At 36.5% G+C, this 144,179-nt stretch overlaps 2 protein-coding genes across 4 annotated transcripts; one reads left to right on the plus strand and one right to left on the minus strand.

Annotated features, from left to right (window-relative positions):
• Positions 1-7,920: 7,920 nt before the first annotated feature.
• Positions 7,921-40,400, plus strand: SERINC1 (serine incorporator 1). The gene is made up of 10 exons (XM_060167499.1): positions 7,921-8,060; positions 24,534-24,695; positions 27,576-27,745; positions 32,734-32,813; positions 33,049-33,186; positions 34,847-35,016; positions 35,122-35,212; positions 36,768-36,912; positions 37,025-37,255; positions 38,589-40,400. Exons 1-10 carry the CDS (start codon positions 8,022-8,024, stop codon positions 38,722-38,724), a joined length of 1,362 nt encoding a protein of 453 aa, XP_060023482.1. The 5' UTR covers positions 7,921-8,021; the 3' UTR covers positions 38,725-40,400.
• A 4,398-nt stretch (positions 40,401-44,798) lies between these two features.
• On the minus strand, positions 44,799-81,962 carry HSF2 (heat shock transcription factor 2). 3 transcript variants are annotated; one of them, XM_060167900.1, is made up of 14 exons: positions 81,767-81,881; positions 81,149-81,262; positions 66,163-66,271; positions 65,861-65,988; positions 64,887-65,011; positions 62,627-62,702; positions 59,280-59,341; positions 58,289-58,376; positions 56,378-56,526; positions 55,719-55,958; positions 54,955-55,060; positions 49,287-49,340; positions 46,255-46,336; positions 44,799-45,819 (listed from the first exon to the last, which is right to left on the minus strand). In XM_060167900.1, exons 2-14 carry the CDS (start codon positions 81,149-81,151, stop codon positions 45,527-45,529), a joined length of 1,515 nt encoding a protein of 504 aa, XP_060023883.1. In that variant the 5' UTR covers positions 81,152-81,262; positions 81,767-81,881; the 3' UTR covers positions 44,799-45,526. The 3 variants fall into 3 exon arrangements, with proteins under 3 accessions (XP_060023883.1, XP_060023881.1, XP_060023882.1); XM_060167898.1 differs by lacking the exon at positions 81,149-81,262 and having other exon boundaries at positions 81,767-81,962; XM_060167899.1 differs by lacking the exons at positions 49,287-49,340; positions 81,149-81,262 and having other exon boundaries at positions 81,767-81,962.
• Positions 81,963-144,179: the final 62,217 nt, after the last annotated feature.

Below are 144,179 nucleotides of genomic sequence, written 5' to 3' on the forward strand. Positions count from 1 at the left end.
TGTATTATTATGTTAACCAATTCTGTTCATGTTTTTTCTCTCTTACTAAAGACTACTGTTTGAAATTGCTGTCCAACCATGCCTGGATGAAAGCATACCATAGAAAAAGGAGTACACTTTTATATGTAGCTGGATGAGTATTTCTGGGAAGGAGAAATGTGCATTTATATTAATCGTACTGGAAATGTTCTTTCCACGGCAGAGAAACTAGATGGAGAGAGCTCTGCTCTCAGCCCAATAGCCCCTGACAGGATTTCAAAAACTGGATGATCCCCAAAAAACTGAACTCTACTATACAATATAAATAAGACGGGCCAATTGAGGCAGGAAATTCCCTTTGAGAGATGTCAATGGAAAATGGTTTCTGGTTGGCTCACGCATGAGCTTCGTCTAACACCAGATCTTTAAAGAAGATAGGACTGTTTCTGGAGGAAGACAGATCTATGAGCAATATGGCAGAATTCATGGAAGCGAGGCCAAGCTATACCAGAAACAAGTTTGGGGAAAACAATAGAAGAAATGACACAACTGGATGCTACCAACAGCTACACATAGGATTTTTGCAGGTGATGCAGAATGGGTTCCATATATGAAGACTGGGGTACTAGGAAATACTGCGATGCTTTATGAAGAAATTAGGACCTTACCAGTTAATTATTGGGTTGAGTAAAACTGGGTAGGGAAAGTGTGGAAGGGTGTCCACACTTTTGTTCTAACTGTTTTTGGAGTTAAAGCAAATCTTCAAGAAAGGAAAGACTGTGAAAAAAAAGAGTACCCAAAGTTCTTGATCATTCAGCAAAAAGAGAACAAGAAGAGATCACCTTTATGTAAGAATTTGCAGAAGTGTTATATGGGGTAACAGAGAATACAGGTAGTGGAATGAGGTGTGGAGAGCTGAGCGAGAATCAACAAGCACTGTCTGGAATTATTTGAAATCAGGCTGCCTAAAGTGTCAAGGACTTCCTGGGAGCACCCTACTGTTACAATTAACTCTGGAGGGGAGAAAGCTAAGGCCATAGAAACTTATCAGATGATAAGTTGGTTAAAACAGAATTATGGATTATTTGGAATGCTTGAAACTCAAATCTGGTGCATTTCATACATATAAAAATAGCAGTATGATAGCCTAAATAATTATAAGAACTTAACATTTACCCTTCATTGAAGTCTATTGGATTTGATTTTTATACAAAATATTAATTAGATGAAACAGATTCAATACCTGAAGTAAATGTACAGGCTTAAAACCACTTTATCCTGAAATAGCTTAATAATTTATCCAAAGAAAAGTATGTTTTGCTTGTTTGTTTAGCTTGAGCTGGATCACCTGGATAACTGCCTCAATTTTTTCTCTCAGCATTTAGATACGTGTTGTCCAATATGTGAGCTATTGAACTCTTGTAATATGGCTGATCTGAATTGAGATGCGCTATAAGTTATAATACAAACCAGACTTAGAAGACTTATGAAAAATAATGTAAAACATGTTATTAATAATTTTTATATTAATGTCATGTTGAAATGATAATATTTTGGATGTATTGGGTTAAATGTATTGTTAAAATTAATTTCATCTTTCTTTTTCTTTTTAATGTGGCTACAAGAAAATTTTAAATTACGGATGCACTGTATATTTCTATTGCACAGTACTGATTTAGACATTACCTTCATAACATATTTAATAAGAATTCAAAAATCTGATGAATGTCCCAACAGAAGTAGTTGGCTCTTTTCTGTAGCATAATAAATAACATTTTTGGGTAAATGAATGCTTGATTTTAATATTTTAATATATCTTCAATATAGTAACATTATACTTGATCAGTTTCTATGTGCGATCAGTAAATACTAAACATATTTCAGCTAACTGCCCTTGAGAGGCAAAATGTTTTAGAATGCCGCTAATGTTTCTTCAAGTAGTCACTATCAATGATTATAAAACATTAAACATTAGAAACATTTGAATTCTCTATCCACTTCATTATTTACATTGTGAATATTTGCTTTTTGTCCCTAAATTTACATATGTTCTGCCTGAAATAAATATTCTATTTTTGTAGTCATCTACTTCACTGGCATAAACATCTGATTGTCCATGAGAATTACTGGCTTAGATTTGAGCAAAAAAAAGAAAATCTGTGTGGAAAGAAAAAGATTCATTTATATTTTTATGTTTTTTTTGTGTTTTGCAGTACATGGGCCTCTCACTGCTGTGGCTTCTCCCGCTGCGGAGCACAGGCTCAGCGGCCATGGCTCACAGGCCCAGCCGCTCCGCGGCATGTGGGACCCTCCCGGACCGGGGCACGAACCTGTGTCCCCTGCACCGGCAGGTGGACTCCCAACCACTGCGCCACCAGGGAAGCCCCATTTATATTTTTAATATTAAGTTAATAGTTTAGGAGAGTGTGCCTTTAACATTATTACTATCATGATTTTAAATATCAAGATCACTGAAAAAAGCCTATCTTAAATCAGGATATGGTCTCTTCCAATTCTAAGTTTATACTGACCTCTATAGGCTATTATGTCCTAATCTATTTCTGGCTTATTCTTAAAGAACATATGGTGAAATATTTAAACATGTTTACATTTAGGATTAGTCATAAAATACTTTTTATAGGCCTTTTTTCTCCTTATAAATGCAAAATTTTACTCATCCTTTAAGACAATTTATTTCGAGGGCCCAAGGTGTTTTATCCCTCAATAGTTTCAGTGTTGGTCTACTGAGGACAGGGGAACTAAATAACAAAATCCCTAATTTACAGCGAAATATGACCTGATTATTTTCCATTAAAAATCTGTTCTATTTTCACAATGTTTCATAGCTATAGCCCATTAAGAAATTAGCTTTAAAGTTGATACAGAAATTTGTATAAAGGCAGGAAAACCTTGGGACCAAAGGTAAGTCTAATATCAGTTAATCTTGATGGAAGGACACTAATTCTAGGTTAAACTGGGAACTTTTAAAGTGTTGTGCAAGATACTAAACCATTTCCTTATGGATATGGGTGAGGAATTACAGGAGAGGGTGAAAGGTTACAGACCGCTGGCTTCTGGGCACAGGCATCTCCAGTAACATTTAGTGAGGAAGGAATTTTCTGCGGATGATCGCTAGACAATATAGAGAGGAGCATGGCAGCAGCAACCAGCCAAGGCAGCAGTGGAAATTGTCCCATAGGTCATCATTGGTAATCTACAACAGGAACTCTGTATACTCCGCATGCTTCCTTAAATTGCCAGCACCTGAATGAGATACTGAACTACTTTCTTCCCAGTCTATACATAGATAGTAAGAAAGGGAAAACCTCCACCTCTTAAAAGAAGAGTTTCGGGCTTCCCTCGTGGCGCAGTGGTTGAGAATCTGCCTGCCAATGCAGGGGACACGGGTTCGAGCCCTGGTCTGGGAAGATCCCACATGCCGCGGAGCAACTGGGCCCGTGAGCCACAACTACTGAGCCTGCGCGTCTGGAGCCTGCGCGTCTGGAGCCTGCGCGTCTGGAGCCTGTGCTCCGCAACAAGAGAGGCCGCGACAGTGAGAGGCCCGCGCACCGCGATGAAGAATGGCCCTCGCTCACCGCAACTGGAGAAAGCCCTTGCACAGTAAACGAGGACCCGACACAGCCAAAAATAAATAAATAAAATTTAAAAGAAAAAAACTTTCTTAAAAAAAAGAATTTCAACAGTGTTAATTATCAGGGAGCAGAAACTACAGCAGCTCAGCAGTAAGTATGAGGTAGGCTCCAAAAGGTACAATGCCATGAAGTCCAGAATGTCGGTTCTATATTACTCTGTAATAATAAACACTCAAGAAGGAGTAGTGCATGACTATGAGATATCTATAACTAATGTTTAGAAAGACCTTTCATTATTCATGCTTATTCTGGAGGAAAAAGTCAGTCATGGACTATGCTATATCAATTTAATATGAAGCCTGACTACTTTTGTTTTTCTTAAACTTGTACTTTAATATAATCTGAGAAATAGGGATAATCGAATGGTCTCCTTCCAGATCAGATAGTAATTTCCAGAGTATTATAGAGCAAAGATGTGTTTTGATCCTTTTTATGACTTGAAAATAGGCATGAATTGCCAGAAAAAATATTAAGTATTTTCCTTTACACTGAAGATATGGTTTTATTGCCATACAGGTAAATTCTGAAACCAAAATTATTATTTGGGTAGATACTCTCACAATACTAATGACTGATAGTCAATAAGCCTAAATTTCAGAGTAACTTATTTAGTTACATTAGGGTAAATTTTGTGCCCAGTTCATCCTGGGGATTACACTGGTCTAAGCTGATTTTTATTAATGTATTATTGAAACATTTACTATTAACAGGATAAATTTGGTAACCCTGCTTTACATTTTTCTCAGGCTAAAATTATCACAATCATGCTCTACTTGGGAGCTTTGATTCTTTGTTCATCCATAAGTGAGAATGAGCCCAGAATGTTTCCTGAGGAAAATCTTAAGCCTGCCTATAGTATTCCAGAATTCTCTCAGCCCACTCCTGTGCATGTCTATTCTGACCTGTGTCTTGGTCTTACTCCTGAATTTCCCTGAGACTATTAATTTTAAATTCCATTTATTTTAATGCCAAAGTTTATATCTTGTCTTTAATTGGCAACATAGAGCATGCTCACATTCTTGCCAAAGAATATAACCTTGAGCTCTCTAATGCTCAAAAAGATCTAATCTTTTGATCTAATGACCAAAAGCTCAGTTATGAAAAATGATATTTTAGGAGGATTGCCAGAAGGCTCTGCAGTCCATCCTTTCCTCCATCAGCATATCTTAAACTATCTTCCACAGAATATTAATTATGATAGATATTAATACATGTTTCTTGGAAAAGAAAAAAGTGTTTTTAAAAGTCAAATGTTTCAAATGTTAACATGCAACACCAATCACAAGAATATAATACGCAGTACCACCCAAACATATTTGAAATATTTTCGGGGGTGGATACCTATTAGCATTTCTAATTATTTTTGGAAATTGCCCACTTGAGATCTTCTAAAGTTGATCCCTGAATCAGGTCACACCATAGGAGAAATGAGCAATTAGCATTTTTTAAAACTCCTAATTTACTTACTTTTACTGATTTGTGCTTTGGCATTATGACTTTGACTTGTACTATAAGAAGTAGCCTGGAGAAACTGCTCCTACTGAATTGCTGATTTGTACTGAAAACATGTTTTGGGTTGTCTTCGAACACAAATCTAAAAAAGCCATCATTTTAACTCTTTCACTACTGGCAAGGAGACAATCTGTTAATTATAACTAATAATTCTTTCTTTGCTTTACTATTGGTTTACAACTAATGGTTATATTGTCCCTTAGTGGGTATCACAATAATTAGGAGTAGGGGATAATTCTGACAGTTAGTGAGTGGAGGTTAGTAATACTAACAAATCTGTCTCATAAAGCATAATCTCACATAATAAAGTACTGTCCAATCTAAAATGCAAATAATGTCTCTTTGAGAAACTCTCTAGCCACTAAGAAGCTTATAGTCAAATTTATCACACACCTCTAAAATATGATCAAACTCTTATGATTACTGAGGCTATATAATTTATTATCCAAACTTGACAACTTGACTCTAAAATATATATATAAAGCATCAAGAACAGCCAAAACAAGTATGAAGAGTAAGGTATAGAAACCCTTCCGGATATCAAGACTTACTTTAAAGCAACTATAATTAAAACCACGTATTTAGAGATGCAACTATAAAACTATGTGTTAGTAAACTATGTATAGATGGACAACTCAATCCATAAAATAGAATAGAGTTCAGAAACAGACACATGTGTATGAAATGTGACATATGACGGCAATGGTATTGCTGCCATATGAGATGAGAGAGAAAGGATTATTATTCTAAAATTCATACTAGAACAATTGGTTATCCATAAGAAAAACTAGAATACAAGTGGACCTAGTGGTATGTTGGTGCTAGATCAAACCGACCAGTTGCTAAATAAATAGTCAAGAATTTCACAAGTGTATTGTTAAAACAATGGTAGATGGAAATCAGCCACAGTGGGAGTATTTATACTGGAAACCTGCAAATGCTACATATCGGGGCTATTTTTCCCCCCCTGGAGAGGCAGTTTACCATCACATCATTGACTGGATTTCTACCTCATACCATACACAAAAATCAGCTCTAAGTGGATTAAAAACCTAAGTGTTTAAGAGCAAAACATTAAAACTAGAAGAAAATATACAAAGGAAAGTATCTCTAAAATCTTGGTACTAGTAAGCAGTTCTAAACAACAAAATCATGTAACTTAAGGATCAAGTTTGTCAAATTTGACTACATTATAGTAAATTTAAAACTACGCTGAGGTGTCATCAAAGGACACCACAAAAAAGTGAAAGAATAAGTCCAGACTGGGAGATGTAATTGCTCCACACATAACAAAGAATTTGTATCCAAAAATATATTAAAACCATCTACAAATCAATAAAATATAGATGGATAACCCAACTGATAAATGGACAAAAAACTTGAAAAGGCACTTTATTCAGAAGATGATGTTGCAATGGTCAATAACAAAAGTTCTCAATCTTACTAGTTATCAGGGAAATGCAAATTGATAGTATAATGAGACATTTCACTTCTCTCATGTTAGCTAAAGTGTGACAAACCCAAGTGCTGAGAAAGATGTGGAGCAATTCTCATACACTGCTGGAGAAAGTGTACATTGGTAAAACCACTTTGAAGAGCAATTTGCAACAGTCAATAAATTGAAGACATTGTAGCAAGATTGCTAGTTGGCCCCTAACATTCATTCATTATGATCATCTCTTGGTGGAGGGGGAGGAGCAATTCTATTTGTAATGTTTTATTTCTTGAAGACAGGGGAAAGTTCATGGTTATGACGTTATTCTCTTTACCTTTTTGTAGGTCAAAATATTTCAAATTTTAAAGATGTTTGTATTAATAGCTTATTGGGTGATACTTCACTTTCTTACACTTTGCATTTAATTGCCCATTAGGCATCCAGATGAATCCCCTTACGGAGATGAAAATGTGGATCTGCCCCTCTGTCTTGAAACTCTGTACTACTCGCACGCCACTCCTTCTTAACTGGATTTGGTACGTCTTCTGATCTCCCATAATTGTAGAGTCCCTAAAATGTCTTCCCAAGGATTGTGATAAATCAAACTTGTGTAGAAGCTATGATCTTTATAGTGGATATACCACTTTATTTTTGGATTGCATACAAGAGGTCGATCTCATACAAATAACTATAAGCCTACCTGAGGAAAAGACACAGCTCTGCAGTCATAAATTGCAACTGAGTAGCTCTCTAGGTGATCAATTAAGATTAACTACTATATGGGTTTTATCCATAAAGGTATCAAGGGATCTCTTTTCTCAGAATATCTTCAGGGACTAATCACTATAAAAATAACTGGAACTTTTAGTGAATACATTCCCTGGAGATGTCCATTATCACCTATGGACAGGGTTCTAAATGTTTCCTCAACAGCTCGTGACATTCAGTAGAATCAATAACATGTTTGAATTATTACTATGTCTTATCTAAGTCATTTAAAATTTTTAAATGTGCAAACTTCTTGTAACATCTTAATAAGGACAAGAAATTAAAATGCGTTCTCAATCGCAAATAGTGATAGAATTGGAAGCACCCAAATGAGTAGAAATATCCCAGTAAAACTTGGCCTAGGCACTGGCCTTCAGAAATAAATTGAGAACATAAGTGGGGAAAAAAAGATGCAAAAGTTGAAAAACGAGACGCGTTCGGGAGTTGAATTAGAAGAGTAATCGCGGAAGGAGACAGACTCGGCTTCCCGGGTCGCGCATGCGCCACCCCAGCACTGCACCCTCCGCCTCCCCAGGCCACGAAGGAAGTGACGCAACTGAGGGGCGGGGTGGGCTCTGCGCCGGAAGTGGCTTGTAGTTAGTAAATAAGCACGAAAAAGGGAGAGGAGCTGTCTCCATCTTGTTGGCATCTGCTACTCCTGCGACGCTGTGAAGATGGGGAGCGTCTTGGGGCTGTGCTCCATGGCGAGCTGGGTAAGGTGGTTTTTAGCGGCCTTCGGAGTGCTAGCGTGAGAGACAGAAGAAAGGCACCAGAGCTGGGCGGGTGAGGCCTAGAGAGACCGTGGTACCCCACCCAACGGGCAGTGCCTTCCTTCCCCATTTTCTCCCTGTCTCGCCTGGCCACTCCGACTCAGCTTCGGGGCCCTGAGTCTTTCGAAGAGCTGACCGGGGTGGCCGTGAGGAGCAATGGACATGAGAAGTTGACCCCGATGGGAGAAGTGTAGCAGAGAGCTGGTAGTCTCCCTCCCCTACCCGTCTTTCGTGAAAGCTTTTCCCGATTCTTCCAGGCCCCCTTTTGTCCGATTTTTCTTATGTCTGCCTAGGCTATTTCTACAAAGGTTTTAGGCCCCTTCCTTTTGTGGAGTACCCCATCTCTTCTCGTCATCTCTTCCCAGCGACCTCAGACTGCAGCACTGTCATCCCTGGAGGCATGTCGGCCTCTTTGTTCTGTCGCGCAGGCTACAAATAAGTGACGGATATGTAGGGCAGCTTGGCAGTAATACTGATATAGTTATATCCTTTTTAAATGGTCCTAACTCTGCGACTGTGTCCTCGACCTCAATGGTATGAGAAAATTAGGTACTTCTCAAGTAATAATTTATGTATCTGGAAAAGCTGGTCAGTTCTGTGGTATTAAATACCAGTTTTTTGACATAAAGATGCTTGCGTAATATGACATCTCACTTTTAATTAGGTGCACGTTGCATTTTGATTAGATAGCGTTGTTAGAATGACACTATTCTTCATTATAGTGGCAAGATTTCTTGTTTCATGTGGTACAAATAAATTTGAGTTTGATATAACCACTCCCCCGGTCCCCAATAGACAAAATTTGACTTTACAGTTAATAAAGATATTTGTAATATGGGGCGAGATATTTGGGTTCAAGTCATATTTCTTTAATCCATGATTTATAAATTCCACTTATAACAATTGCTGGTCTGACTTCTCAGATGACCCCATTATATACATTAGCCAGCATTTTTAGTGTTTTACATACCTTATCTCTTTTTAAAAAGTTTTTGATATGGCTTGAACTATAAGTGTTAAATTTTAGTTAAATAATACATAGAGGTTACTCCAACCCAGGTCATTGTCTTGATTATGTTATTTTTTCTTGTAGTTCGGTGTGGAAAGCTGGTATATTTTTCTTTCTTTCAAAGCTCAGAAAGTAGAGAATCACTTGAACCCATTGAGTATCTTATAAGAGGCATATTTAGTGTAATAATTTAAATGTATTACAAAATGATTATTATAGAATTGTCTTAATTTGGGGGATGTTTAATTCGATTTGTAAAGTCAGATTTTGTCCATTTATCAAGTGGGCCTGTTATTTGTATATAGTAAGTCATTAACTTAGATCAGTTAAGCCAGAATTAAAATGAACCTCATTCTTCCCTTGCTCCAGTTTCTTTAGACTTAATCAATTTTTGTAAAGGTTTTTTGTTCTATAAAACTGTAGAAAATACCTCAACTATGAAAAAAAGTATAAAAAGATTACATGTAACACTACTGTATAGAGATTAGAGTGTTAATTTTTTAATTTCATTTTGTGGTTTTTTTGTTTTGTGTTTTTGCTGTTAAGTGGCCTAGAATTAGATTGATCTTAATCCTTGGTTCAAGCATGGTTATTTGATTGATGATTACTTTAAGCATTATTGTAAACCTCTGTGGACCTCCTGCCTAATCCTGTAACTACATTACCAGCAATATATGCCTACTTAAGTGCTTTTCCCCACCCCACTCTTACAATGCTGTTAGTGAATAGCATTGATATTTTGAATCACTGTACTTTATATACAGTAACTATCACTTTTTGCCCAAGATATTTAATGTAGTTAAGTAATTGAGAAGAAGGAGCTTGTGATTCCTGACTGCTTATTTTGTGCAGCCTCTGCTAGATTTTTATTTTTTAGTACAATGACTTGATTTTGTAGAAATGATTCACAGTTGTTATGAATAGCCAAGCAGTGCAGAGTACAAAATGTAAATGTCACCAACAAAGTCCCACCACCAATAACATTTCTTCTCTCTCAATGCATATATACAGTTGGATGAATGAACAGACAAAAATACCTTGTTAAGGAATGGTAGCATGGTGGACATGTATTTTTAAAGAATTTAATTTTTTTTCTGAATTTAACAAAAGAATATAAAAGTAAAGGAATTGCTGAATGTTAAGTAAACATTTCTTCATCAGGAGATGAAAGAGTTCTCTAAGGAGGTGTTTCTAGAGCAGTGGTTCTCAGCTGTCCCACAGGGAATATTTGGCAATGTCTGCAGGTATTTTTCATTGTCACAACTTGGGATAAGGGGTGCTAATAGCATCAAGTGGGTAGGATACTGCTAAATATTTCACAATACACAGGATAGTCCTCAACAACAAAGAATTATTTGGCCCAGGATGTGAGTAGTGCCATGGTTGAGAAATCCTGCTTTATCCTCTTCACTTGGCCAGTGTAAGAAAGGGAATGAAATTTAAGAGTCTTAGCTGCTCTTTAAAAAAACATTCAACTAATCATCCTATTTTCACCTCTACCTTCAGTCTCACTTATGGAGGCACCTGGTGCCACCAATTCCTGATGTATTTGAGGATTCTATACAAATTTTATTGCTTAACTTTTTCCTTACTTTTTCCTTTGATGGTTTATAATTCAACTTTCTTGACCCATTAAATCAGTTATTATTTTGTTCCTTACAGTTTATTCTCCTGGGTTTTGTTTTTTTTTTTACTTTTTAAGTTTATTCCTTCTGTTAAAAATCCTTTTATTTTTCATTTTATTGGTGTTTCTAAAGTAATTCATATATTCAGTTTGCCATCTTTAACCAGAATTCCTTTGTATTATTTTTTATATATGGCTGTATTGTGTTATAACCATAATTCCCACAGTTGTTTAATCTTAGAACTAAACCAGTCATCCTTAAAATATCTGGGACCCAGTAGCATCAGCACACTAGGAGACTTACTGGAAACACTGACTGGGCCCCAGCATTCTATTTTAATATGCTCTCCTCGTGATTCTGATGGAAAACCACAGTTCTACACTTAAATGGATTCAAAGCTCAAAGCATTCTTTTTTACCATGGCTTCTCCCAGTTTTTTTTTTTTTTAATATTAATGTCATCTCATAATTGACCAAATTTGGTCGACCAGTAGATTTTTTCAAAAAGGATTTATGGATGATGAAATCCCTGAATTTTTCATATTTAAAAATGCCTCATATGTTTTTGAGAGACATTGTAGACTGGTATAATAGTATACCCATTTCCTTCAGGACTTTGTAGTTATTTCTATGAATTGTGTTCTGTCTTATCCCACCCTGGTAGTCATTCCCTTCCAACACATCTCATATACATAATTGACCTGTTTCTTCTGCTTGGGTATCTGAAGAGCTTTACTTATCTTTGAAATTAACCAAGTATGTCTGACTTTAAATCTTTTATCACTTTTTTTTTCTGGAAAATATCGTTCTTTTGAAAATACAGACATTTCTTTAAGGAAGTTGTTATTGTATTATATCTTTGAATGTCCTTTTTTGTTTTATTTATTTAGAGGATTCTCTATTTTAAGGGCATGAGTTACTTTCATGTTATATTGTCTTAGTTTTCCTTCCATATTATTTTTCCTATTTTTATTTTTGTCATTTTTTTAGTTGATATAATTTACATAAAATTCATACTTTGTAGTATGTGGTTCTGTGAGTTTTGACAGATCATGTAGTTGTGTAACCACTAGAGAACATTTATCACCTTAAAGAATTATGCCATCCCCATCCTGGAGAATCCCTGTTTTTTTTTCAGAGTCCTCCCTTTCCAGAATGTCACGTAAATGGAATCATACAGCATATAGCCTTTGGAGTCTGGCTTCTTTTACTTAGTGTAATCCATTTGAGATTCATTCATATTGTGGTGTGTATTAGTAGTTTCTTCCTTATTGTTGCATAGTATTCCATTGCTTGGATGTACCACAGCTTGTCTGTCTATTCACCAGTTGAGGGGCATTTCCAGATTTTGGTGGTTAAGTAGCTGTAAGCACTCCTGTAAAGTTTTTTTCTGTGACTATAACTTCTTATTTTGTTTACCTAAATACCTTGCAGTAGGATTGTTAAATCATATGGTAAATATACATTTCACTTATAAGAAATTGCCAAACTGATGTCCAAGATGGTCATATTAGTTTTTATTCTCACCAGCAAATATTTTCTTTAAGTCTGTGGCTTGTCTTTTCATTCTCGGAATGGTGTCCTTCAAAAAGTAGAAGTAATTGTGCTTTCTATATTGATTTGCTTTGGCACTTTTGTCAAAAACTTCTTTACCATATTTAAGTCTGTTTTTGAACTCTGTTCCTTTTATGTGTCCATACTTTTGCCTAAATTACCCTATTTTAATTACTGTAGCTTTAAAGTTAGTCTTGAAATCAGGTAGTGTGAGTCTTCCAACTCTGTTCTTTTTCAAAATACTTTGGGTTACTCTAGTTCTTTTGCCTTTCCATAAAAGTTCTAGAAGCAGCTGGTTTGTTTCTACCAAACTCCTGCTGGAATTATGATTGGAATTGGGTTGAATTCATAGATCGGTTTGGAAAGAAGTGATATCTTAATATGGATTCTTCCAATCCATGAGCCCGTTTATCTTGCCATTTATTTAGATCTTTGATTTCTTTCATTAGTGTTTTTTAATTTTCATCATTTGAAAGCTAGTGTATATTTTATTAGATTTATACTTAAGTATTTCTTTTTGTTGGTTTAATTTCAGTTTCCAGTTGTTTGCTGCTAATACTCAGAAGTATAATTGATAGATATGTCCATACTGATCTTGTGTCCTGTGACCTCATTAAACTTTCTTGTAGTTCTAGTAACATTCTTGTAAGTTCTTCGGGGTTTTTCATGTTGACAATTATGTGTGGAAGAAAGCAGTTTTATTTCTTCCTTTCCAAAGTATATACCTTTTCTTGCCTTGTTATATTGGCTGGGACCTCCAGTGTGCAGTCGAATACAAGTGGTGAGAGCAGAGATTCTTGGCCTTGTTTTGGATCTTAAGGGAAATCATTCAGATTTTCACCATGAAGTATGGTTGACAGCTATAGTTTTTTGTTTTTTTGATAAATGTACTTTATCAGCTCGAGGATATTCTGTTTGCTGAAAATTTTTTAGTTTGTTTTATAATGAATGGGTATTGAGTTTTTCAAATGATTTTTCTGCTTCCACTGAGATGGCCAAAATGGTTATCCTTTAGTCTATTAATGTGGTGAATTGATTTTTTTTGTTGTTGTTTTTGTTTTTGTGGTACGCGGGCCTCTCACTGCTGTGGCTTCTCCCGTTGTGGAGTACAGGCTCCGGACGCGCAGGCTCGGCGGCCATGGCTTGTGGGCCCAGCCGCTCTGCGGCATGTGGGATCTTCCCAGACCGGGGCACGAGCCCGCGTCCCCTGCATCGGCAGGCGGACTCTCAACCACTGCGCCACCAGGGAAGCCCTGTGGTGAATTGATTTGATTGATTTTCAAAAGCTTAATCAGCCTTGCTTTTTCCCAGCTAAACCCCACCTGATCACAATGTATCCTTTTGTATACTTTTTCTAAGACTATTTTCTTTTAAAGCAGTTTTAGTTTCACAGAAAAATGAGAGGTAGAGATTTTCCATATATCCCCTGCCCCGACACGTGGAAAGCCTCCCCCATTGCCAACATTCCCCACCAGAGGGGTGCATTTGTTACAATTAATGAACCTATCAATACATCAACACATCACAATCACCCAAAGTCTGTAGTTTACATTAGAGTTCATTCTTGGTGCTGGACATTCTGTGGATTTGGACAAATGTATAATGACATGTATCCACCATTATAGTAGCATACAGAGTAGCATACAGAGTAGTTTTCCTGCCCTAAAAATCCTCTCTGTGCTTTGCCTGTTCATCCCTCCACCCACTCCTGATCTGTTTGCTGTCTCCATAGTTATGCCTTTTCCAGAATGTCATACAGGTGGAACCATACATGTATGTATGTAGCTTTTTCAGATTGGTTTCTTTCAGCTAGTAATATCTATTTAAGGTTCCTCCATGTCTTTTCATGGTTTAATAACTCATTTCTTCTTAACATTGAATTATATTCACTGTCTGAATGTACCAGAGTTTATTTATCCATTTACCTACTGAAGGACATCTCATTTGCTTCTGAGTTTGGGCATTTACAAATAAAGCTGCTATAAACATCCATGTGCAGGTTTTTGTGTGAACTTAAGTTTTCAATTCCTTTAGTTAAATACCAAGGAATGCAATTGCTGGATTTTATGGGAAGAAATGTTTGGTTTTGTAAGAAACTGCCAAACTGGGGGGATTTTGATTTGGATTGCATTGAGTCTGTAGATCAAGTTTGAGGAACTGACATCTTAACAATATTGAGTCTTCCTAATCCATGAACATGGAATATCTGTCCATTTTGTAGTTCTTTGATTTTGCTAATCAGAGTTTTGTAGTTTTCCTGATATTGATCTTGTACATACTTAGTTAGACTTATACTAAGTAATGTGTGTTTTTGGATGCTAACATAAATGTTATTGTGTTATTTCAAATTCCACTTTTTCATTGCTGGTGTATAGGAAAACAATTGACTTTTGTACATTAACCTTGTATTCTGCAACCTTGCTGTAATCGCTTAGTTCCAGGAGTTTTTTTGTTGATTTTGCACTTTCTATGTAGATGGCAATGTCATCTGTGAACGAAGACAATTTAATTTTTTTCTACTAATATGTATACCTTTAATTTCCTTTTCTTGTCTTACTACATTCTGGACCTTCCGGTAAAATGTTGAAAAGAAGTAGTGAAAGGGAACATCTTTGCCTGATTTTAACGGGAAAACTTCCAGTTTCTCACCATTAAATATGATGTTGTCTGTAGGTATTTTGATGATGTCCTTTACCAAGTTCAGAAAGTTCTCCTCTATTCCTAGTTTATTGAGAGTTTTTATCATGAATGAGTGTTGGGTTTTGTCAACTGCATTTTCTGTATCTAAAATGTGATCATATAATTTTTCTTATCTTCTTGATGTGATGGATTACATTAATTGATTTTTGAATGTTGAACTAGTCTTGCATTTCTGGGATAACTTGGTCATGGTGTGGAATTCTTTGTATACATTATTGGATTTGATTTGCTAATGTTTTGTTAAGACTTATGCCTCTATGTTCATGAGAGAGGTTAATCTTTTATTTTCTTGTAATGTGTTTGTCAGGTTTTGTTATTAGAGTAATGCTGACTTCATAGAATAAGTTAGGAGGTATTCCTTCTACTCCTGTTCTCTGAGACTGTAGAGAATTGATATAATTTGCTCCTTAAGTGTTTAGTAGAATTCACCAGTGAACCTGTCTGGGCCTAGTGCTTTCTGTTTTGGAAGGCTATTAATGATTGATTAATTTTCTTTAATAGAGGCCTGTTCAAATTGTCTCTTTCTTGTGTGAGTTTTGGCAGCTTGTATCTTCCAAGGAATTGGTCCATTTATGAAGGTTATCAACTTTGTTGGCATAGAATTGTTCATAGTATTCTTTCATTATCCTTTTAATGTCCATAGGGCTTGTAGTGACATCCCCTCTTTGATTTCTGGTATTAGTAATTTGTGGTCTCTCTTTTTTTCTCAGTTAGCCTTACTCAGGGCTTATCAATTCTGTTGATCCTTCCAAAGAACCAGCTTTTGGTTTCATTGATTTTTCACTATTTTCTATTCCTAATTGCATTGATATCTGATCTAGTTCTTATTTTTTCTGTTTATTTTTGATTTAATCTGCATTTCTTTCTATCCTAAGATAGAAGCTTAGATGGTTGATTTTAGATTTTCTTTTCTGATAAATGCATTCAGTGCTATAAATTTTCCTCAAAGCACTGCTTTCACTGAATCCCACAAGTTTCTATAAATTGTGTTATTTTCATTTAGTTCAAAAATTTTTTTAAATTTCTCTTGAGATTTCTTTGACCTATGTGTTTATTTTAAAAAGTGTATTGTTTAATCTCTAAGGATTTTGGGATTTTCCAGTTATCTTTTTGCTGTTGATTTTTAGTTAATTGCATTGTAGTCTGAGAGTAGTCAGTGTATGGTTTCTGCTGGTTAAAGCTTGATAATGTGTTTTATTGTCAAGAATGTGGTTTTGGTGAATGTCCTGTGTGATCTTGGAGAGGAATGTGTATTCTCTGGTTATTGGATAGAGTAGTCTATAAATGTCAGTTATCCATTTGATTGGTGGTGTTGAGTTCAACTGTTTCCTTATTGATTTTCTGCTTGCTCAATCTGTCCATTTCTGAGAGACAGGTGTTGAAGTCTCTTAACTGTGATAGTGGATTCATCTATTTCTCCTTGGCATTTTATCAATTTTGCATTACATAGTTTGATGCTCTGCTGTTAGGTGCATACATATTAAGAATTATGTCTTGGGCTTCCCTGGTGGCGCAGTGGTTGAGAGTCCGCCTGCCGATGCAGGGGACTCAGGTTCGTGCCCCGGTCTGGGAAGATCCCACATGCGGGGGGAGCGGCTGGGCCCATGAGCCATGGCCGCTGAGCCTGCGCGTCCGGAGCCTGCGCTCCGCAATGGGAGAGGCCACAGCAGTGGGAGGCCCGCGTACCGCAAAAAAAAAAAAAAAAAGGAATTACGTCTTCTTGGACAATTGACCCCTATCATTATGGAATGCCTTTCTTTATCCCAGATAACTTTTGTTGTTTTGAAGTCTGCTCTGTCTGAAACTAATATAGCTATTCCTGTTTTCATTTAGTGTTAGCCTGTTGTATTTTTCTCCATCCATGTACTTTTATTCTGTATATGTGTGTATATTTAAAGTGGGTTTCTTGTAGATGACATAATTGGGTTTTATTTTTTGATCCACTCTGACAGTCTCTGTTTTTTAATTGATAAATTTAGATCTCTGACCTACAAGGTGATTATTGATAGATTTGGATTCATATTTACCATACTCATTAATGTTTTCTGTTTGTTGCCCTTGTTTTTCCTGTTGTGTGTTGGGGGGGGTTGTTTAAGCATTGTATATGATTCCATTTTCTCTCTTATTTAGCATATCAGTTAAACTTTTTTTAACTTCTGTAAAATTTTATTTATTTACTTATTTTTGGGTTTGTTGCCCTATTTATCAGTGCATTTGGGCTGCTCTAACAAAAGACCACAGACTGGGTGGCATGTAAAAAACAGAAATTTGTTTCTCACAGTTCTAGAGGCTGGTAGTCCAAGATTAGGGTGCCTGCGTGGTTATCTTCTGTGTCTGGTGAAGGCCCTCTTTGGGTTGCAGACTGCGAACTTCTTCATATGTCTTCACATGGCCGAAGGGGTGAGGATCTCTCTCGGGTCTCCTTTATAAGAGCACTAATCCCATTCATGAGGTCTCTCCCCTTTTGATCTAATTCTTCCCAAAGGCCCTATCTCCTAACATCATCGTATGCATTAGATTTTCAGCATATGAATTTCAATCTGTAGCACCATGGAATTTGCAGTGTACGTTTACAACTAATCCACTTTCAAGTAACAGTATACCACTATACACACTTCAGTATAATGCTGTACCAGTTGATAGCTAGTGTGAATACCTTGTAATAGCAGAACAGTCTTTCCTCCTTTCCCTTCTACATTACTGTCATTCACTTTATGTGTGTGTGTGTGTGTATATATAAACAATGTGTGTATATATATACCCACATATATGTATGTATTACAGAAGTATGTGTATAGGCATAACATCTATGTGCATACATAATACATTGTTTCTCTTGTTATTTTGAGCAAACGTTAGCTCAACTAAGAAAAGTAAGTTTTTATTTCACTTTCGTTTACCCTTTCTTTATGCTCTTTCCTTTTTTATGTAGATTAGAGTTTCTGACCTATGTTATTTTCCTCATCTCTAAAGAACTTTGAACATTTCTTGCAAGTAGGTCTACAATTTGGCAACAAACTCTATTAGCTTTAATTTGGGAAAGTATTTCTACTTCTTTCAAAGGATAATTTGCAGAGTAGAGAACTATAGGTGGGTGAGTTTTTTTCTCTCAATGCTAAAATATTTCACTTCACTCTTGTTCGTGGTGTCTGAGGAGAACTCGGATATAATTCGTTACTTGTTTATCTATAGGTAAGGTGTTTTTTCCTCTGGCTCCTTTCAAAACTTTTTATTTTCTGTAGTTACAAGCGCTTTATCTAGGTGTAGGGTTTGTTTGTTTTGTGGAGGGTGGGGTATATATGTCTGATGTTAATTTGGGAAAATTCTGTCATTTAAAAAAATTTTTTTTTTCCTTCTCCTTCTGGTATTCCTATTATATTATACCATTTGTAGTTGTCTCACAATTCTTGGATGTTCTGTTGAACAAAATATCAGTCTTTACTCTCTTGGCTTTTTAGTTTGGGAAATTTCTATTGAGATAGTCTACAGCTCAGAAATTATTTCCTTAGCCATGTCTGCATTCTTCATTTCTGTTAGTGTTTTTTATTTCTAGCATTTCTTTTTGGTTCTTTTTTAGGATTTTCATCTCTGCTTCTTGTAGGCTGTCTACTTTATCCATTAGAATCCTTAACGTATTATAGTTGTTTTAAATTTTTGGTTGGTAAGTCTAACTTACCTGCCATGCTGGTTTTGATGCTTGTTCTGTCTCTTCAAATTGTGTTTTTTGCCTTTTGTTATGCCAGTAATTTTATTCCTAATAGCCAGACACTATGTACCAACTAAAAGGAACTGCTATAAATAGACTTTGAATCGTGTCATGGTGAGGTGTGGGGGAAGGAGAAACATTCCATCGTTCTCTGATTAGGTCTTAGTCTTTTAATAAGCCTATGCCTCTGGACTGTGAACTTTACAAGTGTTTCTCAGTTTTTTCCTCCCCCCTTAAATGGGGGAGGATGGCTAGAATAGGCTGGAGTTGAGTATTTCTCTTCCCCTCGATTATTTATCCTCTGATAATACCCCAGCAAGTTAGACTCTATTTAACTAGTTTCTCTTGAGGTCGAGTGTTAAGAGCAGTGTTCTAGTATATTTCAGAATGGTTCCTTTTCCCCTTTGCTGCAAGAAGCAGGGGGGAATTTTTCTCTCATGTTTACTATGAGAACCTAGTTGAAGTCCTAGAGGAAAAGTTCACAAATTTGTGGGGCCTTTGTATAACTGGGTTTTCCTGGAATTTTTAACTCTCAGACTTGTCCACAGTGAGGCTCCAGCAATTCTTCAGTTATTCTCCAGGATATCCTCCCTGCACAGTGGTTCCCAAGTCAGTTTCCACTTGTGGGCTCTAGTAAGCCACGACTCCCTATATTCACCTGTCTGTCTCTTCAGTCTTGGGGGCAGTGACTTACCCTATGTCCTCACCTAGCTTATGGATCCTAGAAGAATTGTTGATTTTTTTAGTCTGCTTGGCTTTTTACTTGTTGTTAGGATGGAGTGGGGTTTCTAAGCTCCTTACCTGTGGAAATGGAAACTGGAAATCTTTGTATACTTTTTATATTGTTGACAAGATATTAGGGACTTTTTTTTTGATGTTCATAAAAGATATTGGTCTGTTGTTTCCTTATGATATCTTTGGATTTAGTATCACTTTTTTGCCTCTTCAGTTTTCTGTAAGAATTTGGGTAGAGTGGTTTGATTTATTCTTTAAATGTTTAATGGAATTCACTAGTGAAGCCATTTATGCTTGCGAAGGTTTGTAACTACAAATTCAGTGTCTTGACTAGATACAGGGTTATTCATCCTATATATTTCTCATTGAATGATTTCTGGTAGTTTGGATTTTTCATGGAGCATGTCCATTTTATCTAAGGTGTTGAATTATTGAATAAAATTGCTCATAGTTTTCTCTCATAATCATTTGATGCTTGTAAGATCTGTAATAATGTCCTCTCATTTCCTACACTGATGATTTGTGTGTTCGCTCTCTTGCTGTTTTTTATCCTGATCAGTCTGACTATATAGGTTTCTAAATTGTAATGTAAGAACATTAGCTTCACGGACTTCTTTGTTTCCTGTTTTTTACCTCATTGATTTATCTTTATTCTGCCTATTTGGGCTACAATTTGCTCATTTAATAACTTAAGGTGGAAGCTCTGATCAGTGATTTGATATATTTATTCTTATTCAATATAGCCATTTAATGCTATAGGTTTCTTTTAAACACTGCTTTAGGTGCATTCCAAAAATGTGATATGTTATTATTTTCATTCTCTTTAATTTATTCTTTGATGTCTTCTGCCTGTGGGTTAATTAGACTATGCTATTTAGTTTCTAGAGATATCTTTGTTATTGATCAGTATTTACTTCCATTGTGGACCAAGAATCCATGTATGATTTGAATAATTTTATATTTATTGAGATTTGAGATTTGTTTTATGGCCCAGAATATAGTCTGTTTTGGTTAAGTGTTCTCTGTGCTTTTGAAAATAGTTTTTACTGTGCTTTCATTAGATGGAGTATTTCCTAAATGTCAGACACAGTTGATTAATAATGTTGTTCAAGTTTTCTATATATTTATTGGGTTTTTTTGCTTCTATTTCAATTAATGAAAGAACATAAATGTGGATTTGTTTGTTACTCTTTTTAGTTTTATTAATTCTTTCCTTGATGCATTTTGAAGTTCTCTTTTAGATGCAGAAATATTTACGATTGTATGCTGTATGTTTCCTCCATGAATATCCCATATTTCCATGTATCAATATGTCCCCTTTTATTATGAAATGGCCCTCTTTATCCCTGGTAAAATTCTTTACTCTGAAGTCTACTTTGTCTGATACTGCTGTAGCGTGGTATGTGTGTATGTATATATATATATGTGTGTGTGTATGTATTATTTTTGTATATATATGTATGTACACTTTTTTCTTTATACTTTTAACCAATTGTGTCTTTGTGTTTAAGTGGGTTTCTTGTAGAAAAGTTGGATCTTGCTCTTTTATCTGACAATCTGCCTTTTAATTGGGAGTGTTTAGTCCATTTATGTGATTATAGATTATGTTTAGGCTTAAATCAACCACCTTTCTATTTGTTTTCTGTTTATCCTCTCTGTTCATTGTCTCTTTTCCTTAGTTTTTGCCTTATTTTGGATTAATTAGCCATTTCTTAGTATTCTGTTTTATCTCTTTTAGCTTACTAGCTGTATTTCTTTGTTTTGCTTTTTTATAAGTCACTTTAGGGTTTTTAGTATTTAACTTAACTACAATCTACCTTTGTGTGATATCCACTTTATTTCTAATTTAAGTGTATACAGAAGTATAGTTGAATGTCTCCTCTTCCAGCCTGTTTTTTTTAATTAATTAATTTTTTTATTATTTATTTTTTGGCTGCATTGGGGCTTCATTGCTGCATGGGCTTTCTCTAGTTGCGGCGAGCGGGGGCTACTCTTTGTTGTGGTATATGGGCTTCTCACTGCCGTGGCTTCTCTTGTTGCGGAGCACGGGCTCTAGGTTCATTGGCTCTAGAGCGCAGGCTCAGTAGTTGTGGCCCATGGGCTTAGTTGCTCCGCGGCATGTGGGATCTTCCCAGACCAGGGATTGAACCCGTGTCCCCTGCATTGGCAGGCAGATTCTTAACCACTGCGCCACCAGGGAAGTCCTTCCAGCCTATTTGTAATTGTCACACATTTTACTTCCATCTTTGTTATAACCACCAGAATACATTGCTATTATTTTTGCTTAAAAAAAATAATAATCTTTTAAAGTAATCTTTTTGATGTAAGAAAAAAATACACACTACTTCCTTTGTTCATTTCTTTTGTGTAGATCCACATTTCTGCTGGTGTAACTTTCCTTCTTGAAAGATAGATTAGATTTGTTAGTTTTGGATTCTTCATGCCTAAAATTGTCTTCACTTTGCCTTAATTTTTGAAAGATATTTTTGCTGAGTATAAACTTCTGTGCTTACAGTGGTTTTTTTCATTCAGTAATGACATTTGGCTTGCAGTATTTCTTACTAGAAGTTGATACCTTTCTTTGTTCCTCTTTATATAATGTGCCTTTATTATTTTGCTTGCTTTTAAGATTTTTCTGTTTACCATTGTTTTTCAGCAGTTTATGATGTGACTTGATGTAGTTTTCATTATATTTGTATCACTAGGGCTTTCTTGAGTTTCTTGGATCTGTGAGTTTATAGTTTTCATTAAATTAGGAACATTTTGGCAATTATTTCCTCAAAAGGACTTTCCTGTCTCCTCTCTCCTTCAGGAGCCCCAATTTCACATATATTAGGCTGTTTGAAATTGTGTCACAACACTAATCCTCTGTGTTTTTTTTTTTTTTAGTTTTTCAATCTCTAATTTTGGATCATTTCTTTTGCTATGTCTTCAAGTTCATTAGTCTTTTCTGCAGTGTCTTATCATGTACTTTTTGGTTCAGAGATCTTATTTTTCATCTCCATAAGTTTGATATGGATCTTTTAAATTATCTTCCATATCTTTCCTTGACATGCTGTGTTCTCTCCTTGAGCAAATGAAGTATAATTACAATAACAGTAGAGTGCCATTATTTATAACTGAATTAAGTCATCTGTGTAATTTCAGGTTGGTTTTGATTTATTGACTTTTCTCCTCATTGTAGGTTGTTTTTTCCATACTGGCATGCCTACCAATTTTTTTATTAGCTGTTAGGTATTGTAAATTTTACCTTGATGGGTGCTGGATGTGTTGTATTTTTAAAAAACATTCTTGGGCCCTATTCTTAGACATAGGTGAGTTATTTGAAGAGAATTTGATCTTTTCAGTGTTTGCTTTTAGGCTTTGTTAAGTGAGACTGGAGTAGCTTTAGCCTTATGGCTTATTTCCACACACACCCCCTACCCCCCCCCACCCCTGCCCAATACTGTGTAATAATAATAGCCTTATAACTCTGCTCAAGGCCTTATAAAGTTCTTCCACTCTGGCTGGTAATACCACCCTCCCCACTCCCCCACCCCCACCCCACAGAGTAATTTAATCAAATGCATGTACTGATCAGTGCTCTGCTGAAGACACAAGTTGAAGCTTCTGCAGATCTCTGGAGTTCACTCTTGGTGTAGCTTTCTCCTCTCCTTGTTTCTGCCCTATGAACTTTAGCTGCCTTCACTTCCCTGAACTCTCAACTGTCCCAACTCTGTCTCCTCAATTCAGTAGACTGCTGTCCTCTGTCTGGATTCTCCTCCCTGCACTGGAAACTCTTTCCCAGGCAGAAAGATTGGGACAGTCATAGAGTTCACACTGTTTCATCTCTCTCAGAAACTAGTGTCCTACATTGCCTATTGTTAATTGTCTGAAAAACCATTGTTTCATTAATTTTTTTCCCTTGGATTAAGGCAGTAGGGTAAGTCTGGTCACTGTTACTCTATCTTGGCTTGAGTTTATGGTACTTAATCCCAGACTTTATTCATCGATCAGATTTTATTTTCAGCTGTTTTTGTTTTCTTCCATGATAGTTAATTACTGTTTTTTTAAGCATGTTTTTCCCCTTCTCATTTCTTCTCAGCCTTGCAATCCTCCTTTTCAGCTTGTTCTATTCTTTTCATTTTGAGCTCTCCTTTTTGCTTCAGGTGTACCAATTTTAGGGAATTTCCTCTTCTTACTGAGTTATGTTTTATTTCAGATTGGATTTTTCAAATGCCTTTTTTTGGTCTGAGGGGACATGTTTGCTTATTTTTATGTTTTGCTAAAGTGTGTTTGCATTGTTTCCACGACATTTATTTTTATCTTACTGAAGTTTAGTATAAGTGGTTCTTATCCTACCTTATATTGGTTACTATAGTGTGTCTGGCTTCTACAATTCTCCCTTCCTGTGGTATCTGATGGTATGGTGGAGCTCAGCCTAGATTATATTCAATTCGTTTGCGGATACTTTCATTTTGCCTTTCTGAGATATTGTTAAATTCCGTTACTAGTATTTGCCTCTCCTGCTGAGGGAGATATTCTGTTCCCCTAGGATATACTACTAGTTTAGTGCGGAGTTCTGTTAGACAATGCTAGCTAGCTTCACTTGTTCACTTATCCTGTTTTGCCTGATTCTAATAGAAAATTTTACTGTTATCACTACTACCAAGTCAGAAGAGGGAAAAGATAAGGATATCAATTCACTTCTTTTCCTCCTCTGGCGTATCTGAGAAATATCAGACTTTTGTGAATTCACCAGCATGATTTCTGGGGTTAAAAGGCAGGAGTTGGAGATCAGCTTGTAAGTGTGAATATTCCATTCCTTTTCTTAGCTAAACTTTGGTTGCTGCTGCTGTTTTATCCCCCCTTTTGTTGTTTTAACTGAGTTTACTCATTTTGCTTGATATAAAGGGCAAGCACTTTTTGGTTTTACTTTGCTTCAGTTTTACCCAGAAGTTACTAAATTTTATAGTTTATAGATAATATATGTGAACCAAATCTCTTGGTAATTACTTTAACTCCAATCCTTTCTTTTTTGAGTAGATAGAATGTAAGTTTTCACTGTATCATTTTAAACTATACTGACCTTTAAAGTTCTTTTTCCAGATACCATGTTTGTGTGGCAGTGCCCCATGTTTGCTGTGCCGATGCTGTCCTAGTGGAAACAACTCCACTGTAACTAGGTTGATCTATGCACTTTTTTTGCTTGTTGGAGTGTGTGTATCTTGTGTAATGTTGATACCTGGAATGGAAGAACAACTAAATAAGGTTAGTTTTCTTTTTTTTTTTTTAAATGATTAACTGAACCTTTAGTATGTATATGCATAAAACTGCTTCTTGTGTATTGGAAACAGAATACTGTAAAAAGGAAGAATACTTAATCCGAGTTTTAGTAGTTCATGATCATTTAGGAAAGACAAACAGTGAAAGGCAGCTTACTAAAATTCTCTGATGGTAGGGCAGAAGATGTGTTGTGTTAATATGAGGAAATCAGTAATTCTAACCAGGGAAATGTCAGAATCACTGTGGGTCTCATGGAAAAAGGGACATTCTAAGAATCAGTAAATTTTTGTATGCAGAAATTGAAAAATAGGAAGCAGAATGAGGATAAAAGCTTTTTGAGCTAAGTATGTATGCCTTAGGAAGATTTATCTGATAATTAGGATAGAAGGCAGCAGTTAAGTATGGTGGCTCTTGGAATGGTGTAATCAAGAAGGGCATAGAGGGCCTGAAATAATTCTCTGAATGTAGAATTGACTGAATCTGGATTTAAATATTGGCAGTGATAGAATAATAAATAATAACCAGGTTCTGATCCTAGATAACTGAGAGGAAACTGTTGCTGTTAACTCAGGGAAAAAAAGAGAGAATAGGTGTTTTATTAAACTTTTTTTTCCCCCAGGGAGTCAGGTTGTGCAAAGAGATGGGGAAAATATAATCTAGTATATAATATGTTAGCTTGTGGGTACTGCATCACATTGTGTGTGTATGTGTGTCCGTGTGTCCAGCAGGAAATAAAAAATTTGGGTGTGTAACTCATAAAAGAAATCAGAGATAGAGATGAAATTCAAACTATGGCAGCATATGCTGAAGAAGACCATTTGGAGCGAGGAGAGCTAGAGCTTTGACAAAAGCTCTTAAGGGAGTTGATGGAGAAAAGGGAACCTCTGAAGGAACAGTGAAAAAAGAGAACCAAGAACCTGTTTAGTAGGCCTTAGGAACAGAGTCTGAAGAATGACAGCATAATGTCTGTTTAAAAAAGGTAAAGGAGTGTGAGGATTAAGAAGTAGCCTTGGGATTTGACAGCCAGTATATGTCTAGTGTCTTGAAAAACCATTTATAGAGTGCTGACCTAGAAGGATTAGGAGGGAGAGTTAGATGGCTATGAGGAAATGGATCCAATGAGAATAGACTGCTGATTTAAGGAGTTTTGTAATGCAGATAGTAAGTCTTAGAGGGAGGGTGAATTAAAGAAGTTTTTAGGCTGGGGAGATTTAATTATTTGTATTTTGAGAATAGTCATAAGGGATCTAACCCATGAGAGAGAATGTGATCAAGAGAAGGCATATAGAAGTTATTTTTCCTCCAAGGAAAAATGAATGACAATAGAAAATTTGAGGTTGAGAGAGTGTTTATGTCAGATAACCTCCATTTTAAACCATAGTTGTCTGCTTAGGGTTGACTTTGGGGTGAGGAAAAATAGTGTAAGTTTGGGAAATGAGCTTATTACAGTTTCAAAGTAGCATTGTACATGGCATATGTAGATGCTCAGTTAATGTTATTCAGGTCCTTCGTATAAGCAGAAGACGTTCATATGTTTTTTGTCATGGATCCAGTTGACTGTTGTTATGAACGGTTTAGTTGATAGATGTTAGTTTGTAACCCCCAATGTTTCTGCTTCTCTGCTTTCTGAAGGTCATCAGAGAATTGCATTTCCTAGAGTGCTTGTGATATGTAGGGTCATGTCTCTAGTACTGGTCAGTGAGTTATGAGTAGAAGTGATAAACATCACCCTCTACTTGGTAATGCAGATTCTCCTTTCTTTTCTGTCGCAACCTGTATATCATTTGAGATGGTGGCTTCTCTGGCAGCCTGGATTCTTTTAGTTGACTATGTAGAACCAACCATGTACATGTACATGAGCAAGAAATACATCTTTGCTGTTTAAGCCACCTATGTTTGGAGGTTGTTACTGTAGCAACTTAACCTAATATAGGTGATTGAATTAAAACTTAATGATGGGAATTAGCCAGGTGGTGTGCTGCTCTCATTTAAGGGCATGGGATAATTAAGGGTGTTAGTGAGTACATGTTGCAAGTGAGTATGGGTAAGTACATATTGCCATAATTGTTAAACTAAGTTGGGAAAGTAGGGTTCAAGTGAGACCAAGAAAGAGCTTATAGACTGTACAGGAGCTAGCAAAAAGAAAGTAGCACCTGCATCAACTTAAATATAATTTTAGGTTCTTGATTTTAAAGGTACATATTAACAGCTGTATTTTGGCATATTGGTTTGCTTTAACGTTTCTAGAGGCAGTAATTCACTCTGATATATGTGAATAGTGTATCTACTCCCATTTATTTCACTTAAAAATATTTTAAAAATACTTTCTTGTACTCTGATTTCAGTGTGATTTTCTGAAATGGTCATCAGTCTTTTTTAAGATTTTAAGTTAAAAAATAAAAATACAGCCAGCCATTTTGCTGTTAATCCAAATCCATCCATTATCAGAAATAACACTTGTAGAATGAGGGACCAAAACTCAAAATGCCATCATGGTTCTCTTTAGTATTTAGAAACTGATTTAGTTACTCTGTGATTATTTACACTTTTATTGATTGTATTTTTCTCTTATACATGTGATTGAGTATATCCCAGTGGAATGCAAGTTTTAAAAAAAACTTAGAATAAGTCTGCATGTTAAAATAAGCATCCACTTTAGGATTGACATTTGTAGCTTATCCGGTGCTCACATAAAGTAAAAAAAGAGTTACACTTCTGTCTTATGAAAACGTGTAGACTTAGCTTGATTACATTTCGGCATAAACTGTAAAGTGAACAATTTTCTAAACCTTAAACTATTTGATTACAGAATTTTCATTTTTTCTTGAAAAAATTCTAGATCACAAATTCCTGTTTTGTTTTCAGATTCCTGGATTTTGTGAGAATGAGAAAGGAGTGGTCCCTTGTAATATTCTGGTTGGCTATAAAGCTGTATACCGTTTGTGCTTTGGCTTGGCTATGTTCTACCTTCTCCTATCTCTATTAATGATCAAAGTGAAGAGCAGCAGTGATCCTAGAGCTGCAGTACACAATGGGTAAGGTTTTTAATAAACTTCAATATAAAGTCTGCATAGTCTCTTCTCAGTAATTTTGAGTCTGTCTAAAGAAAGTTTAAGGTAAAATAAACTTGAACAATCTGCAGAATTATTTTATTCATGAATGACAAGGTAAGAAAATCCTCTTGTCTCTATTAGAGAATGTGTTGGAATTTGGAAATATAAATATTAAATAGTAGCCTTGGGTCATTTATTGGTATAGTCTCTGCATTATGTTTAATAAAGTTGACCCATGTGAACAACGCAGGTTTGAACTGTGCAGTTCCACTTTATATGCAGATTATTTTCAACAGTAAATACAGTGTACTACACAATCCATGTTGATCTCTAGTTGAATGAATTCACAGATGAGGAACCTCGGATACAGAGGGCCGACTATAAGTTATATATGGATTTTCAACCATGCAGAGAGTTGGCACCCCTAACTCCAGCATTGTTCAAGGGTCAACTGTATTTTCATCCTAAAAAGGAAGATTTATCATATCTGTGACTAATAATGAGGAGCTTATTCCTCCTTCTCCTCTTAGCTTTTTGTAGGCCACTCTCACTACATAAAACTGAACTCAGTTCCTAAGATGTACAGTGCAGCCAAAATGAAAAACTTTATTCCTTTGAAACAAGGTGATTGATTGATTTTCTAAATGGTTATACTGAACAACCTAGAAACTTCAGGGTCCCTTTTATCAGTCTCCCTTAATATAGAGCACTACTCACACTCAATTTTGAATGTTTTGAATTTTATCACTTTTTTCCCCTCATAAATTAAAAAAATTTTTTTGGAATATCTGCTATTGCTTATCTATTAACATGCTACCAAAGACAAGAAGAATGAACAAGTGAAATATTAATGAAAAAAGATGTGCTGTGCCAGGTTGATTTTATTTTGTTTTTTTTGGTTCCCTTAGTCATTGGTTGTTTTAATTTTAATTTTTTTTGCAGTCTTAAAACATCTTTACTAAATGTATTTTTAAACACTTCTCAAAATGCATTACAGGGTGGCTATCACAGTCATTTCATGAGATAACATTCTCAAAACATGCACTAAGCACTCATGTCACTGTTAATGTTTTTTTTAAATTGAGTTATAATTGACATATAACATTGTGTCAGGTTTAAAGTGTACAAAGTGTTAATTTCATACTTTAATATATTACAATATGATTACCATCATAGTATTAACTGACACCTCTATCACATCACGTAATTATTATTTCTTAGTTGTGATGAGAACAGTTAAGATCTAGTCTCTTAGAAGCTTTAAAGTACATTTTTCTTTTTCAGATTCCATATATTGGTAATATCATAAATGTTTGTTTTTCTTTGTCTGGCTTATCTCACTTAGCATAATGCCCTCAAGGTCCATCCATATTGTTGCAAATGACAGGATTTCCTTCTTTCTCGTGGCTGAATAATATTCCATTGTGTATATGTACTATAGTTTCTTTATTCATCTGTTGACAGATACTTAAGGTTGTTTTTATATCTTGCCAATTATGAATAATTCTTCAATAAACATGTATGTGCAGATATCGTTTCAGTACCCTATTTTCACTTTCTTTGGATATATACGTAGAAGTGGGATTGCTGGATTGTATGGTAGTTCCATTTTTATATTTTTTGAGGAACCTTCATACTGTTTTCCATAGTGGCTGAACTAGTGTACATTCCCAGTAACAGTGCATAAGGGTTCCCATTTCACCACATTCTCACCAACATTTGTTATTTCTTGTCATCATGATAGCCATTTTAATAGGTCTGAGGTGGTGATATCTCATAATGGTTTTGATTTACATTTCTCTGATGATTAGTGATGTTGAGCACCTTTCCATGTGCCTGTTGGCCATTTGTATGCCTTCTCTGGAAAAGTATTTAGTTCCTCTGTCCATTTTTTAATTGGATTGTTTGTTTTTTTAATGAGCTGTATGAGTTCTTTATATGTATTTGGTATTAACCACTTTTTGATACATGGTTTGCAAATATTTTCTCCTATTCTGTAGGTTGTCCTTTCATTTTGTTGATTGTTCCTTTTGCTTTGCAGAATCTTGTTAGTTTGATGTAGTCCCACTTGTTTGATTTTACTTCTGTTGCTTGTACTTTTGCTGTCTCATCCAAAAACTCATTGCCAAGACCAATGTTGTGGAGTTTCTTCCTTACTTTCTTCTTCCCAGTATCAGCATCTTTCTAGTATTGATATCTTTTATGGTATCAGGTCTTAAATGTTTAAGTCTTTAATTCATTTTGAGTTAATTTTGTGAGTCATGTAATAAAGGAGTCCATTTTCATTTTTCTGTGGTTACCTAGTTTTCCCAAGACTGTTGAGGAGACTGTCCTTTGCCCATTGAGTGTTCTTGACTCCCTTGTCAAATATTCGTTGATCTGAAATGGAAGGGTTTATTAATAAGCTCTCTCTATTCTATTCCATTGGTCTATGTGTCTACTTTTATGGTACTACTGTTTTAATTACTGTAGCTTTGTAGTATAGTTTGAAATCAGTAAGTGTGATATATCCAGCTTTGTCCTTCTCATGGCTGATTTTTCTATTTGGGGTCTTTTGTAGTTACATACAAATTTTAGGATTGTTTTTTCTATTTTTTTGTAAGTGGCATTGAAATTTTTATAGGGAGTACTTTGAATCTATAGGTGGCTTTGGGTAGTATGGACATTTTAACTATTCTTCAGATCCACAAACACGAGTTATCTTTCCATTTGGTTGTGTCTTTTTCAGTTGTTTTTTTTTTAATTCAGCCACTGTGCCTTTTGGTTGCTGAATTCATTACATTTAGCATAATTATTGATATGAACGACTTACTAATGTCATCTTACTCATTGCTGTCTGGCTGTTTCATATTTCCATAATTTCTTTTTTCTTTGTTAACGCCTATGTAAATTGGTGATTTTCTTTGTAAATTGGTGGTATGGTCTGCTTCCCTATTTTCTGTAAATCTACTTTAGTTTTTTGCTTTGTGGTTACCATGAGGCTTACATAAAACATCTTATAGATAAAACAGCCCATTTTAAGCTGATAGCAACTTCAGTTGTATACAAAAGCCCTACCCATTTACTCCTCTTTTATTTTTTTGATATTACAATTTATCTCTTTTTATATTGTATATCCATTAACCAATTATAATAGCTGTTGTTTTTTAATACTCTTTAATCTTTATACAACAGTTACGTAGTTAACACACCATGCTATTAAAGAATTAGATTTTTCTAAATCTGTGTATTTCCATTTACCAGTGTGTTGTATACTTTTGTATGTTTTCGTGTCACTAATTTACTGTCTTTTTGTTTCAACTTGAAGAATTCCTTTCACCATTTTTTACAAGACAGATTTAGTGGTGGTGAATTCCTTGGATTTTGACTGAGAAAATCTTTATTTCTCCTTTGTATCTGAAGGATAACTTTGCTGGACAGAGTAATCTTGGCTGGCATTTTTTTCCTTTCAACACTTTGAGTATGTCACTTAAAGTCATTCTACTCTCTCTTGGCCTATAGGGTTTTCTACTGAGAAATCCACTGAGAGCCTGATGGAAATGACTTTGTAGATTACAATCTTTTTCATCTAGCTGCTTTTAGGATTCTCTCTTGTTCTTTGATTTTTGACAGTTTTCATTATGTAATATGGCTTAAAAGGTTTGTTTGCATTGAGCTGATAGTGTGATCTATTAGCTTTGTGAACTTGGATGTCCAGACTTAGGAAGTTCTCAGCTATTATTTCTTTTCTTTCTTTTTTTTTTTTGTGGTACGCAGGCCTCTCACTGTTGTGGCCTCTCCTGTTGCAGAGCACAGGCTCAGCGACCATGGCTTATGGGCCTAGCCGCTCTGCGGCATGTGGGATCTTCCCAGACCGGGGCACGAACCCGTGTCCCCTGCATCGGCAGGCGGACGGACTCTCAACCACTGCGCCACCAGGGAAGCCCCTCAGCTATTATTTCTTTAAACTTTTTGCCCCCTTCTTCCTCTCTTCTCCTTCTGAAACCCAATCATTCTAATATTTGAATTCCATAGATTACTGAGGCTTTCTTCCCTTTTTCATTTTTTTTCTCTGTTCACCCCTGATTGGGTTACATCAAAATTCCTGTCCGTTTTTTCTGTCTTCCATTTGATCTGCCCTTCTGCAGATCTCTATTGTAATTTTCATGTCTTTTGTTGAATTCTTCAGCTCCAGAGTATGTTTGGTTCTTTTTTATGATTTCTGTCTCTTTGTTAACTTTCTCATTTTATTCATATATTTTTTTCCTGGTTTTTGTTGAATTATCTTTGTGTTTTCTTATAGCTCATTGAGTTTTCTCAAAACAGCTGTTTTGAATTCTTTATCTGCTAGACTGCAAGATTTTATGCCTTTGTGCTCAATTATTGCAGGATTATTGTTATCTTTTGGTGGTGAAATGTTTTCTTGATTCTTCATGTTCCTTGTAGTTTTGCATTGCTTTCACATTTGAAGTAGCAGATGCCTCAAATCTCTACTAGTTGTCTTCAGATAAGGTTATTGATCCTGTTATATCTAGGGTTCTCTCTGACTCTGAACACCTGCTTCTCACTTCTTGCGCCTTTCTGTGGCAGAATTCTTAAACTTTTATGTCTTCTCTGGTTCTTTCAACTCATTTGGCTAGCTAGTGGAAATCTGTCATCCAGGCATTTATTGTGTGTTTTCAAAACTATTCATTTGTACAGTGTACCTTATTTACACTTTCATATACACCAGTTATAATAGCTATTGGTGTATATGTAAAATAAACCTGTGAAATGAAACTAATATTCTCATTTTATCATAATGAATTAAAACTGTCCTAAAATAGTTTACATGATATTCTTCACTTCTCGTTTTCAGGATATCCTCAGAAAGAATAGAATAGTCACATAAAGTGTAGCTGTTCTTTAAGAATAGCTCTTCAAAGATTTCATACATGAAACTACTTGTTGAATGAATATTTATTAATAAAAAATTTTTTTTTTTGTTTTAGATTCTGGTTCTTTAAATTTGCTGCAGCAGTTGCAATTATTATTGGGGCCTTCTTCATTCCAGAAGGAACTTTTACAACTGGTAAGAAATCTTTTTTTTTCTTTAATTGTGTGATATTGATATTTTATAAGGAAATTGAAATAATTGTTGCCTGGAACTGTAACTATTTGTTTCCCACCCCCACCCCCCCGTTGGCAAAATCAAGGCATTTATGTAAACTTTTATTTTTCCTTTTGTATATTGATTGTGAAAATGAAATAATGAAAAGTGAACCAGTCACTCATTTGTGGTTTTTTGCTTTTTTTTTTTTTTTCAGTGTGGTTTTACGTAGGCATGGCAGGTGCCTTTTGCTTCATTCTCATACAGCTAGTCTTACTCATTGATTTTGCCCATTCGTGGAATGAATCATGGGTTGAAAAAATGGAAGAAGGGAACTCAAGATGTTGGTACGCAGGTAAGCTTTTTGTCTTACAGAACATCTTCAAGATAGCTGAAGTTTGAAAGTGAGAACAGATATGTAGACTATGGGAAAATCACGATTTTTATGGTATAATTTTCTGTGAGGAGGTTTTTAGCTTAAGTTTGTGAGTGGCATCTTATCACATTATATCAGCAACTTTACTTGTAGAGAGAGTTTTTGGCTGTCAACTAGGAACATACCCAAGAACCAGGAAATAATCCAGAAGACCATGAATGGCTAAAATAGAAGTTCCAAAGCCTATTGCTGAATGCATGTATATTTTACAGCCTAATTTCCTGGGAAGCCTACAGAAGGTTAAAAGTAAAATATTAAAGGGACGAGGACTGCTAGAAATAGATGAACAAACAGTGGTACAATTCTTAACAGCAGCAAGCAGGAAAAATAAAAAAGCAACTCTGAAACATTTTGCGTAAGTGCAAAGAATGCCCTTATGTGTAACTAACACCTAAGGGAATTTTTACAGTAGTGTTTTAATGTTTATCTATAATGATGAGCTTGAGTCCTGTGCTTATGCTCTAAAACAGGGATCAAACTTCAGATGCTTACAATAAGTAACAAAAATAAGGGAGGAGAACCAGGTTTAAGTGCATTTTCAATCCTTTTGCAAATAGAAGGGACTGTGATGAATTGGAGAGTGTAAAGGCCTTTATCTAAAATGCATATAGCTACTGCTCAGTTCCATCTAGTAGTTGCCTTGTGGAAATGTGAACCCAGTGTTGCTTAACTTTTCTGATTTTTCCAAAAGAAGCCATAAATCTGGATTTTTATGTGAAATGATCTGAGTTTCAGCTAAAAAAAAACAATTTTTTTAAAAAAATCAGTGAAAGCTAAATCCAGCATGTCTGCTAGCTTCATATTTTCTCTCATACAACTAATTTGTGGTATTCGATCTCAGTGGTTAAAATAAAGGGTTTGGTATTCAAAGAAATGAACTTTGATCATTTGGAAAATTTACTTATATAGAATATCTCATTTTTTAATGTTAAATCTAGTGTAAGAGTTTCTGCTTTGTTCCCTACTATATCCCTAGGGCCTTTGTAGGTATTCAGTAAATATTGGTTTGATGGATCCCCTGTCAGTGAGGCACATCGACATAAATACATGTATATTAAGCATACATTAGCACAGAAACTAAAACGTGTGTGTGTGATAGAAGAAACTTAGGTTGTCTTATTAAATAATAATGACTTACTCTTGAATAATTTTAAGATTTTAGTTGATGAGGAAAAGCATTGTTTTGCAGGCAAAATAAGTTTCTTAATGCCCTTGTTTACAACTGAATGATTATCATTCTTTAAAAACCTTAATATTTCCCTCCTAGTTATTTTTCTGTATTTTGAAAATAATGGCTAATACATCTGAATGTGTTTTGGAAACTCTATGAAGATCATAGTATGTTATTGTCCTTGAAAACACATCATCATAATGAGCTATATATAAAGACTATAAAATTCTTAATGTGATAAAGCTCAGAATATCTTTACCTGCTTATATAGCCTGTGTAATGCTGACACAACGTTAGTTGCTTAAAGTAATATTTTTGAATGAAATAAGATTGCTTGTAAAATGAGCCATATGCCTAATTCCTAATATTAGTGATAAAATCTAATTGTCCAATGTATTTCTTTCACAGCTTTGTTATCAGCTACAGCTCTGAATTATCTGCTGTCTTTAGTTGCTGTCGTCCTGTTTTTTGTTTACTATACTCATCCAGCCAGTTGTGCAGAAAATAAAGCGTTCATCAGTGTCAACATGCTCCTCTGCCTTGGTGCTTCTATAATGTCTATACTGCCAAAAATCCAAGTAAGCTTGGATTAGTTCATTAATGTTTATGAAGCTTCTATTTTTTAAGTTTTCCTAAATCTTGAATGATAACAATATTTTTCTGTTTTGCTTATTTTTTTGTAGGAATCACAACCAAGATCTGGCTTGTTACAGTCTTCGGTAATTACGGTCTACACAATGTATTTGACATGGTCTGCTATGACTAATGAACCAGGTATGTTCGTTTGCTTGGGTTTGTTTCTTTTTAATGAATCCTACAGCTTTTCTTTTTTCAAAGATGGTCATTTTGTAAAATTAAGCTCACAGAGAAATGAAGATAATGGGAATAATACTATTTTCATCTTTGATGTATTGCTGTATTTTTTCACTTAGTTTCTTCTTTCACTAGCAAAACTATAAGAAATTATATGAAAATTATAAGAAATATACCTAATTTGTACAGTGCATATGATAGTATATGTAGAAGGAAATAAGTGCTGTTAAAATGTTTGTTGATTCTACTGTAAATAGTATAGTTTTTTTCCACCTATTATTTTTTGTCTGGATTACCTTAAAAGTGAATATAATGAATTGGTCTTTGTAATCTTTTTATAGGCCAGTTTTATTGCATTCTGTGGGAGTAGAATCCTGTATATGTCATTTGCAGTGAAACAAATTAGAAGTTAATAATTACAGTCGACCCTTGAACAACAGTTTTTTGAACTGCACAGGTCCACTCATCCATAGACTTTTTTCAAATATATGTACTGCATTACTACACGATCTGCAGATATGAATGGCTGGACATGGAGGCCAGCCATAAAATTATATGCAGATTTTCGACTGTGTGAGGGGGTTGATGCCCCTAATCCACTTGTTGTTCAAGAGTCAACTGTACTATTTTTTGAAAAGGAAAAAAATGGTCTGTCTTTCTCAGAATAAAGAAAAATTATAAAATGTTTTCTGAATCTTATATTTCATTGAGTTTATAAATTTTATAGATGCTTTATCACTAGTTGGAGAAAATGTTTTTGTTGTTTTTTTAGTTTACTAGAGAAAGATTCCTTATATTTGTCCAGGTAAGTGTCTAGAAAAAACTAATAGTAATTTGCTTTAGGGATTATCCTTATATGAATGGCTTAAAGATAAAAAACATTTTTCATTGATAAGGTGGCAATTGACATATCTGGCTTTGTGAGGAAAACACGTGGGACACTTAAGTGGATACCAACCCTATTTAAATTCTTTATTTACGGGAGTCAAGAAGCTGAATAAGCATTAGGTCATTATGCCTTGTTTGCTCATTTCCACAAACTATTTGCTAAAATTCTAGTAACTGATTTTATGTATAAACTATATAACAATGTAGTTTGGCAAACTGATAATAACAATAGTCATTTTATTAAGTTTATCTCACACTTTGTAGTAGAAAAGCCAGTGCATTTTAGTTTAGAATATCTGAATTTTATTCTTTACTTGAGCTTTGCTTTAGAGGTCGTCTAAATTTCACCAGTTTCCTGATCAACGAAAAGCTTAATGTCTCAGCTCCTGCATGAGGTTGAAAATGAAATTGTTTTCCAAGCACGTCTATAAAATTAGCACTATAAAATTTTTATAAAAAGGTCTCTATAAATAAAGTTGTCTTAAAGTATTTTTTTGTTGTTTGTGCCTTTTTCTAACAGAATGTTTTGAATTTGCAAGAGTATAAGAGTTAAAAAGAACTACATTGTGCTCTGAAAAAAATTTTATACTATTCTAAGATTTTAATTTGACCTTAATTTACATTATAGAAACAGAGTGCAACCCAAGTCTACTAAGCATAATTGGATATAATACAACAAGCACTGTCCCAAAGGAGGGGCAGTCTGTACAGTGGTGGCATGCTCAAGGAATTATTGGACTAATCCTCTTTTTACTGTGTGTGTTTTATTCAAGGTAAGAAAAATTATGAATTTTCATTTTTTTAAAAGTCCAGCTGCTATTCATATATGAATCTTTAAATTCCCCTTTTTTTTCCTTCTCTCTTTCTAAACTGTCTTCCACGCAGCATCCGTACTTCAAACAATAGTCAGGTTAATAAACTGACTCTAACAAGTGATGAATCAACATTAATAGAAGATGGTGGAGCCAGAAGTGACGGATCACTGGAGGATAGAGATGATGTTCACCGAGCTGTAGATAATGAAAAGGATGGTGTCACTTACAGTTACTCCTTCTTTCACTTTATGCTTTTCCTGGCTTCGCTTTATATCATGATGACCCTTACCAACTGGTACAGGTACTTATATTTTATGAAAACTTTGCATGTGGAAACTGATGGCTTTTTTGTGATTTCATTGTTAAATGTGGTATGGAGTACTTTTTAATCCTCCAGTATATTTCAAAATTTACAACTAAATGAATAGTGAGATCAGTTTCAGAAATGCAGGCTTTATTTCCTTGCTTCAGCAATAACAATCATTGAAATATTTCCACATCTTGAAGAGACTGAAATAAAGTTTCATGAAACTAACACATTGCTTAGGGAAATACATGTTGACAGTTGATCAAACACAATGCTTGCTTTTCTTTTTAATACTGACTAACCAGTTCCCAACATAGTGCAATAAAAAGATACCTTTCTTCTGTTTTGTTCAAACTTTGTCATTAAAATTTTTGAAGATTTCAAAATTGAGATGTGAATACATTAACATAGATGGATTCTTAGAATTCTTCAAAACTAATTTTTGTTTTTTTATCACTTCAAAACTAATCTTTTTGAAGATTAGTTAGTTGGAAGATAGCGGTTTATATTTTGTTTTTAAAAATTCTAATTTTGTCCAAAGGACTACTGAAAGATTTAAGATTCAAGTTGAACTATGTGGTAGGGCAGTTCTAGTTTTAATAATTTTTAATGCATAATATCCTTAACAGTTTGTAAGAGGGCTCTGAATACCATCAAAAGATGTAGAGAGAAGATTATTCTTTGCTTTATTTCTTTGAGAGCAGCCTCTACCAGCATTTATTATTGAAAAATACATATATTTTAAAATTCCTACACTGCAGTTTCTTAAGGTATACGAACCCAAATAGTTCTCAGTAATTCACAGCTTTGGCTGTCAGGTTAATAGTAAATGTTAAGATTAGATGAAAAATATTTTTGGTATGTTTCATCAACATAAAAGTCAGCTAACTTTGGGATGTATTTCCTTCCCAGTTTCTTAAATCTGAGAAGGTGGAGGGGGTTCCCATATACACTCTGAACAGATTATATTCTTTATAACATAAAGACTTACCAATTCTAAACTGTATGTCTTATTTATTTATCTAGAGGTCACATTCCATTTCTCTATCTCGTAATTAGTGAGCCAGAAAAACAAAGATTTTCTGAGTATTATCTAAAAGAGCTATTTCAGAGGCCTGTGTCCTCTACTCCTTTAAAGAAAATTGATTTTACCTTCACATTAGCTATCAAAGTGGTGTGGAAAAGCAAGGCAACAGATAATTAGTCCAGCAACTATATATCTGTTATCACAAATTATATACAAAGAATATTTCTGAAGTAATGAAGCCTGATGGCTTGATGACCGATAATCCAACCTCTCCCCCCTTTTTTTTTCCTTAAATCTTAGGTATGAGCCTTCTCGTGAGATGAAAAGTCAGTGGACAGCTGTCTGGGTGAAAATCTCTTCTAGTTGGATTGGCATTGTGCTGTATGTTTGGACACTGGTGGCACCACTTGTTCTTACAAATCGTGATTTTGACTGAACGGGACTTCTGGCATGAAAGTCTCACTTTGATCATCACTTATTTGAAATTAACAGTATTCCCAACTTTTGTAAAGTTGCATATATGTGTGCTTCCCATGTAACTTCTCCAGTGTTCTGGCATGAATTAGATTTTACCACTTGCCATTTTATTCATTATAGTCTTGCCAAGCACATTGATAGGTGTTTTAGATTGAAGCAGAGTTTTGAGTATGTTGGTGGTGGTAAGTTAGGAGAAGTGGACATTGTTAGGTTTATCCTTTGCTCAGTACCTGTGAAAAGAATAAAAACAAAACTGCTTGACAGTTTGATGTTTAAATTGTGTTATAACTTAAGCTGTTTTAGAAAAATACGAAAAGAAATTTATGGCTGCCTTCTGAAATATTTGATGCCTTGCCCTACAGGATACTGCAAAGAACATGGCTATCCTAAAATTTTATAAACAAGTCAGTTAAATGCCAGTTTTCTAAAAAATCTTTTCAGATTTTTCCCTTGATAGGAAGAGAAGGAACTTACACAGGTGTGGAATGTTTGATAGACAACAGTGTAGCTTATGGTGGAGACTGAGATACAGAGCTTTCAAAGAAAGATTGCTGGTGGTGGGTACTAAATTGAATACCCAAGGTGGTTTGTAATGATTCCTGGGTAGGGATGGCCTTCCATACTTACATAGTGAACTTTGTTTTGGTCATTATAAACACATGCAGATGTGTTAAAATGTGTTCAGTGGGTTCAGTGGAGTGATTAGGAACTCTGAAGGATTTAGACAAAGGCCTTGAAAAGCATAATCATGGGTTAGAAGGAAGTTGAAAATCACTTGGAAATTTGTTTTGAAAATCAGAGTTGATAAACTTTTGACAGAACAGGAAGAAACTGCAAAATAGGCTTCAGTAGACAAAGTCTCATTTAGCTTTCTCATTTAAAAAATGAAGAAACTGGGCTTCCCTGCTGGCGCAGTGGTTGAGAGTCCGCCTGCCGATGCAGGGGACATGGGTTCGTGCCCCAGTCCGGGAGGATCCCACATGCCACAGAGCAGCTGGGCCCGTGAGCCATGGCCGCTGAGCCTGCACGTCCAGAGCCTGTGCTCCGCAACAGGAGAGGCCACAGCAGTGAGAGGCCTGCGTACCGCAAAAAAAAAAAAAAAAAGAAACTGAAGCATAGGCTTAAACACAGCTTATCAGTGGCAAAGCTGGGAAATCCCAAGTCTTTCAAAACAACTGGCATTCTTTCTGCCATTCAAAAATAATTACTATTCAAATATATGCATAATAGATTTTACACCTTGTGAGTGGTGGATAATTTATGTGATGTGAGTTGCTGGTGTCCAGCATGCCTTCTACACACAGATAGGCCAGGAGAATGATGGACTGCTGTAAACCCCTGCTTACAGTATACTATACAGTTCAAAAGATGCTTTTGTATTTGCTGCCATCCAATTGAAATATATAGATTATAATCTTTCAACCTGAAAATCAAGCAGTATCAGTGTTAACTTAGGTAGAAACTCTTAGTTACTTGTGTGATTAGTGTCTTAATGAATCTTAAAATCTACATTTACTTTTAAGATATTTATTAATGTGAATGAAGTATAACAATTTAATTTCCCACCTGTGTTGATATTGTGTTCATGATTTCAAATGGCTGTGTTCTATCTTTAAATAAATGAATTCAGAGAAAGTGTGTGGTGTATTAATTCCTTAGCAGTTTGAATTTAGGTGGTATAATATTCAGATCTACTTTCTTCCTGTGTACGTGACACTGAGGGTTAACTGACCATTTTCTGTACTGAAAAACTGAGTTGTTTTTAAGGTGATATGTACCCTTTTAGTCCTCTGTAAGAAACTCCTGAGTGGATCTCAAAGGTAATTCAAGTGGTGTTCTCCTAAAGAACCTTCAGGAGGGAGACCAGTTAAGTTTGGAAAATATTTTTAATTCATTTGATTGATAGATACTCTACACTTGCTGTGTCCTCCAGGCATTTTTTCCCTGAGTGGCCAACTGATGCTTCTTTCTCTGACAATTAAGATAGATCGTATTAAAAATAATAATAATAAAATGCTCTATTCCATAACAATGAAATATCAGGAAGAGAAATTAAAGAAACAATCCCATTTACCTTTGCATCAAAAAGAATAAAATACCTAGAAATAAACCTACCTAAAGAGGCAAAAGACCTGTACTCTGAAAACTTAAGATGCAGATGAGGGAAACTGAAGACACCACAAACAGATGGAAAGATATACCATGTTCTTGGCTTGGAAGAATCAGTATTAAAATGACCATACTACCCACAGCAACCTACAGATTCAATGCAATCCCTATCAAATTGCCAATGGCATTCTTCACAGAACTGGAACAGAAAAAAATTTTAATTTGTATGGAAACACAAAAAGCCCTGAATAGCCAAAACAATCTTGAAAAAGAAAATGAGCTGGAGGAATCACGTTCCCTGATTTCAGACTATACTACAAAGCTACAGTAATCAAAGCAGTATGGCACTGGGACAAAAAGACACATAGATCAATGGAACAGGATAGCCTGGAAATAAACCCACACACTTGTGGACAGTCTATGACAAAGGCAAGAATATACAATGGAGAAAAGACAGTCTCTTCAGTAAGTGGTGCTGGGAAAACTGGACAGCTACATGTAAAAGAATGAAATTAGAACATTGTTTAATACCATATACAAAAATAAAATGGATTAAAGACCTAATGTAAGACCAGGTAATATAAAACTCCTAGAGGAAAACATAGGCAAAACACTGACATAAATTGCAGCACTTTTTTGGACCTGTCTCCTAGAGTAATGGAAATAAAAGTAAGTGAATGTGACCTAATTTAACTTAAAAGCATTTGCACAGCAAAGGAAACCATAAACAAAAGACAAACTGCAGAATGGGAGAAACTATTTGCAAATGATGCTACTGACATGGGATTAATTTCCAAAACATACAAACAGCTCATACAGCTTAATATTAAAAAAAAAAACCAATCAAGAAATGGGCAGAAGACCTAAATAGACAACTTGTCACTATTTGGCCATTGTTCCACCCTTTTTAGTACTATCCTGTTCCAGAGAGACAGACCAATAGGGTATGTGTTTGTATGTGTGTGTGTGTGTGTGTGTGTGTGTACAAATTACAGAGGCTGACAAGTCCAAAATCGGGCTGCTTGGGTTCGTTTTGAGACTGCACAAGAGGTATTACAGAAGCTTTGGGCTCAATCTAGTAAGTCAAAGTTAATATCAGCAGTGAAAAAATCAGGTTGATAGCATTTACCTTTCATGTGTTGAAAGTGGCACTTCACTTCTATGACCTTTCCCAAAACCCATAATCCCAGTCTAATGGGAAGAAACATCAGGTAACCCCAAATTGAGGAGCACTACAAAATATCATGCCAGTACACCTCAAAATTGTCAAGGTCTAGCTTATTTGTATTGTAGTTACTCTGTTTGAAACCAATTCCCTGAAATTTGACTTGCTTTATGGCCTAATATGCAACTGATTCTCAAAATATTTCATGTATGCTTGATATTTCAATTAGGCTCTAATTCTCAAATGTAGCATTTTATGTATGTTCATCATGTGTCATTTTCCCAGTCTGTGGACCTTTTGTTCTCACACTTCAGCCTCTAAATTCCTGAGTATATACCATCCCTATGAAACACACAGTGACACACCCCAAAAGAACACTTAGCTGTAAGTCACAGGCTCTCCTGTGGGCCTACTTGTATCCCACTGAGGCAAAAGAAGCTTGGAGGTGGGATGAAGATGAGGGGGGTACCCTCTAAAGTATTCATACTATGCTATTTGTTTTCCAAACAGCACACAGACTTTCTGCAGTAAACACAAGTTAGGTTACTTTTAAAGGAATCAGTTTCCAGATGTTCAATTTCCATGCGTACATGGAAATTTCCTAAAGTTGATGCGCTTGAAAAGATGCCTCAGGACAAGGCATCATCCCTCTTAACAATTACTCTTTTCACATTAGACAAAACAAAGGATATACAATACCTCTTAATTCATTCTGAGTCTTAATACCAAGGCACTTTGGATAAAACCGCTAAACACAGAAGCAGAGACAATTTTAAATATTGGTAAGAGAACGACACTGGTTTAAAAAATCCTTAGGTGATTATTTCTTTCAATGAAATTGAATCAGGATGATCTAATGAAATTACCAGCTAATAAATTTTAAAATACTTAGTGAATTCTGAAGGACTTCAAATAATTGAGTGACACTGCTGTAACAAAATCTCTTCTTTGTATTATAAAAGTTTCTTAGGACTCTAAAAACAAAAAAATTGATGCTCTTATTATATTGATATAAACTTACCCCCAGATAATAAAACATCTGGGGAAAAAAAAATCCCTGAGATCTGTTCACCCCACAAAAAGATGTATTTCTGGTAAAATTTTACTTTGTATGTTTAACAGTTCATCAAAATTTGGACTATATTCTATTAACAAACACTAAAATCTCTAACAGATCAGTCCCCCAAAATTCAGAGACAGAATATAATAAAGGTTTGTCCCCCCCTCCCTGCCCCACCTGAAGTCTAAATGAATATCCAGGATTGATGGGTGGCTCTCCTCTAAGCGGCGATTCAGGAAGCCAGGTTTCTCCCTTCTCCTGTGTATACTCGGAAGCCACATACTCCTCTGCCTCAAGCTAGTAGATGGGTAAAAGGTGAGGAGGGTTGCATGGGGGAGATGTTCACAGACCAGACCTGCAAGTTCTGAACATCACTTTTCCTGATTTATTAGAATTCAATTACATAGCTACCCTGTTTACAAAGGTGGAAATAATCTAACTGCATGATAGGAAATGGTTCAGCAATCAGTTAACAGTCTCTGCCACATACGTTTATACTGTTTTAATCAACTGTGTATTTATAATTGGAGACAAACTTTAATGCTTAGAATCTTAAGGTTACAGAATAAAATTTCAAATTTTGTTGCAGAGAAGTGCAACAATTATCTTCAATGTATGACTGTCACGCATAATAAAAGTAGGATAAAATTCTTTGGAGGAAGTGGAATGGATGATTAAGAACATCAAATCACTATGGTATTTAGATTCTTTCCAATACATTTAAAAGCAAGTAACAACTATTTTTTAAAATGGCAGTATTTAACACTATCCTAAACTCTTCCCGAATACTTAAGATGAAAAAATTTAAATGTCACCTTAAAAAGTACTAGGAGGTATAAGGTTTTCAAAATTATTTTTTAAATACTTCTAGAGTTATCCCCAAAGGAGAAGAAACTTAATCATATCCCACAGTGAGGAAGGGAAGCGAAAAAGAAAAAGCCTCTGAAGCTCTCTTCTCCTCAGTCTCTAAGCTCTTCACATCTTAACAATCTCTAAGAAAGTGACCTCTAGAGCTTACGCAGAAAACTGTTCTGGGTTCTTAAATTAGTTCACCAAGATCCCACTGTCAGAGCCAAGTATTTTAGGATCTGCTAAGGAAGGGTTTCTTATCCCTCTGTGCTACGCTTTATTTGAAATTTTACATCACAGTAAGAGAGTTCCAAGATACTGAGACTATAACCAACAGGAAGGCCATCTTGGCAATTGCTCATCCAACTGCCCTAGAAAATATTCAGATACTAGCTCACTGCTTTCAGTCCTCTGCTTGAAGGTACAATTCTTCAAGTGATAGTGCCCTGGCCTTGCATTAAGTCTAATTCTTCTGAGCAAGTGTTCCAAAGGAAAGAAGTGATTTAACTGTTTCTCTTATCTTCTCTCAGGGCAAAAATTATAGGCCCTTGGCATCCAGTGATAATGTTCTTACCTAATTTGGGACAACTGGAAGCATACTTTTCTCAGTTCTTTATTAGCAACATAGAAAGCAAGCCAGCATAATTTTTAAATTTGGAGGCATTAAATGTCTTCCTTGTTGCAATACACAGTCTATCTTCTGAGATGAGGCACAAAGATCTTGGTATGACTCATATTAAGAATAATGGATAACAGACAAAGTTTACAGTTTAAGTCTGTCTACTTCCTATGAAAAGGAAAAACTGTCACATGGATGTCACCTCCAAAGAAGACACATAACAGACACTAGTACGCAACATTCATTATATTTATTTTACTAAATATTATGCTTCAAAAAAACACAAACAAACCAGAAAACTTTTACTTAAAACTAGTCCAGCGAGGTGGATGGGCTGATGGCACCCACCCCCCTTCTATGTACACGGAGCTGCGACTGCCTCAGACAGCAAGCACTCAAGTACACGTTGCCTTTCCTGTTGGACATGAATGAGCTTCTCTGAACCAAGAGAGACAAATGAAGTTTTACAAGATACAGGCACTTTATGTTCCCAGTTTTATAAAGAAGTCAAGTGAAAAATACTTAATAAAAGCAACTGGAACAGAGAAAGCTTTAGGAGTTCTACCATTAGTTATAGTGACTTACACTCAATGCAAACAAGACAGCATCAACAAGTAAAACAAAGAAACAAAAAGTTTAACTGGGGTTAATGAACATACATGTAAAAAACAAATCCAATTTGCTGTAATTGGAGAAAAATGGCCATTTGAATCCAACTTAAAGATATGCCAATACTGTGATTTAACGCATCAAATCTTATGTACCTACGTAGCTGAGTAACATTTGAAAGCTTTGCAAGAGTGTGTGGTTAGTGAGAAAAGCAAAAGGTGCTTTTGATTCCACAGTATCTGATTAAACGAAACAAAGCAATTTACAAAAAAAAGTACCAAATGATACTTTAAAATAAATAGTTCATCATTTTGATGAATATATACACGTAGAGTCCACTTCCTGGGGATTTAGCTATCTAAAAGTGGCATATCACTATCCAGAGGTGCAGGAGCAAGTTCACATAAATAAAACAGTGTGGCTTCACTAGCTTCAGCTTCAGTCAATGGCTCCAGGCGAACAAGCTTACTTTGGGTTGGTTCTGGGTCCAAGCTGCTGTCCAGAAGCTCATCAACTTCTATGGGTTTATCTACAGAGGACATAACTTCTGATGATGCTGTACTCCCCTGTTCAACAGTAGAAGCAGGGTTCCCATCGAGGAATGCAAGAAGTGGAAAGGCAGTGTACTGTATAAGCTGCTTATCTATAACAAAGATAAGAAGACTGATCTTTTATCACCAGCTTATATAGAGTTCAAGCTATATGGTGGAAAAAACAGAAGCAGATGTGCATATGTGCAATCATTACCCTTATATAGCCAAACAAGAAATATCACACTTTGTGTCAGTAAATTTAAAAATGTACAAGTCAGAAAATGTACACTTTTATTCAACAATTAAGAACTGAGGGTTCTTTCAGTTCTCCTGAAGTTAAATAGGGGGGAAAAATGACAATCTTTAAGAACTATTACCACACCAATTCAATTTCCTTTATATGCTGGAACCTTGATACGTTATGCATAGAACTGAGACTAATACAAATCTGTGTTCAATTGTTAAGCATGGCAAAACCTTCCTTGGCCCACAGCTTCTACATAGAAATCTTTATTTAAAAAAACTAATACTACATTTATACCTACCTGTTTTGGGTTTAGATTTTCTTCCCTCTTCTGAAACTGGCTGAACTACATTGCTCTTGGTTTCTAATCCTTTATTCTCGGACTAAAAGAGAAAAAATAATATAAAAATACTTGTCTCATATTTTATATGTTCCTGAAAAATAGCAAAAAATTAAAAACTGGTAAAATATAAGAATATTGGTATGTTCTCTGAAATATATAGGAAAGGGGAGCATCAGGAAAGATGAACTAGGGAGAGAAAGAGATTTGAGTAGAGGTAATGAAACTGCCTAAGAAAACTACTGCTGTCATCAGGTGGATGAAACAAAGAACCTGAACTAGGATGACACTAAGTACAAAAAGGAGGGAGCATTTCAAAAGTAGAACAGACAGAATTTGACAAGAGTAGAAGATGGTAATGAATCAAAGATGGCTAGTTTCTAATTGCTAATGAAGAGATAATTCTTTAAATAATTAAATTCATTTTAAACAGCTTTGATTTAAAACGTATTACACATTTCTTTTCACTCACAAACAGAATATTTAGCGTAACTGAACACGTTTACAGTAGCTCAGGATAACATACTTCAAACTAGTTATCCCTATATTTGGAAGCCTCAAAGTTGAGGTGGTGTTTCTTCATTTCCTTTTTGGCTCTTTCAATTCTTTTCTGTCATTTAAATTGCTTCTTTCAACCACTGTCTTCTCTCCTTACATCTGATTGTAAGGGGATTAATCTTTAAATGTTAAGTTCTTCAGTGTTCTTTTCAACGATGTTCAAACTGAGGTGCTCAGGTTCACAATTTTTCCTGAATAGCTGTAAGTCCCAGATATCTGCACACTTGTAAACTATATATGATGTAACAAACATACTAATTCCTATAATTTCCCTGATATTCATCACAAAATTAAGCAGTACAAGTTTCCAGGCTTCATAGATAATAATGACTCCAAGACATAATAAAAACTACTTAAACTTCCACCAAAATTTACATTAAAATATTTCTCATTTAGCATTCACTATAAATAAACATTAATGAAATAATACCTTCTGTATTTTTCTACTTCCTAAAATAGGTATTTTCCAAGGATGCCACTCTTGTTATTCTAAATGCATATTAGAACCAGGATGACAAATGGGTTTCATCTCCCATACAAACTGTTGCTTATTAGTAGTGACCACTTAGACTGCTACAGTGAGGAGTATAAGGCATCCTGACTCATTAGTAAAGAGTGCTGTAATACATGTCACATAATACCTGTCATGAGCAAGGGAATGACAGCTGATGTGTCAATTATTTAAAAACAATCTAGATTCTAAAACTATGATAAAAAGAATCACTCTCCATTTTAATTTTTCTATAGAGCAATACGTAAACTTGCTGTTTAACTGCTATTTCTAAAAGCTTCTGGGAACAGGAGATGATTCAAGAATAGAGAACGGGGCTTCCCTGGTGGCGCAGTGGTTGGGAGTCTGCCTGCTGATGCAGGGGACGCGGGTTCGCGCCCTGATCCGGGAGGATCCCACATGCCGCGGAGCGGCTGGGCCCGTGAGCCATGGCTGCTGAGCCTGCGCGTCCGGAGCCTGTGCTCCGCAACGGGAGAGGCCACAGCAGTGAGAGGCCCGTGTACAGCAAAAAAAAAAAAAAAAAAAAAAAGAATAGAGAACGACTCAATGTCTAACAATAAACAGTACAGCACATTCACTAAATGAATGCATGATATGGGTTCATTCAACTTAAGGTCTCACATTCAATAATATATTTACTGAAACACAGTACTGACGTGGTCCACAGATTCTTATAATATAAACCTAGCCAAACTATAGTCCAAATGCCAAATTCAGCATCCTGACTTTACTGAAAGTAAAGTTTTACAGAAGCACAGCCATACTCATTCTTTTATGTATTGTCTACGGCTGCTTTTGCACTACAAATTGCAGTTGACTAGTTGTGACAGAGAACACCTGGCTTCATGCAAAACCAAAAATATTTAGTCTTCACAGAAAAAGTATGATAACCCCTGATATAAATCATCCAAATACTGAATGTATAATCAACCTTCTAGTTCAAAAATTCACAAATTCCTTCAACTTTAAGTTACCCAGGCTATAACTTTGAAAATGCAGAAAATGTGGTCAGGCCATCCTCACACATGACTATGGTCAGAAAAATTCCACCTCCTCACTCTAATACCTCATATTTATTTAATATGTGTTCATTTTTTACTATAAAGAACACAAATAAAAATTTTGATTCCACTAATCTAGAATTTGTACACATTTCAGGGGACCTGATTTACCTTTTTATTCAATGAAAAACAGGGATTACAGAACAATTTGGTATAAATACAAGATAAATGAAGTATATACCTACTCAAGACAATAAGCTATACAACGAAACAGAATGATTTCTAAAGGTCTGCTCTAACAACTTCACACTGTTCTTATTACTCATTAAAAACCAGTTCTAAAGAATTTGTTAACATCTGCTAATCCCAACTGCAGGTACTATACATTTAAGAAAATAAAACAATTACTTAAAAAAAAAGTCCAAAATCCGTACTTCACTGTTTCAACTCACCTTACCTACAAATAGTATAAATCCCTGTGCTTTTACTGTATACTAATAAAATGAAGGAACTTATTTTAAAATATGGGTACCCTTAAATTTTCAATAAAAAAATGCTGAGAAGTTTTTAATAGATGGAATAAGAATGTAAAATGAAGACACAGAACATGAAGAAATCGTATTCTAATAATTTTTTTCAGTGATATACCTGAATATGCCAAATTTAGTCAGTTTATCTCCCAGCACATTGAGGGCTGATTTCACACTGGTACTTAACAGCACAAGGCACAGAAGAATTGGGCAATGATTCACCCCATAACCAAAAGCTAATTTTTCATCTAGAATTTTATTATCTTGATCACATTTATTAGGTAAGAATATAAAATGCTTTTTGTAACTGGGAGTGATACTGCTCTCTACTTACTAGGACTGTTTTCAAATTCTTACAGCTACGGGTCCTGAGCAACACAAATTAAAACTTACTTTTGTATTATTGATGTAATCTGTGGGATTCATCTGCACAGAACTAGTGAAAAGCTGAAAGACCAAACAAGAAAGATGATAAGTTTAAAAAATATTTAAAAAAAATTAACTGTGTGTTCAAAATTTCTATACCGCCATGTTGGGTGAAAAGATGTAGCTCCTGCACTAGGAAGTTTCCATATAGTAAAGCAAGTTTGGAAGAGAAAAGCGGAAAGAAAAACGAACAAAAGCAGAGCAAGCTAGCCCATGCATTAGCTGTTTTAAGAATTTCTATTCTATAAAGTAGTAGGGTAAATCACTTGAGACAAATAGTGGTTTTCCCCACCTCCCCTCTCCTTCATTTCCTTTATTTTTTCCTCCCGAAAAGCCTCTGGCCTTAAATGGCACCCAGGGCTGAGTCCCTTGCCCTGACAAGAGCCTTCACTGACTACCTGCTAATTATGTGATAAACTTATAGAATCTGCTCTATGACAGTGGTTCCTAAATTACACCTCAAGTAGAGCCCTCCGACCAAATGGCTTAACTCCATGTTGGTTCTTTTCACCTCACCTAGCAAGGGAAGCCATAAATGCAAAGACCACTGCCTACTGCTTACTGCACTCCTCAGACCAGCCACTTTACAAACATAACTTTTGTTTATGTCATAAGCTTCAAAGTCATCCAGTCCACAGGGATTTACTGAGCATCTAAGAAATAAATGACATCATGAAGAATACAAGATGAAGACACTATTCCTGCTCTCCAGGAGCTTACAATCTAAAAGGCAAAATAAGAATAACATCAAATAGCAACATATGATCAGATACAATCCAGTATTACAATAATAATGGATGGTGGGGCTCAAAAGTACTAAGGAGCTAAGAGAAAGGAAAACAGACACACACACACCCCCCATCCCTCAGATGAAACAAAAAGTCTTGATAAAACTATGTGACATGTAGTTCCTGGAGAATGGTTAGGACTTAGAAAGGAGAGGATGAAGGAGTACATTGTTACAGCATTAGCAACAACAGAGAGGAAGAAATGGTTGTGAGGTAAGTTCTACAAATAAGATGGTAAGTCCAAATAATGCAGAAGTCCTGAGTTGAATAGTAAGTTGTATACATAAGGTTCAAAAGGTACGGCAAGGCCAATGAATGGACAGGACATTCTGTCAGCAATAAGAGACTTGGGAGTGGCCTGAGTAATGAAATATACTGACTAAAGCATTTTAAGAGAATGAGCACACCAAATGGTTTGCAGGATAGAATGAAATGCAGAGACGCTCCTCCACCCTCTCTAAACACTGATTCCTTTCCTTAAAGTTCCACATTCATTGTGGCCCTAAAAATATCCCCAGCTCTTCTTTTCCTTTCATTAACATTTCTTCCTTTCATAACTTTTCCTCCTACTGATCCATGAAGAGGAAGAGACTCAGTTTCTTAAGAGTAGGTAACTATACATCACTGCCCATCTCTACCAGTTCAGCTTATACTTGCCTCAGAGGCCTGACCAGATTTTGTCCCTACTGAGAGTGGCATCTGAGGAGGACCAGCAGTATAAACTCCTCACTCCTTCTTTGCCTCAATCCCTCTACCCACTGACTCAGGGATACCTTCATGTATTCCCAGCAGACGCATGGTCTGAAGTAGGAAAATAGATCATGTATGAGGAGCTGACAGAGTTGAATTCTAAGGTCAAGTCTCTCCTACTGATTCCACACTGGGTCACTTGTACTGAACTCTGCAGCAAGAACCCATGAGCTTCTCAGCATACTTATTACTCACACACGTTCTTACCATCTTTGCCATCTCAGAGAATAAGGCAACCTATGGGTAGATTTTTTATGACAATACCCCAAAATTCAAGGATGAAATAAACAATGAAGGTCTTAGATGAGAGGCAACAGTGAAAATATTGGGTTGGCCCAGAAGTGCGTTTGGTTTTTCTGTAAGATGGCTCTAGTAGCACTTAGTTGTCTTTAACTTCATTTGAAACAATCTTGCTAGACTGTATTGTGACAGCTGTCATATCAGCGTGCATTTAAAAAAAAAATTAAAATTGGTGAATTCTTATGTAGTCATTTTAATATTGAAGATGGAAGAAAAAAAAGCAACATTTTCAGCATATTATGCTTCCCTATTTCAAGAAAGGTAAAAACGCAACTGAAATGCACAAAAGGATTTGTGCAGTGTATGGAGAAGGTGCTGTGACTGACTGAACGTGTCAAAGGTAGTTTGCAAAGTTTTGTGCTGGAGATTTCTTGCTGGACGATGTTCCACGGTTGGGTAGACCAGTTGATGTTGATAGCGATCAAATCGAGACATTAATTAGAACAAGCAACATTACACCACGTGGCAGATAGCTGACATATTCAAAATATTCAAATTGAGCACTGAAAGTCACTATGAAGTTTGTTATGTTAATATGTATGTTAATCGCTTAGAAGTTTGGGTTCCACATATGTTAAGCGAAAAAACCTTCTCGAACATATTTCTACATGCGATTCTCTACTTAAATGTAAAGAAAACATTCCTTTTTCAAACAAATTGTGATGAAAAGTGGATACCATACAATAATGAAAAGTGGATACTGTACAATAATGTGGAACAGAAGAGATCATGCAGCAAGTGAAATGAACCACCACCAACCACACCAAAGGCCTGTCTTCATCCAAAGGTGATGTTGTGTATATAGTGGGATTGGGAGTCCTCTGTTATGAGCTCCTTCTGGAAAACCAAACGATTAATTCCAACAAGTACTGCTCCCAATCAGACCAACTGAAAGCAGCACTTGACGAAAAGCATCCAGAATTAGTCAACAGAAAATTCATAATCTTTCCATCAGGATAACGCAAGACTACATGTTTCTTTGATATCCAGGCAAAAACTGTTACAGCTTGGCTGGGAAGTTCGGATTCATCAGCCATATTCCAGATATTGTACCTTCAGATTTCCATTTACTTCGATCTTTACAGAATTCTCTTAATGGAAAAATATTCAATTCCCTGGAAGACTGTAAAAGGCACCTGGAATAGTTCTTTGCTCAAAAAGATAAAAAGTTTTGGGAAGATGGAATTATGAAGGTGTATGAAAAATGGCAGAAGGTAGTGGAACAAAATGGTGAATACATTGTTCAATAAAGTTCTTGGTGAAAATGAAAAATTGTCTTATTTTTACTTAAAAACCGAAGGCACTTTCTGGCCAACCCAAAAGAAAGTAGGGATGGTTTGTGAATGTTATTTTGGAAAATACACAGGCTTGGTGAACAAGGAGATAAAGAAACCAAGATTACTGTGATTACTATCCTGTGTGGGTAACAGAAGACTGATACCACTACAGAAAATAAAGCTTAAAAAGGTAGCTAGTTTAGAAAATAAACAAAGGTTTGGTGTTAAAAACAAATAATTTAAGGCAAGATCTAACTGATGATCCCAAAGGCATGGAATTAGAATTCAAGCAAAGGTTACTTTAAAAAATATTAAGAGCTGGAGATATACATTTGAGAGCAATCCTACAAGCTAAAATCCCTCCAGAGAGGCAGGATAGAAAAAAGAAAAGAGGTAGGAAAAAACAGGATAAAAGACTGGGTACCTTGGGGAATATCCACAAGTAGAAGACAGCAAGAAAAAGAAAAGCTCTTAGAGGAAACAGAATGGTTAGGGAGATAGGAAGAGAACAAAGAGGTCCAGTGCCTTTAAAATCAACAGGAAAAGTTCTACAGTAGAAAATCAATAGTGTTAAACAGTAATAGTGTTAATTACTTATAATCCTTACAAAAGCCCTTCATGTCAGGCATCAGCCATATTTAACAGATGGGGAAACTGAGCAAGAGAGGTTAACTTTCCCAAGATTAATAACTTAGCTAGTAAGTAACATGAGCCAAAAATGGAACTCAAATCTGTCTGATTCAAAACAAACCTTCTTCCACTAGCCCAGTGGCCTAATTTGAAGAAAAAAAAAAAAAAAAAGCTGCAGGCTACTTACAGTGGATATACCAAGACAGCACAGGCTTTGAGTAAATAAGCAAGACAATCCAGGGTTTCAAAGGAAATATAGAGTGAAAAAAAAAAGTAACGAATACAGCCACTCATTTCTACAGTTTTGTAGTAAAAGGATTGGAGAAGCAGAATGGTAAATGAGCAGAGCAACACATCAAAATGGAGATGATCTGTACCCACTGAAGGCAGTTGGAAAAGATCAAGGATAGAGAGAGAAAAACAGAAGCGGGGGGCAGGTGTACAAACTGGCTTTAAAAAGGAAGTACTTCCTCTAAGAAGAAAGGATATGAGATTCCACAGCTGATGAGAGTATCAGGGCATGGTGAATTATGCTCTGTGAATAGGGAAGTGTTGGCTGGATAAGGTCGTGAGGACAAAAGAACGTGATAACTGTTCCAAAGTTAAATTAAAATGACCTACTTGAAGACTGTGAGGATTTGTAGAGTAAGAATTACAGGATTTTATTTCCTTCTTAGTGATCTAAGGGAGAGATATTCTAAAAGGTCTCTGGATTCAGATTGGGGACAAAGACTGATAGAATCAAGAAGGGCTGTCAAGTTACTGTTAAACAAGTCCAAATAGGTCATTAACATGGATGTTGAATTCAGTTAAGAGAATAACATGGAAAGGAAATCTTCAAAGAAGGTGAAATCCATCCTGTGAGGCACTGATGATTTAGGAAAAATAAGTCATGTGACACTGACAAACTGTAGAATCCTCTGATGTGAGAGAAGCTGTATTTTAAGGAAAAAAATGCAAAACAAAGAACAACAAAACTTTTCAAGTAAAAGAACACAACAGGGGCTTCCCTGGTGGCGCAGTGGTTGAGAGTCCGCCTGCCAATGCAGGGGACACGGGTTCGTGCCCTGGTCCGGGAAGATCCCACATGCCGCGGAGCGGCTGGGCCCGTGAGCCATGGCCGCTGAGCCTGCGCATCCAGAGCCTGTGCTCCGCAACGGGAGAGGTCACAACAGTGAGAGGCCCGCGTACCGCAAAAAAAAAAAATAACACAACAGAAAATGTTCACAACAGGAAATGGAAATAGGGGAAAGAACAAGATTCATCTGGATGAAACCAGGCCACATAGAAAGCTTTAGGTAAGAGAGAGAGGAGTGGTAGGAACAAGAGAAAAGAGAGCAAGGTTAGTACCAGAAATGATAGACAAGGATTCAAAGTCCAGACAACATAGGAATCAAGTTCATATAGGTGGTGGTGAGGACTGGAATAGGGGAATCTTAGGACTCAATCCAAAAAATTTTTAAATATAATAACATATAATACATTTGACTGAAAAACATTAATTCCCAAAGTATTAAGAAGTGCTTCCATGCTGTTTCCTGGCTAATTATTTACACTATTTGCACTGATTTCTATTCAGTGACAATTTACTCTAGAGCAAAACATAACACAGCAACAAGTCCAGACAAGACCTGGATTTAATAGTACTGTTGAACAGAGTTGATATGTTGTTACACAGGGATTAACTGAACTTCTACTCAGAGACAAATAGTGATCTCCCTCCTTCACTTTCCTGAACCCATCTGTTCATTCTAATAAACAAAACGATTCATTTAAAAAAAATAAACTGCAAAAACAGTGTAGAATTCAAGAATATGATGCACTGATTTATAAATACTATACATAAATACACAAACTGCCGGTACAACAAAGAATATTCAAAGTACCTACTTCGACCAGGAGATCTGGGTCTATGCTAAACTGTCTTCCTGACAGCATGGCTTGGAAGTCCTCTAAACTGCAATCAATACTGTCAAGATAATCCAACAGCTCAACCCTAAGGAAAAAAGATTTAAAAAAAATCAAATATTAGGTTTCCTTGCTTTTATGTTTAAAATCACACTGCAGTCTAGCTAGGCAAAATATTCCTAGCAATTGCTGAATCCTTACCAATTCTTAACCTTAAGAGATCCTATTCACTATTTAGGATTCAAAAAAACTTGGTTAATTGAGAACCCACAGCCTTTATACAAAACTTTAGTATTTAAAGAAAAAAGGTTCTGCAATAACCCAGTCTGATTTATCTTTTTCCTCTGTACTATAAATTATAAAATGTTTAACCTCTTACTACTGGTTATATTGCTACTAACTTCTAGTTTTCCTTTGCTATAAAATAAGTTCCTTCATAGAGATTGTATTATTCCACAGTCCTGATAAAAACACAAATACACACAATCATACACACTTTTTTAAGACATTCAAAACCAAGTATTTCATTACAGAAATCTGAGGAATTGACAAGAAGATCCCAAGACTGCTCTTGGGATAATTAAATCTTTCTCAAAATACCATCTGCAGAGCTCAGCACTAACCAGAACAGAAAGGTTGACTACATAGGTTCATAACCTGAAAGGAAAATCATTCAAAGAGAAAAAGAACATGTGAAGTAAACAAAGAAGGCAAATAAACTTAGACAACCTTTAGATGAGACTCACTTTCCCAAAAGATTGATGTTATCATTTAAAATGGAATCCATCATGGTCACAGGATCTTCTGTGGTCAGACTAGATGAGCCATTTAGCTGGACGGCACTAGACATGAGAGGGCTGGTGCCATCACTGCCTGAACTTAGGGATTCTCTGGCTGGTTCACTCTGATCTCCACTCTGAATGACAGGTGCATATTCATCTTCATTGTCATCTTCAACAATGACAATATCAGGGTACTGGCTACAGCTAGATCAGCAATATGAGAAATAACCAATTACATTCCCAGACTAATTCAATAAATTCACCCTATCCAGTCACTCTCCATGGAAACTCTCTCCCCAAACCACCTGTCAAAAGGCTTTTCTTGGGTGTGTAGTTTAATGAAAATATTGATACTTCATATAATATAAGACCACAAAGAATCAATTAAAGGTCTTTAACTCCAAACTTTAAAAATAAGAATGAATTCTCATTACTTTTTGCTGGGAGTCTTTTCGCTGGAGGGAGGGGGGTTATGTGCTTGAATAATTTGGCTTAATTTTTCAGTTCAATAATTAAAATATGAGTCAGATATTAGTTTATCAAAGAATAAAGTAGTTTTAAATTTAGATCTCTGATAAAAAAAGAGTAATATTTTCAAAAATTGTATTTCACAATCTCCTTACTTGGAGGGATCAGATATAACATCCTCATTAGTTTCTGGAATAACTGGGATATTTTCTTCATCTGCATTATCATCAGTAACGTCATAAATAATGATATCATCTGAAATCCGCTCCCTTGGCTTTAAACCTTCAGTCCTACTGTGTGGAACCTAAAAAATCAGGTAGAAAATATATCAAAAAACTGAAATTATTTTGGCTACTAAACAACATACCATTTAAAAAATGTTAACTGGGCACTGAGATACGATGGTAAGCAAAACAGATATGTTTTCTGCCCTTATGGGACTTACACACTAAATTGGTATTAGAAGTACCAATTTACAGAGGTATGAGATGTATTATCTGCATGCTACTTAACTATTTCTTTTACTGTAAGGGACATTAAAGATGACATGCCTCAGAATGTTTCTATGAAAAGATCTTCAAATTTTAAAGATTTTTTTATACCCAAAGAGTAAAAAAGTCTTAGGACTTCATCAGAAATCTCGAACATAACCACATGGCCACTGGGCTGATGGGGATTATTTCATCTCAAGCTACTCTGTTTGACGCCATGTTTTATTCTTACTCATTAAATGGTTTCTTTAAAAGGGGGAAAAAAACACTTCAACTATTCCACAGCTAAATGTCAGTCTGGCATTTTAGCAATTATTATTTTTTTAAATTCAGCTACAGCTATATTCAGACCATGGATACACTAATAAAAAAACATTCAATTCTCCAAAGCAAACTAAAGTCATTATTATAATAGAAAATTCTATCAATTTCAACTCTAGATAATATAGAGGCAAAAGATGCAAATCAAGTTAAATTAAGAAATCTTCACCCATTTACATGAGTCTTCAATCCTAAAAACAGGTATGCCTGATAATTTAAACAGTGGGAAGAGGAACCAGATGTCAGGTTAACTCTGACTTGCCTGAGAACAAAAATCTCAATACTTTAATAATAAATCTAAAGCAGTATTTAGAATTCTAAGATTTGAAAGTAACAATGATAATCAGATATTAAAAGAAGTCTGGACTCAACTAATTGCCACTGGGTATAAGTTTGACAATTTACCCAGAGAGCTTGTGAAAAAATGAAGGTAAACAAAAATATTTTTTTGAAATTGCTACAGTAAAAGAGTCTAGGTCTGTACACATTTATAATAAAAGTTGGAAACAACTTAAAATAACCAACGGACAAGTGCATAATTACATTATCATAATATTCAATTAATCTCATATAGTAGTTAAGATCAACTAAATCTCTATGTTTAATAAATCTCAAAAGCAAGACCAAGTGAAAGAGGCCACACTGCAAAATGATATGTACAAAATAATATCATTTATATAAAGCTTAGACATATGCAAAATAATACCAAATATTGTTCATGGATTCACACATCAATCGGCCATGGGAATGACACATACTACTTCAAGATAGTGATTTATCTCTGGGTGACAGGGGAGACTGGAGAGGGAGAGAAAAATGAACTTGGGAACAGGTAACTGAGACAACTGTATCTGTAATAGTTTATCTCTTAAAATAATCTAGAGCAGGGCTTCCCTGGTGGCGCAGTGGGTGAGAGTCCGCCTGCCGATGCAGGGGACACGGGTTCGTGCCCCGGTCCGGGAAGATCCCACATGCCGCGAAGCGGCTGTGCCCGTGAGCCATGGCCGCTGAGCCTGCGCTTCCGGAGCCTGTGCTCCGCAACGGGAGAGGCCACAGCAGTGAGAGGCCCGCGTACCGCAAAAAAGAAAAAAATAAAATAATAATAATCTAGAGCAAATGATAAAAAATGTCATGATTTAAAAGCTGGAGGATGAACAGTTAGATTATTCACTAAACTTTTTCAAATGCATGACATACTGCTGTAATAAAATTTAGTTTGAGATAATAAATATAAAACAGAATTTTAAAAATTACTTTATGATGGTGATTATCAGCTGGTTCTTTCACTATGTGCTGAAACAAATTCTTCTTTTGAGCTCCATTAGTGTTTAGAAGTAGAGGTCTGAAAATCAGAAGATATACATGAAGTTCAGTGAGCAAACATACATGGAGTTTAAATTGCTTCTAATAATTTAGCCACATATAAACACACTCATTTTAATAATGAATAAAAAATTTCAGTACACAAGAAACTCTTAAAAACGATTACCTCTTTGGAGGGGTATGGGGGATAGTGTATCCACGGCTTTTACTTCTCCATTCTTCTGTGTTATCTTTGTTATAATAAACACTATAAATTACTCTCCCCAAATATACTTCATTGCTGACTGAACTACATAACTCTTTATGGTTCTTACATAGTAAAAAGTAGGTAATATCGCAAAGACTCAATGGAAGTAGAGTTAATTCTACAGCATAAGCTGCAAGTATAACCAAGCTCTGCTAAAATCCTTTGCCTTACAAGATAATCTTTTTCTCCTTCTACCTATTCCTTTGTCCACTGTTTTCCTTATGTTTTAATTGTGACAAAGGTAGTTACTGACATTTATGGGTATCACAACCCATGGTCAATGTACAGGTTTTTAAAGACCCTTGTGAGTGGATTAAACATGAGATATCAAGTAAAAACTTTTTATGCTTTTTTCAGCATGTATCCTCTCTTTAAGAGTTTCTCTCACTGAGGACTAATGCTACAATAATTTGCTAATGTGAATGAAAGATGAACTCTTTATAAACCGTATGTATGTAAAACGACCATTTAGCCTATTCTAATCTTTCAAAAACAGCAAGATGACAATAGTAGGAAACACCACCACTCTTGAAATGTTAGAAGTATAATTTAACAAGGGAGGACTGTTCATCTGGGACAACACGCATACACTCAGCAAATGTAAACCATTCATGATTAAATTCTAACGTTTGGTTGTCTATAGATAGGTCAAAATGTATTATCATAAAATCTTACCTTTTACGTTTTAAACTCACAAGTTGGTTATTCTGAACCAATGTAACAATAAACTGGACAATCTAAAAGGAAAATATAAATAAGAAATATTCCATCATAGATTCTTAATTCTTTAGTCTATATTACAAGTCTTATAAAATTAATGCAGGTACTGTATGTCCTCTATTCTAAGTCACATAGTTTCTCACATATTAACATTTTAAATTTGGATGCATCTTACAATGATATTTAAAGAAATGTACCAGCATCCAGGCAGAAGAACAACCTGTGATAAAGTTGCTGCTACCTAAGATATAGAGGTACCTAGGACATCCATCTACCCATCTATCTATCTATATATCTAGCTTCCTACCCACCCATCCACCTATTTATCTATCAAATATTCAGTTCAATTATTTGTCTTGATAAGTACCAAGCATGCCTGGATACAGATCCCTATTTTTACTTAAAATTCTTTCAAGAAGATTATGACGCAGAAAAGAAAACTGATGTTTGACAGATATTTTTCTTATACCAGGTAATACAATTAGAGGCAAAAGAAACTGCCAACTCTCTCAGAATAGATCTTACTATTTTCAAGTTAGAAAAAGTTTATTGGCTAACTCTAGAAAAATTATTATTGAGACACTGAACATCTGTCAAAGCTTCCTGATGACAATCACGGGAAGCTGATTTAATCTTCAGAGTCTGATTAAATTTAGAAAAAGACTATTAAACAGATCAAGACATGCAAACAATCCTTCATATTTTATGATAGTGTTTCTTAAAGTGTGGTCCATGGACCAGCAGCACTGGCCTAGGAGCTTTTTAAATATGCAAATTCTCTGCCTCACTCCAGAATTGCTGAATCTTAAATTCTGAGGATGAGGTCTAGCAACATGTGTTGTTTAGCAAGACCTCCAGGTGATACTGATATGAATGTGAGAACTGGTTTAGGGTATGTCTTGAAATTATACTGCCTAAAGGAGTTAAAAAAGTAAACTATTAAAAGCAGTATAGGGGCTTCCCTGGTGGCGCAGTGATTAAGAATACGCCTGCCAATGCAGGGGACACGGGTTCGAGCCCTGGTCCAGGAAGATCCCACATGCCACGGAGCAACAAAGCCCGTGCGCTGCAACTACCGAGCCTGTGTTCTAGAGCCCACGAGCCACAACTACTGAGCCCACATGCCACAATTACTGAAGCCTGCGTGCCTAGAGCCCGTGCTCCACAACAAGAGAAGCCACCGCAATGAGAAGCCTGAGCATCACAACAAAGAGTGGCCCCCGCTCGCCACAACTAGAGAAAGCCCGCGTGCAGCAACGAAGACCCAAGGCAGCCAAAGATATATAAATATTTTTTTTAAAAATTTATTTTAAAAAAAAGCAGCAGTATATCACTGAGATGTTATGAATAAAGGCCAAGTGACTGATGACTATTTAGACTCTGCAGAAGAGTTCCTTGTACAAGCTTTATGAAATATAATTACACAATTAAAATAGAGAATTGTTCATTGAAAATACACACCGTATAGCTTTAATTTTGTAATTCTCCCCCAAACGAGGCTACTAAATGGTTTGCCTTACAATCAGTATTAACTTTGCCATGGAGAAAAATATAGACATTTTAGTTGAAGAGTTAGACAGCATTAGAGTCTATGAAAAGGAGGTTAGCCACTAAATTGCTTATTCAAAAGAAAATGCTGACACCTGATGAAAAGACAACATTTAACCTTAAAGATATCTATGAAATAGTCCAATTACTTTTGTTAATTTATAAAAAAGTGTTAGGGAAAATTCTTAAAACATTAGTTGGCTGAATTTACAAGAACATGAATCTCTGGCTAAATTTCTCCTGAAATTTGCTGTGTATTTCAGTTCTCTTCTGACACTTTGGCATTATGTTGTAGAGTTCGTTTCCTGAAGGAGAAGATGAGGCATTTAACATTTACATCATTGGACTTCTTTAGCTGACAAGTTCTATAAAGACACCTCCCATATATTATTCCAATTAATCCAAGGCCAAACAGTAAATGGCAGAATTAGAAACAAATTCCAGGAATAGAGAAAAAATTATCACCTGTCATCATGAATTATGTAAACTCCCTAACCCCACTAAAACACATAGATTCAAACTCAAATTTGAGCAGAAAGAGTGTTAGATTTCATGAAAAACTGAAATGTTAAATAAGTATTTTATCAACTATCCTTGCTTTCAAAAAAAAAAAAACCCAACAAATTATGGAGTATTGTGAGTTGATATTTAACCAAAACATTGTTTTCTGAAAAAGATTAACAGATTTTAAAAATAAAGCACAGGTTAAGGTACACCTATCATTTAAAATCAGGTATTCTTAAACAGGGCTTCAAGTTGGAATCAAATATGAAAGTTTTAAAAATACATGTACTTGGACTAAACACTTAAAGTTGAATCCTACATTCAACCTTCACTTGCATACTTATTTTTAAAAATTAGTATACCTATTTTGACTATGGGCCAAAGGGTACAGCTACCATTCATCTCTGTGTTCTAACCCTGCTCCACTACACCCATATCCTTTCAGTCATAACACTATTTTTAGCTAACGGCCTTTGACTAGGAACAAACTGAAGCTCTCCCACCCTCCCTCCCCTGATAAAACCTGTTGCTTAAACTTAGTCCAGTTTACTCATGAGCAAAAAATAGCTGCCTTAATTACTTTTATGTTTCACCTCTTATTAACATATGAAAGCTGATATGAGAAGATTAAATCACAAGGACACAATTGCAGCAGAGATTTTCTGTTCCCCCAGTAATTTTCAGCTCATATACTAAAATCTAGGATTTATTTTACAACACTACATTAACTGCTTTTCTGCACATACGAATAGTGGCATACACTTATAACTCATTTTTTGAACACATAATTTGATCGACCGATTTGAAAATATTAGTCATTTATCTTCCAAGACCATATCTATGCCTTTTAGAATAAAAAATAGTAAGACAAAAAACAAAAAAAATCCCACACAGTAAAGCTATGTCTTTTACATAAAATATTAAGAAATTGGTAGTATATTGATTATACTCCTAAGAATTAAGTATAATAAAGTTGTTATATCAGGCAAAAAAATTTTACTAAAAGCTAATGAAACATTATCTGGAAGTATGGAATGACTACATTTAGTAATAATAAGAAATTTTTTTTATTACAAAGAATATGTAACACTTGGCTTAATTTGTTTGATTTCATAGTTTTACTTCTGTGTACCCAATACATAAGAAACTAAGATCAATTACTGACTACTCAATAGAGATTTCTGGGGGGGCGGTCACAAATGGTACTCATTAAACAAATGCAGATTACAGTCACAGAGAAAAAAGCTTACCTTTCGAATAACTTGTTGCTGTTGTGCATGTTTTGCTCGTAATTCTGACACCTCCTTCCAAAGGGACTCATTCTCACTATGTTATCATTTATGAAAAATAAAAATAAAAAAATTCAGTCAGATAAGCCAGACCTCAATATCTTTAATTAAGAACACCAGACGTGAACTAGTTTTTACTATATATCTTTATGAGACTAGGAAAACTTTGGTTCAATTACACAGAATGGCAACTAACCTTGACACAACTCCAGAATCCTTCCTTCATAACTGTAGTATCTTCTACTCATGGCAATGTATGCATGAAAACTTAAGATTTATGCTTACATCCATACATAGTAGGCCATTTACTCCTCTGACAATCTGCTTCATTACTTCCTGTTTAAAAAATAACCTAACTTTTCAACTATGGCTACCATGTGAATTCAGGACTTGTGCTTAGGAAACAATTCTTAAAGGGGAAATGACATTTACCCAACACTTGCTATGCCAGGCACTATTCTAAACATTTTATGTGTATTACTTAAACTTCTCTAAAATCTGTCAAGAAAGGAATTATCTCTATTTTATAGATGAGGAGACTGAGACTCAGAGCATTGAGAAGACTTACCCAAGATCATACAGACAATTTGTTAAGTATTGATGTCGAGCTGAAGTCTGTAAGACTCTAAAACTGTCTAAAGATCTGTCTCAAACACACGCATATAAATGTTTGGTTTTTTTAAAGCATATTAAAAGATGTGTTTTTTTAAAAGCATATCTAAATACATGACAAACCAATTATAAGCCCAGCAGTAATAGTTTTTTTTCCTTCATTCACCATCTTCCATTGAAATTGCAGTTATTAAATGTTAGCAGCAATGATAATTTTGAGAAGGCCTGAAAGATTAATTCCTCTATTAAATGCTCTAATTTTTGCTCTTTTGTCAATTTACACAAAAGCCATCTTCCTCAATCCAAACTATTACAAAAGGGACTGAATTTAAATATAGAGGGCACAGAAAATAAGATTTTGATACTTAATAACTACTGTACTTTTTCTGACTCAGAAATATAAAGATACCATCATCTGCCTACTAAAGATAAGTAGGAGAATGGTTACCACTAAGACTTACAGGAGGAATTTGAGATCCCACTCCTTAAAAGCTAAATCTGAGATTCAAGGAACTGGGTCAAAGGGCACTTCAACAGACACAAGATACATAGAGTAAACCAACATACGTGCTTAAATAAAACATGCAAAACTAGCAAGCTTCAAATTAAGGCTTATTAAAAAAGGGAATCAAAGTCCAAGGTTACTCTCAATGAAGATACTTGAGTTAAGAATAGCTAAACTAACGTCCCACAATTGAAATGGGACAGACAATACATAAAATAAATACTCTTAAGACCTTGGCGCCTATTTACTATAAGAGAATTCCAACTGCTTACTAAGAAGAGAAATATAGGTCTACTCTATACACAAGTTGTTACTGTGGCATTAGGATAATGGTGCCAAAAATTATAGTAAAACAAAATACAGCACTTTTCTGTAGATAAAAGGTTTGAATATCACTTTCCCAAGTCTATGTAAAGTAAGTATCAAGTAGGACAAGTCTCTAGTGTCCTTTTTTCCCTATTTTTTGTGTCCTATTTTTTTCCTAAAAGATAGGCCACATAGAAAATGGCCTAAGAAACTTCTATAAAAGAAAGGATAGGTAGCATATGCTGTATTTTTTTTAAGATTTTTTTATGTGGACTAATTTTGAAGCCTTTATTGAATCTGTTACAATATTCCTTCTGTTTTTTTATGTTTTTTGGCCGCGAGGCATGTGCAATCTTAGCTCCCCAACCAGGGATCAAACCCACACCCCTGGCATTGGAAGGTGAAGTCTTAACCACTGGGTCCACTGGGTCCAGAGAAGTCCCTGTAGTATGGCTTTTGGTCCTCATATGTGTGTAAACATATGAAATTCAACCTAAGTAGAATCATAGTTTCCTACACCAACTTAATGATCTATTATTTCATCAGTAACACTTGTGCATCAAATCGTTTTGACTGACCAGGTTTATATATTCTTTCAACACCATCATGAAAATACAATATTGGGGTAAAGTTTATGGCTACAAATAAAAAATAAAGGGAATCAATACTTAAGAAAAAGGCTTTTGATCTTGGCTTCAACAATGTAATCTAGGTACTTAAAGCACTAACCTCCAAACCTCAACACACACATACACACCAACCCCCATATTAGGATTATATTTGGAAATAATACTTTACCTTTTTAATTCAGAAAGCCTGGACTCAATAGTTTCTTGTTTTATTTGAACCTTCTGAGCACTACTTATAATTTTTGTTAAATCTTCCTGACGAATTTTATTTTCTTCTGGTTTTGCAGATGAAACCTTTCAAAAAGTAAATGTAGGAAATTCAACAAATACTAAACACCATGATTATAATTCAAAACTTCCCTGTTATAAGACGTTTTTGTAGCCTGTCCAGGAAGTGAGATTTAGTTCCAAAAGCCCAGGAAAAGAATAGACTTCATAGCTCAAAGAGAGGATAAGGAATAATCAGTTTATTTATTTTTAATGTGGAAAAGTTTCCATAAGCAGGAGCAACTTAAGGGCTTTTTTTTTTGTTTTCATTTTCTTCTGTCAAATTCCCAGTAATTTCCCCAAGCCTATTTATTATTGCATTCCACTGTTAATTAAATTTATGCAGAATAGTTGCACACTAAGACAATGTTCTTTCATGGTCCACTACCCTTTTACCGCCCCCCACCCCACCTTGTGAATTTAGTCAAAATATCTTATTTCAGCAAAACATATCATCCATTCAAAAATGTATTATTTAAATTCCTACTATATATAAGGGACTTATTCTGAGCACTAGATATTCAGCAGTGAACTAAAGAAAAACGCCCTCCAGACAGCTGACTTTCTAGTAGGAACTTATGATTTTAAGTTAAATTATAAGGAGTGAGCCATCACCATATAGATGACTCCTTATCCTAAGTCAGAATGTAAACATTTCCTTTCCTCTAAAAAGTGTTTAAAGACTGAGCCCTCCATACAGTTGAGCGCAGAGGAAAAAAAAAATAAAGGGCAAAATAATTAAAGCTTCATTAGTCTAAGTTGTCCCAACAAGAAAACCTGTGTATTTCAGTACCTTAATGTCAACAAATGAAATATGTCTTGGCCAAGTATACTACATGTTAACGCCCTAATTAAATCATGTTAACAATAGCTCACCTTCCTTTTAATGTTCTCCAACAAGTCATCCTGGCCTTGTTTGAAGTAAGGATGCTGAAATTCAACAGGACCATCTCGTTCTTGCTTCACAATTCCAGAGTCAATATGTACTACTTTACGAAAACCATCTGAAAAAGATTCAAAATTCAGATTTTGAATAAAATTTTAAATAGACAAAAGTAAAAACTTAAAAAATTAATGGTGCTTCTATGGAATATATTTTCCTTTATCATCCTAATGGTGGAAAAGGTTTAATCAGTGACTGATGACAGTACTCCAATTAAACTGCTATCCATACTCACACATATTCAGTTGCCTTACAAAACTTGCCATGTTATTGTGCTTGAAATATTTGGGAAGAATTTCTTTTGCAAATCTTTGTTCATCCAAAACCAGAAAGCTTTGGCCATTCTGAAAAAAATTGAAAACGTCAATTAGTTAAGATCCTCTGAAATTAGGTGATACATATGAACCTCAAAACTTGGCAGTCCTTCCATGACACCTTCAGACCATCATTTTATTCCTGTTAATAGCAGCAAAAACAAACTGCAATTAAGCTACAAATTTCAATTAAGCTCCAAACTGCAATTAAACTTTTTGATGTCAATCTCAAAAGTTTAGGAGTATGTATCAAACCAAAAGCTGCATCAAACTTTATAGTTAAATATTAGAAAGATTTCCATTCTTCTAATCAAAAACTAATAAAATACAGTATGTAGCTAGTATAATTACTTAACAATGTTTTAAAGCCAATGCAATTAAGACAAAAATAAGATAAAATTTGAAAGAAAGTCATATTTTATCAATAAACATAATTATATATTTGTACAATCAACTGAAAAACCACAAGAGAATTCAGTAAGATATCTAGCTACTAATTGACACACTAATAACGAAAGGTCAGAAAGAAAAATTTTTTAAAAATCCCATTTACCACTGCAACAAAAAGAATAAAATACATAGGAATAAACCTACCTAAGGAGACAAAAGACCTGTACTCTGAAAACTGTAAGACATAGATGAAGGAAATCAAAGATGACACAGATGAAAAGATATAACATATTCTTGAATTGGAAGAATCAATATTGTCAAAATGACTATACTACGCAAGGCAATCTACAGATTCAATGCAATCCCTATCAAATTACCAATGGCGTTATTCACAGAACTAGAACAAAAAAAATCTTAAAATCTGTATGGAGACACAAAAGACCCTGAAAAACCAAAGCAATCTTGAGAAAGAAAAAATGAAGCTGGAGGAATCAGGCTCCCTGATTTCAGACTATACTACCAAGCTACAGTCATCAAAATGGTATGGTACTGGCAAAATAACAGAAATATAGATCAATGGGACAGGATAGAAAAGCCCAGAAATAAACCCATGCACCTATGGTCAATTAATCTACAACATAGGAAACAAGACTATACAATACAGGACAGTCTCTTCAATAAATGGTGCTGGGAAAACTGGACAGCTACATGTAAAAAAATGAAATTAGTATACTCTTTAAAACCGTACACAAGAATAAACTCAAAATGGAGTAAAGACCTAAATGTAAGACCAGATACTATAAAACTCTTAGAGAAAACATAGGCAAAACACTTGACATAAATCACAACAATATCTTTTTTAAGCCATCTCCTAGAGTAATGGAAATAAAACCAAAAATAAACAAGTGGGACCTAATTAAACTCCTCTGCACAGCAAAGAAAACCACAGACAAAACAAAAAGACAAACCAAAGAATGGCAGAAAACATTTGCAAAGATGCGACTGACAAGGGATTAGTCTCCAAAATTTACAAACAGCTCATGCAGCTCAATATCAAAAAAACAAACAACCCGATCAAAAAATGGGCAGATGACCTAAATATAGACATTTCTCCAAAGAAGACATACAGATGGCCAAGTGGCACAAGAAAAGATGCTCTACATCTCTAATTATTAGAGAAAGGCAAATCAAAACTACAATGAGATACCACCTCACACCAGTCAGAATGACGATCATCAAAAATCCTACAAACAGTAAATGCTGGAGAGAGTGTGGAGCAAAAGGAAGCCTCCTACACTGTTGGTGGGAATGTAAATTGGTTCATGCACTATGGGAAACAGTATGAAGGTTCCCTAAAAAAACTAAAAATAGAGCTACAATATGATCCAGCAATCCCACTCCTGGGTATATATCCAGAAGAAAACATGGTTTGAAAGGATTACATGCACCCCAATGTTCACTGCAGCACTGTTTACAATAGCCAAGACATGGAAGCAACCTAAATGTCCATCGACAGATGAATGGATAAATAAGATGTGGTACATATATCCAATGGAATATTACTCAGCCATCAAAAGAATGAAATAACGCCATTTGCAGCAACATGGATGGACCCTGAGGTTATTATACTAAGTAAACTAAGTCAGACAAATATCATACAATATTGCTTATATGCAAAATCCAAAAAAATATACAAATGAACTTATTTTCAAAACAGAAACAAACTCACAGACTCAGGGAACAAATTTATGGTTACCACGGGGAAGGGTGGGAGGCAAGGGATAGACTGGGATTTGGGGATTGACATGTACAGACTACTATATTTAAAATAGATAACCAACAAGGACCTACTGTATAGCACAGAGAACTATACTCAATATTATGTAACAACCTAAATGGGAAAAGAAATTGAAGAAGAATAGACACACATATAACTGAATCACTTTGCTGTACACCTGAAACTAACCCATGGTTAATCAACTATGCTCCAATATGAAAAAAAATTTAAAAAAAAATAAAGTCACTAGTGTATTTCCATATAAAAAATAAACAATTTGAAATTTCCTTCTAAAATAATCAAAATAATATGGTAGTGACATAAAGACAGACCAATCAATGGAACAGAATAGAAAATCCAGGAATGAACCCTCATACATACAGTCCAAGAATTTTTGACAAGGATGCCAAGACAATTCAATGGAGGGACTTCCCTGGTGGTGCAGTGGTTAAGAATCCACCTGCCAATGCAGGGGACATGGGTTCGAGCCCTGGTCCAGAAGATCTCACATGCCGTGGAGCAACTAAGCCCACGCGCCACAACTACTGAGCCTGCACTCTAGAGCCCACGAGCCACAACTACTGAGCCCGCGTACCACAACTACCGAAGCCTGCACGCCTAGAGCCCGTGCTCTGCAACGAGAAGCCTGCGCACTGCAACAAAGAGTAGCCCCTGCTCGCCGCAACTAGAGAAAGTCCACGCGCAGCAACGAAGACCCAACTCAGCCAAAAAAAAGACCATTCAACGGAAGAAGAACAGCCTTTTCAACAAACCATGCTGGTAAAACTGGATACTCACATGCAAAAGAATGAAGTTGACTCCTTACCTTATACCATATACAAAAATCAACTCAAAACAGATCAAAAGCTTAAACAGGACAGCTAAAACTATAAAAATCTTAGAAGAAAACACAAGGGGGAGAAGCTTCATGACAATGGATTTGGCAAAAATTTCTTGGATAACCAAAAGCACAGGCAACAAAAGCAAAAACAGACAAATGAGGCTACCTCAAACTTTAAAACTTTTGCGTAAAGAACACTATCAAGAGAGTGAAAGGGTAACCCACAAAATCGGAGAAAATATTTGCAAATCATACATCTGATAAGGGGTTAATACCCATAACATACATTAAAAAAACTTCAACTCAACAACAATGAAAAACAAGCCACCTGATCAGCAAAGGGTAAAGGACTTGAATAGATACTTCTTCCCAAAAAAGATACACAAATGGCCAATAAACACATAAGACGCCTAGCATCACTAATCATTAGGGAAATAAAAAGCAAAACCACAATGAGATATCACTTCACTCATTAAGATGGTTATTAAAAAACAAAAATACAAAAACCCAAAAAATAAGTATTGGTCAGGATGTGGAGAAACTGGAACCCTTTTGCACTGCCCGTGGGAATATAAAATTGTGCAGCTGCTATGGAAAACAGTACAGTGGTTCCTCAAAAAATTAAACATATAATGACTAAATGATCCTAAAATTCTATATATCCAAAAGAATTAAAAGCAGGGGCTCAAAAAGATATTTGTACACCGATGTTCATAGTAGCATTATTCACAATAGCCAGAAGATGGAAGCAACCCAAACGTCCACTGACAGATGAATGGATTAACAAAATGTGGTACATACATACAATGGACTATTATTCACCCTTAAAAAGGAAGAATACATGCTACAATGTGGATGAAACTTAAAGACATTATGCTAAGTTAGACTAGTCACAAGAGGACAAATACTGTATGATTCCACTTATATGAGGTATCTAGAATACTCAACTTCATAAAGACAGAAAGCAGAATGGTTACCAGGGGCTAAGGAGGAGGGGACTGGAAATTACTGTCTAATGAGTATGAAGTTTCAGTTTGGGAATATGAAAAACATTCTGGAGACGGATGGTAGTGACAGCTGCATGACAAGTGAATGTACTTAAGGTCACTGAACTGTACACGTAAAAATGGTTAAAATGGTTAATCTTAAGATATATGTATTTTACAACAAAAACCTAAAACTAAAATGGAATAAAAAACTCCAACAATAGAAAAATATCAAGTATCTAAAAATAAATTTTAAGAATACACAAGACCTTTAAGAAAATATTAAACTACAGAGAGACAGTGTTGTAAAGATGTCAAGTCTAATTAAGTTAACCAGTACGTTGACTTCTCTCTCAATTAAAAAAAAGGTTTTGGAGACAAGGTGAATAGATGCTAACACAACCAAATATTAGGTACTAAAGTTCATTTCATAAAAATTATGTAACAAATAGGTAAGAAAATACTGAAAACAATGGAGAGAGAGGTGTTAACCATACCTTACACAGACAACAGAATTTGGTACTAAAGAAGGGATACTCAAATAGCTGAATGGACAGACTAGAGAGAACAGAAGCAGAAGCAAATCTATTTGAGAATTTAATAGGTAATAAGTAAGGGCAGCATTCAAATCAGGAGGAAAAATCAGGAGGGAAAAGGATTAGTTAATAAACTTTCCATTTGGAAGGAAAAAACAAAAGCTCAATGCTAACCCAATGTTACCTCACTCTTTATAACCAAGCTTTTGAAAGCATCACATAAAAAACCCCAGAAGTCATACAGGTAAAAATTAATAAATGTATTCACGGAGACTACTAGCTGCCTACTCTATCTTGATTTCTCTACTTTATTTTTTATTTTTTAAAACTAAAATTGGGGGCTTCCCTGGTTGCACAGTGGTTGAGAGTCTGCCTGCCGATGCAGGGGACACGGGTTTGTGCCCCGATCCGGGAAGATCCCACATGCCGCAGAGCAGCTGGGCCCGTGAGCCATGGCCGCTGAGCCTGCGTGTCCAGAGCCTGTGCTCCACAACAGGAGAGGCCACAACAGTGAGAGGCCCGCGTACCGCAAAAAAAAACAAAAAACAAAAAAAACAACTAAAACTGTATATATTTAAGATGTACATGATGATTTAACATATATTCACACATGCACAGTGAAATGACTACTACAAGCTAACTCACCAAACTAAAAAGCTTCTGCACAGCCAAGAATAATCAACAGAATGAAAAGACAACTTAATGGAATAAAAATATTTGCAAATACATATCTAATAAAGGATTAATATCTAAAATATATAAGGAACTCTCACAACTCAACAGCAAAAAGACGCAACCCAATTAAAAAATGGGCAAAGGAGGGGTTCCCTGGTGGCGCAGTGGTTGAGAGTCCACCTGCCGATGCAGGGGACACGGGTTCGTGCCCCGGTCCGGGAAGATCCCGCATGCTGCAGAGCGGCTAGGCCCGTGAGCCATGGCCACTGAGCCTGCGCGTCCGGAGCCTGTGCTCCGCAATAGGAGAGGCCACAACAGTGACAGGCCCGCGTACCACAAAAAAAAAAAAAAGGGCAAAGGATTCGATTAGACATTTTCCCAAAGAATACATACAAATGGGCAACAAGTATGTGAAAAGGTGCTCAACATCACTGATCATCAGGGAAATGCAAATCAAAACCACAATGAGACATCACCTCATACTTTTTAGGATGGCTATTCCTAAAAAAACAAAAAAAAACCAACAAGTGTTGGTGAGGGATGTAGAGAAAAGGGAACCTTTGTATACTGTCAGTGGGAATGTAAATTGGTAATGTCATTATGGAAAATGGTATGAAGGTTCCTCAAAAAGTTAAAAATAGAACTACCATATGATCCAGCAGCCCTCTTTTGGGTATATACCCAAAGGAAATGAAATCAGTATCTCTAAGAGATATCTGTGCTCCCATGTTCACTGCAGCATTATTCACAATAACCAAGACACAGAAACAACCTAAATGTCCAACAAAGAAAGAAGAAATTGTGAGATATATACATACTTTATACATATATTGATATATTTTATACATACATACACAATGAAACATTATTCAGCCTTAAAAAAGAAAGAGATTCTGCCACTTGCAACAACATGGATGATCCTCTAATTTCTTACTAACAACACAATTTTGTCTGATGCTACAAATACATTTCTCAGTCCCTCTTAGAAACAGAGGTGGCCAAATAACACATCTGGCAAACAAGATAGAAGCAAAATGGATTGAACGGAGCTTCCACAAAAGCTTCTAAAAGGGAAAAGACTCAAAGTGTCAAACTCCTACATCTCATATTCCTGCTCAGAACCTGGAGCCAACGGCTAGAGCTCCAGTAATGACTGAAGTAGAAGGAACTAAGTATGGCTGAAAGGTTGAGAAGGTGACTCAGTATCTTCAGATGTAAGAGTACATCTTCAGATGTAAGAGTACATCTTCAGATGTAAGAGTACATCTCTATACAGTACATCTCTATTTTGTTTAAGCCATTGTTGTCTGGATTTCTATTACTTGTGTCTGAACTTAAACTTAACTGACAACAGACATTTAAAAAATTCAATAAAGTTGAAAGCTTACTAACATAAAAATATATCCAATATTTATGACAAACGATTAACTGCATTAATTAAAAATTTTCTATCAGTAAGATGAAACACTCAATGTGAAATTTAGAAGATCAGATCTCATTCATAATAAAATGTACAGTAAAATAATGAATTTCACTTATTAGATTGGCAAATTTTTTAAAGTTTAAAAATAACCACTGTTGGTTATTAGGTAGTAGCTATTAAAATTTAAAAATGCATACATCTTTTCTATCTTAAAAGGACTTTCCCTCTACCTTACTTCCTCTCAATCTATCCACCCCATTTGTCTTTTCATTCACTGCAAAATTTGACAAATATTTTAAAGCCCTCTTCTCCAATTCAGGGCCATCTACTTACTCTCACTAAAATTTGGTTTCAGTTTTTGTGCCTCTACTGAAACTGTTTTTTCTAAAATGTCAAATGCCAAATTCAATGCCCTCTTTTCAGTCCTCATCTTCCTACACCTCTCTGTGGCATTTCATTTGGCACTACTGACACTCCCCTTCTTAAATGCTCTGCTCTTATGGCTTCGAAACTATACAATGGGTCTCCTATCTCTCATGTTTCTTTTCAATTGTTTTCCAGCTGTCAAGAGGTAGTGGGTTTTTTAAGTTTCTATCCTTGATTATGATACCTTTTATACTCTTTCCTTAGGCAGTCTCATCCACACCAATTTCTCTAATTACTGACTTTATTATGTATAATGATTATCACAACTATGCCTCTGCCCCTGACCATCTCAAATTTCCCACTTGAATTTTTCAATCATTAACATTTTTACACAATGTTCTTTGACTCACTCACTTGTCTATTTCAAACCCATCATCCTACTCCTCCAAAGTCAACTTTTTCCTGTATTCTCCATCCCGGCATGCCCTGTCCCCTCTAAGCTACCCAATTAATTCTGTCATCAATAACAAAAAGGCAAATTAAAAATTCTCAATTTTAACAGCTAGTAACTTAACGGGGAAATATTTAAAACATTTCCTTTAAAAATAAGAGAAAGGGATCCCATGATTGCTGCTTCTATCTGACACCCTGAGGTATCTTAGCCACTGCAAAAAATGAAACTGAAGGTATAAGGTTCTCAAAATAAGAACAAAACTGTCATATCCAGACACCTATGGATGTACACTTTGAGAATCCAAATCAGTAAAATGATTAGCTCACTGGTTTATTATCAATATACAAACGTTACTTGTGTTTCTAATTACCAGCAACAGCAATTATTTTTCATTAAAGGATACCACTTAAAATATCTATAAAATCTAACAAAGCTGTACAAGATCTAATTGCAAAAAATATAAAATTTTATTAAATAACAAAATGAATTGAGAAAAATGATTTGTTCCCATGAATATATCATATCATAAAGATACCTATTTTCCCTAATCTGATTTACAGTTTCAGTACAATTCCAATAAAAAAAAAATCCTAATAGGTTTGCTTTGTTTTTTTCTTTAATGGAACTTGATTTTAAAACATATATGGAAGAGCAAAGACCAATAGTAGTCAAGGCACTCCTGAAGACTAGGTTGCCCTCCCAAAAGCTTTACAGAGCTACAGTAATTAAGACATGTGATGCAAGAAAAAGGATAAATTATCCAGTGGAACAAAATAGAGAACCTAGACACAAAAACACAATCTACATATAATTTTGCTTATAAGACAGAGGTAGCAACACAAATCACTAGAGGGAGAAGAAACTGTTCAATAAAGGGGCTAAAACAACTAAATATGGAAAACAATGAAACAGAATCCCTTATACCACACACAAAAATCAATTCCAGTGAATTAAAGATTTAGATATAAAATTCAAACCTTTAAAATTTTCAGAAAAAAAAAAAGAGATGGAAAAGTATTTCTCTCTCCTTGGGGTAGGAAAGCAAAAACATCCTGAAGAAACAAAGAACATGAACCACAAAAAAGGCTGATATATTAAATTATACTAAAATTAAGAACTTATACTCATCAAAAGAAAGTAAAAAAGATAAGCCACAACTAGGAGAAGACAGAGGCAACACGTACATCCAAAAAGATGCAGAATTACAAGGAATTCCTACAAATAATAAAAGATAAACCACCCAACAGAAAAATGGTCAAACATTTCATAGAATACGAAACACAAATGGCCAATAAATATGAAAAGGTGTTTGAACACATTAATTATCAGGGAAATATAAATTAAGACCTCATTGATATAATATTTTATATCCACTAGATTGGTAAAAACTCAGAAGAATGAGAATATCAAGTTTTGAAGAGACAAATTAATGGGAAATCTCATGCATGGCTAAAAGGAGTACAAGCTGATTTTTTTCGGAAAATAATTTGATCTTGAGGTTGAGCGTGCCATACCTTATTTTCCAGAAATTCTACTCCTCAATGTAGGTGTAACTACCTTACAGAAATTTTTGCTTATATACACCAGAAGAGGTGTATAAGAAAAGTATAACAGCATTTGACATGGTTGATCATCTCTTTCTTGAACCATTTTCTTCCATTAACTTATATGACCTCACTCCCTTGTGTTTTCTCCTTTCTCACTGTTCCTTCTCAATCTCTCTTGCTGGCTTTTTCTTGTCTTCATACTCTCTAAATATTAGAATACCCTATCTTGCAGGTCCTTCTATCTTCATCTGTCTCCCTGGATGATCTCATCCAGTCCCATGGCTTTACCACTCACAAGCTCCAAACTCCACCTTGTATGCCAGTCTTACGTTATCTAAATAACCTATTCAACATTGCCACTTGAAGGTCTTAGAGTACAGAAGTCATTCATGCTGTTCTCCTTTCCAGCACTGCACTTCCCCAGCTCCTTTGAAATAAGGTGTCGTCATATGACCAAGTGTGGTCAGTGAAATGCAAGCAAAACAAAACACGTCTGAAGTAATACTAGCGATCCATTTGTAATCTCAAAGTTAACATGGCCAAACAGAATCCCCACCTGCACTTCTCCGAATCTTCCCGCATCTCAGCAAATGGTACCATCATCCATCCGTTGCGCAGGCCAAATACATGAGTCATTCTAATTCGTTTCTATCTCTCCTCCAACTCCAGAAAATTTATCATTAAGATCCGTGACCTTGCCTTCAAAGTAGATATTACATCTGCTGCTCACCACCTCCACTGTTATTACCCTAGTCTTAACCACGCTATTTTCAATACCATAGTGGAAAACTGTGATAGTCTTCTAACTACTTCCCTCATTTCCAATCTCCTTACCATGCCCTAAGGCCCTACACCATTTGCTTCTGCCTACCTCTCTGACCTCACTCTCATGTTATCTAAAGATAATCCAACTACATGGGCCTTCTGCAATCATATGAACATGCTATGCTCAAGGCCTTTACATTTTCCATTCCTCTTTGCCAGATCCATCTTTTCTAATCATTCAGATCTCTGCTCACATATCACCTCCCCAAAGAGGCTTCATCGTCACTCTACCTAAAATACAACAGATTCCACTCATTTTACATGCTAGTTATGAATTTACTGCGCCAAATTCATTCTTCGATGTCTGCTCTGCAAATATGGAGATGAGTCTTAAATATCTTTCTTTTCGAGCATGGTGTTAAGTTTTGTCATAGAAGATACTAGAGAGATATTACAAGAGGAAGGGATTACCCTTCCTGGTTCCAGTGTGTCCTTGGCAGGTTCCTGCTGTGCAGGCAGGTTCTCCAGCACCTAGCTCTTGCAGTGCACAGAAGGCAGCAGCACCCTAAGGCCAGCAGCTTCCCCCAACACTCCCCTCTCCCTTGGGAGGCTTCAAATCAGAGTATCTCTGGCCAGACATCTCTCCATGAATAGCTTTCTAGGGTACCCTAAAGCATAGGCTAATAAACATGTTCTTAAAGGGCTAGATAATAAATATTTTAGGCTTGCAGGTCATAACTCTGCCCCTGTAGCAAGAAAGCAACTACAGACAATACGTAAGTAGACTGAGCATGGCTATATTCCAAATAAACTTTACTTTTAAAACACATGGTTGGCCCACAGGCCATAATCTGCCAACCCCTGCCCTAGAAAGCATATTTCCCGGCAAGTTCTGAAGGATGGATTTCTAGTAAGTCCCACTAGTGTGGCATCACTGAAGTCTTTGCCATTCAGTGAAATATAGTCATTCTCTCTCCAACAAGGTCTTAGACTTCGGGGAAGGGCTCTTATTTGGGCACTTGCTCTTAGGCCTACCAGTGATGGCTGCTTCTTCTAACTGCTATTCCTATCTTCTTTAGAGTTTTCTTTACCCCAATTCTCCTAATATAGTTATCCTATTAAACTTTCTCTGTTCAAAATACTGTGTGATTTCTGTCTCCTAATTGCACTCTCTCTTTACCCTGCTTTATTTTGTTATCACTAACTAAAATTATATTATTTGTGTTTGCTTACTTTTTAATTATCAGTATCCTTCACTAAAATGTAAGATCTATGAAGGCAGCTATTTTGTTAACTACTGAATGGATTCCTACTACCTAGCACACTGTCTGGTTGTAACAGAGTCACAACTATTGTGAGTGACAATAAATGAGTCTTTGATCACAGTGGACCAAATTATATTTTTAGAATTTCAACTCTTGGATTATATATATCAAATGAGGAGATGAATGCATCTTGTTTATATTGCTCTCTCTCTCAAACACACACAACCCTAACTCACTAATATTGTTCTGCGTCTCTGCTTATGGTATTCCTTCACTCGCTACTTCAAAATTAATAAGTAACTTCTTTGAGTGCAAAATTTCTACCTTACTGCTGTTTAAACCTGTGAAGCTTAAGCACTGCAACACAGAACTCTCCCTATGCATTTTATAAGGGACAAAAAGCCACTATTACTCAGTAGGGTGAGAAGGATGGTAGCTTCTCTTTAGGCCTAACCCACAAATGTTAGCAAGCTTCCAAATAGTAATTGTTTCTGCTCAAACTGGTACTCTTGGTTATAAACGTCCAAAATACTCTTAATAATAATCTAATACTTCAGCCCCATTACTTTAAAAGTTTCCAAAATAGAAGTCTCTTTTTTAAACAACCGGTCTATAATTTCTTAATGTTTACCAACCATTCCTTGTGAGTCTCTAGCTCTTTCTCTTATGTATACAAATAAAAAATAGTCTGTGAATCAGTCAACTTTTCTGTAGGTCCATCTAAAGTGGATTTAACCCCTATTCTGCCACATTTTTGGCCTTTCTTGTTTTCACTTGAGAGTACTGCTGGGAAATTCAAAACAATACCATAACACTGGGAAGTCTAAAGATCTACTGTTCAAATTCATCCAAAACAGCTAGAAAACACTGGACAAATTCTGGTTTTGCTCCCTTTCCCTCCTATTTCCTGATCTGTCTCTGCTGACTTGAGATGGATAGGGAAGTACAGACTGCCATAGGGCACAAAAAGGTAGAACAGATGGGTATGAAGTCTTTGGTGGAAATCACTTCTTGGTATTCTCAAGCAACCTGAAGAACTGAGACAAAGGAAGTAACACTGGTAAAACAGTGACTTTCCAGTTCTTTCTTTTTTTAATATTGCTTCACTTCAACATACACTGAGTATCATATATCAGTAACAGTAAAGGCTGTTCCTTACGATCAATGGCAAGAACTTCCATTCAACTTCCACAACTTCTTGTCCCTGAAGATCAAGTTTCCCCAGTTGCTACCAAGCTAAACCTGTGCCCTCTGTTGAGGACTCTGTTACATTTAAAACAGCTTTAGGTTGTTCAACAGTACTATCCCTGTCCTCGATTCTGGTAACAGACTGCCTACCAGAGCCAAAATAGCTATAGGAAATGTAAAAACAGACAAAAAAGAAAGGAAAAAGAAATATCAGTGGGGAATTTGGGGGATGTACTGTATGTTTTAAAGACACTCAGAATCTAAAGACATTTCTATTACTTGAGTTTATAACAGTATTATTTTGATTGTTCAGAATATTATATTTCTACAATTAATGACATCAATGGGGGTATTAGTTCATTTCTGTCATACTACAAATTTCAAGGAAAACTAAAGTTATATAAGTCTTCAGGAATATTAAGCCAAGCTTTTCAAACTGCAGTTGGTAAGTTTTCTCCCCTTGCCTTACACTCTAGCTAGAGTAAATTATTTTCCACAAGTGAAAACAATTGCATAAAAGATTGCCTCCTTTCCAAAACATCTTCTACTTCTAAAAAGTCTTAATATGATTTTCACTCAGAGAGTATAAATGCTAAATTACCTCAACAGAAGTCCGGCAAAACAAATTTGAAGGAAACCAGAAACAACCATAAATAGCAACTTCTAAAAGAAGAGAGTAAATTATTTTGGTTTTTCCATCTAACATCATTGTTCAATTAAAGTTTTACCTTTCATTGTTAACACTGTTTTCGGAAAAATCTGTGGGAATGTAAGACAACTTCCTTAGGCAACTAAGCATAGCCTAAGACATTAATCCAGAATTGTCCACTGACTTGTGGAGGAGTAACATTTTGGTATAAAAACTAAATATTGTGACGACCTGTATTAAGTGTAGGGCCGTTGATGGAAGAATGATCTGGGAGCTCAGAAATCTACGCTAGAGCCCCACCTCCGATAATGCTAGCTTTGTAATTATAGACAAATAATCTAACCTAAGCTTCAAATCTACATAATGAGACTAAACCAGATGATCTTTGAGATTGTTTTCAGGCATCATTCCACTTTTATCATTCCTACCATTTCCATTACCTAGTCCAAGGATTTCACTGCTTAATCAAACATTTATTAAGAACCTACTGTATCCCTTGGCACAGATACTGTCCCTGTCCTCACTGAATTTATATATATATATATATATATATATATTTTTTTTTTTTTTTTTCCTTCAGTACGCGGGCCTCTCACTGTTGTGGCCTCTCCCGTTGCGGAGCACAGGCTCCGGACGCGCAGGCTCAGGGCCATGGCTCACGGGCCCAGCTGCTCCGTGGCATGTGGGATCTTCCCAGAACAGGGCACGAACCCGTGTCCCCTGCATCGGCAGGCGGATTCTCAACCACTGCGCCACCAGGGAAACCCTGAATTTATATTTTAATTCTCCCACTATGTATTAAAAAATGAGAAGCCAAAACATAAGCTTAGACTTAATAATGGAAAAAAAATAAGAATGATTTTTAAGTGGTTTATTTAGCTTAAAATTCATAAAATGATGCATTTATGGATTAGTATGAAACTCTACACATTTGATACTGCCCATAAAATTAAAGTAGTATTAAAATATGTTGGCTAATGAGAATTTATTAGACCTGCTGACAGAATACCCCTTAACTAAAACCAATTTCCAATATATTTAGGTACCATTTTTAGGCAATAAAAACAAGAAGGCCCACCCAAGACAAATAGGTGTGATAAAGTCAGCTTGGGAGTGGGGAGACTCTCAGTCCAATCTCTTACACATGCACAAGGCTGAGTAACTGCAGTCTGTGCTGATCCATCCTTGTCAACTTTTAATCCTTATGACTGATGAAAAGCATGAGACATCTGTTTATTTTTAAGTGTATAATAGTGGCTGGCTTCCTTATTTTCACCCCACCCCTTCTTTGTACAACTGTACAGAATTCATCAAATGCCTAATGCACAACATCCACTCGATGCTACTGACCTTCAAGAAAATTAAGTCCTAGAGGGAGATAAAGAAAATAAACAAATGACAGCAATATAAGGCAGACTGTGGTGTTACAGTAGTCAAAACTTCATGTACTCAATATAGTGCTCCCTGTTAAGATAAAATAGTAAAACTGAGGGCTCCTAGCATAGGAAAACAGAACAGAACAGAAAAGAAAGTGAGAAAGAGGGGAGATAACATTTACTCAGCACTTAACAGGTGCCAGGCACTGTGCAGGTAGTTTTCACTTACTCTTTTCCAGGCCTCTAAACAAGATAATATCCAAAACAGATGACCATCTACAATAAGAGAACTCCACTCCCCTTCACAAAACGATTCCAATAGCCTAAGTGTATTGTAACGCAAATGCTCTGTTTATGTAATAATCATTCTAATTAGAATCAGTATTTGAAACTAGAGGGGGGTCTTGGATCACCTAAGTAACCCATTCATCTTATGGACGATGACACTTGGGTCAGACGAGATAAGGAGCCTGTTTAGTGGCAGAATTGGGATCAAACCAATAATCAAGACATCTATACACCACACTGCCGGCAACTGTTTAGTGAAATTCAGTGATTCGTTTTTGCTCTCCACTATGTTACTGAACACCTGTCTATTGGCACTTTTATTAAAATAATCATAAAAATCCGTTTATAAAAATGGCTCAGAATCGCGAAAGAATAACGTACCATTTTCTATATAATATTTTCAAGCCTCCTGATAAGCAGTAACCTGCGTTTGAACATGTGCCTCCTTCCCTGACTGCCGTCATAAAGATCTCAGATGCGAGGCGAACTGTGTGTCTGTTTTAGGGGCGAGAATCAGGTCGTGAAGGTAAAGACTGCCTCACATAAACCCCGCGTTGAAGATCCCGGCCAGAGCTGCCCGTGCCCCCAGCGAGCCGCAGCCCGCGAGCCCGGCGGGAGGACGGAGGATGAGTGTGCAGTAACGTGGCTCCCGCTCCCTCGGCTCGTCGGCCGCCCTCGTTCCGCCGGGCTGGTTCCGAACGCCGCCCGGATCGGACCGTTACGGGGTCTCCTGGGCCGCGGCGCCCCGCGCGGGCCGCCCCTCCCCCACCGCGGCCTGAGCCAGCAGCACCGGCCGGGACCCCCGCGGCTCCCCGCGCGAACAATACCGGGGTCCCCCGCGAGGCTGCACGCCGAGCCCCATGCCACCCCGCCACCCCCGCGCCGCGGGCCTCACAGAGGGCGTTGAGCCGCAGGCCGCGAGAGACAACCCCGCGGGAGAGAGCGAGAGAGAAGGACGTTAGTTAGGGGGTTCGGAGGCCGCCGTGCCCTCACCCTTACCTGACTCCAGGTGATGAACTCGTTCGTGTGGGTTTCCTCCACAAGCGTCCACAGCTTGCTGAGGAAAGCCGGCACGTTCGAACTCTGCTTCATTGTTAACGAGGCGCAGGAATTCCTAATTCTACACCCAAACGCGGCGGTAGCGGCGGAGGCGGAGGCGTCGGCAGCGGAGGCGGGGGCGGCGGCGGCGGCGGCGGCGGCGGCAGCAGCTGCTCCCCGAAAACGCCCACAACGCAGGCGCAGCAGCTCCCGGGCCCCGCCCACCTCGCCCCGCCCCGCCCCGCCAGGCGCGCAGTGAGGCGGGGTAACCGGGCGGCCGCACGTGACTGACCAGTCTCCCCGCTCGGCCTGTGCTCACTGGTCTCGCGCCGGGCCCGTTCCCGACCAATCCCAGGAGCCGACCGCACAACAGAGGAAAGCAATTGGATGCTGCAGATGGGGAGGGGTGGGAGCAAAGGGGGACGCTGCTTTCTCATTCGCCCTGTCTATAAGAGCTCTCGCTGTAGCGGATCTTCTGCTTGGGGGACTGTGTTTGGTTGTTTCACGTGGAAGCAGCTTTGGATGTTTGGGCTATGGCTGGAAGGCTACAGAAAGTCCTCAGGGGCCTTTGAGTCATAAGTTTGGTAGGCAAAGTGTGGGTTGCGCCAGTCAGGCAGGAGGAAGGAGTGTAATACTTCACACGGGGGTGGAAAAAACAGCTTTCAAGAATGATTTGCTAGGCCCCAAATTGAAACTGTGTTAATAATAATGAACCTTGACCTTAAATTTTCATTAGGAAAAAATCGTTCCTATAAAACACATTTATCAAATAGAGGAATTTAAATAAGTCACTCTTTACTAAGCACGTACTACAGTGAACCAAGAACTGTAATAGGCAGCTTACATGCTGTTTAACAGACATGGACTGCGCACTATGTGTGCAGCATAAAAAGAAATAGCATCATTTATCCTGTTTTAATCAATTAAAATAATTGTTCCTGTAGGTACTTTACAGGTATGTTCTTAAGATAATTATCGCTGTATGTCCTTTACAGATTTGGTATAGTGGAAAAAATATTGGACAAGGAGTCAGCATATGAGTTTAGACCCAGCTTCAAGGACACATTAGTGGATATTTAATTACACTGGTAGTGTGTGTAATTAGAGCTATCCCTTAATCTGTCTGTGCCGGTCTTTCCCATCTCCTCATTGGGAATAAAACTGTCTCTCTTTTCATCCCTTAAGATAACATTAATAACATAGGAGGTTTGAAAATATAAAGAATTGTACAAAATTTAAAATTTTTTATGAGTCAGAATGTAAACATAAGAATGTACAAACAAGTCAGAAATAATAATTAACATTTTATAAGAAATTCAACATAGGATTGGTTTACCTCCTGGGTACATGTAATTTAATACAATAAAAAATAAAATACATACAATTTCCAACAAGCATATATTTATTGAAATTTGTGTTTGACTTTGTGTCTAGCAATGATCTGTTTGCTGAAACAAAATCAGATGTGTGGTGGGAGACATCCAATAAATGAACTAATATTTGATGAGCACTTAAATATGCCCAGGGTTTTACACATATTATATCATTTAATCCTCACAACAACCCAGTGCAGTAGGTCTTATTATCCCGTTTTTCCAATGAAGATTGTGAGACTCAAGAGCAAGTTTACCTATATCACTGCTAGTAAACAAGAGAGGGTATTTACGCTCAGGCTTTATTGAGTTCGAAAGCCTATGTTCTTTCCGTTGTATGATGATGACACCATCTCAATACTTAAGATGTTTATACTCTGACTTAAGACACAAGACGAACACAATGATGAGCAATCATTAATATTTTAAAAATAGCTAAGTTTGTCATATAACTAGTACTGAAACATTTAGAAAGACAGAGTTGAGTGAGTTAGGGTCGTAAGGGAAGAATTCTCAGAGGATGGGGACCTTAAGTTGGGTCTTGAAGTACAAACGCATTTGGCTAGCTAAAAAGAAAACAGCACTGAGCAAAGATGGGGAGGCCAATGAGCACCGTCTGCCTGTGGAGATTGACAGCACAGGAGGTAGTGTCTGAGGAGAAAATGTGGCCCACTTTCATGGCATTGTATTGTTTCCATCTAAAAACAAAACAAAATGGTGTGGTTAGATACAAGCAAAAACTCCTCTTGGGCATTCAACCTGTATAGTTGTAGGCCTATGCTTAGTAGGGCCCCTTACTTGGTTTAATGCTCTGCTGTCACCATCTTGAAATTCTTAGTTTTTGAACAAAGGACCCTGTATCTTCAAGTTGCTTTGGGCCTCTCAAATTACGTAGCTGGTCTGCTTCCAATATATTACACTTATAGACCAGTGGTTCTCAAACTTAAGCATGTATCCAAATCACTTGGAGGCGGAAGACTGTCAATATAACAGATGATCAGTTATCACTTATAATACTCACAAGGCCAGCTATGGGGTTATTAACCAGATAATGTGATGATGGCACCAGGAAATAGATGATGTGTCTAAAATCAAATGTCTGGGGTTGGAATGGAAACCATGTCTTTCATAGTCTGAAACATACGCTTTCTTCCTTTATACCAATGTGCCTCAAGCTTTAACCTACATCAGAATCACCTGGAGGGCTTCTGCAAAAACAGACTGCTACTTCTCCCCCACTCCCCAGCTCCACTCAGTAGATCTGGGGTTCAGGCTAAGAATTTGTATTTCTAACAAGTTCCCAGGTAACGCAGAAACTGTTGGCCCTCGGGCCACACTTTGAGAATCATTGTTATACAGGAAAAATTAGTAAACTGGCTTTCCCTTGCTAACATTTACAGACTTATTGCTACTCACCCTTCACCTCAACAAAATCCAGACTTTCCAGGAATAATTTAAACTACTGTGTTTTCTTTTTCTATGAACATAATCTTTAACATTGATTGTAATTAATAAACTCTTTGAAAACTTTAAGTACTAATTAGAGATATTTGGGGGAAAAGAAAATCACTATTGGCTCGTTTGCACCTAAATATAAAACTGAGAAGGGAAGAAAACCAAATCAAACTAATTCACAATTATTTGCCACCTACAATATCCCACAAATATCAGAAGAAACATATTTGAGCCGGTGTCAACAATTTTGAAATGTTTACAATATTAGAGGATAAAAATGTCACTTTCTTAAAGTTAATTGCCTCCTGTTGGCTACAAATTAGAAAAGTTGGAATATTTCCATGGCTCACTTGCAGCCTGGAATGTAAGATTTAGAAGATATAGAATAACATTAGAAAATATGAGTGACCCAGACCTTTGCCTAGGAAATAGAAAAGCATACTGTGGTGTGCTTTGAAACTTCAAAGTGTCTGATTCAAATTGTATAAATTCTATCTAATCTATTATGCAAAACTACTTGGAGTCGGCACTACAACCAGAACTAGCTTGTAATTATTATTTTCAAGGATAGCAAGAATGAAGCCAAAGGCTAACTGCATAGAGGTTTCCAGCTATTTATATTCCTATCTGGACCAAGTGTTGATTTTCGTCAATTTTGGAATGGCCTATGGGGCCTTAAGCCAATCACTTGACACCTCTAAATCTTAGATTCTTCCATGTAAAATGTGAGTAAAAATACCTGTTATACTCACTTCACAGAGTGAGTTTTGAGAATTTGATAAACTGCTTCTTCCTCCAGTCCACACTCACAATCTTTACAGAGATCTTTCCAAGACACAAATCTGAAAAGGTCACTTCCTGACTTAAAACTGTTCAGTGGCTTCCCATTATTTTCAGAATAAATCCAAACCCCTTAAAGATGGCATACAATGACCTTCTGTGATCTGATGCCACCTACAGTTTCAGTCATTGTCTACCACTCTCCACAAACACCTAACCCTTAGTCACACCCAAATCTTGTACTTACCTTGCAGATCATGTGCTTCCATACCTCTACATATGTCCACGAGCTGTTGCCTCTGTGTGGAGAGCCCTTCTTCCTCCCCATTATGCCAAAAGAAAGTTCCTCCTTAACCTTCGAGGTCAAGTACAATTCCATACTGAAGTCACCTCTTTCAGTCAAACTCTCCCTGGAGGCCTTTATAATAGCACTTATTAATAACTAAATAAATAACTACTTGTCATTTATTACATGTGTTTTTTTCATACTAGGCTATGAAACACTTTCAGCATAAAGACTAAGTCATATTTACATTTATTCTCATCTAAAATGGCTCTCACAGTGCTGGCACACACAAGACTCTCAATGAATATTTATTGAATTAAGCAATGAATATGTGAACAGATGAGTGCTAACCAACCATTTAATCTTCCATGACCCCCAAATTTGGATGACTTGTTCCTCCCCTGTGCCCCCACAGCCTGTGGAACTTGACCCTCATGGTATTTGCCACGTTGCATTGCTCGTTTACTTCTCAGCAACCCTCACTAGCCTAGCAGATTGTGCTTGCGTTGTTCACTCCTGTATCCTTAGCAGTTAGCACAGTGCTATAATATAGCAACAGCTCAATAAATATTTGTTAATGAATAATTTTAGTTTCTGATACATCGTGCATAAAATGTACTCTACTTAATAATAAAGAAACACCTTACAACTTATTAGGGCTCAGTCCATACAAACTTTTTAGTTTATAGGAGAAGAAAATGAAGAGGAGGGGAGCTTAAGGATAGCTCAGCTGAAAGGTATGTGATTGAGGAGCTATTTGTGGAATAAGTATCAGAATCCTGGAAATGCCAGACGTTGATGGAATGTCATAGAGTCCCAGGCTTGAGGTCATTTGTCTTTGAAACAAACAAACCTTTGGCGATAGCAGCAAAATGTTTAAAGACCCTATGGCTTTTGAATAAGTAGAGGGCTAGGAGACTGTGAAAGTTAATTTCTTAAAATTTTCAGGAAGTTCAAAGAAGAATCTTCTTTCTTTCTAAGGCTACAACTTGGATGTAAAAGGGACTGGCCGGAGGAGATTTTTAAGTAGGAAATATGTTAGTATCACTGTACCAGCCTTGGGCTGGCACTGCTGTACATGAAACTTCCATTGTATGCCACATGTGCTAAAATCCAGCCAATCACCCAACAACAGTGACAAACTGGTCCAGATTTGTGCAGGACTTTCCCATTTTAGTACTGCAAATCCTATGTCCCGGGTACTACCTCAGCCCCAGGCAAACCAGGATGGTTCGTCACCGTAACTCCAGCCTCTTCAAGCTACTGATGTTGGACAGGAAGCATTGATTTATCAAGCTAAGCCAGGTGACTCGTATAGCAGCTAGCACAAATGAGAGATCTACAACTTTAATGCAGTTCTTAGCCTTTCTGGAAGCAATGTGGAGTACTCTTTCACAGGCACCCCAACAGATAGCTGATAAAGAGAAGGAATCTATGTACCCCACAAACCAATATCCTAGAGGAGGCCCAGACCCAAGCTGAAAGATATTGATAAGGAAGAGAACTCAAGGCCAGAAAACTTAAAAGAACTGGAAGCATTAGAAAAATGTAGTGGATTGGCGACATGGCCTGTGATGTGAGCCTTCCACTAGAATAGCATCGTGCTAGGGGTCCGGTTTCCATTCCCTTGGGACTGGTTTTGCTCCACGTGGAGGTGGTAGCCAAGATAGGTGTTTGGACTTCATCTTTCTAGGTAGTGGGGTTTAAATGATCATTTTATTCAAATCATTTGATGGTGGAGATCTGAGCCCCCTCAATGATTAAATGTGTTGGGTTATATGGCTTGTGTACAGAAATTTACCCATACCTTGAACACAAGATTGAACTGGAGAAACTGGCTTCAGTGAGGAGGTACCACTGTCAGAGATGTGGGCCATGATCTAAGAGGTGTGTAGGGAGAGGTGGCAACCACTTCTAACCTGTTTACAGTTTAGCCAATTACTATGAGCAGCATCGAGGGACCAGATGGAAAGGGAGATGTCCTTTCTAGTCTCTGGGCTCACAGTGTGGGTTCTGAACAGCAGATATCAAATTGAGGTCTGTTAGGATAGAGTTGAATGACTTCTGACCTTTCAGAGAAAAGTCTGGGCATTGTTTGAATGCGAGAACATATTAAAGAACTGCTAGTTAATGGCAGAACTCATGATTATAAAGCCCTTATATATGCTGATTGTTACATTTGCTATAATTTACTTTAAAATACTGCTATTTAAACAGTGGTATATAGTGTGATAGTTCAGTGTAATTTGCACCCTAAGGGCAGTTAGTTAACATTTGAATCACCCTAGTTAGGTATGCAGACTCCAGGGGTGTTAGTTAGCACTTGAAAGCTTAAGCAAAGCTCACTCTCTGAAGGCTTTATATTAATTTCATTCAAAAAAAAAAAATTAACCAACACCAAAAGTTTTGTTAATTAGGAAAATGGATGTGGAAGTGATTTTTCCTTGGCGAAATGAATGAACTTCAGGATACATGTATTGACTAGAAACATCACCTAGAAACAGAAAGCCAATAGGCTTTCTCCACTCTCAACTGAACTGAGTAACAAGATATCTTGAGCCGGTAGCCTCTGCCGTTCTGTGGGTGCTCTAACCTTAGGACTCTCATAAATCCTGTATTCAGAGTGCTTTCCAGGCTCATTCAGGAGATTCGGGTAGCCTGGGTCAAAAGTAAAAATAGAGGCCCGCATACACATTTTAGAACCTTTGAACATCACAAATCAAGTTAACAAACTAAAAACAAGGTAGAAATCTTCCTACCTTGACAAATATATTTTCATAATAATATTTGAAAGATATATGTAAAACTACAGTTTTATAATGACAATAAGTTGGCAAAATATCCAAATGACCAAATTTAATTAGTTTTAATTTGTCTGGTGTCCATTGAATAGGAAGTGCTTTAGATGACTAATAAAATAAAGACATATATAATTCATAAATCATTATATGTTTACTCTATAAACTTTTTTTCTTGCCTTTATTTCAACAAAATCATTAGTTAGGTTGTCAAGATTTGATCTTGTCAAGATCAAGATTTTTGCATAATCTGTGTTCTAATGGTAATGATCAAATAATTAAAAATGTAATTGTATTCAAAGCATGATTGCATTTAAAATCCAAATTTGAATATATTTTACAAAATATATTTTAAAATAAATGTAAAAATATTTAAAATTAAGGTTATATTAATATGTTTTAAAGTTATAAAATATTAAGAATTACATAATCAAATTATAAATGCTTCCACCTTTTGGCTATTGTGAATAATGTTGCTATGAACATTACTATAGATACATAGTTTTATGCATTTTGCTTTCCTCACTTGACAACACAGGATGGAAATTCTTTCAAGTCAACTGACGTAGCTGTAATTTACTTCTTTTAATGACTCCATGGTATCCGTGGTGTGTGTGCAGCACAATATATTCAGCCATTATGTTACTGGCGGGCATCCACTTTGTTTCAAGGCTTTTATTTATTTATTCTTTCACTCTAAAAGATGCTGAAAAAAATCCTTAAATATAAGTTATTAAATACTCGTGTTTTATTTCTCTGGATTAGTGGGTTCAGATATACATGTATAATTTGCATGGTAAATCTATACATTCGATTATTGTACCAGCATAGAAAAAGAAAGTCCTGCTGATTAAAAGGTCCCACATCTGAGCTGACAGATGCTATTGTATACGTACCCAACACTATGACGCTCCTAGCAACCAGAAATGTCAACACCACGCTACTATGGCAATAAGCAAATGTTTAAGCTTAACAGAAAATACTCTAATATGTGGTGTTCAGGGAAGTTTTGACTATTAGATAGACATTAAAGGAGATACCTTTGTTCTTAGATACTTCCATAACATATTAATGCAAAGTCAGGAAACTGTAGATTTACTACATGTGACTTTGTGACACTGGTGGCTGAAGATACATTCCATGTTGCTACCGGCCCAGTTTAGTTCTGGTTTACTTTTCACTAGATTACATTTGTAATTGGTAATTATCTCCTCCAGTCCCACTCAGCTGTGCAAAAAGGGTAAAGAAAAAGAACTAGTGTTTATGGAGATATTTACTGAATTTGAGACCCAAAGAGGTGTGATCACATTTTCATAGATTCACAAACAGTATGATTCATATTTAGTGTCTTGATTCAGAACTTTTTCACTTTAAAGCTGATGTCTTTCCACCACTTTGTTTAGGATTTACCCTTCGGGGACTCTAAAGGAATCCAAACCAAACCTGGTATCCCAGGTCTCCTATCTGATGTGCGTGGAGTGAGGGTGTGGCTTTCCCCATCCACAGTGGCAGCCTTCCCTTTCAACTCTCTTAACTCCTCTGGACCCTATAACTGGAATACAGTCATAGTCTTCTGATTTGCATTCTAATTCCCACGTTAGGTCAGAGCCCTGCCTTGGCTACCCATCCACTTACCTGGGCTGCTCCCTTAGCCCTTAGCCAGGATTGGCCACAGACTGGCTAAGACCCTTAGAGGCCAAGTAACAATAAGTATAATAAGTATATATAACATAAGTACAATAAGTATAATAAGTATATAACAATAAGTTATAATAAGTATAAGAAAATGCAAAAATGTTCTGCTTTTTCCATGATGACTGCTTTGATGCTTTTTAAAAGTATCAAAATCTGCAAAAACAAAACAAAACAAAAACCCCAAAATGCAAACAAAAGCATGTTTTGGTTCTCCTGCTTTACCTAGTGCTTAGTTAGGTAATTGGGTGCTACAGTTCAAGTCTTGCTTTAACTGGATAGATGATTCAGATCTTGATGCTAGGTGTTATGGGTTGGATTGTATCTTCCCCCACCGCCCCTGCCAAAAATTTCTATGTTGAAATTCTAACTACCAGGCCCTCAAAATGTGACTGTTTGGAGGCAGGGCACTTAAAGAAGTAATTAATAAGGTCAGATGGATGGGCCCTAATCCAATATAACTTGTGTCCTTATAAGAAGAGGGTTAGGACACAGACAACACGCAGACCAAGGGACGAGCATGTGAGGACATAATGAGAAAGTGACCATCTGCAACCCAAGGTGAGAGGACTCAGAAGAAACCAAACCTGCCAACACATTGATCTTGGACCTCTAGCCTCCAGAATAGTGAGAAAATAAACTTCTGTTGTTTAAGACATCTAGTTTGTGATATTTTGTCATGGCAGTTTTAGCAAACTATACCTCAGGTGAGCATTACAGCACCCCAACTACTCCTTGAGTTCGCTTTCTTGGGCATCAGTCCTGGCCCAGGTAAGGAAGAAGTTCACCTTACTCTGTGATATTTGTCATTAGCTAGAAAAGGTTTAATGAATAAGCAATACTTGATACGTAAAAAGAAAAAAATGGAACTAGCAGAAAGACAGTCTCCATTTATTAATGTATTAACCCTACTCCAAGTTATCAAAGAAATGAGCCACTAATGGGGTCAATAAAGAGTTTAGGTTGACCCTTAAAAACATGAAATACAAATCAAGGTACTGTATTGCTATTACTTGTTCCCTCAATAAACATGTATCTAAGATTTTCCATACCACTTGTAAAAAATTTTTCAGTAGTAATGATTTGAGACTTTACAATAAATTTACAGAGTTCTAATCTTTTATATTAGTTAATTTTTGACATTTGATAATTCTTGCTAAATTTCCTTGGATAACTCTAGAAATATGCATTTTGATTTTTTATTCTCACTTTATCGGTATTTCCATAGTTGTTTTGCCTGTGTAATATAACTGTTTAATCCAAAAAAATTATTTCTCCAATTTATCTTACTTCTATTAATGGAAGCTGTTATAGAAGAGCACATACTTGGAGTTTGGTAGACACGGATTTGAACCCAGTTCTGTCATTATTAATGACAGTGTGACTGTAGACCTTTCTGAGCCTCACTCACAAAATCTCAGAAGGTGGTTGTGAAAATTCAATTAAATACTGAATTCATTGTGGATAAATAGATACGTAAAAGTAAATATCTGACAAATGCTCCCTGATACTGTCAAATAACCCTGAAACAGTGAAATACTGTTTATTTATTTGAGCAGTTCTCAGGTTTCTTCTGAGCTTACTTATAATTTTCACTTTCCACTAATGAATGTGCAGGCTTACATGTGATACTAGTCACTTATTCACTTCTAAGACATGGAATACGTTCATTAGTTTAGCTGATGCTTCTTTGAGTGTCTCTTAGGTGTCCTCAATTATATTAGTTTCATGGACAAATCAAGCAAGCATACAATACTTTGTGGGACCTGCCAAAAAGAACTTATGATCCAATGAAGACACAAAATGAAAATACATAAAATAATTAGAGAATAAATATTAACTGGGTAACAGTGTCTAGGAGTACAGTGAAATTAAAAGTCAGAGTGAGTTGGAGAGATTAGAAAAAACTTCATGGAAAGAGTGTAGAGTACTATTTGAATTGGCCTCAATTAACTCTTAATATAATAAAAACACCAACAGTAAGAAATACTTTTACAGCACTTAACATGTTCCAGGAACAATTAAAGTGCTTTATATTTATTAACTCACTTAATTCTCACCAAACCCCTATGAATTAAGTACTATTTTAATCCCATTTTATGAAGGGGGAAAGAGGCAAAGGAAGGCTGAGGATTAGTAATTGTGATATTCAGTCTTTCCTACCAAGTCTACAGGAAGGTGGAAGAGGTTAACTGAAAGGGAGAGTCTATTATGAATATTGCAGACGGACCATCCTCGTTGTTTGACAAATAACGTACAAAACCCCCAGTTATTCTTTAACATGCTTAAACTTCTCCCTCTCTCACCTTGTGTTATTATGCATTTTGTTCTCTCCATTTACACTCATTGATAACCCTCCATCCCTCAAGATTCCTCAGAGGTTGTGTCCTTAGAAAGTTTTCATGTTAATCCCTTATATCCCCATAGAAAAATATTATATTTTCCTGATAGTACTGATATTATACTGCCTTGATATTTGTGTCTATTTCTTATTATATTATGAGCAGCAAAGGAAATGAATAATGTCTTTTTCATTTTTTTCATTCATTCCTTATTGCTACCCCGCCCTGCAACCCTGTTGCCTACCACATATTTTTCATACTGTAGGCATGCCTTAAGCATTTATAAAATAAGTAAATAAGTGATTACAGCAGCAGATTTTGTAATTCCCATTTCACAAAAGTGGAAAAGAGGTAACTTTTTCAATAAATATGAAAAGAGAAAAAGGAAAAGAAAAATTTTGAAACAATGGCTGATTATAAAAGAGGGGAAGCTTGCAGATGGAAGAAAAGGATGAATGAAAAAAGGAATAAATTATGAAAAAGAAATTAAAGAGCAATAAAAATAGGGGTTGGGCTTCCCTGGTGGCGCAGTGGTTGAGAGTCCACCTGCCGATGCCGGGGACATGGGTTCGTGCCCCAGTCTGGGAAGATCCCACATGCCGTGGAGCGGCTGGGCCCGTGAGCCATGGCCGCTGAGCCTACGCATCCGGAGCATGTGCTCCACAATGGGAGAGGCCACAACAGTGAGAGGCCCGTGTACCGATAAAAAAAAAAAAAAATAGGGGTTGAAATAAAATGTGATTGGAACAAAGGATAAAAATAGAAAAGAAAACATAGGTGTCATTTGGAGAAAAGGAGTTGTAGAAATGAAAGAAAGATTAAAAGAAGTAAAATACAAAGGAAAAGAAATATATGAAAAAATAAGTGAGAAAAACATGAGACAATAGAGTAGAGAGTAGTGAATAGGCATTTTAAATTGCCTCACTTGTGGGAATAAATCTGTAACTGGGCCACCCTAGCAAGTACTTCTTAGTAGAAGTCATGAGTCAGATGATTTGTTTTGGCTTAATTCCCCACCCAGGGCGTCAAGTCTTCATAAAAGTATCCCAGACTCTGCACTGATTGATGATACTCACAATGACGATCACGGAGGTGGTGAAATATTTGTTAATTGTGTTTCCAAAATATTTAAAAAATATAATTTCCTAATTATATTTGCCTAAGAAATAATATTTGGCAAGAATGAGCTCCATTAAGGGTAGTTTGAAATTTTCATACTATTTTTGAGAGTAAAGAAATCTCTCAATTATTTCCACCAGTACGCACTGTACGCCCTCAGGGTGCGGAGTTTTGCATGTGCATGCCTCCTAGGAGTTCGAGCATGGTTCAGCTGTAGTGGTGAGACACTAGGCTCACTGACATTCCCAGGTTGGCCTGTGCCTCTAGCTCCCTCTGCTGTTCACGCTGCATTACTGCTGCGACCTGTGAATCCACGCGTTATTTTTGGCCGCTCAGTGAAAAATACATACAGCAGAAAAAGGCTACTTGTAAGAAAAAATGTCTATTAAAGAAAGATGAATCTCAGTTTAAGAAGCCCCAAATGGTATTTAATTTGATTAATTTCCTAAGTTCCACTATCCCAGCACTAAAATTGCTCATTCTTAACAAAGCCACATCACTGAATATTGTACTTCAGAGAGTTGTTTCCTAGGATCAGATTTTTCTCACCTTGGTTAGTATCAGTTTTACACTTAGTGATAAGACATGAATGCATAGCAAGTGACTCTATTTGTAGGTTTTTTTTTTTTAAGTGTCTACATGATGTTAAAGGCACATGATTTCTCTGAGTATTTCAATGATTCATTAGAACAATAGAGTTTTGTAATACCCTTAGAGTATGGTTAATATTTATTTAAACATTTTTAAAAGGTTATTTTCTTACATTTTAAAAGTGTGGTTATTTCTGAGATCCTAGGAAACGATGCCAGCATTATAATATAGAATAAATTGCATTTATAATATGTATTACAATAACTATGTTATATTATCAATATAAATTTTAATTTCTGAGAAAACTATTTCCATGGTCACCAATCCACTGAGTATTAAATACCCCCAAGAGGGATAAGTAAGCACTGTAAGACAGGCCACTAACATCCTAACGCTTAGGCAGGGCAACCAGTATAGACTGAGAAAAGACAATGAAAGAGAAAAAGGGATGGGTGGGTTCGGGGGGTAGGGGTAGGGGTGGGGAATTAAAGGAAATGAAGGGAAAAAAGAAAGGAACAATTGGTGTATGTAGCAAAGGGGAATAGAGCACCAAAACATTTTTGCCTGGAAGATCATAGAAGGGTGAGAATTTGGGTTAGTTGCACTCATATTAATCCTTTAATTCAATTTGACTTTATAGAGATGTTTACTACTATTATGAGAGAGCTTAAAAATTCATCATATAAATTTAAATTTGGCTTTTCTAAGCTTTGGAATTAACCTTAATCCATGGTAAGACATGATTTTGAAAGCTATTTTAAACAAGTACTTTTCCTGTTATCAGAGCAATACTTATTCTTCTTAAAAGAAATAAAATAGGGCTTCCCTGGTGGTGCAGTGGTTGAGAGTCTGCCTGCCGATGCAGGGGACACGGGTTCGTGCCCCGGTCCGGGAGGATCCCACATGCCGCAGAGCGGCTGGGCCCGTGAGCCATGGCCACTGAGCCTGCGCGTCCGGAGCCTGTGCTGTGCAACGGGAGAGGCCACCACAGTGAAAGGCCCACATATCGAAAAAATAAAAAATAAAAAATAAGAAGGGTAAATAATGAATATTAAGAGCCCTGTGGCTCCCTTCCCCATCTCCACCCGTATTACTCATCAAGAGGCATAAAATACACACACATACACACACACACACACACACACACACACATTTGTATTTGGCACTCACAATATACCAAGCAGTACAGTTGGCCTTCTATATCCACATGTTACAATCTGTGGATTCAATCAACCCTAGATCAAAAATATTAGAAACAGGGCTTCCCTGGTGGTGCAGTGGTTGAGAGTCCGCCTGCCGATGCAGGGGACATGGGCTCGTGCCCCGATCCAGGAAGATCCCACATGCCGCGGAGCAGCTGGGCCCGTGAACCATGGCCGTTAAGCCTGCGCGTCCCGAGCCTGTGCTCCACGACGGGAGAGGCCACAGCAGTGAGAGGCCTGCGTACTGCACAAAAGAAAACAACAACAACAACAACAACAAATATATATATATATATATATATATATAAGAAACAAAAATCCAGAAAATTCCAAAAAACAAAACTTGAACTTGCCATGCACACGTAACTATATTCATGGCCTTCACATTGTATCAGATATTATAAGTATTCTAGAGATCATTTAAGTACACACGAGGATGAGGTAGATTATATGCAAATATCACATCATTTTATATTAGGGACTTGAGTGTCTTGAGTATGATTTTGATATCCGAGGAGGTTCCAGAACTAATACCCTGAAGACACCGAGGGATGGTAAGGGATTTTACGTATATTAACTCATTTAATCCTCGCAATAAACACCATGGGGTATGTACTATTATTGTTCTTATTTTACAGACGAGGAAATAGGCATAGTGGTTAAGTTAATTTAGCTCTCACACAGTAAATCTCTATCGCTAAAATATGCTTATATATCTATTGTTAGATTTATCAGTTTTATTCTTTATCGACTTCTTGCTATGATAGATCAGGATTTAGCTCACTTTTGCCAAGCTTTCCAGTATTCCCCTGCTTCTCAGTATATTTTTATCAAAAATTTAATCTTCTATGTGGCAGCTTTAGTTTAGTTTAGCTAGTATAATTTTTTTACTATCTTGATTTCTTGTTTCTCCAACTATAGAGTATCTTTTGACACTTCTCTATAAACACAAACAGTAGCCCTGTTCTTCAGTTTTCCTAGTTTCCCTTCCGCCTTCACCTTTTGTCACTGAACTTTTACTTTTTTCACGGTTCACACCACATACATTCTACGCTATAACCACGACGATTTTATACTTTGTCCATAAGTTGATTTTAAAATATAAAATTCAGTAGACACTGTTCATGTTATTAATGATTGTGTAAAATATAAATGTCCTTCACTGAAGAGGCAAGTAGTGCATTCTATTTATATTTCCTTTTACAGTTGTTTCTTTCTTGTAGGGTTTCTAGCTGGTTTTGTTTTTTCCTTGATCATTTACCTTTACTATATTTTACATTTTGTTCAAACTACCCATCACGCAGTCTATGATACTGTGAACATTTTTTTCCCACCAAGCTCTCCTGCTTGGAGCCCTCCATCATCCTCATGATTAGCCAGTACGACTTGCTGTTCCGGTGCTCCACTGTCATCCTGTAGCTTATCTTTACTGCCCTCCTGAGAAGAAGCCACTCTTTGCTGGTATTTTACTTTTTCTTGGATTATCCCTTCTTTTTTTTGGCATATATCCTAAAAGGAATTTCATCAGAAAGCACCATGGTAGCTGAACTTTCCGACTGCATACATGTCTGAAAATATTTCTTGTTTCTGCCCTCACAGTTCATGGGTGGTTTTGCTGTATACAGACGTCTAGGTGGAAAATCATTTCCCCTCAGAATTTTAAACATTCATCCACTGGTTTCTATCATCGGGTACTGCTGATAATTCTGAGGACAGTCTGTGTTTTGTTCCTTTTTATGGAATTTGTTTTTGTTTCCACACTAGAAATTTAGAGTGTATTCTCTTAGTTTATTGTTTTGAGGTTTCAAAATGCTATGACTCAGTGAATGTCTTCCTTTTAGTAATTGAGCCAGACATATCATTGAGCAGACTTTCACTGAAGTACTTTAGCTGTAGGAGATTTCTTCTAGGATGATTATTAGTATTTACTATTATTATCACCTCTCTTCTATGATATCTGTTCTCTCTTTCTAATGTTGGGCATCTTGTTTTATATTTTCTATTTCTTGACTTTTAGTTCTATTATGCTGGAAGATTTTTAGTATTCATATTTTAATTTGACATATATTGAAACACATTTGCTTCTGATATTTAATCTTTAATAGTATCCTGTTCTTGTTTTTTTGTTTGCTTTATACATGCAATAGATATGGTATCTTCTTGAATATTTCTGAGGATACAAGTTTTTTTTAAAAAATCCCCTTGTTGAGGAATTACCTCTGTTTTTCCTAGAGTCATTTTTGCTTTTTTTTTTTTTTTTGTGGTACGCGGGCCTCTCACTGTTGTGGCCTCTCCCATTGCGGAGCACAGGCTCCGGACGTGCAGGCTCAGCAGCCATGGCTCACGGACCCAGCCGCTCCGCGGCATGTGGGATCTTCCTGGACTGGGGCACGAACCCGTGTCCCCTGCATCGGCAGGCGGATTCTCAACCACTGCGCCACCAGGAAAGCCCCATTTTTGCTTATTTTGATCTTTCTCATTCATAGTGCAGGTTTTTTTTTCTTCAGATATTTGGTGGTTCTTGCTTGTTCGTTTATATTTTAGAAAGAGGTAATAGAAAAGCTGAGCGAGTTTTTGTCAAAGGCTGTACTGCCCTGACAAGCCTTGTTGAAGGTGTGTGGGTGCTGAGATGAACATTATAATTTGGGACTCTTAAATGTCAGAGTTCCAACTCCTACACAAGCTGCCCTACTTCTTCTCAAGCACTGTATTCAATTTTTATAGAGAAGAATGGCTACTTTTACTACTTCCTTTCTTCTTTTCTCCCACCCTCCCTCCCCCCACCTTCCTTCCTTCCTTCCTCCCTTCCTCCCTTCTTCTTTCTTTCTTCTTTTTTTCTTCCTTTCACCCAGCTTTGGGATGAGGGTGAATGCTAGGTAATTGGACCTTCTGAGAAAGATGTTGGCTGAGAGAGGAGGGTGTAGCGGGAGATAACATGTTTTCTCTGAAGTTTTTCAATGAATCTCTTCGTTTATAGCCCAGGCCTCACTTCTGCTCTCCACTGTAGTTGGCACTTCAAAGTTCTCAGTCATCTGGATTCCACCGGGCAGATTAGCTTTCTTCTACAGCTCACTCTGTGTGCATACTTATAGCATCTTCCTTTGCCTTAATTTATCAGTCATTAGTTCATCATCATCTGCTTTCAGTCTTCCCAAAATTTGTTGCAATCATTTGGTGAGTGCCATACTTTTGATCCTCTTTCTCATTGTCCATGTATATCATTTTTGTGTATACCTCTATATTATTTTTATTGAGTCTTGGGAAAGAGAGGAGATAAACATAGGTACTCTGTCTTTCATCTTGATTTTTTTTTCTTGGAATGAAGACAAAAATGGCCTTTGTCGTTCATGTATTTATTTGTTCATTCAAGAAATATTAAGTGCTTGTTATAACTCTATGCCATGCACTGAAAATACAATGATAAGCAAAACCAGAGAGTTTTCCTATGCTCATGAGGACACCAAAGGGGGCAGATAAGAGAGGGGATCTGGCCTAATCTCAGAGGGCAGCCTCCCTGAGAAAGTGAATTTGAGCTGAGATCTGAGGAATAGGCTGAGAATGAGGTGATTAGATTAAAATGGGGTAAGAAGAAGCATGTTCTAGAAAAAGCAAAAGTTATTTACAAAGGTCGAGGCTGGGAAAAGAGAATGGCACTTAGAGGAGCTGAAAGAATTCTGGTGGCTACGATGTGGAGGACAAGGGGAGCAGCGTGACCTGAGATGGATAAAGTAGGTACTGGCCAGATAAGATCAGTGAAACTAGCCTTCTTAGGTAGATTCAAGACTGGAGTATTGATCCCTAGGAGCACTGGGAAGCCACTGAAGGATTGTAAGAGGGTTTCGGGGGTGGGGGCAATGTGATGAGAATGGCCTGGCTGTTGAGCCGTAAACTGAGCCTGGGTGGGAGTGATGAAGGGAGATGAGTTTGGACCTTAGGACAGCTGCCCAATTCAGAAGTGTGGGTTGTTTGAACTAGGGCTGCAGAGGTGGACATGGACAGGAGTGAACAGATTTCAGAGTTATTTAGTGGTTTGGACACTGGAGTAGATTTGAAGAGCAAGGAAGAGGCAGTTGTTAAGGTTGACTTTCAAGTTTCATGGTGTCATAGCCTAAACAAAGGGGAACTGCAAGAGAAGGAGGCTTGGGGGGGAAAGAACATAATGGTTCTGAACAGGTTGAGTTGAACTGTCCTTGAGATATGCAAATAGAGATACTGAGTTGGCTTTTGAATATGTAGATGTAAGATCTGTATACTGTATACGGATACTAATTTGGAGTCAATAACGTAAAACTATTAACTGAGAATTTATTTTTGAATGAGACTAATTAGGAAGAGAGTATAAGTGAGAAGAGTTGAAGGCATAGCGTTTTAGTCTTGATTAAGTATTTTCAATATAGTATAGTAAGGACCCTCTTCTCATTTAAAAAAATTGTGTTTATAAGTAATATCAATAATTTTTCTAGAAAATAAGTTGAATATATGCCATAAAGACAGAGTTGCCTATTAAAAATGTTTACTCATAGAGGGTAGTATAACTATTAATTGAACACACTTTGCTACATAGAGGCTATGAGGCCCAGAAAGATATCTGGTAAAAATGGTCATGAAATTCAGTTATTTTTCCTTCTCTTTTTTGGTAATAAAACATTTAGGTTTGGAAGTTTTTACAATCTACATTTCAGTTTCCCTTTCAGTAATACAGTTTGTTTTGTTTTGTTTTTGGTAAGGAGAATAAAAGAGAGAGAGGTTTTTCCTTGTTATTTAAATTATTTGTTGGTAACACAAGTGTTACATCTAATTTTAAATAGATAGACTTTGGTTTAATGTTAGAAGAAAATCTAGCTGTAGGCTTTTCAATTTACGAAGGGAAATTCGAGTTTAAATTATGTTCAAGAAAAAATTTTTAGTAACTACAACTATAAGTATTTATGCTAGACTCCAACTGGCATCTACATCATCTAGATAAGATTGGAAGTCATATTCCAGCAGGACTGCCTGAAAATCACCTCAGGCAGATGAAAGTAGTTTCTATTTTATAACTCTAATGATGAGATTTTTCACTCAGTCTCTATAACCAATGCAACTATGTTCAATATAAATTTTACATATTTCCTCTAGGTGGTGCACAAAGCACAGCTTTTTTTTTGTTGTTGGAAAATCAATAGAAAACTAAAGCCTTTCTAGATTTTATCTTGCATCTGAATAAAATCAAATCTTCTCTATCTATCTATTATAATTTAATAATTGAGATGACATTTTGTCATATCTTTGAGATAGTAGCATGATTACAATAACTGCTTGGAGTATACTAAAATGCAGATATAATTTTTTCCTTGGTATTATTATAAAATTAATTTCCAGCCCTTAATATATCCTATCCATTTCTTTTAGTTATTTCAAGTGAATCATACATTTTCAAATATCATTACCATCATTAACCATACCACTATCAATGTAAAATGCAAAATAGTCTACATTCAAGTACTTCATATTAGCTCTTAGAGGTGTTTACTGCTGCTGTGCCTTCATATACATTAAGTAATTACCATCTCTTCCCTAACATCAATGAAAGATACAGGAAGTCTGAATGCAGTGGCTTATACAGTTTGGATTAATTTTCTTCCATCTGTTGCATAGGACAGAAGCCACCACAAGAGTGCAGGGCAGGCTTTTGCAAGAAATGGTACGGCCGTGGATTGGTGAGCACTGGACTGGTGTGGCTGGACAGAATCCCTTTATAGGTGTTAATCTGAGTTTTAATAATGTTTAAAACTTACGTTGTTTTTCTAAAAGAAGTAGCAGTATTCAAATAACCCTTAAAATCTTTATTAAATCTGAATAATTCTTTAATGTTGCCTTTTGTTTTCTTCTGATGACTAATTGACCCAGAAGTTTAAGACTATGGTACTTAATTAAGGTCTGTGTTTTTCAAATTAGGATCTTCTTTATTCTTCTCTTTGCGGTAGACAATATGGTACAGCTATTTTGTGAACAATCCATTTTTAGCAAATATAAAGTATTAGTATTGCCATGATAAACATTTCTTGAGAACCCTGCTATCCCAGGGTTTAGTATTTCAAGGAAGACTTTTCTAAATCCCAAATACATAGTGTAAACAATAAGTAAAATACCTCTGGAGTTCAGAGTTCTATTGAGACCTCAGGCCCTCTGTTGGGCCTTGAAGAAATGGGATGAGCAAAGATTCAGGCGAGAAAAATTCCTTCTTTCCCTTTCTTTTCTCTTTCAGTTTCTTCCTACGCATTATCCTCCTGATCAATTTTAAGTTACAAATGAAATACATGCTAATACAAAAGAAAGTAAAACAATAAAGAGCTTGCCCCCAACTCTTCCTAACATTACCTAGAGGTAGCCAGTATCAAGACTTAGATGAGGATATTCCCTGATATTTTAATACATAAATATTCTTGTATTTTACACCAATGAGATATAACAATTTGTCTATTTTGCAACTTGTTCTCTTTATTTTTGTTTACTAAAAGGTTTATTAAGAGATCATAAGATTATGCCAGCATGCTCTGTAATTCTAACCTTCTTTATACAAAAGTGATCTCTCTCTTAGTGTACTAACTATATTCAGCCTTCCATTCTAGTAAGACTTGCACAGTTATTACACTCACTATTATATGATATTTTGTGTGAACACAGAAAGAGTGCCTATATAGTTAAAAATTTTTAAAATTTTGACATAATTATATATTCACAGGAAATGACAAATTTATGTATGCGGAGGTCCCATGCACCCTTCGCCTACACTTCCTCAATCTGTAGTACAGTGTCAAAACCAGGAAATTGATATTGGTACAATCTGCAGAGCTTATTCAGACTTTGCTAGTTATATAGGCACCCATTTGTGTGTGAGTGTGTTCGTGTGTGTATACTTCAATGCAATTTCATCATAAATGCAGCTTCCTGTAGTTACCACCGGAATTACAGTACAGAACTGTTCCATCACCACAAGGCTCCCTTGTGCTATCCTGTTACAGCTACACCCGCAGTCCCTCACCCCTGGCAATAAGTAACCTGCTCATCTCTATAATTTTATTTCATGAATGTTCTGTAAATGGAATTGTATACTTTGTAAACATTTGAGATCGCCTTTTTTTAAAACTCAGCATAATTCCCTTGAGATTCATTGATGTTATTGCAGCAACCTTTTCTTTTTACTTAATGACATATCATAAATATATTTCCATATTAGCACATATAGATCATATATATATATATATATATATTTGTTAATTTCTGAAGTGCAGTGTGCCATTGTGTAGATGCATCATAATTTATTTAACTGGTTACTTATTTCTTATTTGATCTTTGGGTTGTTTCCTAGATAGTATTTTTAATAGCACAATAATGTTTAGTAAGTAAATTTGTATATATATATATAGGCATATATTATATTTGCCTACTTGTGTTAGAGAATTTATAGCACAAGTTCTTAGAGTTATAAAGGATACCTTTTAAATTTTTGAGAGAAATAGACCTCCAAACACTGAAGTAATTTGTGTTGTCAATGAATTAGAGTGCCTATTTTCCCACCTTCCTTTTTTAACACTGAATGTTATCAACCTTTTAATTTTGTCTTTGTCTATGTCCTGGATTAAAATTTTATTTCATTGTTTTAACTAATGTATCTTTAATTGTGAGTAAGGATGAACCCATTTTTGTGTATTATTTGTTGTTTGCATTTCACTTAGGAGAAAGAAATGTAAGCATATATTCAGGGAACTATTAAAAGGCAGTTTGGAGCTGAGTCTTTGATCTGGGGATCCGTAGGATATTAGATTTGAGATGTAGGGTCCAGATTGTGACAATATAATGAGAAGTTTAGTCTAAAGGCAATGGTAAAGGATCTAACTGAAGGGTTGGTGTAAAGTTGATATGTAGTATGTCAAATCTGCTGTAATTGGGAAACTAGAAACAGAAATTCAATTAAGGTGCTATTGTGGTGCTTCACGATCTAGAATGATGGGGGTCTAGGCTAGGCAGGATAGTGGTCCTGAAAAGATTGATGAGAGGGGCAGTCTTAAGAATCAACAAGAGAGACCAACAACAGATTCTGTGAGAGTGGACTCCAGATTGATGTTGTGACCCAGGGGTAGGGGGATGTGGGAAATGATATACTTTATAGAAGAAAGAAAACTGGCGGCAACTGGTTTGGAGGCTAAGAACTGGATGGAGGTATATGATTTTGTTTCAAATATTATAAGTCAAATGAGCGAATATTCCTCCAGTGCACACAATGTGCTGGCACCATGTCCATGCTTTTATATACCATGTGATGTTCCAAACACTTTAAGATTCCTGATATTTTGCACTGAAAAATGTTGAGAACAATTGAAATTTGGGGGGAAGGTGATGGGAAGAAAAGGGCAAGGTTGTCAGGGACTAAACAAGATATGAACATGTTAAGGGTTCCCAAGTCAGGCGGACCCAGCTTCCAGTCTGGCTTTGCTTCTTTCTAGCTTTGTGACCTTGGGCAACATTTAACTGCTAAGCATTATTACCCTCCTCTCTAAAACAGAAATAGTTATAGCAATTATCTCAAAAAACTGGTACATCAAGCGAAATAGTCCATGTAAGAGTGCTCAGCGTAGGTCCTTGCATATAGTAAACCTTTTAATTAATTATGTTTATTATTATAATTATGATTGGATAAAATTGTATAAGTGTTTTTAGTTCTACCCCTCTAATTTCCCCTGAAGAGGATTCTGGCTGGGCTCACTTAGCCTCTTCCCCTCAACCACCTTCCAAAGGGATTCTGATATTTCCAGAAAGGATTTTAGGTTGTTTGTGATGCCGAGTGATGAGAACAGGTGCAGATATGGAAAGGATAAAGTCAGTGGGCTGATTCTTACAGAGAAAAGTCATGGACATTTTAGATGACATACCTCAGGAAGACACAGTCTGTTGGAAAATTTCAGGAGCATCAGGTGTGAAGGTAGATGAAGAGAGAAGAAGAACCAGGCTCAAGAGGAGGCAGCAACAAAATCTCTGAGTTAAAAATTGGGAGTTTAGAGACTGAGAGTTTATGGAAACCTTGGGGGAGCAAGAGAATTGAGGAGAAAAACGAATTCTGCTGTGTTTTTGTGGACCATGCGTTTAGATCTCCTTTTTATGTTCTTTGATGAATGCAAGTAAAGGATTTGGATCAGAAATCTTACATTGTGCTGCATGTTATGTGCTACTGATGCTACTGCTGGTGCTGCCAGGCAGGAGACAATGGGGTGACTGGCAGAGCTTCCTTCATGCTTTTTCATCTGTGTACCAGTAACTCATAACATAGTTCCTGGCACATGGATGTGCTAAGAGTAGTGACATCATGCTGAGCTCTGCTTTCCCATTTCTTTTCACAGGAGCACTGTCATTTTTCAGGTTCCTTTCTGTTTCCCAAAATAAAATGTTTGGCATCATCTATGAAGTTTCCTTCCTTTTATCAAACTGGTACCAACCTATCACTAAATCCCATCCATGCTCCTGCTATGATTATACTGTTCCAGGGGTCATATTTAAATAGCTACTTGGGTCAGATGGGTACCAGAGCTGTCTGGTGTGAGGCAATATGGTTTTGGTTCATCTTGTAGAATCAGAGAGATCTGGGGTTTGGAGAGGAGCAGTGCATAACATTCACCTGAATCTTTCCTCGTAATTCTGATTCAACTGGGATAGACAAAGAAGTCTAGCTGAGGAGAATCTAAATGTTAGTTGTATTATTGCCAGAGCTGCTGGGACACTCATCTTGGGTATGTGGCAAAGATACTGAACCCCATAAATATTGAATCCCATAAATATCCAGACTTTCCAACCCACAGGCCTGTCTAGACTCTGACAGGCCTCCTCCCCCAGGGAGAGATGTAACATTTTAGTTGTGTTAAGGATAGAGGATAATGTATACTCTCTGCAAACAAATTATTCCTAAAAGGAAGGTGAGGAGGGGAAGGATCTCAGCTCTGCTTGTCGGGTTCTTGTTCCCAAACTTGTCAGTTGAGTTTCCTGAGTTTCTCCCGTTCTCTATTTACCACATTTCATGGAGTTATTGTTTTTGTTGTTATAACCCATTGGGTTTAACCATTAAGGCTATGGTCGGGACTTCCCTGGTGGTATAGTGGTTAAGACTCTGTGCTTCCCCTGCAGTGGGCCCGGGGTTTGATCCCTGGCTGGGGAACTAAGATCCCACATGCCATGTGAGTGGCGTGGCCAAAAAAAAAAAAGACTGTGGTCAATTAGGAGTGTGGCTCTCCCTTTTTTGGGAGAAGATGAACGTTTTGAGACAGCTTCACTCCTCTCGAGGGTACTCCCCTCCTACTTGTTATTGAACTTCTACCACCACAGGTTGTCAGTATAGATTTAGCACTCAAGGCTCTGAAATAAGTCAGAACATCATACCAATTAAATTGACATTTTGTAACCAAGGCTGACCACAGTATCCACAATCGCTTAGCAGGGTTTTGCTGTGAGGGTGAATGCAAACATTAAGATACTCTGGTAATTAAGTGCTATCAACACAGAGATGCCCTAAATTTGAATATAAATCCCTTCTATGTATAACATTTCTGGAGAGATTCCAAAGATTTAAAGTCTCGAATCAAATTGTATTGCTGAGGTTAAATTAAAATCAAAGGACTTCAAGTCTTCCCCAATTTCTTATTCTCTCTCTGGTGCCTGGGTTGTGTCAGGTTTTCTTTAGCATCTCTGGCTAGGGTTTTTCACCAAAAAACATGTAGTGCCTTCAGCTGTAAGAGTTAAGTCTTTCATATCCTTGTCTTTAAAAACGTGTCCAAATAGTTAACAGAACAAAAAAATCATCGGAGCACCAACCCCTCATTAGCCTAATTGAGAAAGTGGGCCAATTCCCATCTCTTAGAGCAGTTGTCCCAAGCAAAAGTTTGTCTCCAGGGCCTTTCACTTAGTGTTGCCAAAGTTCAAGTAGTATTTGAGAGGAGAAAGTTAGATTTTTCTCTGTTTAGAGTTGCTGCAATTCCTGTCCATGATTAGTTCTTTGAAATCCAAATCTACAACCAGGGAACTCAAAAGCCTGAGATCTCTCCTAGCAAGAGGTAATTTTGGCAAAATCCCATGGCCAGAATTGGGGAGCGGAATGTATCCATGTGCTGTGTATTTTTTCTCCAAGCTTAGGAGTTACGATGGTGGCAACTTTGGCCATGGGTCTCATTTGAAATGTTTTTCTTTACCTTCTGTGTATTTAAACTCTTTCAATTCCCAGTTTTCCTTTTGAATCTTGTGCTTCTGGCACTCCAGAGCTTAATGAGCGTGGACTCTGACCAGATGTATAGTCATCCAATGTCTTGTCAGCAGGCCTTTTCAGACCCGTACCTGTTCTTTCCTTTTAATATGAACAGCCTGATCGCAGAAACCTGTTGCTAGGGAAGTTTTCCCCTGGCACCTACCTGAGAATCACTCAATAGATTTCTCAACTTAAGACCCTTTCGATAACTGTGAAAACTGCACTCTTAAGGGCCGGCTCATTAAGGCATTGTACTTAGTTTTTAAATGTCTTGAGTAACATTATTTTCTCCCAAATATTTTTCTGTGGTTGTAGAATATTTGTCTCTAGTTTCACTTATCTCTACTGTTCTGTTACATCTTCAGAGAAGCTCAACTGAATTTTTTTTTTTTTCCGGTATGCAGAACTCTCGCTGTTGTGGCCTCTCTCGTTGCGGAGCACAGGCTCCGGACGCGCAGGCTCAGCGGCCATGGCTCACGGGCCCAGCCGCTCCGCGGCATGTGGGATCTTCCTGAATCGGCAGGCGGACTCTCAACCACTGTGCCACCAGGGAAGCCCTCAACTGAATTTTTAATCAGCTTCTTAAGTTGTTTTCTTTCCTTTTCTAACACGGTTTGCCTGATCTATTCACTTTTTTCCTTTTAATTTATTCTTTCTATTTCTACCCTGTTCTTCCAGATTACTTGTAGATGCCAAGAGTGGTATAGTATGATTCCAGGACTGCCAAAACCTTTGCTTGTCAAATATATCTTGCCCAATTTATATGTTTTGGGTTGGATAATCTTACCCAGGAGCTATTCTCCCATCAGACCAACATCGAATTCAGACTCCATCTGCTTTGGTCTTGCTTGGCTCCACTTTTACGTGCCCCTTCTTTGCTTTACCATCCCTTACAGTCCTAATTTCACCCATATTTCTGGTATGTGCTTTTAGGGCACTGTATTACTCTGAAACTCACCTGATGGTTCTTGGAGTATTTTACTGTGATAATCCTGATGTTCTCCCCTCAAATATATGCAGAGTTTTATGTTCTTTAACAATTTAATATTGCTGTCCTAAACTTAAGAGTTTGTTCCCCAATTACCTTTACAATGGAATCCGTATTTGTAGCTTAAGAAACCACATCTTAATAGTTTCCAGGATCCTGGTCTCCTTGGGGAAATCATTCCTTTCTTTCTTTTCTGAGACTTTACCTCTCTCTTCCTCTCTCAGATGTTGGGCTCTAGTAGCCATTAGATGTTTCTTCCTTTTCTAATGACTCCTTTAACATCAAACATTCCTGGATACATCTCTTTTTCCTTTTAATATGTTTCTATTCAGACCTTCAGAATGTCATATTTTTCCATCATATTTGTTTATCCTTTTTTCCATATTTCAATTTTCTCTTGTGAAGATGTCTCTCTTTCTCCAGCTTAGCTAGTCTCTTATTTGTGTTTAGTTTTCTACTTGGAAAATAAGTTTGAAAAGGCAAATTTGAGTCAGATTTTAGAGGGCCTTGAATGCAAACTCTACCCTATAGGTTGCTCTAATGTGGCTACATATTATAATTATTTGAGGAGCTTTAAACAAGCCAAAAGCTCGGGCTTATTTCCAGAGATTTTGAGTTAATTGATTTGATGGAGATTGGACATGGTGTTTTTGAATATCTTCCAAGATGATTCTAATTCTTAAGAAGAGTGAAAGGTCCGAAATTTTACTCTATTTGCTAGCTAAAAACTTAGTCTGCCACAGTTTCAAGGATGCCGGCATAAAACATGAGATTCCTTAGTTAGAGATGAAGGACAGCTTACTATTCATAGAAATATCAACGTTTTTGGTGCTGGTTCCTTGAGCCATAAGTCCCATAGGGTGATACAAAGAGGGCCAGATGACACCTTTACACATAGTAGGTTTCATTACAGAAGAGGATTCAGGAGTTTAGGGGACCTGCATATTTTATACTAGAAAGTAGTATGCCTACCCTTTGCTCCAGGGGGAGAGATGCTACCTCTACCTTCTATACAAACATCCTTGAAAGATAATGTGAAACAAAGGACAGTTAGTGTTTTGTTTCCCATGATGAACCTGTGGTAGACCTGTGCAAAACTGACCCTCAACAGAGTTGAGACCGCATCTATGGACAAAGGGGAATCCTAAAATTATTTTAAGCAGATGAATAAAAGAAATGCTTTAAATAATATATTTAACCAGGAAAGAAAGAAAGCATAGTCACAACTTAGAAGCTATTATACTAATTCAGACACGACTTGAAAAAGGCTTTGACCACGTAGTTGTAGAAGAGAGAGATTAATGCAAGAAGAAATTTTAAAGAAAAACTGATAAGCATGGGTTATTAATTAGATGTAGGGGAGAAAGTGACTGACAATGAAATCTAGTATTCTTTGTGGGAAAGTTATTTTTGGTTTCTTTAATAGATAATGAGATATTCAGGTTATCACTTTCTTCTTGAGTGAGCTTTGGTAGTGCATATATATATATATATATATATATATTTTTTTTTTTTTTGGCAGTACGCGGGCCTCTCACTGTTGTGGCCTCTCCCGTTGCAGAGCACAGGCTCCGGACGCGCAGGCTCAGCGGCCATGACTCACTGGTCCAGCCGCTTCGCGGCATGTGGGATCTTCCCAGACTGGGGCACGAACCCGTGTCCCCTGCATCGGCAGGCGGACTCTCAACCACTGCGCCACCAGGGAAGCCCGGTAGTTTATATTTTTTAAGGAATGTATCCATTTTATCTAACTTGTTGAATTTACAAGCATGAAGTTTTTCATTAGTCAGACTGGGATGGGATATAAAAATAATTGCCCATTACAAGGATGTGGAGAAAAGGGAACCCTCGTGCAGTGCTGGTAGGATTGTAAATTGGTGCAGCCATTATGAAAAACATTATGAAGTTTCCTCAAAAAATTAAAAATAGAACTCCCATATCATCTGGCATTTTCACTTCTGGGTGTTTATCCGAAGGAAAAAAAACACATTAATTTGAAAAGACGTATGTGCAAAAATGCTCATTACAGCATTATTTATAATAGCCAAGATATGGAAATAACTTGTGTCCATCAATAGATGAATCGATAAAGAAGATGGGGAATATATATATATGCCTACTATGCAATATTACTCAGCCATAAATAATTGAAATCGTGCCATTTGGGATACCATGAATGGATCTAGAGAGTATTATGCTAAGTGAAGTAAGTCAGACAGAGAGAGATAAATATCATATGATTTCTCTTATATATGGAATCTAATAAACAAGACAAATAAACAAAACAAAACAAAATCAGACTCATAGATGCAGAGAAAAAACCGGTGGTTGCAAGAGGGGGAGGGATGTGGTGGGGAGAAATAGGTGAAGGGGATTAAGAGGTGCAAACCTCCAGTTAAAAAAAGAAACCGTGGGGCTTCCCTGGTGGCGCAGTGGTTGAGAGTTCGCTTGCCGATGCAGGGGACACGGGTTCGTGCCCCGGTCCGGGAAGATCCCGCATGCCGCGGAGCGGCTAGGCCCGTGAGCCATGGACGCTGAGCCTGCGCGTCCGGAGCCTGTGAAAAGAAACCGTGGAGATGTAACATACAGCATAAAGAATACAGTCAGTAATATTGTAATAACTTTGTATGGGGACAGATGGTTACTAGACTTATTGTGGTTATCATTTCATAATGTATACAAATGTCAAATCACTATGTAGTATATCTGAAACTAACATAATGCTGTAAGTCATTTCAATTTAAAAAAATTGCCCATTCATTTTAAACAGTTGAAAATATAGAAGTATTTTTCCCACTAAGAAAATGATACTTTTTTCTCTTCCTTCCCTCCCTCCTTCCTTCCTTTCTTTTCCTCCCTCCCTCCCTCTTTCTTCCTTCTTTCTTCCCTTCCTCCCTCCCTTCCTCCCTCCCTTCTTTCCTTCCTTCCTTCCCTCCCTCCCTCCCTCCCTCCCTTCCTTCCTTCCTTCCTTCCTTCTTTCCTTCCTTCCTTCCTTCTCTCTTTCTTTCTTTCCTTGTCTTCCTACATGTCTGGAGAAGTAGCATGGCACAGGAGAAAGTGTCTTCAACTTTGGAAGTGTTCAGACTATCCATCAACAATTACTGATCGAACATCTGTTGTGTGCCCAGCACTATTTTTGGAGCTAAACTCACATTAGTAAATTACACCATGTTGGCCCTGATGGAGATAATATTCAAGTGATTGAAGACACTGTCTGATGTCTGAACTCTAGTTTCCTCATGTCTAATGCGGAGTTTTCCTAAAATAAATGTATTGTGACTTAATGAGGTAATGAATGCTAAGCTCTTGAAACATAACATATACTTATGAAATGGTACCTATTATTATTATTAGCATATTTTCTTTGGTCTATAACTAAGCTTTTTCAACTTTTTTTGTTGAAATTTACTAAATTCCAGGTAGAACAAGTGGAAGTCTGAGGTTCCCTGGCAACAGGTACAGTTGTCATGAGTAGCTCTCTTGAGCTACCCAAGCAGGTAACTCAAAACTACCTGTTGAAAATTGGTGATTAATCTTCTCTAAAAGTTCTTTGAGGCTAACATTTTCCTTCTGAAGGTATGAAAAACACCTTTCCCTTCTTTACCCCACTGCACACATGGTCTTTTTGACTCACTTGTCACATGAGTGACTTTAACAATGTATCAATGGCTAATTTACTTAGTATGTGGCCAGAAACCACATACAAGCCACAGAATTTCTGTTTAAGCTGGAGAGTTATATCCACAGTTTCTATCCTGTGGTACATTTCCAACTAAAGGTTGTGAACATGAGGAGAAAACACCTAATAGATATTTTTCTTTTTTAGTCTATATTAATTCCATTTTACAATAGCAGTATGAAAGCCAAACAGAATAATTTCTTGCTGTTTCATGCAGTTCTTGTGAATCATTTTGCTTTTGGCCTCAGGCCTTACAACAGCCACTTAAGGTACGGTCTGTGATAACCACTCAGAAATGTGCTGCCTAGCGGGCTGCCGTGCTTAGATAATCCAGTTTTGTTATTTCACTCAGCAGTAACGTGGCTTTGAGCAAGATGAACTTAATACCAAACACTCCTTTCTAAAGGAAAGCAAAGTTTAGTGTCTTGAAGGAGAGGATATCTCATTTTAAGAGGCTTCTGATCATTGAATGGTATGTGGATTATTGCTTTCTCGGTATGATAAAGGAGTAACCAACACTTTCATTCTCTTCCTATAAATCAGAAAGTGTTTCTGGATTAAAGTAGATTTGAAGGCTTTTTCTAACATTTTCATGCATGAGTGAGGTTTTTGGTAACTGAATATATGACTATATTTGGAACTAATACATATAGCTAACTCTTAGGTTTTTGGAGGGGCCATCAAGAGTTCGTAGATAATTCTACCCAGATAGTTTACTTGATGACAGATTGATTTCAGTGAGGTCAACATGACTAGCTCCCTCTATGTGCTGGTTAGTGTCACACAGAGACACACATTGTTCCTTAGTCACAGGCTACATTCAAGTTTCTGGTTGGCTGTTCCCCATATGCTTGTTCAAAATTGAAGGTTGGAGCAAAGACATCTATTAGCAGAAATCAACTTGAAGTTGCATCTTGTATGAGTTCTTTGGAATTTCATCTGTGAAATCATCTTATCACTAACTATTCTTTCTAGGAGGGAAATGTAGAGGAAAATAAGAGAGCAATTAAATGCATATTCACAAATATGATGCACTGAATTGTGTGGGGATTTTTCTAAATTACCTAGAAGAATTTATTAGTTGTATGTGCATTGGTGATATTTTAAGAAAAAAATAATCATGGTATTTTCTCCGAATAGCCTATCTGTTAAAGTAATTACATAAGTAGTTTTTCTGTAGTTATCAGCAAATGCAATTAAATGACCTTATGTGGTCTTCACAGTAAATGCAATAACTCATTGTCTAATTCACATATTTGGTGGATCACCTGCAGTTATTGATACTAGTGGCAGCACAGAGCTGTGGAGAGAAAAATTCTTTTTAATTTTAAAAAATATTTATTTATTTATTTTTGGTTGTGCACCACGGGGCATGTGGGATCTTAGTTCCCCGACCAGGGACGGAACCCGTGCCGCTTGCAATGGAAGCGCAGAATCTTAACCACTGGACCACCAGGGAAGTCCCGAGAATAGGTTTTGGAGTCAGAAAACTTTAGATTAGAATTCTCATCCCCCTCATTGGCTCACTTTGAGTCATGATAGTCTTTAACAGAAGGCCAATAATATCTACTTCCTAAGGTTGCTGTAAATATTGTATTTAATGCCCTTAGCATCAAAACAGGAACACAGTAGATGTTCAGTGAGTTGGGTTACTTTTCGTCCTGAGATTTTCAGAAGTGTAGCAAGGGGGATTGACCTATGCCCAGGCTTTTTGCCATTGCCATGAATATTTGCATGATTAAAACTGTAAGAAAAAAGATCATCCATGCCACTCTAACTTACTGATGGAGAAAACATCCAACAGAGACATAGTAATTTCTGATGTTGGACATAAATGTGAAATATCTTCTTACCTTTCATTAGTTCAAAAGTCTGTATAGTATCTATATTCCTCAAATCAAAAAAAAATAAACAACTAATAAATCTTCTGATTGAAGTTGATTTTGTTAATTTTATAAAGGCATTTTATAAGAAGCCTTGTTATTTTCATGTATTTCTATTTTCTTTATTTAAAGATGCACACAAAAAAGAGTTTTTAGCAAAAACGAGCACCCACTCCTGAGAGTAAGTGAGAAACCAAGCAAGCATCAGCTTTTATCTTTCTTCTCTATTGATATATTTCTGTTGAGGGTTTGAGAGGTTAGATGTTCAAATTTTTATTCTTCCCATCTCATTATTTATGCCTAGTCTTCTCCTCTGGGACCTGCTATAGAAAGTAGAAAAGGGTGAGGGAAAGAATACATTGACCTGGATTCTGAATCCTTACTCTTTTGTGCAAAACATTTTTTCACCATCTCTTGATTTATTTCCTTGTCAAGCATCCAATAAGTCTTTTGCACAAAAACCATGCTAGCTTTGAAGCACTTAAATTAGTGTTTTGGTTTTCAGTGGGGAAGGATAAAATTCATGTTGGTTATTGTTGGAACAAGATGTATATTTGAGACTCTGGAATTCTACTATGATTTTTATCCTTTTTTTTTTCTTTTTTGGTAGCAACGATCAAGGCTGGGTTATAACATTTGTCTTGTTGTTGCTTGTTTAATTTATCTTTAAATGGAATTGAAGTCTGTACACAAAATGAGTTTCTGCTTGTTAGAGCATCAGTGTTGGCGATTTAGAATGGGGAATTATTCTTTTGAAACAGTTCTGAATCAGTACCTTACAATTGAATTAGTTCTGTGCTCTAGGGAAATCTTAAAGTTCTGACTTCCTAAAACCTCATGAAACTTCTCCTTGACGGTACCAGTTCTCTAAGAACATTACTAAGGTGACAATTATTTGAGCTGTATCTACTCTTTCATTTTGATAGTTACTCAGCATCATTTAGATTCCCCATGTCCTTTCAAACTGGTAACGTTATAGTCTGTGATTTGAATTTAATTTGTTTTTAGTGATTTGCTTCAGTAGCTATTATATTTTACCCTAGGAGTACCTCAGTTTTACAGGTGAAAATGAATTACCTGTATCTTGTAAATGAATCTTAGTAAGAGGATACAAATGATAGGATGATATATATGGTAAAGATCAAAATACAATTATTGTTAAACTTGGTCTCAGCACTGAGACAACAGCTAAGGAATAAAGCTTTTGTGGTAAACAAAGCCTTGAACTAGAAGACATAACATTTAGCTCCTACTCTTAATGCTGCCACAAATTTGCTATATGATTCTGACTAATTAAACTATCTGGGCTTCATTTCTTCACCTATAAAATTCGTGTGTGTTCCACAATATTTTTTCCTACTTTAACATTATGATTTAAGTGGTGAGAAGCCCAGAAGCATCCCTGAATACAAAAGACTTAGTTTGAAATGCCATTAGAACCTAGGATGAAAAACAAGAGCGTGGGTGTACTTGAATATGGATGTCAGGTCTCTGGTCTGACTCAGGAGGAAACACATGGCCCAGGGCAAAGCAGGCTGGAGGATTCAAAATCTGATCAGTCTGGACTTAGGGAACTGGCAAGAGCCATAAGTGTAGGGCAAATGAATAGGAAGATAGATTTAAGGCACTATTCCAACATTTTGCCTCCTCCAATCCCTCATACACTTCCTGTTCAGGCAATGACAAACCCCAGTTAAGTCTGACTTAAGAACTGAAAGAAGAGAGAGTAAAGCAGGAATATATTGCTGATGTAAACTGAATCTAGGTAAAAAAGAAGACAGACTAACCCTTACATATGTAAATCAAGCCATTTTTCCCTTTCATTTACGATTTTTAACGAAAATTGCTTTCTTATATTGAATTTATGCATGTCTTGATATCTAAGGTGACATACTGCAAACAATCCCTTAAATTCATAATTTTCCTGGTGTTGATTATTTAATTTTTAAAAAGTAATGTCAGGTTAATCACATAAATATTTTGAACCTCCATGTCTTTGAAACTGGGACTATAAACCAGGAATTTGATATTTCTACAAAAATGGAAGGATTCATTTCATTGAGTTTTCTGTGGATCTAAAAGTATGTAAGAGATAACAGACAATATAGATATGACTTTTAGAAATGAAAAATGAAAGGGAAGGATTCAGTTCCTAGGCAAAAATAGAAATTAAAATACCTATTGGATATGTCCATTTGAAGATCATGCCATTAACCCATCTTCCAAACTCCCCTCTCTCTTACTCTATAACTCCTTTTATGTTTCTTATTTTTTCCAGGTATCCAAGTCTAAGACTCAAAAATCATCCTTTACCTTTTCCCCTCTCTGGCCTTTTGTAGCCAGGTAGTTCTAAGACCTTTTGGTTCTCCATCTAAAATGTATCTAACATCTCCATCTAAAATGTATCTAACATTTATTTCTTTTTCATGTCCATTGCCCAAACTGCCATTGCCTTCTTAATTTATTCGCAATATATTCTAATTCAGAGGTTACTTCTGCACATCCCTTTATTAATTTTCTCGTTCTGAATTTTATATTTTGAAAAGTTCTAACCATAAAATAAACTGCATTTATAAGTTGGCATGGTACTTAGCTAATTTACCTATATTTTATAAATCCAAGATATGTAATGTGTAACTACCATAAAAGTTTGATCCACCTGTAATAATCAGCATAACCACACAAAGAAAATATGCTCTTTTAGCACCCTGTGCAGTCCTCCATTTGTGGACCACACATCTTGGGGCTACAGGCTACATGCCACTGTTCTAATCCATTTGAGTGAAATACTAATTTCATTATGTTTAGAGCAACTATAGAATTTATTGTTCAAACTGGATCACTTTGAACAATGAAAGGGAGGATATTAATAATTATTATACTTACTCCTAGTGGTATAAACTAGAACTGTCCCAGGCAAAGTGGAAAGTAGGATCATCCTAGTCATGTCACTCCCATCTATAACCTCAGTGCCTTCCATCACCAATGAATAGAACTAATTTTTTTGGCTTGGCATTCAGGAACTTCATATTAACCCTTTGTGCCTCTCTGATGGGTGTATTCAATGATCTCCTCACATCCTTTGTTTAAACTTTTCGACCCTTGCACCTTTGCTTACATTATTCTCTCTCCTTGGAATGTTATCCCCATACTACTTCACCAATCTAATCCCTATACAAATTTTAAAGTAGAGTTTATCCCTCCTATTTCTGATAAAGCTCCTATACTTTTAGTCTGCTGAGATTACTTTCTCTTCTCTCTGAACTCCTAAGCACTGGTTGATCACTTGTCTTATACATGTAAGCTTGCACTGATAACAGATTTTTAGGTTTAATTATCTGATAACTCTCAAATGGATTTCAGATTCCCCAAAGCCACCTTTCCTATCTTATACTTCCTTTTGATACTTTAGGGTCTTCTTTTATTTTTTCTCTTCACCTTGTTATCTAGACAAGAAGCTCTGGAGGTGATGTTAAAATGAAGGAAGGGATTCTAGAGGTCAGAGACTACAAGAGATACTCTCCATTGAGATGAGAAACATGGAGGCTGGACAGATGGACAAAGAGACAAACTGTGTGGCTACACCAATAGTTAAGAGAAGGGGAATTGATGTGAGGCATCATGACAGTGGGTCATGGAGAAGAGAATAAGTAGGTTGGGAACAAATCATGGGAAAAGTTGGGAGAAATGGCTGTAGTAGAATTCTGAATATTGTCTAGCCCTGGAAACTTGTTATTCAAAATGTTCCACAGTCCAGAAGCATTGGTATCACCTAGGAGCTTATTAGAAATGCATATTGTCAGGGTCTGTTCTAGACGTGCTGAGTCAGAATCTTTATATTAATAAGATCGCTAGGCAATTCCTTTGGGAAGTACTGGCCTAAAGTATCCATTTGTCTTTGCGTATAGATTTTATGGTCAAGCTGGGTTCTGGTGCATGAGTGGATCTGTCTGAGTTGAATATTCAGGGGTGACCCTCAGTATATCCAGTAATAAAAATGAGTTGATTAAACGCTGAGTTTAAATCTAGTTTTAATTCCCCATTATTTCCTTAGTGCTTCAAATGATGGTATAGGACTTGTATAGACTTTCACAAAGATGGGGATGGAGGAGATTTGAGCTCTGTGTGTGTTAGAATAATATTTTTCAGATAACAAACTGTGAATTAATAAGAGTTGGGTGGAGAATAACTGAAATCATCTAATTATTGATGAACCAGAGTTTTCAAGTGTCTGTTCATGTCATTAGGATCTGTAAGGTTTTTGACCTCAAATATATTCTTGCCAGTTTCAAGTGCTTCAGTACAGGAAAACAGTTGGCCATCTGGTTTCACTAAACACTTTCTCATGTACAAAGATGAGATGTATTACTTGGAGCAGCTAGAATTGCACTGTTGGAAGAATTTAGGACACTTCTCTATACAAGCAATTTCTCAAAGATGAAGAGCTTGGCCTGTATGAAAAATTAAAGAAACTTTTGTTGAGAGTATTTCTGATTCTTTCTTCATATGCTTCAGTTTTCTGCAGCTGTGTATAAATAAGCATTTATTTGACTAGAGAAGGTATTTCACAGTTTGAGCTACACATAGCCACTTACCCACCCTTCCCTTCATGGAATAGAGAATTTTGCTCTCCAAATCTTTAAGTGAATCAGTTATGTTTTTCTTGTTGCTTTCATTATTAAATTGGAAATGACACTTAACTAGTTAAAATTTTGTTATTTAACAAGAAAAAAGTGAAGTTACAGATTGAAAAAGACTAATGGTAAATTTCTGATAAAACATTAGTTGTATTGTCCTATAGAAAAAAAAAGCAACATTAAATAATAGAAAGTAACAAAATTCAGGGTATGGTGTTAAACATACTGTTTTCACTACAGATGTAACAAACTCAGAAACACGAAACCTTTCAACATTACTAATTTTACGCTTAAAATAAATAAATCTTTTCCTCCCATGATTTGATCTAACTAGTTTTCAGTAGACTTTCTTTTAAATTGTACAGTGATCCCTGTACAATTTGTCATAGGATGCTTTGATCACAGTTAATAGCAGCAGAAAAATATAAGATATATACCAATTTATATCTAGGAGGACAGAATCAAACAGGTGTCAGCTGGCATATGTATTTGTTCAACCACAGGCAAGATTACTCAGCAAATACTTAGTTGATGTGTTTCTCGACTTTTGTATTTGATTCAATTGTTTGTTTAGCTAATAATTTGCGCTTGAGGCAGTAACATACAGGCATTTGTCAAAATATTGCTTATTGTAAGATATTAGCCAGTAGCTAAATTTTAAATGTAATTTAACAGGAGGAGCAGGATATTTAAACTGGGGATCAAGAGAACTGGTGGAAAACAGTGACATAATGTCCTCAAATTCAATCAGATTGGAGTAAATGTATTTATAGAGAATTTGTGACCTCAAGGACTCCTTACGCATGTACAGGCATACCTCAGAGATATTGTGGGTTCAGTTCCAGACCACTGCAATAAAGTGAGTATCGCAGTAAACCAAGTCACATGAATTTTTTGGTTTCCCAGTGCATATAAAAGTTATTTACACTATACTGTAGTCTATTAAGTGCGTAATAGTATTATGTCAAAAAAAGTACATACCTTAATTAAAAATACTTTATTGCTAAAAAATGCTAACCACCATCTGACACCCCTACCCCTCATCTCTGGGAAATTAAAGATTGTTCATATAAGAGGCCTGTCTAACTCCTGATACTTTCAATTTCTATACTTGTACTGGCTCCTTTCAACCAAAATTCTAACTAATTTAGAATCATGGAAAATTTATTATGCTGATGTTTAAACTTATTTGGTGGTAAATGTGGCAAATTCTTTTTAAATACCATGAGGAAGAAAAATACCGACAAAAATCATTTTATGGGTTTTCATGTATTTTTTTAAAAACAGTAATGGTGACACATCTTTGAACACTAAAAAACAATGAAATGTCATATTTAAAGTCAGACTCCAGGCAATTTGTTTGAATAATAAATCTGGTTCTAAAACCAGCAAAACAATTGAGTTTAAAAAAAATTTAGATGCTTAGTACAATAAAGTATACTGTATTGTTACATGCAGGAATCACTGATGTCTATAGAGAGACCCCTGCAGCATCTACACAACTCATAGCTTAAAATGAAGTAGCAATTCAGGGAAAAAGTGTCACTCAAATATTTCCTTTTCCTTTCCTTTTAATCCACTTGCTCATTGTATATACAGTAATCCTCTTTTATTTATTTATCTATTTATTTATTTGGTTGCACCGGGTCTTAGTGGCAGCAGGTGGGCTCCTTAGTTGTGGTACATGGGTTTCTTAGTTGTGGCATGCATGTGGGATCTAGTTCCCTGACCAGGGATTGAACCTGGGTCCCCTGCACTGGGAGAGCAGAGTCTTATCCACCTTACCACCAGGGAAGTCCCAATATTTTCTACTTTTTTTTTTAAAAAAGAGAGAGCTATGATATTTTTAGACCATTAGAGATGGCTCTTTAGTTATCCAGTGACAAACGTCATGAGGCAGGTATATTAGTTTTCTATTGCTGCTATAACAAATAACCACAAATTTAGGGGCTTAACACAGCACAAATTTATTATCTTACAGTTCTGTAGGGTAGAAGTCTGACACCAGTCACTGGACTAAAATCAAGGTATTAGCTGGGCTATGTTCCTTTTTGGAAGCTCTAGGGAAAAATCTGTTTCCTTGCCTTTTTTTAACTTCTAGAGACTGTTCGCATTCCTTGGCTCCTGGCCCCCTTTCTCCATCTTCAAAGCCAGCAATACTGTATCTCTATGACAATTCTTCAAGACTCACATCTCTCTCTTCCTCTGATTTACTCTCCATCTTTAAGGACTACATTGTGATTACATTGAATTACATTGGATCTACCTAGTTAACCTCCCTATTTTAAGGTCAGCTGATTAACAAAATTAATTACAGTGGATCCACCTGGATAACCTCCCTATTTTACATTGGATCTACCTGGATATACTCCCTATTTTAAAGGTCAGTTGATTAACAACATTAATTCCATCTGCAAACTTAATTCCCCTTTGCCATGTAAACCTAACATATTCACAGGTTCCAAGTATTAGGACACATCATTGGTGGGGGCATAATTGTGCCTACCATAGAGGGAGATGATGTGGAGCTATGAGAAAACAGGTGGAAATTCTAGAGCCACATGAAGTATAATTCTTTGGGGGAATCTTTGGAATACTGTGAAGATGGCCCAGGGTCCTGCTTTGCAAGGTCTGGTCCATGGATCAGAACATGGGCATCACCTTGGACTTTGTTAGAAAGCAGAATCTTGGACCCCACCACAGACCTACTGATTTGGAAACTGTAGTTTAACAAGATCCTCAGGTGAGGTTCATATGCATATAAAAGTGTGAGAGGTAAGGTTCTAGAAGAGGGGCTCTGTTCCTTTAACCAGAGAAACTTTCAGTTGTATGTGTTTCAGTTATTGGGCTACTACTAAGTTTTCACTTGAAGAAACATCCTCTTCTCAGACATTTCTATTCCCACCGTAAGTCCATGACTTCATTTGGCATTACTGACCTGCTTCTTTAAGTATTACAATTTTCTTATGGGGGGGTGGGTGGGAGATGAAAAGTGACAGAAAAGTGTAGACAGCTAATTGTTAAACTTCCAGAGGATGAAAAGAGATGTTTAAGTCTAGTACAGAGATTTAGAATGCGGCTCTATTTAGTGACACACTGAGCAAATTTAACTTTACTATTTCTAATATATTGGTTTTTGTCAGACCCTTTTTTTGGCTCAACTTATCCATTTTAAGTACCTTTTCAGTCTCAGTTTAATATGCCATCCTTTTTTTTTTAACATCTTTATTAGAGTATAATTGCTTTACAATGGTGTACCATTCTTATATAACCTTATTAATGTTTATTGAGTTTTAATGTTTTCCACGTGACTCTCAACTATATGTATTATTATAAATTATTTTTGGTATAAGCTTATGCTTTAATAAATATGTCAGCACATAAACTTAGAAAACAGTAGTTTCCTAAGTCTTGAGAACAAGACCTGAAAACATAATCTCAATCTCTAGGAAAAGTATAGAATGCAGTAACAAAAAAACTGTGAGCACTTTGGAGAATTTTGGAGAATTGTGACATCACAAGGCTTCAAAATAAGTTCATTGGAAACAAGCCATAACATATTTTATATCCTTCTGTAATAGAGTTGCTAGTATGGTAAATCAGGAAAATATGTGCATAACATAACTTGAGTAAAGCACTTGATATGCTTCGTGTAATTTTCATTTGTAAATCAGTCAATGAAATGCAGGGTGAATGACAGAAGTGATAAATTCTGGTCTGGTTAAAAACACTGTACTCAAGGTGTGTTGCATGGTGATTTACGCAGAACAGAGAGGTCGAAGGCTCATGATAGGTGTTTGTCCTTGACTCCAAGCTACTCATTTTTATAAAAGCTATTTAATAAGATGAAAGAATGATTTTTTTTTCTAATCTTTGATTTAAGGGTTTAACGGGGTGATGAATAGAATATACAGTACGGGGAACAGGAATTAAAAATTGTCATTCTTAAAGGGAATGATGTGATTAAAGTCAGTGAGTTTCAACAGTGTGGAGGAAAATTTCTTTACATATCAGTAGACAGAGATGGTGATCTGCTTGTAGAAACACAAATGAAAAAGAACTAGGGTTCTAACTGATCATAAGTTTCCCATGAGCTAATAGTGTAATACAGCTATATGAGTGCAGGGACTACTTGATTTTGAATCCCCAAAGTCTAGCCTAAAACGTAGTACTTAGGTACTTAGTAAATGTTTGCTGAATGAATAATTACTGAATTATATAAAAGCTAGCATTATGTCTGGTTGTAGTAATAGAAGTCTAGAGTCTATAGTATAAGATGATTTACACCAAAATAGTACATCTGCTCTGGGTACCATGTTTTTAGAGTTACACTGACAAAATGCTATGCAGGAGAATAAAATGGAAACTCGAAGAAAAGCTAAAAACTGTGTCCTATGGGGAATGTTATAGTGGAACAAAAGAGAAAATGGGGACATTTTAAATAGTCATTACTTTAAAAAATTTATGTAAACATGAAGACAGACTTGTTATTATAATAGGTTAAAAGCAAAACCAAAAGTAGGAAAAATGCAAAGCTATAAATTACAGTTTAACCTAAGAATTTTCTAACAAGGCTGTCACTGATGGAACGGGCCTCCCTTGATGGTGATGCTTTTCCCATCACTGGAGGCTGTGTGACCATTGGTCAGAGATGCTGGGTAAAAGAGTGTTCATGACATGGAAGGATGCCTTAAAGAAACTTCTGATTCTCAAGCATGTTAGGGTGTGGGTTGCAGATTTTTATTTTTGATCTACCATACTATTCAGGAAATATTTATTGACTTGGCATTTGTTAACTTTTATGGGGTTAATGTCTCTTTAGTTTGCATCTGTAAATTTGAATGAGCCAAAGGGAGAGGGTATAGTGCATAAGGAATAGGACTCTTCAAGAAATTTAGGAAATTCAGAAATTTCTAGTTAACCCCTGGTTACTAAATTTCTATGTAGTCCTCTTATTGATTTCTCTCCTACAGTGAATAAGTAAAAAATTTAGACATGCAAATGAAGCATCTCTGCGTTTATTCTAATTCCTAGTAATTACATTAGATTTGTATTGCTTGAAAATTTTTGTTTAATCATTCACTCATATCTCTTACTTTTAGGAATAAAAAATATTTAAGACATAGTCCCTCAAAACATGAAGGGGGACAAAAACTTACACTTGTAATAGAAAAGTGGAGGGGGACATTCAAGATGGCAGAGGAGTAAGACGTAGAGATCACCTTCCTCCCCACAAATACACTAAAAATACATCTACATGTGGAAAAACTCCTACAGAACACCTACTGAACGCTGGCAGAATACCTCAGAACTCCCAAAATGCAAGAAACTCCCCACGTACCTTGGTAGGGCAAAATAAAAAAGAATAAACAGAGACAAAAGAATAGGGACAGCACCAGCACCTCTGGGAGGGAGCTGTGAAGGAGGAAAAGTTTCCACACACTAGGAAGCCCCTTCACTGGTGGAGACTGCGGGTGGCGGAGGGGTGAAGCTTCGGAGCCGCGGAGGAGAGCGCAGCAACAGGGGAGCGGAGGACAAAGCGGAGAGATTCCCGCACAGAGGACTGGTACCGACCAGCACTCACCAGCCCGAGAGGCTTGTCTGCTCACCCACCGGGATGAGTGGGGGCTGGGAGCTGAGGCTTGGGCTTCGGAGGTCGGATCCCAGGGAGAAGACTGGGGTTGGCTGCGTGAACACAGCCTGAAGGGGCTAGTGCGCCGCAGCTAGCCGGGAGGGAGTCCGGGAAAACGTCTGGACCTGCCTAAGAGGCAAGAGACCATTGTTTCGGGGTGCTCGAGGAGAGGAGATTCAAAGCACTGCCTAAATGAGCTCCAGAGACGGGTGCGAGCCGTGGCTATCAGCACGGACCCCAGAGACAGGCATGAAATGCTAAGGTTGCTACTGCAGCCACCAGAAGCCTGTGTGCAAGCACAGGTCACTCCCAACCCCCCAACCCCAGGAGCCTGTACAGCATGCCACTGCCAGGGTCCCAAGATCCAGGGACAATTTCCCTGGGGGGAACACATGGCATGCCTTATGCTGTTGCAATGTCATGCTGACCTCTGCCGCAGCAGGTTCACCTCGAATTCCAGTTATCACTGCCGTACCGCTCCGCCACCCCAGCCTGAGAGAACAAGATAGTCCTAATCAGCCGCTGCTTTAACCCCCTCCTCTCCAGGCAGTGAAAAGATGCCTGAGGGCAACCTACATGCAGAGGCGGGGCCAAAACCAAAGCTGAACCCCAAGAGCTGTGCGAACAAAGAAGAGAAAGGGAAATTTCTCCGTGTAACCTCAGGAGCAGGGGATTAAATCCCCACAATCAATTTGATGAATCTTGCATCTGTGGAATACCTGAATAGACAATGAATAGTCCCAAAATTGAGGTGGTGGACTTTTGGAGCAACTGTAGACTTGGGATTTGCTGTCTGTGACTGATTTATCCCTGATTTTTATGCTTATCTTAGTTTAGTTTTTAGTGCTTGTTATCATTGGTGGATTTATTTATTGGTTTGGTTCTCTTCTTTTTTTTTTAATTAAAATTTTTAATTTTATTTTACTACTTTTAAATTTTATTATTTTTTACTTTTTTAATGTTATGCTTTTTTTTTTTTTTTTTTTTTGCCGTACGTGGGCCTCTCACTGTTGTGGCCTCTCCTGTTGCGGAGCACAGGCTCCAGATGCACAGGCTCAATGGCCATGGCTCACGGGCCCAGCCGCTCCGCGGCATGTGGGATCCTCCTGGACCGGGGCACCATCCATGTCCCCTGCATCAGCAGGTGGACTCTCAACCACTGTGCCACCAGGGAAGCCCTATTTATTTATTTTTTCTTCCTTTTCTTCTGATCCGTGTGGCTGACAGGGTATTGGTGCTCCAGCTGGGTGTCAGGCCTGAGCCTCTGAAGTGGGAGAGCTGAGTCCAGGACAGTTGACCCCAGAGACCTCCTGGCCCCACGTAATATCAATTGGTGAGAGCTCTCTCAGAGATCTCCATGTCAACACTAAGACCCAGCTCCACCCAACGGCCAGTAAGCTCCAATGCTGGATGGCCCATGACAAACAACTAGCAAGACAGGAACACAACCCCACCCATTAGCAGAGAGGCTGCCTAAAATAATATTAAGTTCACAGACACCCCAAAACACACCACCGGATGTGGCCCTGCCCACCAAAAAGACAGGATCCAGTCCCACCCACCAGAACACAGGCACCAGTCCCCTCCACCAGGAAGCCTACACAAGCCCTGAACCAACCTCACCCGTGTGCGGCAGACACCAAAAACAATGGGAACTATGAATCTGCAGGCTGCAAAAAGGAGACCCAAACACAGTAAGTTAAACAAAATGAGAAGACAGAGAAATATGCAGCAGATGAAAGAGTAAGGTAAAACCCCACAGACCAAACAAATGAAGAGGAAATAGGCAGTGTACCTGAAAAACAATTCAGAATAATGATAGTAAAGATGATCCAAAATGTTGGAAATAGAATGGAGAAAATACTAGAAATGTTTAACAAGGACCTAGAAGAACTAAAGAGCAAACAAACAATGATGAACAGCGCAATAAATGAAATTAAAATTCTCTAGAGGGAATCAATAGCAGAATAATGGAGGCAGAAGAACAGAGGGTGACCTGGAAGATAAAATAGTGGAAATAACTGTCACAGAGCAGCATAAAGAAAAAAGAATGAAAAGAATTGAGGACAGTCTCACAGATCTCTGGGACAATATTAAATGCACCAACATTCGAATTATAGGGGTCCCAGAAGAGGAAGGGAAAAAGAAAGGATCTGAGAAAATATTTGAAGAGATTATAGTTGAAAACTTCCCTAACATGGGAAAGGAAATAGCCAATTAAGTCCAGGAAACACAGAGAATCCCATACAGGATAAATCCAAGTAGAAACATGCCAAGACACATATTAATCAAACTATCAAAAATTAAATACAAAGAAAAATATTAAAAGCAGCAAGGGAAAAGCAACAAATCACATACAAGGGAATCCCCATAAGGTTAACAGTTTATCTTTCAGAAGAAACTCTGCAAGCCAGAAGCGAGTGGCAGGACATATTTAAAGTGATGAAAGGGAAAAACCTACAACCAAAATTACTCTACCCAGCAAGGATCTCATTCAGATTCAATGGAGAAATTAAAACCTTTACAGAAAAGCAAAAGCTAAGAGAATTCAGCACCACCAAACCAGCTCTACAACAAATGCTAAAGGAACTTCTCTAAGTGGGAAACACAAGAGAAGAAAAGGACCTACAAAAAAACCCCCAAAACAATTAAGAAAATGGTCATAGGAACATACATATTGATAATTACCTGAAAAGTGAATGGATTAAATGCTGCAACCAAAAGACATAGACTGGCTGAATGGATACAAAAACAAGACCTGTATATATGCTGTCTACAAGAGACCCACTTCAGACTTAGGGACACATACAGACTGAAAATGATGGGATGGAAAAAGATATTCCATGCAAATGGAAATCAAAAGAAAGCTAGAGTAGCAATTCTCATATCAGACAAAATAGACTTTAAAAGAAAGACAATTACAAGAGATAAAGAAGTACACTACATAATGATCAAACGATCAATCCAAGAAGAAGATATAACAATTGTAAATGCACCCAACATAGGAATGCATCTAACAATTGTAAATGCACCCAACCTCAATACATAAGACAAATGCTAACAGCCATAAAGGAGGAAATCAACAGAAACACTATCATAGTAGGGGACTTTAACACCCCCACTTTAATCAATACACAGATCATCCAAAATGAAAATAAATAAGGAAACAGAAGCTTTAAATAACACATTAAACAAGATGGACTTAATTGATATTTATAGGACATTCCATCCAAAAACAACAGAATACACTTTCTTCTCAAGTGCTCATGGAACATTCTCCAGGATAGATCATATCTTGGGTCACAAATCAAGCCTTGGTAAATTTACGAAGACCGAAATCGTATCAAAGATCTTTTCCGACCACCATGCTATGAGAATAGATATCAATTACAGGAAAAAACTAAAAAATACGAACACATGGAGGCTAAACAATACACTACTAAATAACCCAGAGATCCCTGAAGAAATCAAAGAGGGAATTAACAAATACCTAGAAAAAAATGACAATGAAAACACACCACCCAAAACCTATGGGATGCAGCAAAAGCAGTTCTAAGAGAAAAGTTTATAGCAATACAATATTACCTCATGAAACAAGAAAAATCTCAAATAAACAACCTAACCTTACACCTAAAGCAATTAGAGAAAGAAGAACAAAAATACCCCAAAGTTAGCAGAAGCAAAGAAATCATAAAGATCAGATCAGAAATAAATGAAAAAGAAATGAAGGAAACAATAGCAAAGATCAATAAAACTAAAAGCTGGTTCTTTGAGAAGATAAACAAAATTGATAAACCATTAGCCAGACTCATCAAGAAAAAAGGGAGAAGACTCAAATCAACAGAATTAGAAATGAAAAAGGAGAAGTAACAACTGACACTGCAGAAATTCAAAGGATCATGAGAGATTACTACAAGCAACTCTATGCCAATAAAATGGACAACCTGGAAGAAATGGACACATTCTTAGAAAAGCAGAACCTTCCGAGACTGAACCAGGAAATAGAAAATATGAACAGACCAATCACAAGCACAGAAATTGAGACTGTGATTAAAAATCTTCCAACAAAGAAAAGCCCAGCACCAGATGGCTTCACAGGCGAATTCTATCAAACATTTAGAGAGGAGATAACACCTAATCTTCTCAAACTCTTCTAAAATATAGTAGAGGGAGGAACACCCCTAAACTCATTTTACAAGGCCACCATCACCCTGATACCAAAACCTGACAAAGATGTCACAAAGAAAGAAAACTACAGGCCAATATCACTGATGAACATAGATGAAAAAAATCCTCAACAAAATACTAGCAAACAGAAACCAACAGCACATTAAAAGGATCATACACCATGATCAAGTGGGATTTATCCCAGGAATGCAAGGATTCTTCAATATACGCAAATCAATCCATGTGATACACCATATTAACAAACTGAAGGATAAAAACCATATGATAATCTCAAGAGATACAGAAAAAGCTTTCAACAGAATTCAACACCCATTTATGATATAAACTCTCCAGAAAGTCAGCATAGAGGGAACCTGCCTCAACATAATAAAGGCCATATATGACAAACCCACAGCCAACATCATTCTCAATGGTGAAAAACTGAAACCATTTCTTCTAAAATCAGGAATAAGGTTGCCCAACCTTTGGTAAACAAAAAGGTTGCCCACTCTTAACACTATTCTTCAACATAGTTTTGGAAGTTTCAGCCACGGCAATCAGAGAAGAAAAAGAAATAAAAGCAATCCAAATTGGAAAAGAGGAAATAAAGCTGTCACTGTTTGCAGATGACATGATATTATACATAGAGAATCCTAAAGATGCTACCAGAAAAATACAGAGCTAATCAATGAATTTGGTAAAGTAGCAGGATACAAAATTAATGAACAGAAATCTCTTGCATTCCTATACACTAATGATGAAAAATCTGAAAGAGAAATTAAGAAAACACTCCTATTTACCATTGCAACAAAAAGAATAAAATACCTAGGAATAAACCTATCTAAGGAGACAAAAGACCTGTATGCAGAAAACTATAAGCACTGAAGAAATTAAAGATGATACAAACAGATGGAGAGACATAACATGTTCTTGGATTGGAAGAATCAACATTGTGAAAATGATTATAGTACCCAAAGCAATCTACAGATTCAGTGTAATCCCTATCAAACTACCAATGGCATTTTTCAGAGAACCAGAACAAAAAATTTCACAATTTGTTTGGAAACACAAAAGACCCCAAATAGCCAAAGCAATCTTGAGAAAGAAAAACGGAGCTGGAGGTATCAGGCTCCCTGACTTCAGACTATACTACAAAACTATAATAATCAGACAGTATGTACTGGCACAAAAATAGAAAAATAGATCAATGGAACAGGGTAGAAAGCCCAGAGATAAACCCATGCACGTATGGTCACTTTTTCTTTGATAAAGGAGGGAAGAATTTACAGTGGAGAAAAGACAGCCTCTTCAATAAGTGCTGTGGAACGAAATTAGAACACTCCCTAACACCATACACAAAAATGAACTCAAAATGGGTTAAAGAGCTAAATGTAAGGCCAGACACTTTAAAACTCTTAGAGGAAAACATTGGCAGAACACTCTATGACATCAATCACAGCAAGATCCTTTTTGACCCACCTCCTAGAGAAATGGAAATAAAACCAAAAATAAACAAATGGGATCTAATGAAACTTAAAAGCTTTTGCACAGCAAAGGAAACCATAAACAAGATGAAAAGACAACCCTCAGAATGGGAGAAAAGGTTTGCAAATGAAGCTACTGACAAAAGATTAATCTCCAAAATATACAAGCAGCTCATGCAGCTCAACATGAGGGTAAGGGTAAGCTGGGATGGAGTGAGAGTGGCACTGACATATATACACTACCAAATGTAAAATACATAGCTAGTGGGAAGCAGCTGCATCTCACAGGGAGATCAGCTCAGTGCTTTGTGACCACCTAGACGGTTGGGATAGGGAGGGTGGGAGGGAGGCACAAGAGGGAGGGAATATGGGGATATATGTATACATATAGCTGATTCACTTTTTTATACATCAGAAACTAACACAACATTGTAAAGCAATTATACTCCAATAAAGATGTTAATAAAAAAAGTGGATATTTAAAATTCATAGATATAAGGATCACTTCCACTAGAAGTGTTGTGTTGTTATTCAAGGACATGCTTTATTTTTGATGTGACCTTATAGTGCAAACATTACCTCTGGACTAGAACGATTTCCTAAGGCAGACATGCATTCAGAAAAGACTGGCACATATGACGGTAATATGCTAGAATATCTATGGTGATGGGGGGAATAGTGACAAAATCTCTTTGTAGGAAATGGGAAATTACAGGCTCAAGATTTTCAAGGTACATTGTAGTTTCTAATAACCTTCGTATTAAATCAAAGTGTAAAGGTTTTGTACCACAATCAGACTGTGCAAAGTTCTGGAAATGCTCTTTGTGACAAAGTTGCTGCAAAAATACATAGAAAAACCAAACAAAAACACTTGAATTGATGTTTGTCATAACTTTTCCCCTCCTACTTGTCCCTGGTGGATTTGAAGACAAAGCCAGTGTTCTGGTTAAACAAAGAGATTGTTCTGGGCATAACAATGTGAAATAAAAGATTTTCTGTCTAATTCTTCCCATATGTTGGACAAACTAAGTTTATTGTTTAGAGTACTTTGATGGAGCAGAAAAGTTAATGAAGTAAAAACAAGTAATGAATCCAGTAAATTCATTACAATCCTAAGTCTCCCACTGTCAGATGTTGCTATTAGTTGTTATTACATTGCCATTTCTCTAGGGTAGGATCTACAAATCATGTTTACATCTAAGTAAAACAAGATTTTTTTCTAAAAAGAAAAATTTTTAAGGCTGCCATTTTTGAACACTTATTATCAGTTAAAAATATGCTACTTGCTACGTAACAAGAATATATGTAACTTATATGTGAATTCTAACGTATAATTATATAATGGACAACAAAGAACTCTGCATTGAATTAAAAAATGCTACCAATGTTTTATATCTAAACTGGATGCTTGCTTCCTCTCTTCTCTTCACTCTGAGAATCAACACAGAGATTTATCATTCTCTTGTCTTAAATTAAAAAAAATATGTATATGTAAGCCTAGATGATATAATATTATTTTTGCTTGTTTTGAGCTATAACATTTGTGTCATACTGGAAATAGCCTTCAGTTTCGTGCTTTTTTCATTTAATTATGTATGTAGGAGGCCATCTATGTTGTTACAAATTGTAGTGTTTCCATCTATACTATTTTATTATTCCATGTGGGAGCACACTACAATTTTATCTATTTTCTTTTAGATGACCATCGGGTTTTTCTAATTTTACTTTATTACTATAAACATTGCTACTGTGAGCTTTTTGGAGCACGTGTGCAAGAGTTTCTCTAGTGTACGTGTAAAAGTTTCTTTAGAAGTGGAAATTCTAGGTTATGGGCTATGCACATGTTCTGCCTTTACAAAGTAACGCCACACTGTTTTCCACAGTGATTGTTTCAACTTACCCTAGTCCTCATGTAAGTGTTACAGTTAACCCTTATCTTCTCTAACACTTGATATTGTCAGATGTCTCCATTTTTGCCATTCAAGTTGTCATAAGTAAAATGTTTTATTATAAATGTGAACATTCACAGACATTTTTAAACAAAAGGAGATAGTAATAAAATGGCAATCAAGGAAAAATTGATGTTGTTCATTCATTCTACAAATATTTATTGCCTACTGCTATGAAAAACTTGAGTATATAAAGGAAAAAATGCAAAAAAAATGTTCTCCCTTTAAGGAGATTACAGTATACATAAAACTGAAACATTCAAATAATAGTACAAGACAGTATTATTATCATTTTTCAGGTTTCCTTCTCCTCTCCCTTGATATTCTTTGTCTCTATGACTTAGGACTTCCCAAGAAAGAAACTTAAGTGGTTTCTACCTTCAAAATGACTTTGACTGTCTGTTCTGTTTTACTCCTGCCATTTATTCTATCAGCTTACACTCAGTCCATTGCCACAATCTTCTATCGAAGGATGATCCAGATCTGAATATGAGCAGAATGGAGAGTTGGATGAGTGAGGCTTTTCTACATGGTGAAAAGATATGTAAGAAAGTAAAAGAAAACAAGGTGCAGGGTCTCAAATGGAGAATGAAAGAATTTGGACTTTATCCTGTAGACAGCAGGGAGCAGCTAACAGATTAAGTTTTTTTTTTCTTAGTTCCTGATTTACTCAGAAGGGATAAGAGATTATATTTAGAAGAGATTTCCTTTTTTTTTTTTTTTTTGTGGTATGCGGACCTCTCACTGTCGTGGCCTCTTCCATTGCGGAGCACAGGCTCCAGACGCGCAGGCCCAGCGGCCATGGCTCACGGGCCCAGCCGCTCTGCGGCCTGTGGGATCTTCCCGGACCGGGGCACGAACCCGTGTTCCCTGCATTGGCAGGTGGACTCTCAACCACTGCGCCACCAGGGAAGCCCTCTCCTAGTGTTTTTATAGAACCTTTTCCTAGAGAGCCAAAGGCACAGAATCAATACCAACACCCTTTTCTTATGGTAGGCTTGTTGATTTAGGCTCATCTGCACTTACTCTCTATTAGCCAGATACTGTGCTTGGTGATGAGACACAGAGAACAACACGTAAAATATGTGCCTTGCAGTTTAGTGACTTTCAAACTTCAGTGTGCCTAAGAATCATTTTGGAGCCTTGTTAAAAATGTATATTGCTGGTTCTTTTCCTCAGAGATACTAACTCAAAAGATCTGGGCTGGGTCTAGAAGCCTAAATTTTATCAGGTATTTCAGGTAATTCTGGTGCAGACTGTTGTCAGGAATCACTTGATGAAGGTTTAAGGCAGGACACAGACTTTATGATCAGATTGGTCAGGTACTGGTTCCCCAGTTACTATCTGTGTGATGAAATGAGTTTCTAGTTCCTGGACTCACAGAGTCTCAGTTTTCTTATTTGTAAATTCCTACTTTATAGAATTATTGGGAAGATGTATGGAAGGTACTTAGCAAAGGGCCTCATCTGGAGTAGAAACTCATTAAGCGAGTGTCTTTGTTAGTATTAAAAAGCAAATCTGGACCAACTTTACTACTTTGTGCAATCCAGTTGGGAAATGTTCAAAGTAGGAGTCTGGGGATAATTGAAGAGTCTAGGAGGAATGGACTTATGATGAAAGGCAGGAATGATTCAGCATTTACATCTGTAAAAAGTTAAAAGGTTTAGAGTGGTTGTGGGAAGAGACATAGCTGAAGGGCATAGAGAAGACATCCCTGACCAAAATGCCGAATAAGATGATTAGAGTATTTGATGCAACTAAAGAAAGGAAAGGGAAATTGCAGCAGTCTTCCTAACAATTGGCAGGGAGGGTTATGGTCATCTTGATATGTGGGAAGGAACAATAATTTTAAAAAAATGTTAAAATACCATTTCAACAAGAGCAAAAAAAAAAAAAAAAAGCTGTTCTTTGTTGATAAATTAAAAAGAAAAATAAACAAACAGACAAACAACCACCCTAGGGAACTTTGTCTCCAAAGAGCAAAGAAACAACAAATTGAGGACTTGGTAAGGAATGGAGGTCATCAGATTAGAGATACACATCCTGGGATTATTGTTATTTTTCAAATGTCATGCAGTTAGAGTGAAAATAATGAACTATACCTGTTTGTCATAACATTTTAGTGGTCTTATTAATTTATAATATAATTAAACCAAAAATTATTATTTTATTTTTTTTCAAAAATTTTTTTATTGCATTATTTTTTATTGTACTATTTTTAGCACTTTATTCACAAACTTTTATATAGTGCTTGAGTAAGGAGTTTCTGAACAATGGAAATAATCACTATTTTTTATATATAAAGCTTATACAGTATGTGGTGTATGAGGCAATAAAAGTAAATTAAAAAGTCATTAAAAGTGAATTATTGGAAAAATAGTTTACCTTTGTGAATTGCTTGAACCCTAAAGCAGAGGACCGGATAGTCTTTTATTGAAACAGGAAAACCCATATGGCCCTAACCTACCTGGAAATCGTTAAGCAATGTGCCAGTATAGAGAACCAATCTAAAGCTGCCAAAGCCAATCGGAAAGTCTCCTCATCTTATTTCCCCAAATCCCACCCACTAGAAAATCCCACCTTAACAGAACACTGACTAATCAAAGACTTTCTTAAAATATTCTTCTTTTGCTCTATAAAATTTACTCTCCTTTCAAGCCCCTTCCAGTCTACCAGAACTAAACAGATAGTAGCTGACTTTTTACTAGAGTTAGCTCTGAATAAACAGCATTTGATTAATTCTGTATGTGGTTTTCAACCTTCTGACAATTTTAATAAGGATTAATTTTTAGTATTCCTTATTCACGGCCATATACTGTGATAATGTATCACTCAAGATCACAGAACCTGTGTCACATCATCGTCCCCATACATGTAGAGACACATCACAAAACATATACACGAATTTTTTCAGCAAGCAGCTTCTTCCCCCATAGAAGCAGAATATACAATCCTTCAGTGTTTTAGCAGAAATAACTCCAGAGAAAGTACCTTTATGTTGGAACATTTGGTTCATTCTGGATGACAGTGTCATAACTTCTCTGAATCGTCAGTTTTTTCCCAGTTTACTGCTATTGGCCTACCTCTTGCCAAACTCTTCTGCTGGGTGATGGACATGATCCATCCTCATACCTTTATTGTCTGTCAGTTTTGAAGAAGCGGGGAAGGACCAGGAGATGGGACAGGAGCAAGTGTCAGCTGTGAGAATGGAAAAAGGTATAGTTAAATACAGAGTGAAACAAAAATCAAATAATGATTTGTAACTAAGGAGGTTAATGTTTGCCTGATACATTCTAATGCTTTGTAAATACTTTAAAATAAATAAATTGGTCATTAATAAGAAGAGTATACGTTCTTAGTCCTCAAATTAAGTTCATTCCTCTCCCACCCATGATTATAACTTGAAACAGGTAGTGGGTGGGATTGAGGGTACTTTCAGAGCCAATCTCACCTATAAATGAGTCAGATAGTTAATGTGGTTTGGTAGATTCCTAAAAGTCTATTCCTCCAGAATTTCTCCCATACTCAATGGCCATGGTGACTAAAACTTTTAGCACTGGAGGAATCTACTTTTAGAGAATCCTGGTGAATTGATTATATCTAATTTAGGAGCCATTTAGAAGTCTCAATAAGGTATCTGGAAACGATGACACATTGTTATGTTATTATCCATTAATCCTTAATATTGACTTGTTTATAGGATTGAGAGTTTCAAAGGACATGATTCTGAGGGAATGGGAGTAATTATTCAAACAGGGACAAGAGTCCCTGTAGGTAAGAGTGGGACACAAAATTTACTCATGCTGAAATTTTGGATAGGGTTGCCGAAAAGTATTTCTCTATGTTGTTAATTACATGCAGTTGGAATCTCTTCTTTCAATTTCCCTTCCCTCCTCTCCTCTCCTCTTCCCTCCCCTCCCTTTCTTTCTTCCTTCTCTCTTTCATTTTACATTTAATTAAAGTAAAATCTTACAATTGAAGATCCTGTTAAGGGGTAAAATTGAAATGCCTAATTGGTATGATTTAGCATTCATTAATCACATAGATCAAAATATTGATAGTTTTAAGAACACTGGCAGACCTCACTGGGGAGAATGTAAAATGGGATAGTTGCCCAGCTCACCTCTGGAGAAAAGGTTTAGCATAAACATGACCTGAGAGGATGAGCAAGTCCCACCCAGATCACAGCAGGCCTGACTGCAGTCTTATTACATGGCCAGCTGACTTGTCTGGGACCTAGGGAACTACCCATCAAATGAGGTCAGCAGTTGTGAAGAAAAGAAAACTTGCAAAGGAAAATACCTCAAGTACTGAGCCTAGGGTGTATGCTGGGAATCAAAATAATGTAAGGGGATTTATTAACAACAGCTAACGTTTATTGAGCACTTACACGATTTCAGGTACTGTTCTAAGGATTTACATGTTCTAACTCATTTATTCCTTACAACAACCCTATTAGGTAAGTATTAATTTTATCCCCTGTTATGGATGAGAACCTCATCAATATTAACAGTAGAGCAACGACCCTTCTTGTGCGTGTCTCATGGTGGTCCGTCCAAGAGTTTCTTTAGGGTACCTACTTAGGAGTGGAAGTGCTGGATCAAAGAGAATGCACATCTTCTCCTCACTAGATAAGACCAAATTGTTTTCCAAATAGATTGCACCATTTTACCCTCCCAGTAACACATGAAATCTCCCAATTTCTTTATGTGGTCAGGCTTTCAAACTTTCGCCAATTTGAGGGGTGTGAAATTGTATCTTATTTAACTTTGGATTTCTCTGATTACTAATGCTTTATCATATTTTCATATGTTTATTGGCCATTCTGGTTTCCTTTTCTAGGAATTTACTCTTTTTATTCTTTCCCCATTTTTATTGTTGTACTTTTTTATTGATCACATGTGATTATACGCTTTGGCTACTAATTTTCTGCTGGTTATACGTAGTGCAAATATCCTTTCCAAGACTTCCTCCCTCCCTTCCTTCCTCTTTTCATCTCTCTTACTCTTCTTCTTATAGCGTTTTTTGATGTACATCAGTTTTACATTTTAATATGGTCAATTTATCAATCTTTTCCTTAACGGTTTATTCTTCCCATCCTGAAGGCCTAAAGATATTTTCCAGTATATGGTAACCTCATCTTCATCATGTCCTAAGTTCTCAAATATTCTGTTTCTGGGCTTTCTTTCTTATCTATTTTTCTTCTTTTTATCTTAAATCCCTGAGACAATATCACATCGTCTCAATTACTTTACAGTTAGCCAAGAGATCACAAGGGTGATTCTCCATACCTTATTATTCTTCTTCAGTATTGTATTTCTTTATCTTGAATCTTACTGTTTTTCTTCAATATTATATTTAGTATTCTTGGGTCTTTGCTTATTCTTATACATTTGATAAAAAGTTTTGTTAACTTCAATAAACTGACCTTCTGTGAGTTTGGATGTAACTGAATGATTTAACAGATTAATTTGGGGGTGTAGATTTCCATTTATTTAGATCTTCTTCAATGTTTTCCAATAATATTTTATAATTTTTTTCATGACATCTTTTGTTAGATTTATCTCTGGTATCTTATAAATGGTATGTTATAAATGGAAACTTAAAAAAATTTCATTTTCTAGCTGTTTGCTATTGGTGTGTGGGAGTATGATTGATTTTCTGCATTGATTGTTACATTGACCATGCATCTAGCAACATTACTAAAATCTCTGATTAATTGTAGTTATTTGGCTATCAGTTCTCTTGTGAAAATAGCACTTTTATTTTATCTTTCATATATGTGTGTATACATATATATATATTAAAAGCACACACATATATATATAACATATGTAAATATCATAATCTAAACAAACATCTACATATCTATGTATCTATAACTTATATACCTATCATCTATCAACTATTATCCAGCTAGCTAGGTCTTCCAATACAATATTATATGGCATTATTGACAGGGAGCGTACTTCCAGTGTTTCACTCTTTAGTGTCATCTTTGCTTTAGGCAAAGAGGAAATTTCCTCCTACTTTTGGATAGGCTAGGTTAGGCTATAATAACAAATGATCTTAACATTTTGGTGGCTTTCAAAGAACAGTTTATGTCTGGCTCACACTTTTTCTCCATTATAGGTCAGCTGTGACTCTGCTCCCATCACCTTATGCCAGGTAAAATGATAATGGAGTTGTCTCTGTAATATTACCAGTTACATGGTGAACAGTGTCTTGGCTCCTAAAGCTTCTGCCTGCGAGGGGCATGACACATCTCTTATGCTTATATTTCATTGACCAAAGGATGTCTACTGGCCGTGCCTGATTTAAATAGGTTGGAAATATACAATCCTCCCTTAGTGGGAGGGTATCATAAAGAGAGGCTGCAAATATTTTGAACACTAGTATAATCGCCCACAGTGGGTAGAGTCAACTGCTTTAATACCTATGTCTATTTAAGTTTTATAAAGACTTTTGTCCACAGTTTAAAATTTATGGAGTTATTTTATTCTCCCCCCTTTCTCTTTTTCTAAACCCAAGAAAGAATTTATGAATATACAAGTAAACTTTCCTAAGTCTGAAAAGTCTTGTTTAAATAATCAACATCTTTCTTCACTTAGTTAAAAAGCTTTTGGGGTGAGAATCCTTATCCTCTGAAGCTAACTTGTTGGCATTCTTCTGTGTCTTGGGTCTGCTTATAACTGTTGTGATAGACACAGGAGAGCTAAAAAAATGCCTTCTTTTTTTCTTGATATAAAACCTATGCCCCTGGGCTTCCCTGGTGGCACAGTGGTTAAGAATCCACCTGCCAATGCAGAAGACATGGGTTCGAGCCCTGGTCTGGGAAGATCCCACATGCCACGGAGCAGCTAAGCCCGTGAGCCACAACTACTGAGCCCACATGCCACAACTACTGAAGCCTGCGCACCTAGAGCCTGTGCTCTGCAACAAGAGAAGTCACCGCAATAAGAAGCCCACACACTGCAACGAAGAGTAGCCCCCGCTCACCACAGCTAGAGAAAGCCCGCACACAGCAATGAAGACCCAATGCAGCCAAAAATAAATAAATTTTAAAAATAAATAAAATAAACAGACAAACAAACATGGGCCCCTGAGATTTTTCATATGAGGGTAATGGATATTAGAATATTGTCTTCCATGATTGACATTGTCTTAGGGGACAGCATTAGGGAATCCATAATGGTTTGAGATTATGATTGATTGTCTGTATTTTAGGAAATAACATATTTTTTAAAAGATAAGAAAATCAAAAGGGAAATATTGGAAGACTCATTTGTCATATATTATAGATTATCACTATGGAATATGAATTAGTATAGTAATGGGAAGGTATATGTGTGCGTGTGTGCCTGTGTGTGTATATGTGTGAAGAGAAGAAAGTTAGAGAAGAGATTGTAATAGCTGCCATAAAAACCTTTTATGCAAGTTTTCTGCTGTGTCAGACTTGAGAAGGGTACAGTCTGCTTCCATGGTGTTCCTGGGCATGAACGTCATTTGAACAGCCCAGGACTCTGAGGTATTCTGGCTGAGTAGAGAACCTCAGTATGCTTGCATCTCAAAGACTGAGATCAGAGTTTTTTACGCTCTTTTTTCTCATCTATTTTACTTTTTCCTTCTTTTGAGTAAGTAACCCAGGGCCAAATCATTTAGTCATATGTATTATATTAGATTTCTAAAACTGTACACTCATTTTGAACACTTACCTTAAAAGTTTTACCTATTTTTAAAAATAATATTTCAAATATTTTAAATATAAAAGCTTCTTTAGTTTTCAAACATCATTATGTGAAAACTACAAAAGTAACTGAAGGCATAGGTAGAAAGATTCTTGGAATGGGGGTCAGAATGCTTGAATCCAGACTCTTAATAAGCTTCTTTCTAGTTATGGGACTTAGGTGAATAGTATAACCTCTCTGGGTCCCCTTATTCCCAGTGGTTAAAATAAGGGGGTGGGAACAGGTAAAATTCATTGAGTAGTTTTTCACTAGGGTTTCTAAAATAACTTCTCTTATTGCATGTATTCTCTTCAAGGTAGGTCGACCTCCTTCAACACAAGAATGAGGAAGTAGGTGGCAAAGAGAAAAGGCTCTATTCTTATAATTAAAGTTAAAATATTTTTGGAACAGCTAGCACAAGTCTGTAATTCCTTAGCTAAGCATACAAGTTCTTCCATTGACTGACTGCTGCCTGTCTCTTCAATGTTACCATCTTTTCTCATGCCAAGCTAGTATACCTATAACTTTCCCAGATAAACCGCATTGTTTCATGCTCTCAAGACTTAATACACACTATTTTCTCTGCTTTGAATGTTCCTCTTTATCTTATCTGTCTTATGAGTCCTTAGTTAATCTTCAATTTAACAGCTCAAACCTTCTCAATCACCTTCATGGGCCCTGTTTGCTAGTTTCTTTTGTACCATAAGTGTTGCCTAGTATATCCACTTATCATGTCCTTCATCGTGGACTTACCTGTTTGTTGAAAAGGAGAATAGATAAAATCCTAACACAACACTTGGCACGTAAGTTGTACCCAATAAATGTTGGTCATTATTATTGGGATTATTGTTCATCTGTCCTCTGAGCTCCTTGAGGATAGAGACTATATATGGTTTATTTTTACATTGCTAACAACACATTAAGAGTCTGGTACATGATAGGTGCTCAAAACACATTTGTTAAATTTATTAATTAGGAAATCTTTAGGAAAAAGTCTCTCCTTTAATTCATTAGCCCGTTCATTATTTTGAATTCTTATTTTTATACTTAAAATTTCAATTTGAAAAGGAAATTATTAAGATCCATGTTTTACTTCTAGATTCACATAAAAATGGTTTCCACAGGCTGCAATCAGAGAAAATATATCTGTTACTTGGTTAAAATGAATGGCATTCCCATAACAAGATGATTTCTGATGCCAAGTGTCTTTCCAAAGGCTTTTTGTTTTTTTCAACATGATATTAGTTTTTTATTGCTGTGTAACAATTTACCACAAACAGTGGCTTAAAACAATAGTCGTGTATTATTTCATTACATAAGTTACTATTATATAAGTCAAAAAACCAGGTGGGCTCAGCTAGTTACTCTAGTCTCACAAGGCTGAAATTAAAGGGGCAAATACTGTAGGCTTTTATCTGGTGGCTTTATTGGAGAGGCAATGTGTTTCCAGGCTTATTCAGGTTTTAACAGAGAGGGCTGCTGGTTGGAGGTGGTTCTCAGCTTCTAGAGAGGTTATCTGCATGCCTTGGCTCATGCCTATTCCATCTTCAAAGTCAACCAAGGCATGTTGAATCCTTCTCCTGACTTTCTCTTCTCCCACCAGCTACAAAAGTTCTCTTCTTTTATGGTTAGATTAGATTACATTAGGACTTGTGTGATCCTCCTATTTTAAGGTCAATATTATATAATCATCGGAGTGATAATAATATCATATTCACAGATTCTGGGGATTAGAACAAGACATCTTTGGATGACCATAGTTTTATCTACCCCAGTCTACTGCCCCCCTCCAAAGATTCATATCCATTTCACATGTAAAATACATTCAACCCATTTCAAGATCCCCACAAGTCTCATTCCAACACAACATCATCTCAAAATTCAAAATCTCGTCATCTAAAGCAACTGAATCAGTGCAGATGAGGCTCCTGTGCACAATTCCTATCATCTGTGGACTGTGATATTAAATAAACATCTAATCTGCTTCAAACAGAAACTGGTGGGACATCAAGAAGATAGTAGTTACAGACAGTATGGCTCAAAATGAGAGAAAAGGAAAATAAAAGGGAGTTTCTATTCTAAAGAAGTTTTGAAATCCATCTGGGCAGACTCCCTTAGGTTTCAAACCCTGGGAACAGTTCTCTGTGGCTCTCAGCTCTCCCCACTGAGCTCTCAGTTCTACTCTCTGGGCTCTAGGCCCACTTCCTGCCAATGGAATTTCAGGGGTCCAATAACCTTTCATTTTGTAATTTTTTTCCTTTTTCTTTTTTGGTCTATGCTAGCAGTATTTCTGTTGACATAGATTTCTCAAGAAACTTGTGCATCTCCCTTGGCACAGGGATTCATCTCAATAGACAGATCTCAAGTCCATAACACATTTTGAGATAATCTTTTCTCTATCTTTGGCTTCTGTTGAAATGGCTGATGGAGAGTACCCTTAAGCTTCCTAGAAACTCCCTGTTTTAAGAGGATCTGTGAAGCAAACCCTTAATCTCTTGAGACTTAATATTCTGACCTTCTGGTCTTTCCAAAATTTGAGCAAAGGGGTGCCCAGACACACTCAGCTTTTTCTCTGTGCTTCACTTTCAGAAACAATCTCTTAATTTTAGCAGTTTTTGCCATCAGGATAGGCTGAGGATTTCCCAGAGCAAGTTCTGGTTCCTTTTTGTTTACTGTTCTTTCATCAATTTTTCTCTCTCCTCTCACATTTTACTATAAGCAGCAGGTAAAAAACCAGGCAGCACCTCCAACACTTTGCTCAGAAATCTACTTACCTAAATAATTAAGTTTATCATTTAGAAATTCTGCTTTCCTCATAAATTCAGGACAAAATTCTGTTAATCTTTATGCCACAGTATGATATTGATCCTCTTTCCATAGTTTTCAATAACATGTTCCATGCTTCATTCTGAGCTGTCCCCAGTCTATGTACTTGACATCCATGGTTCAACTAACAGTTTATTCATGGCAGTCTAGGCTTCCTCTATAGTGCTCCTTAAGGTTCTCCTTAAGCTTCTTTCAGCCTCCACTCACTGCCAAATTCCAGAGCCACTCCCATATTTTGTGTATTTGTTCTGGGAGCACCCCACTCCTGACACCAACGTCTGTATTAGTTCTCTATTTCTGTGAAACAGATTACCACATATAAAACAGCTTAGAGCAACACAAATTTATTAGCTTACAGTTTTGTAGATCAGAAAGCCAATGTGCTGAATTTTCTGCTTAGGGTCTCCAAAGGCTGAAATCAAGATGTCGTCTTGATAGGCTGTATCTGAGGGATCTGGAGAAGAATCTGCTTCCAACTCATTCCTGTTGTTGGCAGAATCAGTTCCTTGGAGTTGTAGGACTGAAGTTCCTGTTTCCTTGCTGGCTGCTAGCTGGGGGTGGCTTTCTGCTCCTAGAGGTTCCTTGCATTCTTTCTCTTATGTCCCCATCCATCTTCAAACCAGCAATGGTGTATTGAGTACTTCTCAGGCTTTGAGTCTATCTGACTTCCTCTTCTGCTTTTCTGCTTTTGAAGGGCTCATGTAATTAGATCATCTCTCTCCTGCAAATAATTTTTGTATCTTCAGATCCGCTGACTTAAGACTTTAATTACATCTGCAAAATTCCTTCAGAACAGTACCTAGTTTGGTATTTTATTGAATACACAGGAGTTGAGAACTTTGGGTGGGCATTTTTAGACTTCTTCCAGGTAAAACCATTACTAGAGAATTGATTTAAATAAATCAATTTGAAATCAAGATATGCAACACTTTTTTTTAGTACAGTGTTTGAAATATATATTAAACAGTATTTTATATTCTACAACTTCTTTAATGGTGATAGCATTCCATATTACTCTTTGGACATGTAATTAACACTCCTATTTAAAGAAAAATTGCTACTTATTAATAGGTTTCCCTGAATTTACTAACGTCATCAGTGATTTCAAAATTTTGGCCTAATTATAGATCTTTGTGATCCTCTAATGTATATGTGTTTCTATCATAGTGTAAGGCAACACAGAGGATCACATTTTTAAATCAGACCAACAAATTAAAAATCTTAAAATAGTCACACAACTCGATTGCAGCCAATGATTTGAAAGTGGAGTGAGGCTTCTGGGAAAATTCTTTCCAAAGAGCCAGATTTAGCTGGTATATGTCTTTCTGCCCTTCGTCCTGACTAGACTGTGGATAAGTTCCAGTTGTGGAGCATGCATCTTATGACCACAAAGCCATCCCGACAGAAGGATCCAGAGGAATGCAAAGACTTGAGAGCTGATATTCTAGAGCTGCTGAACTAATACCAACAACAACTTATCTCTGGACATCTCATGATGTGAGAAAAACACAACACATTATTTGTTTACACCACCTTTTTGGGGGGTTTGTATGACTTGGCTGCAATTTTTAACTGACATAGTTGTTCAGAGTAGTGCCTAGAGAATATACAGCCGTAGAGGAGGAAAGTACATAAATCCTTCGACCTGTCAAAATACTTATTTATCTCTCTCATGACATTTGTGTGCCACTGTTGTGTAAATGAAAATCTAATCTTCTGTACTGGTCTAAAAACTCATAAAAGGATATCCATCCTTTGTCTCCACCACATGTTAGCTTAGTTAAGTACACCCTAAATATTTGTTGAATGACATCAATAAGGGTAAAGGTGCCTCCAATTTAGACTCTTGCAGCTTGATGTGTAAAAAATATTTTTATTATGAGAAGGGAATAGGAGGAAAAATAAACCCTGATAAAGGGGAAATAGGAAAATCTCCTAATGTGACTTTGCAGAGAGCATTCCAGAAAACTAACAATCATCATCCTCATCAACATCACCAAAGAGTGTATTCAGGTAAGAGAAGGCATAACCAAGGAAAATATAAAAGATCGGCATGGAATTGTATGAAGTATGTCAAGAATCTTGAAGAAAATATTCATGACAAGCAAGATGGGGAATGCTTTTAAGTTATATGCTGGGTAAGACCTGCTTGACCTGTGTTGTGTGATTTTCACAGATGACTGTAAAAACAGGAAATTCTTATCTTTATTCTGTGCTGAGTAGCACAATTTTCAAATTGGAAAAATGTAGCAAGATTTTTTCCTTTCTGGGTGCTTTATTTCCACTTCTCACATTTATTAGAGACGCCTATACTTAAAAAATAGATTAGATTATAAAAGAGTTAGATTTATAAAAGAGTCCCTAACTTCTATAAATTATCATCTCCAGATTGGGAGAAATTTTGTTATTACTTTAGTGAATAAAATACATACTTGGATATCACTTATTATTAGTTGATTATTTTATTCTTACAACAGATTTTTTGAGACCCTACCTGG

Source organism: Lagenorhynchus albirostris, chromosome 12 (assembly GCF_949774975.1).
Source record: "Lagenorhynchus albirostris chromosome 12, mLagAlb1.1, whole genome shotgun sequence".
NCBI lineage: Eukaryota > Metazoa > Chordata > Mammalia > Artiodactyla > Delphinidae > Lagenorhynchus > Lagenorhynchus albirostris.

Coding starts and splice junctions, on each gene's coding strand:
- HSF2 (XM_060167898.1), bottom strand. CDS start 81,859: ATGAAGCAGAGTTCGAACGTGCCGGCTTTCCTCAGCAAGCTGTGGACG. Junction 62,703..64,886: donor AGGCTTTCTGAATTAAAAAG/GTAAAGTATTAT, acceptor ATGATAACATAG/TGAGAATGAGTCCCTTTGGA. Junction 49,341..54,954: donor ACCCAGATCTCCTGGTCGAA/GTAGGTACTTTG, acceptor TTGGTCTTTCAG/CTTTTCACTAGTTCTGTGCA.
- SERINC1 (XM_060167499.1), top strand. CDS start 8,022: ATGGGGAGCGTCTTGGGGCTGTGCTCCATGGCGAGCTGG. Junction 35,017..35,121: donor CTATACTGCCAAAAATCCAA/GTAAGCTTGGAT, acceptor ATTTTTTTGTAG/GAATCACAACCAAGATCTGG. Junction 37,256..38,588: donor ACCCTTACCAACTGGTACAG/GTACTTATATTT, acceptor CTTAAATCTTAG/GTATGAGCCTTCTCGTGAGA.